Source organism: Akebia trifoliata, chromosome 4 (assembly GCF_017979445.1).
Source record: "Akebia trifoliata isolate Shusen 1 chromosome 4, ASM1797944v1, whole genome shotgun sequence".
NCBI classification, from domain to species: Eukaryota; Viridiplantae; Streptophyta; class Magnoliopsida; order Ranunculales; family Lardizabalaceae; genus Akebia; species Akebia trifoliata.
Window position 1 is genome coordinate 6972151 of NC_141378.1, and position 144179 is coordinate 7116329.

Genomic DNA, 144179 nt, shown 5'->3' on the forward strand with positions numbered 1-144179 from the left:
TTACATAAGGATCATAATATATTTTAGAAAAAGACATAATCCAATAAAGTAAGTTATGTTATAGATATTGTGGGAAATATCATTATCTAATATAAAAATAATAATTAATAATTAAATATCATTCAAATCAATAATTGTCACTAATCACAGTTCATAAAAATAAAATAAAATAAGAGTAATGTTGGGGTGACATTGGGATTTACTGCGATTCTCACATTTTGATGATGAGGTGTACACATGACTATAGATGCCTTTTTACTCGTATCTCAAGGAAATAAATCTATGATTATCACATTAAATAATAATAATAATAAATTGTTCGTGTAGATCATTGATTGCTATGCATGTGAGTGATCAACTTTTACTTAAAGTATCAGCATCACTTCTAAGCAGAGTTTAACAAAAAGAAGTTCAAAATAAAGTAAGGTTGTAGTGCTGTTGTATATAATTTATTCATATTGTGGATAAAATCATTTAAACTAATAGTAACTTCGATTGTCCCACTTTATCATTGGAATCACCAATTATTTCATGGTGAATAGTCCTTTCACTCATTATGTCTATAATTGTGTAAGGGGGGTCTTAGCATGTAAGCGTAGGCATCCTTATTGGTCGCACGTGAGCATACACGTTGTAGACACCCCACTTTGTTTGGATCGAGCTAGAGAACTCTAAAAAAAAGATTTGACTCTAAGTATCTTTTCATGGACTCAAAAACCCAATAAAAAGAGGTTAAAGGTCACATTGGCCTTTCAAAGTGGCTCAATTTAACCTTGTCCATGGGTCCATGGGTTACCCAAGGACAGTGCCATTTTTGCCTAATCCACGGAGAAGCTCACCTCACGTACCATCATGCAAAATTATGCCTTATCCTTAACTCACCCAAGGATAAGTTTGTATCTCCTTTGTCTCAGAGCAAGTAGTATGGTTATTTTCTATGATTAAGAAGGAAGAAAGTAATTGTTCAATGTGAGGTGATTTTTCATTTTTTAAGTTCATAATAAGTTATTTAGTGAACATTTAACTTTCAATGTTTTTATTTTCTTTTATAGCTTACTTGCATTGCATGTAGTGTAAACACTCTAATGACTAACAAGAAAGAGAGTAATCCCTATGTGAGGTGACCTTCCCCTTTCTAAGTCTATAATAAGTTTCTTACAGAACACTTGCATACATACACTTTTGCACACACCACGATATTTTTGTTCTAAAAATATGAAGAGTCAAATGAGGCAAATTTTCATAGATTTGCAACTCAAAACATACAAAAAGCAGTCCTTAAGGACACATTCTAAATACCTTTGCACCTACTCACATTCTTTTTATCTCATGCATTCATTCATCTCTTGTATTTTAAGTCAAAATCCTTTAAAAACAACAGTTTTATTCTTTATTTTTTGTCAGTATTTAGTAACCATCAACTTGATGAGTGAGATGAGGTGCGTAACACTTTCCTTGTCTCACAACCGTATCATCTACAAATTATAACTCACTACTAATTTTAGCAAAATACATGTCCGTTTTTATACTTTTCTCGTATATTTATGTATGAAACGAGTATATTCACACAATACTGATCCAAATAAATAGAAAAAATATTCATAAATCCTTAATTTTTTTTTTTAAATATTCATTTAGACATATGAATTTTGAATGAGGTGGAGGATTTACAATTTTCCGCATTTGATATGACGCTAAGGGTTCCTTCTCATTATTAATAGTGGTTTCTTTCCAAAATTTGCAAATCTAGGAATTAATAGATTTTTGAAATATTAAATATCATTTTCTATAAAGTTTCTCAATTATTAGTTAATTTGAAATATCATTATTAGATGATGACTCTATAATTTTTGTAGTAATAGTAGTATGACCATTTATTTCATGAAGAATCTCATATAGGAGAGACGACTCATAAAAAAAAAACATGACTAAAATTTTATAAACTATACTTTTTTCAGCATTTCAAATGAATATATATTGGGTTAGGATTGAAGAACTAATTTTGACTTTTAGGATCTTTTTTTTTTTTTTTTTGACTAATAGTAGCCTACATCCCCGCACTCAAATAATGAAAACTTTATACTCTTGCCATCGAACATTAATTATCGGGCCTATGAGTCTGGAACCCGTCATAACAAATAAAAATAAAAACTAAGAGAAATTTTTTGTATGTGCCAATTAGCTTAATTGGTAAAGTCTTTGGGTGATGATATATACCAGAGACTTGTGATCAAATCCTACCATGACTGAGCTACTAAACTCATTGAAAACAATCCAAGATTTAATAGCACAACATTGCAATCATCATTTAAGCCAAAGATCCATTTTTGTCCCCTTTATGTTATTCAATTTTGTTGAGAAGAATAATGGGTGATGATTTCAAGACGAATCCCTTGAACTTTCAAAAAGTTGTGAATTCGATTATACTATTTGATATTATAGTCTTGATTTTCTTATCTAATTAATTTTTCAATTGATGCCTTACAAGTTTTGAATTGGCTTAGTGCCTTAATTTTGTTTCAAAGTAAATACACTTAATGATTAATAAAATTGAGAAAATATACTTTCCTTTAGTTCATGATAATTTTAAACAACTCAAATATATCAAAATGAATTAACACAATACATTTCAGGCTGGCTTATACTTAGCCCGCCCAATATTGGTTATGTCCGAACCAAATCTAATGGGCCTGGTCCGAATTTGATTGATGTTTCGATATTATAAAAAATCAAGTTCATGCATCTTTTGAATTAATTTGGAACCATTGCATATCGTTTTTGGTTAAAATAGATTCCAATATCAAATCTAATTGGAAAAAAATAATTAATGATGAACTTTTTTATTTATAATATAATATGATTAGTATATCTTTTATTAGAAAATCATACATCCCTATAAATAAAATGTACTGGTGGGCCTGGGCGTTGTTAGACCCTATCAGAATTTAACAGGTTAAAATTTTTAGAACCCAACCCAAAGCTTTGTGGGCTATGGATTTTTGGATGCGACTATGACATGTGTACTCATCGGCTTCCCACTTATGTTTCCTTCAAATTTCATCGATGTTGAATCTTGGGGAAATTAATATATAAAAAAAAAACTTAAATTAAATATTATTTTTAATAAAAGATACAAAATTTTTCAAAATTACAAAAACAAACCAGGAGTGGCTATTGAAAAGCCAAATTTTGGCAAAACTTGAAAAACATACTCTTGAATGGTAGGTTTTTCAAGTTAGCATAAAAAAACCTACTTTTCAAGTGTAGGTTTTTCAAAAAATTGACTCGGACAAGATTTAAAACCATGACTTGGTCTCTTTCACTGACGAGTCAAGACGTCAAAACGAGTTTTAAAATCATGGTCTTGAGTCTTATTTATTTTATTTTGATATTGCGGGATCCTCACCCTTCAATTGGGACTAATCCCACAGTCACATGCACCACCTCCTTGAAAGTCCTAAAACTCATTTTGATGTCTCGACTCGTTTGTGAATGAGACTAAGTCATGGTTTTAAATTTGGTCCGATTCAATTTTTTGAAAAACTTGAAGAACCTACTCTTGAATGGTAGGATTTTGAAAAACCAACACTTGAATGGTAGGTTTTTCATGCTAACTTGAAAAACCTACCATTCAAGAGTAGGTTTTCCAAATTTTGCCAAAAAAAAAAAAGCTCTTAAATAGGGTTTGTTTTTGTCATTTAGAAAAAATAGTATCTTTCATTAAAAATAGTATTTAATTTAGTTTATTTATTTATTTTTTTTTTTAAATTTCCCCTTGAATCTTTCAGTGAAATTGGGACAAAGGATATTCAGAAATGCACTACTGCCATATCTTAAAATTTTATTTATCAAAACTTTTGAGTCATGGTGGATTTGAGTTCAAGCCCAAACATATATAATTTAAATAAAAGTTGGGCTGAACAAAAAGCCAATCCGAAGTTGGAAAAGACTAATCGAAGTCTGACCAAGACAAGTTGGGCCCATCAGAGTAGGGTCCACACACGACTTAGAAAGTGCTGTCCAACCTGAAAAATACAAACCATCGCAATCTGCAGCAAAAACTACCATAAAAGGGAAGTGTGAAGATCTCATAAGTCTATCTTACCTAATAAGCTTTTTGGGCCAGGTCCAGAGAGACCAATGGACTAGAATTGGACTTAATATTAAGGTATGCTAAATCAATATCTATGCTTGGGCCCAAGTCAGCTGGCCCACCTTCTCAAAACCTATTATATATACTTACAAATGGGTTCGCTTTGGTCCAAAAATGTTTGAGCAAAAAATAGGCTAATTTAGCCCTAACCGTATTCGACCCATTGTTAACCCAACACGTAAGATTGGGCTAGGTCAGGCAATTGTCGTCGTCATCGTCATCGTCCTCCCAATCGATTTGTTATTCAAAAAATTCTTTGAAATTTGGGTCTGATATTCACGAACTGAATGTAATGTGTGATCAAAATTCATATTTTGACATAACGTAGTTTTAGAAAGATTAGAAAAGTTTGCAAAGCTAGGGGTGTCAATGGTCGGGCCGATAATTTTTAATAAATACTGGCCGGCCCACCCAAAAAAGCAACACTATCAAACAGGGCCCTAATCAAGACAAGTTGCCTCTCTGACTGATTGATACATGAACTTTTATTTCCAGATGACTGGTTGGCAATTAGCTTTTGTTTTTAGTGATCCAAAGTCTATAATTAGGAAAAAGTTAAGATTCTTTTGTCGGTTTTGATATGGGAGCTGCCTCAGTACTACATCAGTCCATCATAAAAAGTGGTGGCCCATCACCTCGGATTTGATAGACGACTCACGTACACTTTCTGTGGTCCATCAACAAGTGGGGTGGGACCTACCAAGTCCTTCATATACTCGCAAGTATGTTTAACGTAGAACAGTGGGTCCCATGGCATTCTAGTCCGGAATCCGAATCATCATGCCCTGAGTCAGTACTCAGTAAAAGACAAAAGCGAGACTGTAACCCTGTTTGACTCGGTCGAGATGAATGTTGGTATCAGTCCAAGCTGAACTTGGTTTCCCACATAAAATCCAACCAAACTTTATTAAGGTTGACCTAAAGTTTAAGTTAGTCAAAAACAAAGTCAATCCAAGTCCAGGTGAAGTGAAGCACACTTTATATTTTGAATGGCATTCCTAATTTACAAAACTACCCTTGCACGTCTGAAGTGGCACGCATTGAGAAGTCTAAGCAAAAAGAGTCGTGATAATCTGACTCCCCAAGGCCAAAAATCTATGATTCTAGCGTATGCCCCCATCAAGAGAGTATTTTGAGTATGCCATGTGAGGGAGTCAGAAAATCATTATTCAAGTAAAAAAAAACATTCTTATAAGAGTGCTCTTATTTGAATTTGATTAATATATAGTCAAACTTGTAATGATTATAAATCAAATTTATAAGAAAACTTTCATCTAATTAAGTACTTGTATTACTTCTCTTCGATGGTTCTGAGTAATTTTTGTTATCTTCCAACTTTGTGCTTGGTAATTGAGAATGTGACATTATTTCTCAGAAAATAATTCAATGGAAGTTTCACGTGTCTTGTATTCATTTTTGGAGGACTTGTATTCGTTGTTTTGCATTAGAGTCTTTAGTGCTTTGCCCTTATTGATTGAGAATGAAACTACACTTAGGAAGAAGTTATAAAGTTGATTTTATTTGGAGATTTGGAGTGGATTACATCATTACTTCTAAAGAATAATTTCATCTTCAATAGAGGTATGGGTACAAGATTTTCTTTCAAGGTTTGGAGTGGATTACTCAATACTCTTGAGTATGAAACCCATGATATACTATCTTGTTCTTCGATTGTCCTGTCCTTAATGGGTTATAGTTCAACTTATCATATTGGATATGTATGCCCAATGTCTAATCTTGATTATTTGAAAATGTTCAAAACATTGATTTTCTTGCTAAAATCACATTAGGACCGTCTAATGTCCACACCTAATCATTAAATCAAATTTGGATGTAACGAGACTGAGTTGTAAAGTGTTTTTCTTTATTTTCTTCTTTTTAAAAATTAAAATTAATTAAATTTTGGGCAACATCCACACCAATATCTCACTAGCCATCACAACCATTTTATAATTCGTAAGTTTTTCAGACACCCCCTTCTAACATATGCCTATGATGTGGTATGAATTAGATTCATAAAATATTTTTCTCGGGATACACAATTCTACATATTTATAAGAATATTGAATCGTGTATTTAAAGGAGAAAAAAAATCTATGATTTTAACTCATTCCATGTTGACGGGCATAAGAAAATCACAATTTTTTTTTTCTATTAAAAAGAAAAGAAAAAATTGGCAAACCTACGAAACAAATTAACACGAATCATTTTATAATTTGGGACATAATTGTATGAGGAAGACAATTCATTTGGCCAAAGCCCAAAACTTCGCAATAAAGCTTTAATGATGACGTTGGAAATTAGAATCGAAGTCAGAATACTCATCATTTATTGTGTGCGTAGTAGGCCTATTAAATAGGTGGGTCAAACATCCATTTTATAAGTGGGGCTCGAATGAATTTCCACAATATTGTTGTTGACGTCTCCATCAAAACTTTTTATAGGGGCATCCATGTTATAATGTTTATCGCGTATTTGATTAGGACTGCTGGGCATTTATTATTTTGGACCCACTAAAAACTCATGAAAGTTCAGTCCACAATTTCATTAATGAATTCTTGCCATTGCCATTAGATTCGTGCATTTTTCAGCACGAACATCAAATCCATCCATGGACCTATGATGAAAATGCCCTAATCAAACACATACAAAATCACTTATTAGATCGAGTTTTTTGGAATATAACTCCAACAACATGTACCACATGAACCCTATTGATCAAATCATATATGCAATTCTTCCCCATTTGATAAATTATCTTAGGGTTTGGATAAGGTATTTGGATTATTGTAAAACTCTATACTCCTAAGGATTAGATCTAATAAGATATTGGGTTGGTTTTGAATTGGTCATGTTGGGAGTGGATGGACCATGTCCAAATAATATGTTTGGAAGTATAAAAAGTATTCTATTATATGTAAGTGTTGAATATAATCCCACATCAGATACTTATTGTTTTGTTTCTTTCATTATAAGTTCCTGGGCCTCTCTACTTGTTCAAATTGATTTTGAGTTAGAACTCCAAATTTATCATGGTATCATAACAAGAATTTCTTTCCTCTACGTCATTCAGTTCATTTCAAAACTTAACTTGGATAATTATATGTTAGAGGTTAAACTAGATACCAATTCAAGATTTCTTTGAATAATCTTGAAACATAAAAAAAAAAAGTTACTTTCAAGTTATTTTTAGTTAAAATATTAGATTTATTTATTTGATCCAAACTCAAACTCGATACGGAACTCATCAAAGTCGACTAAAGACTGAGTCAACTTCAAAATAGGAAATGTAGGTTGGTCTAAGGTATTAAGACTGCCACGTCAAGCCTAAAAAGAGTAGTTTTGTAAATTAGTATGTCATTCAATACATAAGGGCTCATGTGTGATTGGTGGATCCCTTATTTTGTGAGCGCTATGAATAAATAACTTTTGACTTATGATCCAATATGTCATGTTCTTATTTTATATGAACATCTATGTGACACACGTTAGTTGGTATTTAAAAGACCCCAGGCTCGTAACCAAGCCGTTCACGCAACCCAATCTCATTTTTCAACAATTCAAATGTGCCACGTAAACAACATTTCTATGTATAAGAACGGGATACGGAAATGGGATAGCGACCCAAACTCGATTATTGCCAAATAAGGGAAAATGATGGTAAAGAATCCTTCAGAGTCATTCTCCTAAAACTTGAAAAAATGACAGCAAAGATTTGTTTTTTTGAAAATATGTTCCAAAAAGTTCTTTATAAAAAAAACGCTCTTTAATACCTAATTTATCAAATATTAGTCTAATTTTATTTTTTTGAAACAAAAATACCATAACTACTCTTTCAATAATTTTTGAAGTTTAAAGAAACATATTTATTTGAGAATATTTGAGCTACTCCTATGTTTTATGATAAATGACATGCACCTCAATTATAACCATCTCTTATATATCAATTAAAAAAGAACTTGTTTCTCTTATCAATTGCGTAGATGATGATGATTACATCAATGATGATGAAGATGGAGATGAGTATGATCATCATCAAATTGATTTGATTTATGTATATTAGCAAGTCGATACAAATGAACCAAATAAAATTACAGTGAACTTAATCTTTAATAAATAAAATTTTTATTTTTTATTTTTTACGTAAATATTAATAACTAAAAAAATTGATCAAATTTTTTATTTGACTCTTTATATTTTTACATCAAGCATTTTGTAAAGTTGTTAAAAAAATATTTTAGATATTTTTCTTAAAAAAATCTTCAAAAGATTCTTAATAGTCTAATATTTTATTGAGATTTAAATATTTTATATTTTTTAGTAGGGGACTATTTGGTACATATTCTCTGTAAAATATCTTTCAGAGTCATTCCCCCAAAACTCAACCAAATCTGAATCGAATCCACGCATTGTCATTCCAAGTATAATAGATTTTGTAAAAGAGTGCTTATTTACTAACTCAACCTCTGACAGAATAATTTAAAAGTTTACACTGATGTGGCATGTGCAAGAACCATTATTTTTTCCCTCGGGATACACATCTTCACATGTTTTCTAAGGATGTGCATGTATCCCGATGAAAAAATCAACGATTCTTCCACATGCCACGTCATTAAATTTTGAGTTAGTCCGTAAGAGTTGAGTTGGAAAATCCAAAACCAAGTTTTAGATGGCCCAATACAAATGCCAAGTGGCATCTTTTGGTATAAGAAGATTTGATGCGATGGATTGATTCAAAGTTTTATCACCTCGATACGACAATTGGGCCGATGTACGAAAAAAACAGACTTCCCTAAGTGGAAAATGAAAGATGGGGGGGCCAATTGAGTTTGACTGCTACACCACAAGAAAACAGAGACACGTGACAACGTGTAAATGGCAGGTGCAAGCGTACAGTATACCAGACATCAGCCACGTGGGGGAGCATGTTTGGTGGGCCCACTGTCAAGTCAAAGTCCCATTAGATTTTCAGCGAAAATTGCGGGATTTTTGTACGACTACTCGAGTATTCACTGTGTACGTGTGTGGTAGAGAGAATCGGCAATTATTGATGATTTAAACAGGAATCCGCCTTCCTACCCACACATTCAACGCCACGTGGCTAATTGTTTTGGGTCTCCATGTAGTCCCTCCTTACCAATGTTTCCAGGTTCGGGTAAGACAAACTTGCTTATATCATATGTTGAAAAATCTATTGCATCACCGATTAAAATTATATGAGTCGTGCTTAGGCACGTGTCATATCAAATCGACCCCTTGACGTGACATACTCGAAAATCGTAGATATGCTCTCCTCGAGATACAACCTTGCACTTTTATAAAGAATCTTAATTTTGTATCTTTGAAAAAAAGTAAATCTACGATTTCATGTCCAAGTGTTGATTGAGTATGCCACGTGGGTAAGTTGATGATCACGACTCAAATTTATAGACATTCTTAGAATGAATTTTAAATATAATGATTTTTTTTTTTTTTTAGGAAAAATTATTTAAAGGATTTAAACATAGGGGTTTCTTTTTAAATAATCCCTACGTTTTGGGTGGTTTCTTACTAGTTCATTTAGTAAAATTTCCTTAACAGTCCCTGAACCTCATCTCACAATTATAATGTATTTGAAATACCAAAACTACCCTTTTTTACTTAGTTAGGATTTTTAATAATGATTGCTTTCAATTCTAATAATCTTTTGACTATGAATGACGAATGGATTTTCTTTATTTTGATGTTCCATTAAAAAAATGAATAACGAAGTTGATATTCTAATTTTTTTTATGTTTACATCGTAACTTTTGATTTATAACTACGATATATGCATTTTGGATATTTCGAGGAAATTTATCAAGTATCGAAGTACAAAAATTTAAAACAAAAAAACAAAAAAAATCTAGTTTATATTATAATGTCGACTTCACCAATTTTCATTGTCTAGTTCAACATTTAACTATTTAGTGTCAAGTTCACTATTTTTTTATTATCTAATTCAATATTTAATTACTTAATGCCGAGTTCACTATTTTTTTATTGTTTAATTCAACATTTAATTATTGTCGAGTTCCACAATATTTTCATATAAAAAAAATCGGTTGAACTCAACAGTAATTAAATGTTGAACTAGGCAATAAAAAAGTTGTGAATTTGACAATGTAAGTGATCGAGAAGTTTCAATTTTTTGAGTTCGATACTGGATAAATCTCCTCAAAATACCTAAAATGTATAAATCATAATTGCACATAAAAAATTACAACATAATCATAAAAAATAAAAAATAAATAGAATCCTAACTTCATTCTTCATATTTTTTTATTATAAATTATTGAAAAAAAAAAAAAGTCAAAATGTTCAAAATTAAAAGAATATCATTCTTCATTTTTCATTTATGATCAAAGATCGTCGGAAATGATCATAATCGCCATTGAAAACCTTAATTAAGTGAAACAGATGAGAAAAGGAAAATTTGGATATTTCAACTATATTATCAATGTGAGATGAGGTGCATGGACGATTAAGAAAAGAAAATTTTACTAAATGAACTATTAAGAGAATGTCTCAAACTTAGGGACTACTTAGAAAGAACCCCCCGCCAGGTCCTTTTTAAGTAGTTTTTTCCTTTTCTTTAATTTCAATAATATTGTTTTTAATGAGATCTGTTAAAATCTGTTACATACATGACACATCCTTGAGATACATGTTTTAACATGAATGAGTATGATAAATGCTTCTTGCAAAAGCAAAAAATATACAAACTGCCAACAAAAAAGGACACATATCGCATAAGTACTCTCTAAAGATTTGATAGATATGTATGTATATGGGATAATGCAGAAGTAACATTAAAATATACATCTGTTATACGTTCCGATGTGATGGTGCATACATAACCATAGATACTTTTCATCGATACGAGAGAAGAGTATCTATGGTTCTATACACACCAATGCCTCCAAACGGTGACAATTTAAATGTTACTCCAGAATGACTCATTTGTATATTATGGGTAGGCTGGAGTTCAACCCACAGCTCAAAGTTGCTCTGCAATGTGTCATATCATCTAAGGTACATTTAATGGAAAATTCATTCAGGCAAAAGAAAATTTGTTATAAACAAATTTTTTTAATTTGATTAATTATATAAATGCTACAAAATAATAACTAAAAGCAATAGCTACGAATCAACTATAGAAAATGATCATCAAAACTAATAACTTTATATTATCAAAAAGGTGTATGTTTGTGTATATATAGAGAGAGGGCAGATTGAATGCCCCCACGAGGCATCTCCAAATTGAAGGTCATTGAGGTGTTTGCATAGAAATAATAACAAATTCAAACCTCGGATGGCATGTTGGTCTTAGTGAATTTCACATAATTTTAGTACAAGTCAACTCAAAATTAAATCAAATCAAGTTTATAAAATTTAAAATATATGTAGTTATACTTGATCCTTCACGAAGTCACCCTGTCATTGACAGGCATCGAAATCAAAAGATATCACATGGTCAATACGTGGGTCGGTGAAAAGATTGAAATAACCTCAAATTTCATAATGACAAGACCCCCCTCCACCTATCACCCATAAATTGCTCCACTTTCTTTTTATTTTTATTTTTTATGGTAACCCAGAGAGTATCCCCCACATGGGTGAGACTAAGTCTCCCGGGGCCTCATGAGAGCCCACAAATCCCATTAAATAAGTTTTTTAGACGCTGCACTCAGTTTCGAACTCACAACCAAGAGGAGCAAACTCTTGTTGCCATGTCTTACCACCAAGTCACACCCCATATGGGCATCTCCGCTTTCTTCTTCATTTAAGAGAATGTCTCAAATGACCATTTCAACATGTGATATAATAAAAATTTATCAATCTAATCTAATATAGAATTGCATGATCTTAATCTTTTACGAAGCTTATCTTCTTTATAAATACTAGGGCTGCAACCTACGGGTCTTAGGACCCAAGCTCAATTCAAGTGGCATAGCTCTCAACCCAAGCATTGAGTCTGAGCTCCTTGAACAAAGCTCAGTAAGAGCTTGAGCTTTTAAATTAGGGTTCGGATTATTAAGAATTACATAGTTTTTGGCAATTGGGCTTGTTGAACAAAAAATCTTTACATACATAAATATAGCAATAGACACAACTAAAAATAAAAGTAAAAAAAGAAATCTTTACTAAAAATATATGATTAGTTTAAAAATATTTATAAATTATTATATAAACTCAAGTTCAGGTTGAGTTGATTGGGTTGCTTGAGCCCTCAATCCGAATTAAGGTCAGGTTTAGTTATTCTAACCTGGGCCCTTCTCATATTCTACACACCTCAATCCAGGCTGGTCCATCAATCGGGTTGAGCCTTGCTGCCTTAGTCAATATATATGTTATGACTTTTTTATTTGCACCCACTATTTATACTTAGTGTGCCCACTCACCTTTATGGACTCCACCCAAAAATGTGTTTAAGTAGGTGCAATAAATACAAATGATGGGTGTAAATATGATGTAGAAGAAGTAGTAGAAGATTTTCAAGGAGCGTTTGGATTGCCAAATGTCCAAGCAACAGAACGCCTTAAAAAAACACTAGTAGAAATCATAGACCCTGGAGTTGGAATCATGCAATGAAACTCATTCTTTAATGAAATCGTCGAGATCTTCAAGGTCCATGTTTTACCATGTACTTTTCCAATTTTAGGATTGATTCTTGCGTTTACCCCCTTTTAAGCAATTTCGCTATGTTAGGTAAGTTTTGTTTGTTAATAAGTTTAGTTATAGAAGTCATAATCATGCACCTTTGATTCTACCTTACTTTAACGAGCTTAGTATTATTCATTTTCGTTATTGGATTGAGTTTTGATTCTAGTTCTTTTCATTGGATATTGACGTTGATCATATCCTTTCTTTGGTTCACGCTACATCAAAATAGCCTAGCCCTAGACCGTATTACACTGTAACATATCTTATAAAGTGAATTAGCTACTGATATTGAATCCAAAGAAGGTACAAATTGTCGAAAGCATAATACATAATAAGAAGGTTTATGGCGGTAGCTTTTGTTTTGATTTATTACTTTTGTAGAAGTATCTTTCTAATCTTTTTGTCTTTTTTTCATTGTTTTTATTATGAGATTATTTGAACCATAGGCCCGACTAGCAAGGGCGAAGCAATTGGCTTCTTAGAGCATCATATCCCGCTCAAATCCCCCGAATACATACAATACCCCACAAAACCAAGCATACCAAGTAAGTCGGGATTAATCTATCAGGGTGGCTAATGAGGGCGGCTTGAATTCAAGATCTCTCCCTTTTTGGAGAGTGGCCCTGACCACTATACTCCACACTTGTTAGTTCTCATTTCCTTTTATTTATTATCTACATTCCACATCCAATTGAAATATGAACTAAATCATTACCATAATTATTATCATCTAAGTTAAATTATAAATATGGTGAATTACCATTTCGTGAATTGAATTAATTTGAAGAATTTAAGATTCTGGCTCACCGTTCATATTAATTATCAAAACATGAATTGTTATAAATTTAGAGGTTTTAAAGTAATTATTTCGCAAGTTTAAAGTGACTAATTGGAAAAGTCACTTTAATTGCAAATTCGTTACTATTCACATTTTGGCAATTAAAATGAATTGTGAGCCAGAATCGTAAATTTGTCAAAAGTTTCATTTTTTCATAAATATTCCTTATAAAAAAAAAACAATGGACAATTAATAAATCATGATTATAAAAATTGTCCCAAACTAAGATAACTTACCAAAGATTGTCTTGGTATTTTTAGTAAAATAAGACAAGATGGCATAAACGAGATGTCCTTCTTCTTTCCCCTTGTCTTTCTTTATGGTTTCTAGATTGGAAAAAACTTCAAAATCATTCAGATTAGCAAGTTGACTTGTCAGAGTCATTTCAACATCATTTGTGACGCAAAATTGAGATCTAAAACCATCTCAATGAATAGTCATTTAATAAATTTCAAACAACACAGACCAATAAGCTAATATGATAATAAATACCCAAAAGAAAAGGAGCACAATGTATCTTTTGCATCTACGAAAACAAAAGGTACCCAAAAAATTCAATGAATCCGTAGAAGAAAAATGAACCAAAAACTAAATCTTAAAGGAACTAAAGCAAGATTGAAAATCAAGTAATGAGAAAATACGAAATTCATCTTGAATTAATAACTACCACATCCACAAAACACCTTAAAGAGCACCCACACGTAAAGAGTGAGGGGAGGAAAGGGAGGGAAGACCACAATTCAAACCCTAAAAGAGAGTTCCCAAGTGAAGAAATGTGGAGAAGGGGAGAAATTCAGAGAGAAAGAGAGATGTTTGTAGGAGTATTCTTGACTTCTTGTAGCCGGTAACAACGTGAAAAATGTAATGGAAACGCTAGCATCAAAAGATGTTTGAGGCTAAGCAAACAGTTGAAACGGAAGATCAGTCCGAAAAAATCCAATTTTTAACTAATCTCTAAAAATATTGTACTGATCGCTAGAAAATTTGTGTTTTTTCTCTTATCTCAACCGTCTATTCTTCTCCTGAGAAACCCCGTTTGAGATCAGAAAGTCCAAATGGAAATCACAATGATTATTTACTAAGAAACTAGTCAAACGCCATATTTTATAACACTATTAGTTGACTTGAAACTTGGCTAAGTCAACCGGCTTGACTGAAAAGAGTTAATTTGGCTCTATAACTCTTTTGAACTTTGAACCCACTCATAGCTTTACTTGAAAATTCGACTAAGTCAACTCGGAATATCCTATATGAGGTTGACTGAGTTATGCTTTTACCTTTCATATTTTTTGAAGAAAAAATATAACTCAAAATTTCAAAATATCTTAATTAATTTTTTAAGGATTTTTAAATATAAAAAATAATGATAGAATTTTAACTGAGGAGCATACTGATGAGAAGAGATTTTTGCTCGTGCCAAGCTACCTGCACCCACCATTTTGACCCCATTACAAATAGAATGACCCTTCTTATTTACAAGAAAATCAATCCTAGATTTCACAGTCTTTGGATGAGCAATAATTTAATTAAGCCTAACAAGGATAGTTTTATAAATTTAAAATATCATCAGTACACGTGTTGACTCTTTTGCAACCAAAATTTTATTCGTTATATGGGACACTCTTCTTAATTTCGAAGGGAAATTCATGTACATTTGAAAAAGAAATACAGGTATTTGGTGTTGAGGTAAATTTTACTAAAGAATCTATAATCATATTGACTTTGACTTCTCTAAAATATGATTGCTTTCATAAATTGCAAGAGACAATTTGACCTTAATCTCCTTCACAATATAATATAATGGAGACCATTCTCCTTGGGATACAAAGTGCGTTAGTGATTAGATGGTGTTGGACTTCCTTTATCACTCCAAAAGAACCCTACATTATGCCATGTGGTTCTTATCGACTCAAAAAAAATTAGCATGAGACAAAGATAGCAATCAGATTGCTTCCATATATACTTCTAGAAAGATCCTTTTACTTCTTCCATAAAGAGTTTAATATGAGAGAGAGTCCTACATTAGGGTTAGTGAGAGAAGGGTAAGGCTTTCTACCTCTCCCTCTCCCTCTCCCTTTTATATATATGGGTAGCGTTCAATGGCAAACTTTTTGGCAAAACATTTTTTCATCTCTACGGTGAGGAGATCATCCTCACCAAAAATCAGGCCATTCCAAAACTTCTAACCCATGTTTACAAGCTGAAAAATCGTGGACCGTCCATTTTTTGTAAATCATTTTTGATGGGGTTAGAAGTTTTGGAATGGGCTGATTTTTGGTGATGATGATCTCCTCACCGTAGAGATCATCCTCACCAAAAATCAGCCCATTCCAAAACCTCTAACTCATGTTTTGAAAAATGTTTTGCCAAAAAGTTGGCCATTGAACACTCCTATATATATATATATATATATATATATAAAGAAAAAGGTGTTATGGGCCAATTTGTAATTAAGAAGTTGAACTAATATGGATTAAGATAAACAATGCCCATTGTCTCTCATTTTAATATTAGAGATGAGTTAGCAGCCTCAAATATACTTCTATTCTTTACCCCTATTTGTGTAGTGTCGCTGGCTTGTAGAAAGTAAGATCCACATAAATATCATATTTGAGGATCTAACCGTACAAAAACTTCCATGAGGGTATAGGAATGTTATAGGCTATAGCTTTCTTATTAAAAGGTAGTTTGCGATAGCTAACTTTCTTGTTAGATCTCCATCCTCAAAATAATAATAATAATAATAATAATAACTTCTGATTTGGACCACTTGCCATATGGTGCTTTATCATACATTTCGATTATATTCTCATCATGTATATGGTACTATTGAATGGTACACATGGATACGTTTAAGGAAGTCACATTTGTGATAATGTGATATGTACTTTATTGGAAAAAAATATCCAAGGAGCATATATGAAAGTGATATTTTATACCAAAAACTAATAAATAAATAAATAAGATAAGATAACATAAACCGATTTGCTTGATCAATGATGCATTTCTTTCCCAAATCAAAATTAATGATAACAACAAGCTGATTATAATAAGAAAAGAATATAACTTTTCGATATCTTTATAATATGAGTGTTGATAATATGACTCCCCCACATGGCATACTCAATCGATTCTCCTGACGTGGAATTTGTCAAAATCATAGACTTTATGCCTCGGGATATACAATTGCACATTCTAAAAAATATGTGCAATTGTGTATCTTGATGAAAGGAAATCCATGGTTCAGCACATCCCACGTTAGGGGAGTCGATTGACTATGCCACATAGGGAAGTCAGATTATCATGACTCTTATATTATACAACACACTTTGTATGTGCTGTTCTAAAGGTAAAATTTGCCCTTTAATTGGGTTGCAATATGAAACAAAAAGGGGTAAATGAACAGAAGAAAGGGTAAATTACACTTTGAATCCATATAGTTTTGCTTAATTCTATTTTGACCTTCTAATGTTTTTATAATTGCACTTACGTCCCTTTTCATTGACGGGTAAAATTCAAATGTTATTTTACTATTTTATATTATTTTTATTCAAAAATTAAATTTTAAAATAATAACTAAAATGCCTCCATCTAAGTATTCATTAAACCCATTTTTTACAAGCATATTTTTGTTTATACAAAATAATAATATTTTTAAAAGAGAAAAATGATTTTTATAAAAGGAATTTAACTGTTAGGTTGACGACAATTTGATGAAAGGGAGTAAGTGAACTCGGTAGACAACTATAAGAGAAGTAAGTGCAATTAACAAAACATAAGGGTCAAAAATGGAATTATGACAACTATAAGTGGTCAAATTGTAATTTACCCTAAAGAAATTGTGAAACATTGAATTACCCAGGGGCACGTTCATTATTATGATGTCTTATAAACAATAGGTACCCTCATTTTATTAGGAAAAATGAAATTGCTATTCTAATGAATTTGCTTTTAGGATACAATTAAATTCAATTTAACTCACATTAAATGTTCTCTTGAAGTTTGCATTAAGTATAAAGAGAAGAATTGTTCTAAATTGATTTCCTTCCACAGTGTACTCAACACTATGCTGATGTGGCAGTGTGCCTCAATCATAGATTGTTTCCTCGAGATACAAATTAACAAATTTATGATTCTCTTTACACTGCCATGTCAGCACCGTGTTAAGCACAGTGTCAAAGGAAGTCAGTTCGGCATTTTCCTAAAGAGAAACTATCACACAAGTTCTCTAACGCAAGATGCCTCTTAAACTCAAGAGTACGATGGCTCTTTTTTGTTCAGTTGTAGTTCTCAAACAGGGATCTTGTTCCTCTTACAGAGATACAATTACCTCAAAAGTGACATTCAATGCTTTATTGTATTTATAACAATTGTTTCGAGATAGTTGTATAACTATTTCAAAAGAGGTGTGCTTGTCCGCACACACATGCACTCAAAGGGGTTCCACTAATTTGTGTTGTTTATACAAAAGGGTTATCGTTGATTCTTCATCAAGAGTTCTTTTATTTTATGGTGGTACCATTAATGTAAAGAAATCCATCTAAGAACAATATGAAAAATAGACAAAGATTCAAGCACACAAAGATTTACATGGTTCCCTCAAGATTGAGGCACATCTGATCCACAAATCTATACCCTCAAGATTGAGGCACATCTAATCTACAAATCCATACTAGTCGATTCCACTATGAAGAAAAAACACTCTCTCTCTCTCTTTCTCTCTATATTATATATATAGAGAGAAAGAGAGAGAGAGAGAGAGAGAGTTTTTTCTTCATAGTGGAATCGACTAGTATGGATTTGTGGATCAGATGTGCCTCAATCTTGAGGGAACTATGTAAATATATATATATATATATATATGGGGACAGTTCAGCAGCCCTAAAGTTTGCCAAGTTTGGTGCCAAACATTTTTCAAAATATGGGTTAGAAGTTTTGGAATTAGCTGATTTTTTGTGAGGATGATCTCTATGATGAGGAGATCATCCTCACCAAAAATCAACATATTCCAAAACTTATAACCCCATCAAAAGTGATTTACAAAAATTGGACGGTCCACGATTTTTCAACTTGTAAACTAGGGTTAGAAGTTTCAAAATGAGCTGATTTTTTTGTGAGGATGATCTCTTCACTGTAGAGATCATCCTCACAAAAAATCAGCCTATTCCTAAACTTCTAACCTCATCAAAAGTGATTTACAAAAAATGTTTGGCACCAAACTTGGCAAACTTTAGGGCTGCCGAACCCCTCCCTATATATATATATATATATATATATATATATATATATATATATATAGATTACTCTTTCATTGAATAAAAAGAAATATATACTCCATAAGAAACATAATTACACTTTTATCACCAGTGAAGATTATATCCACAAAAATGTGTTACCTTCTTGGCCAAATATTCCCCTAACAAGAACTAGCATCCCTTGAAGGTTGTGAAGATATGGTGGTACTACTAGTTCTCTTTTAGAATGCCAAACCTAATGTGTTTTCTACATTAATAATGAAATTTAACACTTTCAATTAGGTTAAGTATATCTTTGTGAATCTTTGACAATCTCAATTCTAGCCATTGAGCTAGTAAAGTATTCTTGAGTGAGTTCTATCATCATGCATACCATTAATTGAAAGAGTCCATTTATAAGAATTATGGTTCGAATAATTTTCTTTTTAGATAACATAACTTGAGTAATAATCTTATTGATCAAAACATGGTATTGTACTGTTATGAGTCAAAACAGATATGAGCTTAACTTTTCGCATCACTAACACCTAGGTATTTTTTATGTATTGGTTTGATTCATGTTAGATACAAACAAGGGAATGAGAATCCTAGAGACCAGAGCCTAGAATGACTTTGGGCATGACATATATACTCAGTGTGTCTTACCATAAGATAAGAAATGCAAGTTCACAAATCAATTAGGGATGGAACTGGCAGGAAGGGGATGGTTAGTAAGACCTTAACGTTTCAGCAACCGGTTCATGCATGGTATAAAAGTACGGATTATTCGCAAATTAGATGCTTTGTGTGCTATAGTTCCATGGCAAATATTTGAATGTGAGGTCTGTTGCTTTCAGTATATGATGAAGAATAGTGTAATCTCTTGGTTAAGAGAGATTTGGCCCATTGATACAACCAATGAAGAGAATGAAGAGATTGAAGATGAAAGGGTTGTTTGTGTGTTTAAGGTACATGGTTTCCAATCCAATTATTGTTTGATGATGAGACCAACCAAGTTGCTCGATGGGTAATCCTGGATTAAGTGGTGGAGCAGGAATATAATATATAGGGATGATGAAGGTAGAATGGTGACAATTATGGTTCGATGAGAACAACCAAGCTGCGGCTAATTGTAATGTCATTGAAAGGGATTCTCAATTACTGAAAATATTGGAATTAAAAGGGGGAAATTATCCATGATTTAAGTCATCATTCAATGTGTTAAGAAATCTCTTGGAGATATATAAGGCATGTATTTAGGGAGGTATTGGAGTATAGCTGATGTGTTGCCAAGAGAGTACACAGAGAGAAAATCTGATAAAACAAAATTCACAAAACCCAAACACTCTTTTCACATCATTTAATATAATGCTTGCCTGCAGAGCTTAAAAAAAAAAAAAAAAATGTTTTGTCATTCATACACTTTTCATAAGCCATCTGACCCAACTACAATATAAGAGAGTTGCTATTGCCACACCAACTTTTACTGACACCACACCATAATGTGTTTCCAGCAATTGAATTTTCTGTTTCTTGTCTTTTTTTTTTTCTGGGTATTTGAAAGATTTCAGGTGATTTCTATTATTTCCATAGATTTAACTTTTTCCACTTTTATACCCATTTAGTCTCATAGTTGTAAGAATTAGTCACCAATATTTAGTTGCAATCATTTTCATCTGAACATTTAAGAGTCAAATTTTTTTGGCCATTGTAGTTTAAAAAAAAGGGATGGAGCGAGATTCTTCGTTGTTGGAGCAAGATTTGGAGAACAATTAGGATTTAGGAGCAATAGAGGTGCCCTAACAAAGGTTCCAGTTACTAACAACCACTAATCCTCTTGTTAATGCTTCATTGAGTTGACCCCCTAAAAAATATTATATCCAAGATTCTCGATGATTCTCTGTGAAAGAAACAACGAGATAAAGAGAAAGATTTTGTCTGGATGTTTAATATTCAGCAAACAAGGGATTCGACTGCTAAGTGTTCAACAAATTAAGATAAAATATTCAAACCCAATATGATGCTTAGGTGCAATTACCCCAATTAGGAATTAATAATAATTTCATGACATCGATCATAAATATAGTACTTTGTTCAATTATTATTTGTTGTTTATGGGGCCCTTCATTGGAATTATATCATTTTGAAGTAATCTTTCTATAAACCTACATGATTAGTGGTGGGAATTGATCCTTTAATTTGCATAGTGGCATTTCAATACCCACCACTTGGAACACCTAAAGGTAAAAAGCTTCCCAGCATCTATACCATATATCTTTTGTTCCCTTCTAGACCACAAACACCCAATAAAGAAAGAGGGAGCTTCTCTACACAACAATGAAGAAGAATGAGAAAAATACAGTCTTCAAGGAAAAATAAATGAATAATCAGTATTCCAAAAAAGGAAATACAACGTAAGCCAATTATAGGAGACTACTGTTGATATTGTTACATGGGATGTCGGCCAAATTGAATAGAAAATTGTTTCTTAAAATCCCAACACACCAATCCTACCTTATCAATATTTAATTACATATTAACATATATTTATTCATAGCTAGCATCTACAATTAGAAAAATAGATTTTGGTTTCGTCTTTTTTCTCTAATTGTGGACCTACTTAGATTGTCTTTAATTAAAAGTTAAGAACCTTATTAGTTTACCCTTTCTTTAAATGGTGTTAGTTTAGCTTCACCCCTTCAATGCTTTGGAACATCTGGCCAGTACTAATCTATGACAGAATAGAGTAGAAAGCTATGAGATTGCAATGATAAATGAGGTTAGAGAGCATAATTAAGCCACAACCCCACTTTGTAATTTTAGAGAAATATGGAGTAATTAAAGAGATAACATTGTCTGCCATTAATTTGTAAATCCTTCTTCAAATGAAATGACAACACTACTTAACATCTTGATAAGTTAAACTTCAATGGATAACAGACCAAATAGGCATTGATAAGATGGAGTTATTAGTTACAAAAGACCACATCATCTGTAACAATTACTCTTTTAAAGGGATTCAAATTTAGTTCTCCACATAACAAGCTAAGTTATAGTTTCTAAATCAACTTCAGCTGAAGAAAATCAGTTGACAGGGGGAAACAAAAGAAAGAAAGAAGATGAGTCAAAGAGATGGTAAAGAGAATTTAATAGACAGATATACTACTCTTCATCATCTAATGCTGAATTGCTAGCTTTTCCCATTATAAAACATAAGAAATGAAACACAAAAGAGGTATAAAAAACATGATCTGCAAATGATCTATTACTTGCCATGCATGAGTTTTCAAGTACATATATCCAAGAGCAATTAGATGCTCTTTTCCAAACAGACCCACAACTACTACACAAGTACACTACTCACTGGTTACTACTACTGTTACTACAACAAATAGAGCTACTGCTGTTGCTCCTGCCACTAGTACCACTGCTACTACTATTTGCCTTAAAAGAGGGAAAATATATAAACCCTACCCACAAATACAGACACAGATACAGTTGAAACTAAAACATAACACAATTAATAGCTATTGAAAGAGAACAAAATAGAGAAAATACCCATTTATAGATAAAGAAAAAAAAAAAAAAAAAGACTTCTACTTCACTGATTCTCCTCTTATTGTTGATAATTTGGGGAGGTTACTAAGTTGCACCGGTAGGCGGCAAAGCGGTTGGAGTCGGCGGCTGCGGTGGGCGCTTTCGCTTCTTCTTCTCATAGCTAATTCCTCTTGCTTTGGCCTGCAATTCACGAACTTCGCGCAAATAAAGCCTTACGGCTCGAGCACCAAATGGGTTTGCTTCAGGTTTCCCACCATGTTCTTCGAAAGCGGCTCGAAGACGGCCGATGAGAGCGTCGAGACTTCCCCAAGCTTGACGAAGAGGGCACGGGCACGGTGCAGGTGGGTTAGGAAGACCGAAGAAAGGGCAGATTTGGGTGTGGACTTTGGTTTTGCCGAATTGGTCGAGGTAACGGAGGAATTCGAGGACATGCGCACTGCTGCAGCGGGATAGTGAGAGTGGGGGACGGTGGTTTTTTAGGTATTGGCCGAAGGTGTTCCAGTCCCGGCGCTTTTGGTTTTCGTAGCGGCTTGGGGTGGTGGGATTAGATGATGACGATGAGGTTGTAATGAAGGAGGAAGTATTGGTGGTGTTGTTGGCGATGATGATGGTGTTTTCTGAATTAGAACTATTGTCTGTTGCTACAATTGCTTCCATGGAAATGATGATCGGCTTGTTCGTGTTTTTCTTTTATTTTGGATTTTTTGTTTTTTGTTGGATTTTGCAGCTGTAGTATGCGTTGGTGGTGGTGATGATGATGATGGTGACGTTCTATCTGCCCTCTTCAGGCTGCTTCTTCTGCTGCTTGTATGTTTTTTTTTTTCCTTTAGAGGCTGAAAGTGTGTGACAAAGACCAGAGATAGAGAGAGATCAGAAAAACTAAAAAGAACAAAAATCTAAGCAGAGTGGAAGATTGTAGAGAGAGAGAGAGAGTAAAAAGAATCAAAATCTAACCAGAGTGGAAGATTGTAGAGAGAGAAGAAACAAGAAAGATTGTAGAATAAAAATCTACGAAGAGGGAAAGATTGTAGGGAGGAGAAAGACCAGAGAAAGAGAGAGGGATCAGAAGACCAACAAGAACAATAATCTAACCAGAGTGGAAGACTGTTAGAGAGAGAAGAAACTAGAAATATTGGTGGAACAAAAATCTAAGCAGAGGGATAGACTGTAGGGGAAGAGAGAGAGAGAGAGAGTACAAACCAGAGACAGATGCACTTCAATTCACATGAAGAGATCAGGCATCTCTTTTTCTTCTGCTATTCCTTGCAGCTGTGTTTGGATCTATTTTCAGATGTTTCTGCTGATGAACACTGTTAACTCTCAAAATACTTAGGTGGTTCTTCAGACGATGCTTTCCATCCTTTCTTTTTGAGGGGACTTCTTTGTTTGAGCAATACTAGAAAACTTGAAAGTCTTTGATGTTGGTAGGCTTTCTCTTTTTATAGAACCAGTGATGTTGGAGGACAAACTACTTTGTTTTCCGAAATTGTTTTAGAGAGAAGTAGACTTTTTTTCTGAAAATAAGGGGTGCAACTGAAATCCTACTTCTTGATGAAAGTAGTAGTGTCAGAGAGAGAGAGAGAGAGAGAGAGATGAGAGCTTAGTTAGGGCTATATCTTGAATTGGGAAGAGGTTGAAAGTTGGCTCAGATGATAGGGACATCAAGGAGAAAGGTATGGGGGTAAAAATATGAGGGAATAACATGATTTTGTTTCTTCATCCTTTTGTAATGAATGACAATGCCTTTTCTTAATTACCAAAATACCACTAATTTTTGTTTCCTCTCTATGATGTCCAAATTAGGTCCCATCCCACCTATAAAATTATGAGAAAATCTCCTATGTAATTCTTACACTAACAAAATATTTGTATACACCACAGGAGTGTATATTTTTTTATCCAACTCTTCAATATTGAATGATCCCAACCGTCCAATCAATTGTTTGCTACCTTGATAATCAAAAAAATTATATATCAAAAGTGGTCCAATCAGGAATCATGTGATATGGGCTCACTGATGATCAAAGAGTTGATGCATCAGTTGGTATGTAGAAATCAGAAGCAATTTACACTCATTGGTAATGCTTGTAGAAAGATTTTATCCCTAAAATTATTGGAGCTAATAATTGATTATATGAGTGTTAGAATCCTCCCTTAGTACATACTCTAGCAAATTTTGCATCGAGATCTAGATCACCCGATGATCCTTGGCACTCAAAACACACTAATCTCGAGGATCATTCAAGCGTTCCCAAGTCCCTTGGATGACAATGCTAAAATACTCTCCATGGGAGGATACCATCATTTTCTAATTGATTACTCCCATGGTTTTATTCATTACTAGGGTAGGACTCGTCAGCAATGATAGTGATTTGCTTGGGCGCGTTGAAACAAACTCATCCAACAGTGTTGAGGTTTCTTTCTCATTAGTTGATTTGATTCAATCCTATGTATAGTAGAGATGATTCCTTGCATGTAAACCACTTATGTGTATTGAGGGTTTGTTTCAAACATACCTAAGAGAGATCCTATTGCGTTGGTAGCCATCCACAAGTTTCTCAGGTGGGAGACTGTCGAACCTTGCTGGAGTTATATAGGTTGAACAGTTTATGGGATTGACTAGTCTCCGTATGTCAAGTTTCTTGGTGCTTGAGGTGTGATGGCACTTTCTAATTAGCTGATGATAGAAAATATATTAAATTTATAATACAAGAACCCTAATGGAATTTCTGTAGACGGTAGAAAATTGGTACGATTAATAATCCAAAATGCAAATCAAAATAAAGAGTACTCAACACAAAATTTACATTGGTCGGCAATATTACCTATGTCCATGGATGATAAAGAGATCCTTTCTCTAAGAAATTTGACCTTAATTTAACAATGGATTGATCGTCATAAAAACTTGATGTAGATTGCAGAAATATAGATTAAAGATATAGACTTTGGGTAAGTCAGATTCATTCCACAAGGACAATAAAGATTCAAATATTCATTCGAATTGAGAACTAAAACAGGATTGAAAGCAGATTGATTTAAAAACAAAATAGATTTGTTGAACAAATAAGATGAAAATCAACTTGTAATTGGAATTAAAACAGAAAATAGAGATTGACAATATAAGAAATGGGGCTTAGAGAAGTCAATTCAGCCTTTGCAAACCATCCGTAATACAGATTAATTCTAAGAATAACTCAATTCATGTAACAAATCATTGCTTATAGATCGGAAGGTAAAGCAGTTTAATCATCAAAGGTAAACAAAGGTTATTCATGAAAATCCTGATTTAATTGAGATTGTCTAACTTATATTTAGATTCTTCACAGAGCATAACCGTTTTTGAACTTATGTAAGCAATGGCTATCAAAGTTTGAATCAGAAATGTAAGTTAGACTATTTAATCATAGAAGACTTTTCAGAATAATTAACTTGTAAAACAAGAATATAAAATTAAAACTACATTAGAGGGATGAACTTGCTCCAGTATCCTTGATATCTCTAAGGAGGATCTAGCCACTCATTGTAAGGTTCATAATTGCAGCAATAACAAAAGGAAGAAAATGATGTAAGATGAAGCTGCACTTTTGATTCCTTCTTTAAATGGTTCTTTAAAGAATTGCAAAAAGTACTAAAGAATGAAATTACTCTTGATGTTCTCACTACAATCAAGAGTTTTCTCAAAGAACAAAGAAAACTACAAAAAATTATAGAGAATTATAATAAGAGAAATAGAGATGATCCTCAAGAGGGACCCCTTCTTCTAGGGACAATCTCTCAATTTATAACATTCGTGATTGGGTTGTCGGGTCGGATTTTTACTTGATTTGATTCGAAAGAACCATTCAATTATAACGGTCAAACCATCTAGAAACTTCAGTACAAATCTTGAGGCAAGATTCCTCGAGGTCACCGCGAAGCACTAGGGTGCCACCACAGAGTGGTGACGTGGCGATGAATTTTTTTGAGATTTTGTTGGATGCTTTCTTTTTGCTTGCACATTGTAATAACATTCATTATATGATTTGTTGGTTTCCAAATGCACCTTATTTACCTGTAATTAGTAAAAAATTCTCATTAACTTCATTAATTTAGAAATTTCATATATTTTGCTATTATTTATAAGAACTAACATTTATACTTTGATAATATTTGTGGAATTACGGTCCCAAAATAAACTTATTGAGACCTTATCATGGATCAATCTTAAAATTGTAGATAAAAGCCCTTAATAATGACGAAAATAAAATCCGTTGTTAAAAACTAACAAATTTGAGAATGAATAGCAATGAACTTAGTTTTCCATAGCTAAAAGTTACTTAATTGCGATGGTTTATTTATATACCACAAAAAAAAATACTAGAAACAAACATAACATCGAGAATTAGAAAAATCCAAATGAAGAAGAAAGCTATAATTAATTGATTTAAACATTTTCTAAATGGTTGAGATCCATACACTCATGAAAAGAAATGATAGAGGCACAAAATAATGATATTTATCTTCTATTTATGATGTATATGCAATATTAATTTGGTTAGTGGGGTAAATTGATTGAATTTTTATTTTTATATGTGTGAAGAGTTAAAGTGGAAAGAAAAAAGTTAGAGATGAATTTTTAGTGAAGAAAACATGTCAAAAGGGTGGATGATTAATTATTGAAAAAATTAAGGGAGTATTAAAGAAGAAAAAAAAATTTTAAAAGTGAAAATCTTTACATATATTCTTACGTACTACACAAAAGCCTCTCTCATTATATTTTGTCTTATTCTAAAAGATTTTATATATCTCTATCACATCTTTTTTATTTCTATTTCTCTTTCTTTCACATGTTAATTTTTCTCACATAATATTTCTTATTTGGGTGGTGATAATATGACTCTCCCTCGTGGCATACTCAATCGACTCTCTGGCGTGGGTGTGCTAGAGCCACATACTTTATGCCTCGAGATACACAATCGCACATCCCCATAAATTTGTACAATTGTGTATATGGGGATGTACAATTGTGTATTCCGAGGCATAAAGTATATGGTTCTGGCACACCCCACTACAAGGAGTCGATTGAGTATGCCATGTGAGGATAGTCATATTATTACGACTCTTTTTATTTTTTTCTATTTTTCTCTTTCTCTCAATTTTTATTTATTCTCTAGATTTTTCTATGGAGATTATTGGTTAAAATCTTAGATAGAGTAAGGGTGAATGTTGAATATCAACAATTTTATTTTATTTAGTAATGATTTATAATTTTTATATTTTTAGAATGATTTAAAGGTAAGTTAATTATTTTTGTTAAATTTTATATTTATAATTTTTTTAGTTTTTATTTATGATTATCACATTGAATGCTTGAAAATTTTCTTTGATTCATTATAGATGAATGTTACACTAATTGCTTGGAGAATCTTTATGATGTGTGAATGTGTTACATGTGTCACTTTAAAATTTTCTAAATACTTCAACAAATAAATCCCTTCGTTTAATTAAATATATTTTTCGATAAGATAGAATTATGTTTCAAATCTAACTGAGATAATATTGAACGAAATAAAATTGTGGATATTTTAGTGAACCCCCAATGCCTTAATGCCTTTTAATTTCTATTTTAAAATCCTTTTATTACGCATAATACGAAAGTGTGGGAAAATTATTCGTTTTCATAATTTAGTTTTATCTTCTTTCATCTCACACATGTTTTCTATTCACTTTTTGCACAATGAGTCAACCTTGAACTTTCGAGATTTTATTACTTCGCTATATAATGTACTTACAAATAAACACATTATCTTAATAGTTAAAATGTGAAATTTAACATGTTGGATTTTTCTTAGGGATATAGTGGTGTATCCTTAAGATATGGATCTTATCCTAATCCTTAGATTTCATGTGTTAATGATAGGGATTGCATGTTTTTTTGAATGAATTTATCTTTCACTAGTCTATTGATCCCAACAATGCCCTGATTAGAAGAGAGAAATTTATTTTAATGTACCTAGAAAATACTAATCATAATATCCACAACCATGCCAATGGTAACAAAATACATCATTTATATTTTGATGCATCTTGTATTTGAGATTACATGTCTTTATACTTTGGCACTCTCCCAAACTCATGCGGATCAATATTCTCTGAGTAATGGGTAGGGGACCTCCTAAATTTGTTTTGTTCATGAAATTTTTTTCAAAGATGATATGCCTGAAGAGATGAAGGATGAGCAAATCGACTCATAAACGATCAAGCAGGGATGTCGTCAAACAAGTCGTGTATATGAACTTTATTGGGCCTTAAAATATTGGGTTCAATAAGCTCACAGTGGACTTAATCATTGTCCAATGTCCATGACCTCTTTAATGCCTTACATTTATTCAATGTAGGTTCCGTCAAGTAAGGATCATGTTTTATTAAAATTTTCATGATAGTTTACATACATTCAAAGGATTATCCTAACTGCCAACTTTTTGAAAACGAAAGAATTCGGGAGACCCGTGACATTACCGACATAACCCTCCCTCCTCAAAAAAAATATTTAAAATACTTTTTCCTTCACTACGAATGTGTGGAGATTCAAGAGTTTTCAATCATTGCATCCATATTGATAAATGTTTCTTTCTTTCTTTTTCTAAGCTTTTGATTGACCTCATTTTGGGCTTTTCATTAGTTCACATTTTTTTATTTTTTTTATTTGAAAAATGGGTTCAACCATCCAAACCCTAACTAAATGGGTAATTGTCTTCGACCACACGTAAATCGAGATTTGTTACTTCTTACTAACCCTAACCTTGAAAATCAAACACCCCAAGAACACGACAAATAATAGAGACGATGGAATTGACTAATTGGATAATTATTGAATTTTTAACTATTGTATCGAGAATAAGTAGAATATGATCAAATTAATATTTAGAAAATTGATTCAGAGATACATGCACACACACAAAAATGCATGAATGATTACTTTTATGACACCCATGTTTGAAAAAAATACATTTTCAATAGAATCAGTGCAACCAATTAAGCATACAACTATTCCCAAAAAAACAAAAACAAAAAAAGCTACCAAATCATTTACAGAATAAATTGAAGGAACAAAGAAAAATAAAATTCAGGGCTTAGTACTTTAAACATGTGAAACTCATCCGAATGAAAATTGAAAAATTATATCAAACTGAATCATATAAAGAAGGAGCTCGAATCAATAATTTCTCAAAAAAGTATGTACTATTCGCCCATTCGATTGCACTTTAGAATCAACTTTTGTGTAGATTGGCCTATTGGAGGAATCATAGCGCTAAACATATAATTTGAAAATATCTATCAATGGTTGATAAGTGCATAAAATGATTACAATTCCCTCAAATTTTTACTTGCTAATTGATATTAATATGATTAATTAGACTTAAGAGATTTTATTTTTATTTTGTTGGTGTTAAAAATTCAAAGTTTGATAAAAAATACTAGAAATAAACTTTTAATGAAAAAAAAACTTGCAAGAGAATGGAGGAATAATTATAAGACAAATGCAAATGAAGGATAGAAGAATAATTTTTCAAAAATAGAAAGAAAAGCTCTCTCTCCTACATAAACCGTAAAAGTAATCTCCCTCTCTTTCTTTTCTGGCTTTCCCCAAGGTTTCCCTTCATCTCTCTCATAGTTTTTTTTTTTCTATTTCCTCCATATTTCTCCCTCTCTCTCCTCCTCTCATATCACTCTCTGTCTATTTCTATTTCTTTCTTTTTTATCTTGCCTCTTAATTTATTTTTCTCTAGAGTTCTCTTCTTTTATTTTTTTTCCTTCCTTTTTAATTCTTCTTTTTTATTTTTATTCAACAATTTTGATGGATTTATTTATGAATATGGTTAGCTAAATTTTTAATTAAGGATAAGGAGGAAACTAGACTATATCTTATATAACTTTTTATCATCAATTGGATTTTAATGCATCCCTAGTGGTATGATAATTTCAAGTTATACAAATCTAAAATACTATCTTTTTGAAAAATTTATTTGATTGTTAACTATTAAATCTTTCGATAAGAACAAGTCTTCACTTTAATCTTATTCAGATGAGATGCTCACAAGAGAGAAGTAACGAATAAGTGCTCTTTGGATAACTGATACCTTAGTGATTTTAATTTCTTTTTCAAATCTATTCGTTTTTTGCTTCAAACGAAAGTGTGAAAATATCAAAAGCATAAGGATTGTTTCCAGCCATGAGTTCTCATATGACAAGCACTTTTGGGTGGGGTAGGCCATCATTTGCCAAGTCTTTGAGTGCCCGTCGTACCACGTGGTTGGTGCACTAGGTTGATTGAGACTCGACTTTTCGGATCTGGCACCTGCACCTGTCTTGGTCTACTAGTTTTGAGTGGTTCTACGTCCGGTCGTGCGTGTCCTCTCTAACTCTGTTATGAATGCCTTTGAATCCGTGATTCGATAGTCCCATTTTCCGCTGATGCAGGCCGATTGGCAGTAAAACCGCTGTGTTCGTTCCTCACCCTCCTTCCAATCAAATCTATTCGTCGGTGTCCGGAAACAGGAGGTCAATCAAAGAAAGCACTCCTCCCCAAAGCGCCTAGGGCTTCCCACACCCCTAGCCCCCGTCTCACTGCTGAGACAAGGCCTCCCCTTTCCGCGGTGGAATTTATTCGACCGACGAAAAAGGATCAGAACATAACCACTAGCTTTAATGAGCTTACTTGCCAGCTCTCTGTATTTATAATACTGAATACTAATTAAGAACTCTATAGCTTCTATACAGGATGGTTAGCCTTGCCTGCTTGCTCCCGTGCTTTCAGTGCATGCTTCCGTGCTAGCCTGACTGACTTGACTACTCTCATGACAGAGCTTTCAGTGCTTGGCTTGCTTAAGCACTTCAAGCTAGTTTTGATTCTCCTTTATTCAAGCCAGCAGCAAGGAAGGCAGACAAGGAAAGCAAAAAATCATTTTTTTCATAGTTTAAGTTAAATTTCTTTCACCCCACATGTTTTTTGTTCACTTTTAATACAATCTCTATGGATCGACCTCAAACTCACAAATATTTTATTACTTTACTACACACCCTACACTTGAAATTTTGAATCTACACTATTTTAGTTGTATTAAATTTTTGTTACATGATTAAAAAGCAATGCTGCAGTAATTGTAATTGTTATATGGTTCATTATCACCACTTTTCAATGATAGATGTTAGATGTCCCTATTTGTTGTTGTATTCAAGAAAAAAAGACAATGACAAAATTGTTAATAGTAGGAGGACAAATTATTGTCCTTAATTAATGAACAACGATTGGATTGCTGTAGGATAATGATCGCTGAGGTGAAAATGACAGATGACCATAAGACAACCGAAGAAGTAATGAATGTTACTGAACCATAGGATTAAGTTTTGTGACTCCTTCACCATATAAATTATTTATTATAGGTTTATGGGTTTTTATAATTTGTTGGATTGAAGGTTTTCCTTTTTATTCATTCAGAACATGAATCGACATCTTACATTGTATTATAATACTTCTTTATTCCCTCAACTATTCTTGGCTCAATATATGCTTTGCGCCTATTTTGAATGGTTTTCATTTGCCCATCTCTTCAAATTTTCCCAGAAGAGGGATTTTAGGGTTAATGGGTTTGTAAGAAAAATTAATGGTAAGTGATAAATGCAATCAACCGTACATTTAATTACAGCTTTTCGTGGGAGAACTCCTAAGACCACGATTTTCTTGTCAAGACTCAAGATCAGAAAATATTTGTCAAGCCTATCCCCATCAAATGATCATCTTGATAGGGTGGGAGAATTATACTCCTTTTTTTTTTTTAATACTAAAAATGAACTCTTCGTCTTCATTACATTTTATTTTTTTTGGACACCAAGCCCATTGTATCTAATCAATGGCCCCACATATCTCTAATCCCTGAATCAATCCAATTGGATGATCTTAACCTTGCAAATGAAATCCATTACCTAGTTCCTTTAAAAAATAAAAAATAAAAAGAAGGAGATAATAGGATTTGTCTCATCTATAGTATTGAAACACTAGCAAGAAATAAGTGAAGAAACTTACATATTACCATGATTGCTGTAATCTAAAGGGCTTAAGTCTTTGTACATTAATGAAAGAGATTTAAAGGAAGTACCATCAATCAACAATATGAAATACCACATCATCACTATGATTAATATAAGTCCATCATATTATGATTGAAATCTATTATGGATTTTTGACCACATTCTTCATAAAATCTTCTTATATATATCTTCCTTTTAATTAAGAACTCGGATTAGGAATGAAGGAACCGTCGTGAAGCAAAATCTCAATCCTTTCTTGTGCTTCATCTCTATGTTGTTGAAGAGCTTGAATCTTTTGCGATTAAAGATATCAAAGAAAATATTATAAAATCATAAATAATTAGGTCCCAAAATTTTTCCAGATCTTTAAAAAAGAAGACTTTGTAAATTTAATTAAAAACTATGATCAGTCTGAATGAATCAAATGGGAATTCCTACTCATGACTTTGCGATATTGTTATATGTCAAGTCAACCAAATTTTGTAAGAAATTATTTAAAAGAAAAAAAAAAAAAAGAACATATAACAGTCAAAAACTTGAAAAAAAATGAAAAAAAAAAAAAAGCAATTGTGATATTGACACTACAAACGAGCGCAAATGTTCACACAAAAATCATGACCCCAAAGTGAAAGCGCGTGTGGGCAATAATTTAAAGAAGAGCTCTCAATGCTAAAGCAATTAAGAGTAGAGAATTTCTTCCCAGTATTCTTGAACACACCATCAAAGACATCAATCATGTGTTGACTCAAATACACTGATTTAGGCCAAGTGAAAATCACCACTGTTGACAGAAACAATATGAAGCTTCCTCACAAGTAAGCTCGTCAGGCTGTTGACACAAACAATTTGCTATGAAGATGTCTATAAATAGAGGAGATGGAAAAGAAGATATGGGATTTGGATCTCTATCTCTCTTCTAGAATTACTTGAGTTATTTCTTCAAAATTGATTGAATTCTAAAAGAATATTTCCTATAATCTTTATGTATTGTATGAACATCTCCGTTATGAAGACCATCAAAAGGAAAAGATCTATAAAGTTAAAGTCTCTATGACATTTTTATCTATCTTTTTGTTGATCTAATTTGTTCTCATATTTCTAAATCTATGAACAAGGAGTCCATTGGAGTCATGGAAATTGAGATCTTTATCAATCAAGAAAAACAAAAAAGGGAAAACGAGATCCTAGAAGTGAAAAATCTAGAAAGAAAAAAGTTGTAAGTGTTAAAGTAGATATTGACCAACATGCGATCATAATAATCGTCATCATCAAATCCTTAACCTAGAGATTTGTGCCAATTGAACGAATCATGCTCCACCATTCACTTTTATCCCCATTCTCAAATCAACATTGCAAATCATCTAAATGGATAATTGATAAAACCAAATAACTTACTTAACACTAAACTAATTATCCTGTTGATTACTAATTTGGGATATTGTGCACATCAACATGTACTTCAAGATTCATTATGTCGGAAACTATATGATCATCTAAGATAGTAATTTGGCTTCTTCGCAAATTTGAATTTTCTTTTTCTTTGATAAAGGATCAATGATTACACAAGATGTTAATAATTCAAATCCTCCAATTAAGTTTAGGAGCATAAATAGAACATACTTTTAAGAGAAGGTGTTGTATTCAATTTTAACAAAAATGTAGGGACTTCTTAGTATTTTCCAAATCAAAGTCCGGGCAACGGGCACTATAGGGGCAAATTTTGTCTGCCCGAATTTTGTTGTTTCTCTTTCTTTAGAAAAAGTGAGCATAGTACAGATATCTTGTCTCCCCATCTTTTAAACTGTGGGATATTACATTTATAAAGTCTCATTATTGATGGGAATTTAAAAATAGAAATAAAAATAAAAAGTGGCAAATTTCATATATTGATATTTTTTGGCTAAATTTGGTAGAATTTTTCTAGTTTTTTCTATAAGAAAAAACAGGTACCTTAGAAGAACCTGTGTACCTAAAATGTACCCTAATTGTAACATTTTTTTTACTTTGTTTGGTAGAAAAAATAAAACTGGTAAAAGAGAGTACCAAAGAGACAAGTCTCCTTTATAATTTGGCAGGTTATAATGATCCCAGTTGAAGAAATAGTCTCTTTTAGAAGACACGTGGTCCCTTGAATATTTGATGAATATTTAAGATACCCAATGTTTTAAAAGTGATGACATGTCGTTTGACTTTAGTATTTTCTTATAGATTAAAGAAAATTATCAAAAAATACCCTTGATTGTTTTTCTTTCAAAATTGATGAATATAATGATATGAGGGTATTAAGGTCATTTTTCATTAATTTAGAGGATTAACGTTAAGGGGCTTGTCATCTTTTCAAAAACATAAGGAGTACATCAAAAGATTAACCAAAAAAGAAGACAGGCAGGTCTTTGCAAACATAAGAGACACGTGTCAATTTTGAAGTGGGGCAGACACTACAAAGTTTTTTGGGTGGACTCAACTTGACCTTGGATTGGACTTGGACTGATATTTGTGGGGCTTGGTTGGCCCAAAGACGACACATATCTTTTCTTTTTTACGACGAATACGACACATATCTTCGTACACCAAACAACACAAAACCAATATAAGAGAAATTATATTGCCACACCAAATTTTACTTAAAAGACACTAATCCTTTTAAAAAGTTGGTGTGCTAATAATAGCAGCTCTCCAGGAAAATCCTGGTGTTAATGGACTGGGCCGAAAAGCACTGGGCTTTAGTAAGGAAATGAATCCAAAATGTTTTCAGGTCAAAATGTTGCAGTCTAGACTGATGGCTCGACCGGACCCATTTATATTGATCAAAGTTGGCATCTTGCAATATGCATGCACACACACATATATATATATATAGGCATACATCCAATGATAAAAAATTTCTTTTTCGAGGCGACATCACTATTGTAGCTGTAATCTTTTGAAATCGAAAGGATTCAATCTTGTACATACGTGAGGAAGGCAAGGCAATCGAAAAGAAAGTTCTTTATCATGTAGGAGCCAAGCCGTGTGAGATGGAAGTCACACACATGGTTGCAATCGAAAAGAAAGTTCTTTATCATGTAGGAGCCGTGAGATGAAAGTCACACACGGTTTTAAACGAGAGAAAGAAGTGAGGAAACCCTCTTTTCAACTCTTGACCCTCTCATCTCGTCGTTGCTTTTCTTTCTAGTAGTTGCTTCAACTTCAATCACTCGTATTTTCAATATTCCTTAACAATCATGAAACATGTGCTTGCGTATTTGACCCTAGGATCAAACACATACATCCAGTAATGATGGAAAATGCAGAATGGACCCTGGACCCAGAGTCAACCCATTTTAATGCAGACTTGCATAATTGAATTTACATGTTTATCTAACTCTAGACACCCTATTAGTGATTGGATCTGGTTCTATCTCACCCAACCCGACCCGGACCCAAACCATTTACAATATCTCATTGTTTTGCACAAGGCGCCCAGTAAGTCCTCTTTTTCCTACCTTGGCAGAATTCAACAAGATAGTGGAGTTAATAGATACTTTCACAATGTGACCCACACCCTTACAATAATGAAGGTTGACTTAGGTTACTAACCCTATTAATCACTTCTAGTTCTTCATAATGTAAAGATGCTTTGTTAGGTGTTCTACTTTAATCCATTTTGGATTTTCTTATATCGGGCGATGGTGACCGTAAGCCAAGCCAGATGAATCAATCAATGTTTTAAACCTAATCAAGTGTCTTCACCAAGACCGGCCTTAAACAAAGTTTCACAAAAACATTATCGTCTTAAATGTATGTACACACAAAAAAATAGCAATCGAAATTATGAAATTTTAAGAGTTTTATGCAGTTTTGAGTCTGAATTCTTATAGCACTAACGTTATTAGGTAAGTTACATTGCTTATGTAACTGAAACTCTTCTTTCCGGTTCTTCCGAGTGAAGGGAACCATCTTCCATCCAAAATGCCAAACAAACACTTCTCATTTTCCAGCATTTTCGTCTTGAAGTTGAAGAACAGCTTGCTGCAATATTCACATAAAAAATCAGTTTATGTATAGAAAGGACATTAAGGAAGATGGAGCTACTAAAATTATCGATCACCTGAATGCATGACAATACATATTGAACATCACTTTCTGAGATTTGGTGATGGACGACGATCCTGATGCTGAAACAATAAAACCAACCTTAGCTTTATGAAATTCACCTATATTTAACCAACAATTGTATATAGCAAGTTCATAGAGTTCTTTCAGCAACAAAGCTTTATCTCAAAGGGTCGGCTAAACGAATCTTGTTCCTCCATTACACTCCTCAAGAACCAAGTCTTCGGCTATTGAAAGTGGTTCGAATCCATGTTCTTTTGGGATTTCCTTTTTTTCTTTTAGGACCTTCGATTTGAATAGTTCTTCTAACTAAGTATGTGATCAACCTTCGTTGAACATGCCCAAACCATCTTAATCAACTTTCTCTTAATTTATTACCCTATTGGAGCTACTCCAACATTTTCCCAAATGCTTTTGTTTCTAATTTAGCTCTCCTAGTCTTTCCACTCATCCATCTCAACATCCTCTTATCTGCTAACATCAATTCATTAACATGATGCTTCTTAACTGGCCAACATTCAGCTCCATAAAGCATAGCAGATCTTACTATTGTCTCTTTAAAATTTTCTTAATTTGCTTAGTGTACATAGAGTTCTTAGAGCTCCCTAAATGCTGGTGAATCCTGGGTCTGCATCATTTTCTTTGCTGAGAAAGCATATATCTAAGTCTGACTTGACTTATGTGTGTTTACCTTCAGTGCAAAAACTCATTCTTCAACCCAATGCATGGCTGTGCACAATTACACAAGCAAATTTAACCCAGACTGCCTAGGTTTGAGAAATCAATGCATTTTTAATAAGCGGAACTACCTTGAAAACAGGGATACCATTTTCCAAGGCCTACTAGGAATTTTCGAGGATTACTTCACTGAAACAGGAAAAATAAATATAAAAAATTCCATTTCATTTATTTCAGCTGATAAATTACTGCTTAAACAAGTGTCGTGTGGTGGATAAGGCTTGGATATGCATGCAGAAATGGTTGTCCATACTTGTGAAAGACGTAGTAGTGAGATGACTCTGCCTCCTTTGCAAAATTGGCCATTTAGGGGTTGTTGCACTAGCCGGAAGGGAGACACAATGAAAGTGATGGAAGGAGAACCCCAAGGAAGAAAGGGTGAGAGAGGGAGAAAACAGGGGTTTCCCCCAGGAAAGAAGAATGAATCCTTTGACGACTTAAGATAAATAACACCTTTTAGATGGAAAGCATATAAAACATTACCACACAAATCATGATCATCCATTTGCCTACAATCTTAACCACCCCCCCCCCCCCCCCCCCCCCAAAAAAAAAAAAAAAAAAAAAAAACAAAAAATCCTCACACTGACTATGCTTCACTACCGCACTCATGGTGAGTCCGCAGATATGACTTGTGAACCACCTACACCAAGAACTATTATATGCTACATTTAAAGGTTCAACTCCCAATCCTGTAACAGGGATGCATGATCAATGAAGCACAACATGAACTTTATAAGTTAAGATGAATCCCATATGAATGGAAGCACGAGTAAAATTTTCATTGTGTGTTACACCCCACATAACAAGAACAGGATCTTCTGAAATATGCACGTTTCAGACCTATTGAGCCTGCTGTACTATGAAATAGGTCAATTTCTCTCCACCATGTTTGGATTGACAGGAGAGAACTTAGGACAACTTTGGAATTTTAAAATATCTTAAAAGAGATCTAGGGGTAGAGTTGGAATTATAAAATATTTTAAAAGGGTTTCTCTCCTCTTCTTTCCACTTTTGGAGAAAGAAAACTCACATTTTTTTTCTCTCCTCTTCTCTCCCCACTTAACAATCCAAACAAAAGAAATGGAGAGAAACTCATTTATTTTCTCTTCTCTTCTCTCCATTTCTCTCAATCCAAACACAGCATAAAAGTTTGCTTTTTTCAATAAATTAAAAGCAACAGTTATATCGAAATCATATAGCAAGAAAACTAACAAATACACTTACAACTTAGTTTCCAATCCATTTCAAATTAAGATATATGCTACAGTCACATTCCAATAAACTACATGATGCAAAGGTTTAGGCACATATTAACAATTGTATATATTATGTGGGTAATAGAAAGCAGCGTTTGAACGCTCATTTGAGGTTTACTCCCCAAGGCTCAACTCAGGTTGAAGATTCATAAAAATACCTTGAGCACCTTATAAGAAAAGCATAAAGGCTCATGTGGCCAATGGCTCATCCACTATAGGCTTTGAAAAGGTAGATCTTCATCCCTTATACGCTATTTTAAGCTTCATCTCATAGGGATGTGATATATGTACATATGCCAGTGGTGGAATGTTGTAGCTATTTTAGATTAAACAACACCAACAAAAATTACCTCTTTCCCTCATATTAAGTGGATCAATGTTTTTTTAAATCTCTATAAAAATGTCTCTTATTTGCTAAGCTTATCTTATTATTATTCATTTTAATTTTAGTCTTCATTAAGGAGTGCTCATGTCCCATCAGTTATTACTAATAATAGAAAATAAAAGCTGTGCCCTGGAGGCTTATGCCCCATGCCTTGAGACTTAAGCTTATTGAAATGCTCCGTTCCTTCAAATTTAAAAAGATCGATAAAAGTATGTTTTCATATTTAACTTAACCATCAACAGTTTAATTAATATAGCAGTTATATTTTTCTTTATAAGAAGTCTTATTGAGTACTTACAGTAGTACTGGACTCAGTGAGTCAAAATAATATTTTGATAATAATAACAGTAACTCCTCACCAATAATAATAACAATAAGAATAAGTAGATATTTCTCCGAAACAGTTAACTATAGGGAATGAAACGTATTAGTCACAAAGTCGTCATGTACCCTCCACCCTGTGTGATCGTAATATAAAAGTTGAGCTACAATTTCTTCAGCAACAAGTTCTAAACTTCTACTTATATTAAAACAATAAAAATAAAAATAAAGAACAAGAAAAAAAGAGTAACATTAAGATAAAATAGCTTGCACTCAAACACTGAAGCATACCTGGATGAGCTTATTGGCAACATGAGTATACCATGTTCTTCCAAAACCTTGCAAAGCTTGTCTACCATGATGTTCGCACTCTCTAATATATCAAAAAATATCTGGACATACAAAAAGGGAGTTAATTTGTTACTTTCTATTAATACTGCAACTAGGTTAAGAACTTGATTAGAGCATGGGCTAAATAGCTCGAAATATTTTTTTTAAACACAACCGACTATATAGAAAAATGTTAAGTTGACTCAAAACTAGAGAGAGACCATATCAAATTACAGATACTATACAACTAAGACAACCGAGATCACCCAGACTTGCTTATGTAGCAGCTCATAGCAGTAATCCTCGAAAATGAGACTAGTTAATATTTTAAACTTTTGGAAATAGTGATACTAACAATATTGGTCTCCACTGAATCCACATCCACTCTAAGTCCTTTGATTTGATTCAGTCCATCTGAAAAATATCACAATTGTTTGATTCAATCCATCCACATAAAATCAAAATTGATACATTTATCAAACCAGCACCTACTATTAGATAATAAATAAAATTTGCATATGAATCGCATAACATGCAGTTCACGCCCATATGAGACCAATCCAATAAATTGGTGGTACTAATCAAGGACGACGATTAGTTGCAATTAAAATTAGAGGATCGGAAATGCAGAACCACAAAATTGGAACTAAGGAGATGAGCAGGGAATGAATGATCCTCATTAGCAATGATACATACAAATAGAACTACGGATCTGAGCTAACATCAAGCAACTTGAAGGAAATATATATATGACCTGCTAAAATCTTGGCTTTTTTGTGGTCTCCCACAAGCTTAGTAACATTCTCTTGCAAAGCAACAAAGGCCGCAGCACATAGGATACCAACCTGTCTCATCCCACCACCTAAAGTTTTCCTGAGCCTTTTAGCCTAAAAACAGAAGCAAATGAATTAGTACCAACTCTCTGCAGAGGAAAAGACACTTGTTACCCAAAAACATTATATCAGTACCTTGGCAATAAAGCTCTTTGATCCTACAATGACAGATCCAACTGGAGCACCCAGACCTTTTGAAAGACACACCTGACTCACACATTGGACAAAGAAATAAGCATGCAGAAAATCAAGCCACATTGTAATAACGTGAAATAACAGAAAGAAACATATTTGAATGGTATAAATTTTGAATGAATTAGCAGAACAGAGTTGTATATCATGCAAGCAAATCAGGCCAAAGTAAATGAGATGAAGGCCCTGCTTGGTACACTACAAATCATTTGCAATGCAAATTTACTATTGCTTGGTAGCCATCAGAAAATCTCTTGTGAAACCATTTTTGCTTTTGGTTGATGTTTGCAATGCAAAAAAAATTGCAGTAATTTCTTGTTTAAAGAAAATGTGGAAACAATTTTTTTAATTCACTCGACCTCATCAAGGAATTTATTCAAATTACAAAAATACCCTCAATACTTGTTGCAGTAACATACACATGAATTTTATTTTTATTTTTTAAATTATCCTCTTATCAAAGGTATGGTAACCTACATATTAAATTACAAAAAAATATCCATCATCAAAGAAACTATTCAAATTACAAAAATACCTTCAGTGCTTGTTAAAATAACATGCATATGAATTTATAAAAATACCCTCATGATGAAGGATATTTTGTAATAACAAATCAAATAAGGGTTATTTTTGCAATTTTCATATGCAAGTATATGTATCTTTGATAAGATGTATTTTTGTGAATTCATATTATAGCAAACACAGGAGGGATACTTTCGTAATTTAAAATTTTTCTTTGATCATGAGGGTTATTTTGTAATTTCAAGATCCAATTTAATGTATCTTTGATCAAGGGTATTTTCATAAATTTGAGTGCACGATACTGTAAACTAGTATTGAGGCTATGTTTGTAATTTCATTAATTTCTTTGAAAAGGGTATTTTAGTAATTTTGAGCTGCATAGGTTGGAGTTGAATCATTTGTTCAAATTTCGTATGAATTTCGGCAACCTATGCAATTTTTTCGCACCACAAATATTTTGCAGCTTGTAACCAAGAACCCATAAAATTGATTTCAGAAAATTATTTGCATTCTGCAAATGATTTGATCATACCAAGCAAGGCCTAAAAGAAAAATTGGAAGGAAAAGTGACCACGGAACTTGCAAAAGCAAAGAGCATTGAAAAGGCAACCACGGGGAAAAATCATACCGAAACTGAGTCAGCAGCTTGTACAAGCCTATGAACAGGAACTCCAAGTGTCTGGCAAACCAAAATACTTGAAGTTAGAAGCTCAAACAGTTATCTACGTATATTAACAATAGAACAAATAGTAGTTCATGCAACTGCAAAACAGAATTATGTGGCTTTCTTCCAATTTATGTGAAGCCAATTTTTTTCTCCTTTGAAAGCCTCAAAACTAGCAATTAATATAGACATCATCACATGTGTGCATCGTGAAATAAATAAAAATTCTCCTTTATGCCCCCAGTATCTATTGTCACATTGAATAGGAAAGCATCAAGCTCATAATCTAATTACAAGTATAATGACAATATAATCATTTTCAAGTTGTTATGTAATATAGTCAGATTCAAGAAGAGATTCCTGTGGTGAATTTGATTTTGTTAATTTGGATTTATGTTAAAAATAGGGTTTGGATGAAGAAGAAAAGAGAAAAGGGGGTTTGGCCTCATCAAATTCCTCCCCCTTCTCTAACTCATATTTATATAAAGGAAAAAATTATAATGGTGCACCTTTCAAGTATATAATACCAAAAAAACTAATCTACCCTTAATAAATATAATGACTGAACTCATAAAAAAAGATGTAAAGCTCATACTATCAACAAATTTGCAAATGAAGCCATATAGATTGATGAAAACAGGGAAGGAGTAAATTCAAATCTAAAATTCTGGAGGGATACCTTAAAAAAACTATGGGTTTTAAAACAAGTAGGACAAAAACAAAATGTATGCAGTGCAACTTTAGTAAATAGAATCATAGGATTTATGATGCCAACCCCAATGCTTTTTCATAAGACAGATTATGATCGAGACAATGGTGAAAGAAGAAGTATTTGAAAGATAATAACCATATTGATTATAATATTCACACAAAAAATGTGCAAAAATAAAAATAAAGCAGAAATAGAAAATCCTTGGGTGGGAACTTCATTATGTTAAAGATTATCATTTGGAGGACATCAAATTGAAACTTACAGTTGAAGCATTAAAAATGCGTGCTCCGTCAATATGGAGCTTTATCCCATGTCTTTTAGCTAACTCTCCCACTCGGTCTGTATATTCAACAGAAATACATCTACCACCACAACTGCATTAATAACCATGGTAAGGATCAATAGTAAGCAAAGAAAATAATAGGCTGGCAGTTGAAAAACATACTAGTGGAAAAATGTATTATACCTTTTATTATTCTCAATTTGAAAATCAAACATCCATTTCTTGAGTAACCATACATAAGAAAGCCAAATCAAATGGCTACAAAAAATCAGTAAAAGGGTGTAACAGAGGCAATTCCTGATTATTAAACCTTTATAAACCATGTGTACTTAAATATGGGGAAGTTCCTCTTGATCTAAAGCTCTAACTGAAGCCTCCTCTCATAGAAAAGTTACAGATACAAATGTTTTTTGAGGCTACAAGCGTATATGACCCACCTACCCTCCTACCCCTACAATAACTACAGACGCCTCACGTACCAGTCCAAATCAATGAAGTGGTGGTGGCTTACAAATCATTAACCACTATATATGCAGGTGAATATTATATACTTTATCTAAATACATAGTTATGCCCATAGTTACTAGGTTCATAGGTGTGCTTTGCATGGGAATGGGTTCGTGGTTACTAGTTCGCTACTCATGAACCCTAGCACATTAAGGGTGGGCCTAGTTGATTCTTTTTTTGATAATTTTGCTTACTGATCTGGCTCACTGAGTAATGGACACATGAAGAATGATTTACACAATGTTTTATCTGTTTTATGCTTAAGATGTGATCAAGGACAAAACGGGAGCATTTAAGTTATTAAACCTCCAAAATAGAAAGAGGTACAAGAATCAGGGTGTCAAGAGTAACTTGGTAAAAGAAGTTGATTTGATGGGTATAGCTAAATTTTCTTTCAAAGCCAAACTGTGTGCTTTGGTTGAGGTACAACTAATCGGTGAGCCTGAAAGACGTAGGGTTCCATTGAGGATGATGGACCTGACATATAATATACAATCCTTTTAAGATCTTAATTTTAGTCAAACAACCCTAATACACTGCCTTGATATAAGGTGCACCAGTACAAGTGTCTGGGTCAATGTTAAATAGATGGATATTTAAAAGAGGGATCCGATATCTATTTTTGCATGACCTATGGTTAATTCAAAGAAAACTAAGCAATAAAATGAGAGAATAAAGTCCAGAAAATAAGATAAGAAATCAATAAAAGCGCAACTATATACTTTATTGGTGCGGTAGAGATTGATCAAGTTTGCAGCTTAGTTGCATTTTGTGGGGTCACAACTTGGAGATTGCATATTTAATCCATACAAAACAGACTACAGAGAAGCAAACAAAGCACCCACCAAAAACACTAAGATAATTCCTAAATGACATCATTGTTAAACAAAGGTTGGGTGTTATCTGATAAAGCAAATAGAGATGCATTATTAAATGTTTCCACCATAAGCTTTCAGTCTTATAATATTCCCTCATTAGAACATTGGGACTGATGCATTTTTTGTGTGCAATGAGACAAAGGATTAACATTTCTTATTTTGAACTCTGTGGACACCATACATTGGAATCCAGACCAGCAATTCACAAAATATGCAAAAAATTATATAAAATTATGTTGGAAGATATCCACTAAAAGAATGTAGGAAAAAAAATGAAAGAAAATGGTCCCAACAGAACTTTGGAAAATAAATTAAGCAATCCTACACACAACAGAAAGTTGGAATCTACCAAACAAAAGAATAACAAAGTGGGTATGATCTAATTACCACTACAACCTATGATGATGTTATCAAAGTGATAAGGGCCTTACTTTGCGTGCGTGTTCTCCAAACAGATAAGCCTAGTAGTCGGGTAGTAAAGCTCCCCTTCAGGATGTCTAATGGCGGCTTCAATAAGAGCAATATCCATTGTTCCATCCATATTATTCTTAATGGTCCTTGGATGTACATTTCCAATTGTCGAAATGCCTCCATTCTCGTAAACATGGATATGGGAATTGTCACCAAGAATAACTTCACTTCCCCTTACTTCACAATGAACAAGCACACTAATGAGGTTACCCATAGTGCCCGAAGGAACAAAAAGTGCCGCTTCCTTCCCCATGATCCTAGCCATCTCCGCTTCAAAGCGGTAGGCAGTAGGATCCGAACCCAAGACATCATCATCGACGTCAGCGTTCGCCATTGCAGTTCGCATTGCTTCAGTTGGTTTGGTGACTGTGTCGGATCGGAGGTCCACAGTTTTGGTTACCATTTTAGCTGAAAATTCAGAAAAAAATCACTTAGCATTTACCTCCATAAATAGAAAACGAAGAATAATAGAGAAAAATCAAGATTTTTTTGGATTCAAAGGGTCTGGACCATAGTTTAACAGTTTCTTAATCTTATCAAACACTAGCATATATTTAATGTAAGCTATACTTTGGAACCAATTTGAGTCGATTCAACCCACTTTAAATGATAATGTTAACCTTCCACTCTATCCATGAAAGACTCTCTTCAATTGGCATGTAGAGAGGAATTTTGTTCGGTTGTGAGGTGGTTTTGGTCACAAAGCAAAAATATCTGTGTGAGTTCTTTAACTCGGGAGAGAGAGAGAGAGAACTATCTATTCTTCTTCAAATCTGATAAAGATTGGATTTTTTTACCTTCTCTAAGAAAATCTGATATTCGTCCTCTGAATCCGAAAGAAATATAAGAACCACAGAAATTAAATTAAGCTGTGTTCCTCATTTGTAGTAGAAATGCAGAAATCATGAAAAACCCTCAACAGAAACGCTTCGAACCCACGAAAGCTTCAACAGAACTGCGTAATCTGCTCCTTTAAAATAGACCAAAAGAACCCAAGAATAAACTATGTATCACAACTTCAAAACCCTAACTTTTTTCAGAGAATTGGAGCTGCTTTACAAATATCACCGAGTTGGACTCTTTTATAACACAAAATACACATACGGGAAGAGAATCTTCAGAAAAAAGCGTCACCCTTTGTTTAAATGATTTATTTTATTAAAAAGAAATCATCAAATCGCGCCAATTCTAACTAAATATTGTACACTAAAAAGACAAAAAATCAAAATTCTAAAAGAAAAAAAAAATTCCATCAACAAATAACGAAACAAAATCCCATGATTCATGAACCTAAACCTAACCACCCGTATTTTACTTTTCTATTTTTAAATTGTCTGGACTTAAAACAAATGGGAACAAAAAGATAACGACGAAGGGTCTTTATTAGAAACGATCGATAACTATACTCTCTTTTTTACTTTTCTTTTTTTGAAGATTTAACTTAACGAGCAAACTTTATGCAATTTTATTGGAGAGGGATTTTTTTATTTTTTTATTTTTTTTCAAAAGATTTGAAATTGGTGAAAGAAGAGAAGTTCGTTTCGGCTTCCGCTAGCTTGGGAAGTCCCTCTCGGACTCAGTTACGTCTTTGAACTTTGGAGGCTATTTAATAAGAAGCCAACGGTTACTATCACAGCTTCGTCACCCTGTCCAGATTCCAGAATCTTTCATGGCCCCACTAGATTTATTCCGGGTCGAAACTGGGTAGGGCCCCAACTCGATCTATTAAACTCCTGTAGGCAGCGTTCGATTAACTGGGGCGATTCTATTTGTACTCACTGCACCCACTTACATCATATTTTTTGGGTGGACGATGTGAGTGGGTACAAATAGAACGGCCCTTAATCAAAACATACTTAAATGTGCAAATAAGATCTTTAAAAAAAATTGTGGGGAACAATAACAATGGATGTTATTTTCAACCACGGTTACGTCGCAATGGCATATAATAAATCTTTATATAGTGGGTAAAATGCCCTCATTTTATATCTATCCCTAAATGAGATCCAATCAGAATGCACCACCATGGCTCCTCTGTAGGCAACATGTGCGAGCACTTAAAGATGCAATATTCACAATTACAAAAAGTTCATTGGTTATTCAAGAACATGAATGTCACAAATTAGATGCTAGATTGCTAATGCATGTCTTTTATTTCAACAACTTTTTAATATTGATCATCACTTTAAATAAGTTCAACTACTAAAAAAATCAAATACCATAATCTCAGAGGAGATTACAAGAAATTCTCCTTTACAAAAAATAATTATATAATTCACACAATAAGGTTCAACTGATTAAATTGGTGTATTGACAAATTAATCGTCAATTTATCTATTAATCATCTAATGGAGCAAAACCCTTCAAACTCAAAATATATATATCTTCTACCTTAAAATCTAAGAACATGATAGGATTTTTTGGGAGATCGAAATTGATGATTTTTAGGAAGAAATCTAAAATCAGCACTTCCCAAAAAGATATTGAATTTTTATAAATAAATAATAATAAAATTTTGAAATTATTTAAATTAAATATAAGAAATCGGTCTCAAATTTTGATTTCGATTTTAAGGCAAAAATGATAATAATAATAATAATAATCCCTGATTAAATCAACTTGACAAAGAGGCTCGTAAACACTTCTTAAAGAAAGTCAGAACCTACCACTTTGTAAAAGAGAACACAACAGTAAAGAGAAAATTGAGAAATGTGTGAGATGTCAAAATCATAGGGATTAGGAGATATATTTGGGACAATAAATCATCATTTATTAATACATCTCCCACAAATTCTTCCAATTTAAGTGTATTGTACATATATTTGTTAAATATATGTTCTAAAATATCTTTCAACCTAAAATTCATCTCATCTAACCAAATTCATTTATCTAGAATTTATGCATGAACATCACTCCATGTATAAATCTTAAACTGCACTTATGTGTACTCTAAATTCAGTCAAGAACAATAAACATCTTTGGTTAATTGTCTCAAACCATACATCCCCTTTAAAAATTCATTTAAAACTTCAAAAAAAAAAAAAAAATCTGTTAATTTATTTATTTAAATCATAAGCCAACATTAACCTACTGTATAAAATGAACTTTCAAGTGGTTCTTTAGGGAATCCCTAGGATTTAGAAGTATTTCAGCCCCATTTTCCTTGATATTTCTCCAAGATTTCCTGTACTATGTGATTAATTATTTTTGTATTTTGATGAAGATTCATATCCTTCTTTCTTGATTTGTCTCGTGATATTTCCCAAGCTTTAGAAAGCAGTGACCTTTTACATGTTCTCGATTTTTTTTTCTTTTTTTTTAACATGGTATCCCCTTTGGTAGCGGGCGGGGCCCCAGTTCATCATACAGCCTGTAGGACAGGCCTGACCCAGTTTTCCTCAGTCATACCCGACAGGACCAAATCTATGGCCGCATGGACTGAACCACACACCACATGCAGCAGTCAATGGGGACCTTCTCGATGGTCCACATGTGCGTAGTTGCCAAATTAAACATGGTCTACGTGAAGTATCCTCCAAGTCTAGGGCAACCAATGGGTTGATATGACCCAAAGTCAGATCCAGTCGGATAACTTCGGATCTCGATCAAGAATTTGGGATCCAATCTGATTTCTTATTGGATCAATAGTGGATCCTATTGAATCCGGTTCAACACATCTTTGATTTCAAACTGTTAGTTGTTCAAATCAGTTTCAACGTAAACATTTCCACCACCCATGATATTGCCCTTAAGACATGACCAAGAATATTGCATCATTAGCCATTCAATATATCACCAATCAAGCAATCAAACAGTGAGTAATGTAAGGCCCAACCATAAATCATCACTCAATCAAGAACTCGCTAACAATTTCCAAAAATTCCCAAAACTACAAGATTAGCTTAATTCATTCTTCAGTTCTTCAAAATCAAGAAGTTACAAACAAAAGTTATAAGAGGGGGGAATAAGAAAAGTGAGAAGAGACCAAAAAATGAATAGAGACACATAACACACCAGCATGTAAAGTAGCCTATTCACTTAGTAGTTCAACAAGCTCGCCTTTCTTCAGCTTCGAGTACCCTTTCATGCCTCGAGACTTTGCAAGTACCCTCAATTCCAATAGCTTTAGAGAACTTAAGTCAATGGATTTGCTTGACGACGGTGTTTCCACAACCTCATCATTATAATCTTCCTCCGTATCAGAGGACTCCAACTCCAGTATCTCATCAAAAACTTCGTCATGCACATCTGACAATGCAAGCTCGGCCACAGCCTCGGGTTCGGGCTCAGGCTCAGGCTCAAGTTCAGGTTCAGATTCAGTCTTGAGCTCAGCCACAATCTTCTTTTTTCTACCCCTCCACGTCAAAGGTGACGCTGAGCTGATACTATCTTCAGTACAATAGACAGGCTGATACTTCACCCTTGGAACTGGAGACTTACGCCGAAAGTTCGATACTGGTCTCCTAAAAGGATTGGTATTGGGTTCTTGGTGTTCTTCCTTAACAATAGTATTCGAACCAAAGAAACTTGTGTTTTGTTCTTCGTTGAAAGGGCTGTTTTGTTCCGACTGCTCCAAAACAAAGTCTCCACCAGCATTATTTCTTCTCTTCCCTTGATCAACCGAGTGTTTTCGTAACAGTTTAAGAAGGGAATCAACTGTTTCGCTTTCCCTGCCGTGTCCTTGTGAGACTTCTGTTTTCTTTTCTTCCTTTACTGCTGCTCGTTCACGAAGCTGGGCTTGGACTTTTCTGAATAGTTCGACAATCTCTTTTTCTCTTAGTCCAGGTGTTGAGGTGGTTTGAAACCTTGGGCTAGACGGAAGAGATAGTAATGGTCCATTTTTAGAGGATAACAACTCAGATTCTTCATGGTTGTCATTCTCCAAGTTTTGTCTCTTCTTACTTCTGGAGAACCCGTGGTTTTGTTTGTTTTGCCTGGAAAAGTCTGGGTTTCTTCTATGACCGCCGGAGCTCGCCAAACAAACGATAGATGTCTTCTTTGAGGCAAAAACTAGGCTTTTCATCAATGTGATCTTGACTTGTGGAGAGGGTTTGAACTCACCATGACACGTGTAGGATGATACAGGAGCTGATCCTCCTGAAATCCCCAAGCAGAGGAAACATCTCCCCTTGGATGGACTATAACCTACATGAAATCCAACATTCATGATGCATGGTCAAATATCTCATTGCGACCCTTGGAAGCAAGTAGTAGCTTGCCCAAAAATCAAAATGAAACTTTCCAGCTTCTACATGGAGCTTTTGTCACAACTAACTTATTACAGATATTTTCCATGCTGTACAACATCCATTATTAATCGTTCAAAATTTAGTAATAATGCCTAAAAGGAATGAAGGTAGAAAAGTTTTGGTCAAGAGAATCGTCAAACTATTAGAAGCCATAAACTAGGCTGATTTTGGTGTGTAAGTTTGGGTGCTCTAAAAGTTCATGAAGTCAATGGTATGGCTGTCAATGGATTGGATCAGATTTCGGGTCTGGATCGAGGATTTGGATTCCGATATGGATCCGATCCGCAAGGTTCTGATCCGATATCTTATTGGATTGGTTTTGGATCAACCATGGCCCGATCTGATAAAATGTGATAAGTATCTAAATTACATTCTATGTTTTGTTTAAATATATCAAGTTTATATAGATTTTGTATATCAAATCGGATTTGACCCGATCCAATTGTTATTGGATTGGATTTGAACCCGATCTGATAAGAGTCCGATCCGAACTCAATCCATAGATAGCCCTAGTCAGTTGGCTCAAGAGACGTGCCAATGTAAAAATTTTGGACATGGGTTATTGAATATTCAACAACCCTGAGGTCGTAACAGCATCGTTAATATTTTGATGTCATTTTCCTTCCTTGGGTTCACTTCCACATTTCTCCCGCTTTTTTACGCTACTTTTCGAAAAGGAATACCTATATCACCACTGTTATACCATATGTATAATCAACCTATTGATGCAATCAAGGTGGGATCAACCCACTCCATCGGACACAGAGAATTCTATACGAGGAACAATTTAATAGAAGGCCTACATATAGGTGCTTAGGCTATTTAGTAGACTTTGGCATGAAGATCTCTTAGGCAGCATCCCAAACCTTGTATGTGTGTCATGTGTCGTATGGAGTTAGTACACCTAGTGAGACACCTTAACAATCGCTCATGAGGTGGACAAGGTGGGCAGAGACAAAAAAGGGAAGGTAGAGAGGAAGTATTTTGTAAATTTAATTATTGTGGTTTTCCTAAATCATCTTGTAACTTGAAAAATAATTTTGGAAGAAGAGAAGCATTTTCCAAGTATTTATAAACCACAAAAAAAACAAAAATGCGAAATACACCAAAAACCTATCGCCTAATTCCTTTTCCTGAAATTTCATTAAATTAGAGGTTTTTTTGTTAGTGTTTTCCCTTGATTATAGTTAGCAAATAAACTGAAATGAATTTTCTTCAGTATGTCAGATCCATGACTTCATGTCTTGTGAGAAACGTGAAATTGCAAGCAAACATAACCAACTCTACAGGTGGGGGGCAGGAATGCAATAATACAGTTGTCACCTTAATCAATTAGACAGAAATATTAGTTATGTCTATTTCTACAAAAAGGTATTGAAACACATTGAAGCTCATCCCTCAATGGGAAGTGATACAATTCACCTAAAGGAAGAACAAATGGAAAGATTGAGGCAAGATAAACAAGAAATAGGACAAAAGGGTTTTCCTAAGAGTTTTGCGGGGATAAATGATCTAGAAGCTCTAAACAGGGGAATTAGTTCCCATCTTAGGTTTTTTTTTTTCCAATCCAATGTTTTCAGATGTCGAGGCATGAAGTAAGGCACTTAGCTGACCAGCTCCTTGAGACGTAAGCCTCACACGCATGAATTTTTAAAATAAATAATTTTAACATATGTAGATAATTATTAAGAGTTATAAGAGTAACCATCACATATTTCCAAATCTCAAGTTTCAAATCCACATAATCAAATTCCAAGTTAGAATCCTTAACCAAATAATAATATAAAATATTACTATTTTATATTCCAACAAGAAAGAAACGATTTATATTTGAATAAGTAACTGCTTTGCAGAATGATTTGATATTTATTGCAAAAATTAACTAAATACCATTTCTCAATAACTTTCTCTACATAATGCTAGATACTCCAAATCAACAACTTTTGCATACATGACCGTTTTATCTTCAAGTTTGTTCCTAAATGTTCCAATTATGTTGCATACCAACAAAAAAAAATAGATAGAAAGAGATAGACAGAGAGATGATGATGATAAGAAGAAAATGCAATTAATATAGTTTTTTTTTTTTTTAAATACTGTTTGAAGCATGCGCCTTGGTTAATAGGAGTACGCCTCAATCATGCCTAACACTGAGTACTTCTAAGCTATTTTCAAGTTTCCTCCTTGTGCCTCGATGCACATTTAGTGAGCTTTGCCCTAAGGCACACCTTGAGGGTATGCCTCACATGTCTTTAAAGACAATGATCCAACCAATCACAAAGACTCCGTACCAAGATATTCATGAAGCCCATCTAATATGGCCTATAATTAAAAGGTTCATTGTATAGATTCTCATAAAAGTTCACCACTGCCTCACTAATTTCAATCGCATTTTCCAATAAATAACTCTTATTCTCAATATAGAAATCCTCTTACATGTACTTATAACATTAGTAGTCATCTGATAAAAATATTGTGTTGTTGTGCCCCTCCTTCGACCATCTCACTCCTGACTTCTATTTCGAATAATTTCTTCCAAATTTGTTAGCTTCAAATACTCCTACAATCTCTTCCTTAACTTCTCTCTTCCAAAGAATAACCCACTCCACTCTTATCCACCTTCCTACCAATTAGACTTATATCCTCCAAAATTGTATTAAGCTTTAAGTCCACCTCCTAATTACAGGCCTTAATATTCTCCTTGAGAATTAAAAGCTTCAAGCGGAACACTAACCCACCAAGGAGAAGGCCAGAAACATCATTAATTCCTTCCAAATTTGAAGGCAATGCCCACTATTAATAGGCCATAAACAGAAGTGACAACCGATGCCTGTCAGGATGTCACAACTTACAAAATTATACATGGAAACCTAGAACACGCCAAAAGCTCCCCCCTTCACCTCAATAACTGTCCCAGAGGACCACAACTCCTGCGATGTCCAATGAACACAAACCACACCAACCTATATCTCTATTACTACTCCAAATTGCCACCACAATAGAAATGTCCATATTTTCTAGGTTCATTTCTTCAAAAATAACAATGGAAGCACCCCACCCTTTTATCTAGCTCTTTCATAACCCCCCTATATCTATTACCAAAGCCCCATACGTTCCAAAAATATATCTTCACTATCATTTAATTCCTCCATTGTTTCCGCTTAAATGCACTAGATGCTCCCCAAAGTGTAACTTTCTAACTTGACCCTTAACCTCCCACGTAAGCTTACGGGCTGACAAACCTCTTACCCTTCTAGATTTCCTAAGGGGTGGCGTTGTCCTCCATCTCCAAGACTCGCCTCTTCTACACCTGCCCCTTAAAGACTCCAAATTATGTTGAACCCTTTGAGTACCCTTCTATCATGCAGAAAAGCCCATACACCAACCTTCCCACAATGAAAAAATCTTCATGAATCATTTGAAATCTCACAACATAAAACCAAAGAAACCCAATAAACTTCACAAACCCGTACAAACATCTTCCATTAAATGTAGAAAATGTTATGAAAAACAATCATCAAGTCAAAATCCCCAGGAAATCTTCTGAAATTCACAAACACATACAACAATCTTCTCTCAATGAAAAACCAATCAAAATCTTCATGACTCATTTGAAATTTCACAACAGAAAACCAATAGAAAGTTAATAAATTTCACAATATCCCTATATTCTATAAAATGCAAGAAATTTAATAAATATCCATGAAAAAAAAAATCAAAACTTTTCAGTACCCATTCCAGGTAATAGAAGAAAAAAAAACGCAATTTTGCAAATTCAGAGCATTCAGTTATCTACATTAGAACCCACAAAATAAACCCAACTAAGATTTGGATAGAAAGAACAATAAGAACCCATACCAGGGATGCTATTAGAAATGAGATGGATTCCTTGAGACATCTCTTGAAACAGCGAAGTGAGTTGTAATGGCGGATCTCCATGTTTTGATATTTTTGCTAAGGGAGTGCACGCCCGATGCACGTGCTGTTCAAGTAAGAGTAAGACTGTAAGAGTGTTACTTCATTTATTTAGAGAACTTCTATTGGCACCCCAATTAAATTTAAAAATAAACAATTAATAATAATTGACTGTATCGATATTTTTCTTCTATTGGATAGAAAGAAAAGCACAAGATCAACATCAAGAAGTCCGAGCTCATGATCCTCCTTGATGTCAACTTGTTCTTTTTTATGGGTTATTGTCGATTGTGACAATTAGTGGCTTTTTTCTTCTTATGTAAACATTATGAAAAGAGTTTTGGTATGGAATTGAAAATGTTAAATCCTATTTTAAAAGTTTTGTGTGGATTTTTAGTTGGAAAGTGATAAATAATTTAAGTAATTGGAGTGTGTAGACACCTCATTTTTGCATCCGCCTGATTAATCAACTCGTCAACCCAATCGTAATGATTCTCAATGATAGATGTGTATTCTATTGCTTTATTTTGTTACCAGATGTGTTTCAGAAATCCGGATGAGGTATCTCGAACTGACAAAACCTTCGAAACCACGCTACGCTAGGAAAATACGACTCCAGAAACATATAAATCATCATCTTGTAGACCAAAAAGAAGTTTCACGATAAAAATCACTAAAAATGACAAAATTATCAAAATACCCCTAACATCAAAACAACCCTAGAGCCTACGTTACGCTTAGGAAAACTCTCTCAAACACATAAAACAACAAATCGAAACCAAATAAATCATTTCACAAATTTTAACAGAATTCGACAAAATTACGAAAATACCCCTCATAAAGTTCATGACCATTTCACATAAAAAATTTCATAAATGACACAAAATCAATATTTCCATTGAATTCCTTACGAAAAATCGATTCTAAAACATCCTGGAACATAAAAAATCGACTTAAAACGTGAAAAGTCCTCTCAGGGGGCAAATCGGTAATTTCACAATTTTCATAATTAAAAATTTCGAAATTAATAAATAAAACATTAAATAATTAAAATAAAATATTAATGAAATTAATTTAAAAAATTTGAATTAAAAAAATCGATCAATCGGGATCTCATGAAAAATTATTGAGGGTTCGTGACATATTTCTTTAAAGACCCTCCATTTGGGGGTCCAATGAATTAAAGATATTTTAGAGGGGGGTTCTCCAAAAATTAAAGTCAATCAAGTAAGACTGAAGTCAAAATTAAAGTCAATTAAGCAAGACTAAAGTCAAGATACTAAAAGTCAATCAATTAAGACTAAAGTCAAAACATTAAAAGTCAATCAAATAAGACCAAAAGTCATAATAGAATTCTAATTAAATAATAACTCTATCTAATAGAGTTCTAACTAAAAAACAACTCTACCTAAAACAATTATAATTAAAACACAATTCTACCTAAAACAATTATAATTAAAACACAATTCTAATTAAAACAATTTTAACTAAAACATAACTCTAATTAAAAGAACTCTAATTAAATACTAACTCTATCCAAATTAACCCTTAAAAAATTCTATAAATAGAGGTGCTCACACCCTATTTTCGTATCAAATCATAAATCCTAAGAGAAATAGGTCTAGAAGCCCCCATAGCCTCCCATAAACCCTAGTTTTGGAGCTCCAACTCCTTACCTAACATCCCTCCTTCAATTTTAGCCTAGAAAACACCTAAAAGCCCTCCAAAAACACCTTCAAATCCGCAACAAATTTGAAGAGTTTAGATCCAAAAACAAATAGATACCTTGATCTCGGAGATCCAAAATCAAATCCGGAGACAGAACGAAACAAGGGAGTACGGTACAAGGAGTTATTTTTGTCAGATCTGAGGGAATAAAGCTTGCTATATGAAAGGTATAAAAAAAAATTTATTTTTATTTTTATATAGGTTTTTAGCAATGTGATTTATTTGGGAAGTTAGTAAAAACCGGCTTTGGCCGGAAGGGGTTGGTGCCTAACACCTTCCAATCCCATAACATGATCCCCGGACTCTTTTTCTCTTTCGTAGATTAGTTTGTTTTTTTTTTTTTTAAGAGTCAGTTTGGTTCCTAGACCTTAACAACTAGGTGGCGACTCCCAAACCTCAAGAGTCAAAAGCGGATCCACGCACCCCGCGAATCGAGGGCGCTTTCAGAGTGTAATAAGTAAAACTAAAGCGCTAATGAAATTTCTCTTTCATAATATACGTCTTTCAAAACTATATTAAGAACTTATTTAGAAAAAAAGATAAATAAAAATTATATTTTAACAAGAACTATATTTCCTTAATAAAATCTAAGATAAAGAAGTCAATCTAAATTTACCCCTAAGTTTTTGACAATACCTTAACAATAACGATGAACTCAAATTGTCAAGATTGATGATTTGAATGATTAATCTTGAGATTCATGTTCAAATGTCAAGATTGACGATCATAAAAGATCAATCTCAACAATTTGAATCGTTGATATCAATGACTCGTCAAATATTGAGATCGAAAAGTTACATTCGTTGATCACAACAGTTGTGAACAATCGATCTCAACAATTGGATGAGAGGTATATCTTAATGATTAGAAGTGTCGATCTAGACAATTTAAATCATTGATCTCATCCCTTGTTAGCAATGCGAAGTACGGTAAAAATTCGATTCATGCAAAATTCAAGTTCTATTTGATTTTAGATTGCAAAAATCCAGTCTAAACTTTGGCCAAAAATTCAATAAATGGAAAATATGCAACATATGCTTCATACATGTATTATCCATTTCATTTCAAAATTTCGAAAATAAAAAATCCAGTCATATGATAGTGATATTAATAGTGATGGTGAAGGTGATTGGTAATAATGATGGTGTGATAATGAGGACATTGAGGTTATTGCTCTATTGATTTTTAAAAGAATACAAAAGTCAAGGGGCAAATCATCAATTTGGAATATTGAGGTATAATCTCAAATAAATATAGAGGGTCAAGTCATTATTTTTTTCAGATAAAAGGGACATTTGTAATGTAAATGCGGATTCCTTCTAAATTTGAAGTAGGCCGCTTTAATGTCGACTTATTTTACATGTCATAACTTACAAGTTTATACTTCGCAACATACAACAAGTTATAGTTGCATTTAAAAAAAAAAAATTCACTGAGATTCATAAAAATTCGTAAAAGGTATAAAAATCGTAAAAATCATGTCTTATTCTTGTCAAATTTAAAATACGTGAATTATTCAAAATAGTTCAATAATTCAGAGAACAATACTTTAATTGAAAAAAAGAAAAATTCATGAATTTTTCAAAAATTAAACGGGAGATTACTAACGAGAATCTCATCTATTGAAAAGGGGTGAGGGTAGATTAAGAAAGAAAAAAAGTTTACTTTATGGACTATCGAATTAGAGTTGAAAAATTAGGGGTATTTTAGAAACAAATCCCTCTATTAAGTAATTTTCCCTTCCTCTTGGAAGTTTGGGGCCAAATATGGTTCTAAAAACAGCTTTTAGGATTCATTTATTCACATAGAAGACCAATTTGATTTAAATGATCTAATCCTACCTGAATATCAACTAAAAAAGTTAGTATGAATATAAAACATAAATCATTATTTTCATAATACGAAATAAGAGATGCTAATCTAAAAGTTTCAATTTATATTAAACACAAACATTTAAAATCTTAAGACATCAAAATTGACTAAAGGCAATGGCAAAATTTCAGTAAAAATAAAAAGGAAATTACTTAAAAGACCCAAACGGAGGGATTTCGTTCTAATTAATCGCTAAGCTTTAGGACTTCTCTTTATAATCCATTTAGTAAAACTTTCTTTTCTGATCAGTGCCTGAACACATTCACCAAATTTCTCACAATTGAGTGCTCTTACCATTCGATCTCATCGTTTTAGTACAAAAAAAAATTAAATTTTCAACATCTCAATCATGTTTTAAGGACTCCTTTCCATTGGAAAAGATTTAAGAAGGAAGAATAAGTTATTTTTAAGGATTTTTTCAAAAAAAAAATTATTCATTTTTGGATGAAAATCAATCTAGGATGGTTCTATAAGTTTGAAATCATCTAAATAAGCCATTATCTCAAGCTCTCGGTAGATTTTCCATGTATTTTAATTGAAAAAACTCAGAAAACGAAGATGAGTCGGTTTTACCAGTTCACTACTTTTTTATTGTTGAGTTAAAACATTTTTTTAAATTTGTAAAATTCAATAATAAAAAGTGGTGAACTTGACAATAAATAAAACTGGAGAGCTCAATAATAAATAAAAAGTGGAAAGTTCGACAATACATATGTTGAACTCAAAATAAATAAATAATAAATAATTAAATAAGTGGCGAGCTCACCGATAATGGCATTTTTTTTTAGACAAAGCTTTAGAATGTTCTATACCAAATATAGCATTTTTCACTCAAGTGTTTCAACATACGAGGTTAAGAAGATTCTTAGCGGATTGGAACTCAAAAACACTGAGAAAAAAGATGGTAGAGTTTACATTACTCTCATTAAAGCTATTTAATTACGCTTATTTATCAGGTCTTCTTTTGGATCAGACCCAGAGCCAATGCCCCCAAACACACAAAAACAAACAAAAGAAGAAAGACAGAACTAAGCTAAGCTTCTTTGCTTGTTCATCCTAACTACAGAATTTCTCTCTAATTAAAAAAGTTGAAACCTGAAATCCAAGATAAGGGCAACTCGCATTCTTTCATCAGTTACAAAAAAGCAAAGAGAGAAGGAGAAACCCAATTCCCCAATCCTCATATCCGGTCAATGAAAATGACAAATACTTGATCCTCCCTCGAAGAAATGTACTCCATCTCTTTTATTCTTCACAGGATGCCGAAACAAGAAACGGGTCTTTGATAACGAAATCAGCTAGAGATAAATAAAGACCAAGACACAGAGCTCCATTTTACGGGGTTTTGGGAGGTGGTTTTTTTTTTCTTCCAATTTGCGCAAAGCCTATGCTTTGTGATTCTTTGCCATCTCATCAACATCCAATTCAACTGCAATAACTGGAGAATCCTTTCGCATACTGAAATGACTGGCACATGCCAAGGAATGGGAGCAAATGTAGTTTTAACATCAAGAGATTTATTTTGAAATAAATATTAAAAAGGGATTGAATTGGATCGAGTTTTTTATTAAATTTGTGTAGCTCACCTGTTCTGCACGGGACCATGGTCCACGGCTGTTCGCAAGCAATATATGACTCTACCAACAATGTCTGTCATGGGAACAGGGCCAAACATCCGACTGTCCTTGGCTTCCTGCCATAAATAAAAAAGTTCAGTTGAAAAATCAATCAGAAACTTTCCCATATTCAAAAAACTACAACAGATCCCGAGCGTTTGGTCTGGTCTGTATAGTTTAGTAAGGAACCTAAGGATGCCGAGATGGCATCAATAATAAGTTTACCTTTTCTTTTTATCCGTACAGGGTTCAAGCTGAAAATGAATCGGTTCTGAATATTTACGTGCCCCCTGCATTTTCAAACTGATGGCATAATAACACCCCCTTAACCACGGTCTTCTGTGAGAGTAACAAAAGATTACCAAAAAAGCCCTTGTCTCAACCTCATGCCAAAAACCCTGGATATTTCCCCAAAAACCAACCATCACCTTCAACATCTAGGGTAAAAATCGTGTCCCTCATCTTCAACCTCAAGATTTTATATCCGTCAACCTTAAAACCTCAAGAATATGATAGGGTTTCTGAGGAGGTTGAAGATGATGGGTCTTTGGGAAGAAAAATCAAAAGTTTTGGACAAAAGGTTGAATATGTTTTGAAATGAAAAATCATCCTAGAGGTTTCAGACAACAGGTCTTGAGGAAGAAACAAGGATTTTTTACAAGGGGTTCAAGAGGAGGGCATTTCGGCCATTTTTGTTGGTATGTAATCATTTTGAAAATGCTGGGGGGAATCTCAAATATTTACCAAAGCACAGGGGTATATCTAAACTACCCCATCCACAATTAACAGTGTGAGTTAAACCATAACTCACACAACTCTGTCAATAACGATTGAAGTCACCAATGATCATATAAGAGAGATGGCATCTCATAAATTTCAGACGAGTTGCTCCAAAAATAAAATTCCTTGAAAGATTAAAAAACTGATTTTTATTAATAAAATAATAGGCCAGCAACTGAAAATCACAAGCAGCCCTTCCACTGTTTTCTGTGTTTAATACTTCATTGTAAAATTAAAGGCTCATTATATGCTCAACCAACCCTTGAAATCGATCTTTTAAAAACAAAATTATAATATGAAAATGAAATATACCTTTGGCTTCAAAGATTCATTGTCAGATAGCACCCAGCACTGATCCTTCTCAAGAACGAAAGGCTCGTCTTTCTCATCAGTAGACACCATTTCATACCCTTCAATGGCAGCCAATCTTCTAACCAAATAGTTATCTTGGTTCTCTGGGTCCTTCACGACCACCACATCTCCAATAAAAACACGCCTGTAATATAAACAAATGTCCAGTAAGAAAACATCCAAAACTGTTTGACAAGCAGAAGAGACAAACATAAAAGAGAATTGAAGAGTTCCGAAAGATTGATGAAGAATTCAAACTAAAGATATATGATATGTAACAGTCCTAAATTAGTGAAAAGACAACATATACAACTCAGAAAATTACATAAGATTTGAAGAAAATGGATGCTGAGATTTTAAAAAAACATGGAAATTCGTAAACAAGGTTCCACAAACATGTCTTTTGTTTTGATTATATAAACCAAACACTCTAAATAGACTTGCCACTAGAGATTAATAATTTAGTAAAGCAGTAGTACTTTGCCTGCTAGAATAGTTTTCCATAATGTAAAGCTCAATTACGAGGTCACTTGAAGATTCCACTGAGGATTTTGCTACATTAGAGGTGTGTATGGATCAATTTCTACCCAAAAAATATCACTAATTGAAGTAATTCACATTTTAAAGCAATATAAAAAAATCTAGGAAGTTATGTGAGATATTCTAATGCAAGCAATGGGAGAAAATTTGAGCCAAAAACCTAGTTCTTCATTTTTTATCAGTTAAAAATTTCTCCTTGAATCAAAGCTCCTCAGGCTTAACCCAAGAACTTAGAACTAAAAAGAAGGAAAAATAAGCCATACATGTCTTTTAGTCAAGTGATGTATTTGTTTAACGAAAACGTATTTAAAAAAATCATTTAAAAAAAAACATTAATTATCAGAAGAAATGCATTTAAAAAAAAAAGGCAATGCTTTTAAATGCTGAGTGAGGCTAGTCATTTCACAAGCCAAATCTTTCGTGAGAAAGGGTTTTTTAAATAAATATATACATGTCTTTGTCTCAATCTTTATACCCCTATAAAGAATGTACCTTGAGGACAACTTTATTGCCTTTTCTTTTCTTCCCTTTTCCAAGAATACCCCAATTTTATGACTTTTCCTCTTCTTCCCTTTTCCAATAATAATACCCCTCCAAATTTATTGTCTTTCCTCTTTTGCAGCCCCCCCCAAAACCCCAACCCCAACCCCAAGGAAGATGCATGTGCCTACTCTAGACTATATATGGTAAAAAAAAAATCCAATCAAAGATAAATCTAGTGAAAATATCAAAAATAAATTCATAAGAAATCTCAATCTCACATTCCAAAGTTTAACATCCAAATAACAAACTCATCAAAATAAATTCAAGCTGAACCCTGCCTACAATGGTATTGCAGGGGGGATCATTTTCATGTGGGACAAGATCTTTGTGGAAAATGAACTTGTTGGGGCATTTTCAGAGTCTATTTTGTGCAGATGTGTAGGGGAAGGAAGACTATGGCCTATCTATGGATTGTGAGCAGGATCAGTTTTTGGGTGGAGCTGATAATGTGTATTGGGTTGCCCTAGGTGTTTATGAGGGGAATTCAATGTCGTGTGGTTCTCTTTTGAGAGAAAGGGTTGTTTCAGTTGAACAAGTGTAAGTTTGGGGAGTTTGTGGATCAGAATTGTTTGGTGAATAATCCTCTCTGTGGTAAAATTTCAGTTGGTCAAGTAATCAAGAGCATCATGTTCTTAACAGACTTAGATTCTTTGTATCCTACGGGTGGGAAGACCATTTAAGCTCAATTCCTCAACAGCAAGTTCCTAATCCGAGTAATGATCATCATCCATTTCGCTGGAACTTTGAATGGTGAGTAGGTCGATCCTGTTTTGCTTTGAGAACATGTGACTTCCGCCAAAAAATTAAATGAGATGATTCAGGAGTGGCGGAATGGCCTTTCATTTAGTGGTGGACTTTGTGTAGTCTTAAGGTGCAAGCTCAAAGCCATAAAAGAAAAGCTTAAGGTTTGGAATACAGAAGTTTTTGGTAGGGTTGAGGTCATGAAGGAGGTCTTGTAAGATCGATAGTGAGAAAGCTTATGATCACATCATAAGACTGACTTGCTACAGCACTACCTTTATAGAGTTTAAAATGAAGTGACTAACCCGGATGATTTTGATCATCGATGAGATTCTATTAAATAGAGAAAGGCAACGCAATAGTTACATAACCGCACACAACTACTCTATCTACATATTCTAATTCTACTTCATATAAAATATGATTATGTGCATCATAATACACCTTAATACGATCATAAACTAATACTCTAACAGATTGTACATGAACAAGATAATGAAATTCAATCACTTAAACCTAGAGATCCTGTAGTCTTATTTGTATATACAAATAAACAAAAACACACCAACGCAACACATACACAATGACACATACGGACATACTGCCATTTTTTGTTCGCCTCACAGATGCTTTAATCTAATATAAGTCACGACAGCTCTTACTAGAAGCTAAAGATTCGGGAAACAATTTTATGATGGAAAATGTAAGAAAAATGTCATTGAAACAGGATATTTTGCTTGATGACAATTTATAAAGCATCTGAATTTGGGTTCCAACATAATGTACTAGTACAATGGAAGAAGCATGGATATCACTTTGTGTACCACGTTAAAAGTCAAAACCAAATAATTTTGCATCGAGTCAAAACCATAACTACAACAACATGTCTGTGACAAGGTGTTGACATAACAACACCTTTGAGAAGCCCTAAATGTTGATACGTGCGGAGTCTAATAAAAAATAATATTCAAGGATACTAATCTTGGAGATTTGTTAAAAATAAAGATAACAAGAAAAATCTATAAAAAAGCAAACAAAAAAAAAAGTATATTTTCATATCAAACCATGTTTGTGGTCAACAACTTAATAAATTAGTGTATGAAGGACGGATTTCACAAAAAAGTTGTTTTTTTATTGAAAATCAATAGAATCTTAACAATTAATAATTTCCCTGCTCATAGAAATATCATCCTCTATATCTACAAAGCAAGTTGAGAATAAATGGATCATCTTCTTATTCATTATCATCTCACTTGTTCGATGTAGACCCATTTTTACCCTATCTAATAATTATTTTTGGCATATGATATTATTAAGAAAGAAAGAAGGACAAGGAAAATACGAAGTACTTAAGAGAATACTGCAAACTAACCTAAAACCAAACAAATGAGGTCCCATTTGAATATAAATCCTCAAAGAACACCCCTTTGAACTCCTCCAAAAGCTTACACCAATAAAATAAAAGGCCTAATAAACTAATAGTTACTTCTTGAAGAGATAGATTCTTCTATTCATCTCCTTCCAAATGCCACAGCAGACTGATACAGCAAAAGGTGTTTGAGCCCACAAACTATATCTCTATGTGAAAAGGTCTTGTTAGACACTTCCTTCAAATGTGGCTAGCTTTTCTCCAAGTGGGAGTGTCGTGCATTCAATGCTAGATGGATCATTTGAAGCAAGCTTCCTTTTGCAAATGTTGGAGTATTTGGACGGAACAGAAACATAATAGCTTTTGAGGGTTCTCAGGGAGCCTTTAATAATTTATATATGGGCGGTGAAAGCAAACCTCTTCATTAGAGCAAGTTGCACAACGAATTTAAATGAGTCTTTTCAAGGAGTTCTTTTAAGTGGAAATATCTAACATTCAGGAGATGTAACATGTGTTTCAAGTCCTAAGTTCTAGGGGATGGGTTGTAAATGTAAGCTAATGTCATTTTTGTTGCCTACTCTCGATATCTCTTCCTTGGTTTGGTCCCCTCGACCACTAAGGAGTTAGTGTCGTTGTAATCTTTGCTTATTAATATATTAACTGAATCCTTTTAACTACTTAAGAAATAACTTATGTGTTAGATGTGTGTTGGGGTGTACTTGTGTGTTGACGTGTCTGATATGGCAAAAATCCTTAAGGTGGTGTGTTCTAGTTACATAGTAACTTGTGATTCATAAATGTATAACATGACAAATAGAATATAACCCTAAAGAAGGAGCACAAACCAAACAAATAAAAATTGGAAAAATAACAAATTTCCTCAAGAATTATTGTTGAGCACCAAATTAAGCACCAAACAAAAAGAACAATTTCCTCGAGACTCATTGTTGTGAAATAAACCATTAATTAAGCAACCACGTTGTCTTTTATCTAATCAGCAGCCATAAATTAAGAATGTATCCAAACAAGAAGAGATGGATGAACTGTTTAAAATGAGTAAACCAAAATCATCAAGCCCGGCAACTGAAATTACGTTGGATCCACAACCGGTAGTTTCCGAACCAGAAGAGTTCCACCCTGTCCTGCTATTGTAGGGGCCATCTCTTCTCCTTTGTTCCAATGCAAGTATGTCAACTTTCCCTGAAATACATTTTTCCAAACGGTGTCATCGAATTCTCTTTTAGAGATTTTACCTATTGAATAGTTCTGCATCACAAAAAAAAAAAAAATTACAGTTACTCAGGACACTCTCTTAAAGGAATAATTATACGCACTCCACTCTTAACTATAATAAGGAAGAATTCAAAAACAAATAATTAGATACATGAAAAGAGACAATGATAACCCTTCAAATAAGCCATTTTGTGAAGGACTCGCTCTACAAATAAAGGGTTCCCTAGTGCTTATGTTGTAAAGGATTCTTATTTCGTTAGAATATCATTTCGTGGAATAAGCCTTATTTAAGCAAATTAGTAATACGAGTTCAATCTACAAGTTACAACAGATAACAATAATTTAAGGGTACAAGATATCTGCATTCTCATGATACTTTATGTGATTTGATATTTAAAAATCAAAATACTCCATTAAGTTTTTTATTCATAATAAAAAATTCCCAACATAATTTAGTGACCAACATTTGTAGTAAAAGAATTCATTTACAAGGACAACATCGATCATACAAACAGCGGACAGAAGTCTCTTCTATCTTCATCGATGCCCATACCAAATATTGGAGTCCGCAACATGAATATGGCTTTACCATTCAACTATATCTTGAGCCATATGCTCAACTAACACATGAGTCTTCCTATCTTTTCTTATTACATCCATGCAAGTCATTTTCAGCCTTCCTCTCACCCTTTTAAGGCCAAAATTTACTTGACGGTTTTATATAAATTTATAGAAGTATTTTGGATGGTGGTCCCCCTGGCTGGCACTACTCTGAAGTAACCCTTAATGCCTAGGTATCATAAGGCAGTCCTTGTCGATAAGTTCAGCTACTAATGCAAATGTTACAAATTGTTGAGAAAATATACAATTCAGGACCCTACAAAGATATAGAAAAGTCCGTGTATAATGCATGCACACATGTTCTCTCTCCCTAAAGGCCTACTTACAAGGCAAAACTACGGTAACATCAAAAAGAAATAGAGCACATTACTCTCTAATACTACCAAATCTTTTATTTTGAATATATAGAGAGAAAATCGTACTAAGTATGACTAGAAACAACCAAGAAGATTAGACAGTCACACTTTGGCAAGAAGATTCAATCATCCTAGTCTACCGTCTCATTTCATTATATCTCAATAATTCAGTCAATCAAAAAAACAAAATGAAAGAGAAATTTGCTTTACTTTTTAGATAAAATGCCATATAGTTGATCATTTGTACCGGTTTCAAACTATGATGATTACTCAACAAATCTTGTCGTTAACGGTTTCTATTACTTATGTGTACTTCCGCTTAACTCTTGTAAATATGGAATTTGACCTAATCTTTTAACTCGCAATTTATAAGCTGTTTTTGCTTGACTCACAGGAATTTGCTTCAGTTCGATACTCCGAATGATGAATAAAAAATAAAAAAATATATATTAAATATCTTTCTTAAAAAGAATGGAAATAAGTAAAAGTTGCTCGTGTAAAACTAATACAACAGACTTATTCCAAATAGTTTGAGTTGGCAAAACAAATCATGTTCCTCCACTGCACTTTGTCCAGAGTCAAGTTTTCTATTATTGAGAATGAGTTTATATCTGCTTTCACCATCTCCGTCCCATTCTTTTGGGTCCTCTTCTCGCACTTTTAGAATTCACTTGAACATATATCCTCACTTTGGATCTAATCGGTGTTTGTTGAACATGACCAATTGTACAAAACATCTCAGCTAACTTTCTCTTAGTCTATCTCCTATTGGAACTAATACTACATTTTCCCCAATTCGTTCCATTCTAATTTATCTTTCCTAAACTTGCTATTGGAAAACCAATGCAGACCCAATTTATAAATCACCAAAGATGACTAGAACCAACAACAATACACACATACATTGAAGAAATGTACAAGTCCTTCAAACTATCCACAGTTAGGGGGGGGGGGGGGGGGGGGGAACAAGCATCCATCACAGAAATCAACGGAAACCCGTTTAAAATCAACAAAATAGACGTGAATTAACAAACCCAGATAGGGAAAACAACAACAACAACAACGAAAAAAATTTAACTCGTCAAGATAGACATAAATCAACAAAACCCATATGCTAAAATCAACTGTGCTGTCAAAATATATACATACATACATATATATACAATAAATTTTGAAAAAAGGGTTTAAAGGACTGACCTTCCAGCTGAGAGTGACAGAGTACTCAAGCTTGTGTCCTATGTATCGAACCCACGTCGACAGAGAAACCATTGCAATCGCGTTTAGTCGAAATACTGAAGCATCCCTAAGTTCCGAATCAAGGTTTTGAAGAAGTCCGAGTCGACTCTGATGACTCGGTATGTGTTTGAAGTTCACGAACGAGTTTTCCAATGTGAATCGTCCCTCTCATTTTAGTCGTCCTAAAGAGCGTATCGAGTCGTCCAATTTTTTATAAGGAAAATGTTAGAATGACCCAAACGAAGACGCAAAGGTGAAAAAAAATGATGTGGTGGCGCGCACATAATTATAGATACTTTTTACTCATATCTTGCGAAAAAGCATCTATGGTTATGTATTCGCCACCACAGACATTTTGTCACTCGTGTGTCTCCCTTTGTGTCACCCCAGCATGACTCTTTTTATAAACTCGGATTAGTTATTTGAGTAATTTTGACATAAATCATGAATAGTGATGTCATCTTGGTGAGTTGCGAGATGAGGAACTTCAAATTGCCTAGTTGAAAATATCTTATGATGAGCACCTCCAAAATGTTATGTATTGAATTATATATAATATATTCAAGTATCAATTTTATTATTGTAAACTTTATTTTCTTTAAGTAATCCATCACTACATATTTTCTCTTATAAAATACACGTCTTTTATAATAAAATAAACAAAATTTTCTAATAGATTCTTTACATGACTCCACCATGATCAATATTGGTTATATTTTCACTCATCCAGCATTCGTTGCTTGTTTGTATTTTATTTTATTTTTGTATTATTTATATAGTTTGATCATATTACCGTTGTTACTATACTTCTCACCACCACCAATTAGTTATGACAAAAAAATATATCAATATAATTATTATCAGTGAAATAACCAATATATGTTTTAATACTTGAAGCTCCTTCTGTTTTAGAGGATTCAAACTAATTCTATAATTACAATAATATTTTAATTTTGTAGTAATTACAATATTGTTATTTCTAATTGTAATGCTCAATAATAATTCTTTATGGTATTTATTTTTTAGGATATATATGACTAATGGTCCTTTAAAAAATAAACAAAATACTTAATACGATAAATGAAATGAGATTCTTTATATGAGCAGATTTCAATGTTTTAAGAACAGGTTCTCATGTTTTGAGAGCATAAATTAGAGATGGATTCACTCCAAAGAGTGAGGTTTTAGAGCATAAGTGACACTCCTAACAAAATGATTGGGTCACTAAGGATGTCATACCCCTTAGCCTCATTCAAACTTGTGTTACCCAATTCATGGGTTCGCTCAGTTCAAATTTGGATTCACAGTTCACCACCCGAGAATCAACTCAATTTGTAGGGTAAAAAAGAGTTGGAATGGAAAATTCTGAGGAGAAAAAACAAAGATTTTTACATTTACAGGTTTCAGATGAGAGTGTTTGGTCATTTTTCATTGATTTATTCAAAAAGATCAATGTCAATGGGGCTTACCATCAATTTTGATATTTATAAGAATATCTCAATTTTATCAAGTTGTGGAGGGGTGCAAAACAATTGAAGTAAAATAGTGCATACAGTATGGTTGGTTGCACTTGATGAACCCAAGTGAACTGTACTATGAATTGATTTGGTTCGAGGTTCGGCATCTCGTTAACTAATTAGGTACCTGAGGTTCTAACTAATGTTAAATGGTCTAAATACCCTGAGTTATATATATATAGGGTCCCGTTCAGCAACAAACATTTTGACAAACATTTTGGCAAAACATTTTTCAAAACATGAGTTAGATGTTTTGGAATGGGTTGATTTTTTGTGAGGATGATCTCTACGGTGGGGAGATCATCCTCACCCAAAATCAGTCCATTCCAAAACTTCTAATCCCAATTTACCAGTTGAAAAATCATGGACCGTCCATTTTTTGTAAACCATTTTTGATGGGGTTAGAAGTTTTGGAATGAGCTGATTTTTGGCGATGATGAACTCCTCACCGTAGAGATCATCCTCACCAAAAATCAGCCAATTCCAAAACCTCTAACCCATGTTTTGAAAAATGTTTTGCCAAAATGTTTGTTGCTGAACATTTCCCATATATATATATATATATGATTATTTTTTTTTCCCTTTAACGTCATTAATAATTTTATTTTAATATGTTCAACCCCATCTTCAAAGTTGAATCCATGTGTTTTCAACCTTGCAAACATATTGATTCCCAAGTATCCTCGATTGCCTTGAGTTTTAATGGGTGAAGACAATTGGTTTAACAGAAAAAAAAAAACCCAAGTAGAGTGAAGGGTTTTGGCTATGGGTTGAAGATGAGGCTATCCATGTCATTTTTACTAGTCTACAACGAGACTGATTTTAAAGGAGGTGTTAATGTGGTTTGTGGAGGTTGATAGTACTGATCAATAAGGAGGTACTGTTAATCGAGTCACGTGTCCCGTTGATCGAGGTATATGTGCACAATGAAGAGCTTGGACTATATTGGTTTCGTGAATTTGGGGGTCTTTGAATGGTGCTCTGTTAGGAAAGTGACTTTGGAAGTTTGGTGTGGATCGTGAATGCTCGTGGTATAAGATGATTGCGACGAAATTTGGTGAGGACCCTTTTGGATGGGAGAGTGACAAGCAAAAAACCACTATGGGTGTGGAGCTTGGAAAGAAATCCAAGGATTCTACTCCAATTTTTAAAAAAGGGTTATCTTTGATATGGGGAGGGGGGAGAAAATTAGGTTTTTGGAGGATACATAGTGCAAAGTTGGCCATTTGAATGATAGATTCCCTCATTTATTCGAAATCTCAAAAAAGAGGAATCATCCCGTAGCTAGTGTTTTGGGTGTTGGGTCAAGGAGGTTGTAGTTGGGACTTGGGGTTCGGAAGATCATTGAATGATTGGGAAATGCCAAAGATTATGGAGATGATAGAGCTACTTCATATTGGGAGTTGGGACGAGAGGATTAACCAGAGAAGATTTGAGAGTATAGGATCCTGATAGCAATAGTTTGTTATTGGCTATAGAGAGTTTTATAATGATCTAAATAGGAATGATGATCCATGTTTCCCTCATGTTATGGTATTGATTGCAAGAGTGCCGCCCAAATGGCATTTTTATGAACAACGATTAAGGGACCGGTCAAAACCACGGATTAATTGAGAAAGAAAATGAGCTTTTGTGTTCCAAATGCTTGTATCTTATGCTTATATGATGATGAATTGTCTAATCGTTTGTTATTGCATTGTGTAGTAGCAAAAGGGGTTTGGGGTCATTTTTCGTCGTTGTTTGGAGTGCATTATTGTATTCCGGGTAAAGTAAGAGAGATCTTTAGGGGCATGGCTTAACTTGGGGTTGTGGTTCCGTATTTCTAAGAGGTTGATTTGGAGTTTAATTATATTTGTGATTACTTGTGACATTTGGAAAAAAAATAATAATAATAAAAATAAAAATAGGATCTTCAAAGGGAATGTTCAATTCTCTCAAGACATCATACTTTTCATTATTGGGATTGTTATTTTTCTAGTGTAAGATTGTTACAAAATTCAAAGGAGTGTTCTTCAAGGATTTTCATGTACAATGAGATTGCATTTATAATTTAGAGTAGTAGCTTTTGATTTTTCTTTTCTCTTTTCCTTTTTCTAGGGTTGGTCATCTCAACCTTTCCACGCTATTAACTTCCACATAACTCCTAAACTTAAAATTGGAATTCAATATTGAAAAATAACTTTTTTATTTTTTGAATTTTGTATTTTTCCCAAGTTCATTGAATTTTATCCTCTACAACCTTAAAGCATCAAATCATATTTTTGGATGCCACAAGGTGAGCCCAAGGACTTTTAGCGAGGGTGAAATGCTTACTAGTTAAGGTAAGTCGGGCTCTTGTATAAATGTTCAAGTTGTACAGGTAAGTTGTGCAAAATCAAATCCTAATTATACATGCACATTTTGGACAAGAGAATTATGAATGCAAGGTTTTCTATGTGAGTTGATGGCCCAATTCCCTACCAAATATAGGGTCATCGACGATTTGAGTCAGAACGAATAAGTATTACCAAATTGATACTTTTTTTGTTTATTGTTAATCAAGTGTTCTTGTATACAATAGACTGGACCTGTATTTGGGTTTTGCCCATTCCGTAGGCATGGTCTTGTCCAAGGACTAGTCTCAGAGCTCATTATCACGGGTGGACTCATGACCTACGGACCTTAACTGCTTATTCCAACCTAAATTGCCATTGAGCCAACCTCATCGGGTTTATTACAAAATCGATACTAATCCAATAAACTGGATTTGTCATTTTAAGTATGTGTCCAAAAAAATATGGATCCACCCCACCCAAAATTATTTTTTGGAATTTACACTAATCCTAACCGGTTCAATTTAGAAATATATGTGTATATACCACTACACTCATCAAATAAAATATAATATACATCATCTATATATTCCCAATACATCATCCGGGTCCCTGCTGGCCCTGAAAATGATCGATCACAACCAATCCAATAAATTGACAAATTGGATACTTATCGGATCTATTCCCTATCGAAATCCAAATCCTTGTTCCGGGTACGTAGTTTTTTTTTATTGAAAATATACGAATTTTGAGTCTGATCTGATCCATTTATACCCATATCCGAAAAGATGGAGTGGGTCGGATTAGCTGGTTTGGCCGCCCGATTGATAGCCCTATTCACAGAAGTATCCACGCCACACTACCTACGTCGAATTGTCTCGTAGCGCCAAGCGGGAAGAAAAAGCGTGTTCCGTACGCATCGGGCGTATTTTAGACAACGAAGATCTACACCATCGCAAGCACAAAATTCCACCCATTTCTTCCTGTAAATTTCCCGCCACTTTTCCTGTTATTACCGCATCGATTCCACCCTCTTTGGTCCGTCTGAAAACCCTAACCATGAGAACTTCACAAAACCTCAGTTTTCCATCTCATTGAAACCCTCGTTACGCAAAACTTTACTTCCCAGAAGCTGCTTCAGATCTCTAGCTAGGGTTTCATAGTGATGCCTTCGCTAATTTCTCCTGGAAAAATTCTCCGTCTGGAGCTCGAGAACTTCAAATCCTACAAAGGATTACAGGTTATCGGTCCTTTCTACGATTTCACTGCAATTATAGGTCCTAATGGCGCGGGAAAATCAAATCTAATGGACGCTATAAGCTTTGTTCTTGGTGTTCGATCGGTTCAATTGCGAGGTGCGCAGTTGAAGGATCTGATTTATGCGTTTGATGACAGAGAGAAGGAGCAGAAAGGAAGAAGGGCGTTTGTTCGACTTGTTTATCAAATGGGGAACGGATCAGAGCTTCAGTTTACTCGAACTATCACGAGTTCCGGAGGAAGTGAGTATAGGCTTGATGGGAAGGTTGTGACATGGGATGAATATAACAGTAAATTAAAATCGCTTGGGATTCTCGTCAAGGCTCGAAATTTCCTTGTTTTTCAGGTAATTTAAAAATGTTTGTCTGCAAATTTGATTTTTAAGTTTTTGTTGGCATACTGGGTTATACACATGTTTTTTGTTTTTTTGAATTTGAAAGAAAAAAGAAAGGAAAAAGAAAAAAAGAGGGAAATTTAGTTCAGGATCAAGAAAGTTTGTTACGAATCCAAATATATATTTTTTAAAGTAAAAAAATGATGTAGAATTTCTGGAATGTTACAGTAATTATTGCAATGATATAAATATTTTTGATCAGTACAGTTTTTTATTAGAAAGAAATCCAATTATCCAAATGACTTGATAACAGAAAGTGAGTGAATGAGAGATTCATTCATGGAGACCATCAAAAGAAGATTAAAACTTTCTATGCTTCCCATGCAATATGACAACCTGCAGCCAGTATATTGGATTGGGTTGCTTTCAAAAGATGGAGCCTTATACTTGATTATCTTTGTACTACAGGGTGATGTGGAGTCGATTGCCTCAAAGAACCCTAAGGAACTTACTGGGCTTCTTGAGCAGATCTCTGGGTCTGATGACCTTAGGAGAGACTACGAGGATCTTGAAGAACAAAAGGCCAGAGCTGAAGAAAAATCGGCACTTGTTTATCAGAAGAAGAGAACGATAGTCTTGGAGAGAAAACAGAAAAAAGAGCAGAAAGAAGAGGCTGAAAAACATCTTCGATTGCAAGATCAATTGGTATCTATCTTTAGTTTTTACTACAAGCTTAGTTTATTATTATTTATTTATAAGATTTCAGCAAAAAAGAAAGAAAACAGTACAGAGGTTGAGGAGACTGTTCTAGAAAGACCGAAAATCCCTTAACAGGCTGGCAAAAGCAACACCCAATATGAGCAAATCCACGTACCCATGCTACATTTTGTCTTCAGTCACGGGCTCCCAACTAAAAATGAAGTTTTCAAAGAGAAACCTCTTAAATTTTGATACATATTGCACCAATAAAATGAGGGTCTAGGGTACACGTTAAGGTGCATTAAATACACCTTGAAAATAAACATTGAGGGTAGTTTGGCAATAAAAATATTTTTGAGGGCATTTTTGGTAGGAAAACCAATTCCCAATGCGTATTTAATGCACCTTAACGTGTGCCATTAGGGCACACGTTAACAAGACCCATAAAACAATATCCCCCTAAATACTTATGATATGCTTCCTTTATGCACGCTCTTTGCCATCGAACACCCTCCTATTCCTCTCCTTAATAATTCCCCAATAGATCGGAAATGGAATAATGCCCCACAAAATCTTCTTTTGGATCTGAACCGGATTGGAGTTCATCATTAAAGAAGAAGTTTGAGCGATTTAGGGATTGTTCACTTAATGCCCATAAGATGGAAGAAGTTGGACCAAAGGGATGTTTTTTTTTTTGACCAAATGAATGTTGAAAGTCTGCAATGAATAAGATTATGATCCACAAACTTGCCACTTGCTTTGAATACTTGTTTGTTTAGACCATAAGCTTGTCTGTTTTGCATGTAATACAATAAACTGTTGGCGTATTCGTTCATCATAAGCGCAGTTTATACCATGATATAAATGCTCTTTTCACACCACGGCAACTATTTGTATTTCCATTCTTGCTGTTTACTTGGGTTCCTAAGAAATGGTCTTATGTTGAGGTACAATTGTATCTTTCAAGAGTAAATTGGACTATTTAGGATGGCTCCTCATATTTGTAACGCCAAGCCACCAATCAAATCCAATGGTTTTGTTAAATATACTTCACATTTAATATGCTTCCAGTAACACGTTGTTGCTACTCTTCTGCTTTCAAGTTGCCATGCAATATTTTTTTATTGATGATATATTTCAGAAGCTATAGTATTAATTATTAAATGACTGTCACATTTCTATATATAGTGCTTGCTCTGTTATCATGAATAAGTTCTCCCCCAGAACTTTTCTTGTTGAACCGCTTAAAAGTTTCTATCTTCATAATTATTGGGCATTGCTGATCCTATTTTTTCTGCAGAAATCTTTAAAGAAAGAACACTTTATGTGGAACCTATTAAATGTTGAAAAGGATATGGGTAAGGTGAATAAGGACCTTGAAGCTGAAATGAGGAGTCGTGATGAAGGTTTGAAGGAGCAAGAGAAGTATGAAATTGAAGAAAGCTCTAAAAAAAAAGAACAAGCTGGATACTTCAAAGAGATTACATTATGTGAAAAGAAGATAGCAGATAAAAAAACTAAACTTGATAAGAAGGTGAGTTTCCTTGTGACACATTATACTCTTCACTGCTTTATTTATTTTTTGCTGGCATGGTGATCTTCTTAATATTCTACTGGCACTTGATAGTTCCTTGTCGCATTAAATGTTGTATAAAAAGGGTATGTACAAAATAGCTAGGTGTGCCTATATATATTTATAGTTGTACATACATCACGAGGATTGTCATTGAGATGATAACAAATGCTTTGAATGTTGGATAACTTGGGATTTTCATGATGCTCAAGTTTTTTATGGTGTTTTTGAAGTTATATTGATTTCGTGCTTCGTTTTATATCCTACTAATTTTCATTTTTAAGGATTTTGTGCTTTTTCTTTTATATATTTTTTTTGCTGGTCTCGACCTCCCTTTTGATAAAATTATATACTTATCAGAAAAAAAACAGCTGTTGAAAGCAGATATGAAGACACTTTATTAGTGGAAAACATTACTTTTGATATTTTGAATAGAGGAACATGATTTATTCAGTCCACCGTTAAGGGTTGGGATAAGGCTTTGGCGATGATGTTGAAAATCGACCATCATAAGATACACAATCTCAAAATTTTTTTTGTTGAAGGCTCAATTTTGCTTAGTGCTAATGTAGTGCTTTTTTTCTCCTATCTTGTTTTCTGCATTTCAGTTATTATTGCCACACAGTTTTCATTAAATCCACTCGAAGCATAATCAGAATAGATGAAAACATTTTTCTATCCTTCCCAAGTTTTTGTTGTTTGGTGGCGTGTAATTCTGGCTTTCTGGAGGAAAGCACCTTTTTTCCATGTTTCTCATTCTCTGCATTTCAGCGATTATTGAGAGGCCATTTTCCACAAAATGCAAGTGAAGCATAACCAGAATATATGAGAACATTCTGTCTATCCTTCCATTTTTGTTTGTTTGTTTCATGAAATGTATCAATTGTGGCTATCTGGAATCATTTGTCCAAACTTTTGTAGCAAATTGCAGTTACATTCTACTACCTATTGGTAAACTCTTCTAGATTCTTCATTGTGACTTATTCTTGTTCCCAGCAACCTGAGCTTCTGAAAGTAAAGGAGGAAGTGTCTCGCATCAATTCGAAAATCAAAAGTAAAAGGAAAGAGCTAGATAAAAAAAGAGAAGAGCGGAGGAAGCACGGGGAAGAAATAAAAAAGCTAGAGAATGACTTCCGTGATGTGACAGAAAAATTAAACGATCTACATGAAAAAGGCAAAGATGGTGGTGGAAAACTTCAACTAGCTGACAGTCAACTCGAGGAATATCACAGGATGTAAGTGTATACTTAGCTTTTATGTCAGAGCATAAGAATTGCTAATTTGTTCGAAGTCTGTTTCTTATTTACATTGCTGGTTATTCAAATGATCAAATATCATCTTCTGAATATATTATATGTTTTTGGTTGGAGTTTCATAATTAATTGTTGCTCAAATGCAAGCATTTTCTCAAGATTGGGATAATTCATTTTTTTTCCAATGGAAAAAATACTTAATAACAAATCCTAATTCTTAGAAGTTGGGCTCTTGGACTAGTACTTCAGGTTTTCTCTGTGTCTACAAGGACTTCCTAACTTGCGGCATATTTTATCATCTGCCCGAACCAATGGAATGCTGAACCAAAAAATGCATGCTCTAGAGAGGGACCTCATATTACCTTTGATGTTCTGAATATTAACTAACATTAAAATAATGCTTTGTTCTCTTGGACCTCATTTTACCAAATTTTCAAAATTCAATTGCTAGGATACCCTCTCCCTCTGTAGCTTAATATTTTTGCTTTTATAAATCTTTTATAAAAAATGGTGATATTATTCCATTAGATTTTGCTTAACTAAATCAGCCAAGGATTCATTCTTCCAAGGAATGAGAAAACAGTGTTTAAGCAGGTAAAATCTCACTACGGACTAAGAAAAATACGATAAAGTATGAGATTCCCATCAAATTTTGAGGAAGCTGTGGAGTGATTAGCTTCCTCTACGTGGATGAACACTAAGAAGTTCTTGTCTTCTAAATTTGGCATGATGGATCTGATTGAAGCTCTTGTTATCCCGGGAAACGAGATTGCAAGGCAAAATGACCTCATTCAAGCCAAATACATGAAGATATTCTCTGAAGAGTCAATCAGTTTGCGAGCAAGGCAGCACCCACTCCCTGGTGGTAAAGTTACTCCTGCAAATCAAAGAGTTCTAACATTTTACATAAATACTGAAGGATCATTAATGAAAGTTCTGGACAAGAATATCTAGTGGATGATAACCCCATTTACCATTGTTGTCACGTTTCTAAAGCCCATAGTATATTTACATAGGGGTTCCATATAGTGTAGTTTGTTTCTTTGTTAATGTAATTTTCGTGCTCATAAAATGATTTGGAACTAATCATTGCCATTTTAATTTTGAAGTAAGGAGGATGCTGGGATGAAAACTGCAAAGCTGAGAGATGAGAAAGAGGTTCAGGATCGACAACAACATGCTGATATTGAAGCTCAAAATAATTTGGAAGAAAATCTTCAACAATTGAGAAATCGTGAGCAAGAGCTGGAGTCACAGGAGGAACAAATTCAAATAAGACTGAAAAAGATTGTCGATGCATTAGGGAAACATGGCGAAGAGCTTGAACGAGTTAAGGACGAACTGACTGGGATAAGAGATAAACTTCGGGAATCTAAGTTAGTTGATTCGTTTTATGAATATTCATTACTTTTTTGTTTGTATGTTTATGTAGTACTTGTTTAAGCATCCTACCTAATGTTACCCGTGTATGGCATGATACATCATGTACACAAAAGTGTTCGGGTAACATAATCTTCCTATTCTAACACTGAAACACACTACTCTTATGCTTAGTGTTTCATTTGCCTGGATGGTGATTTATCTGAAGATCCTTTCCACTCACTAATGGAAGGCACATTTTCTCTTCCACAGGAGTAAATATGAATCTTTGAGAGTAAAGATTGGTGAATTGGAAAACCAGCTTCGTGAACTAAAGGCTGATAGGCATGAAAATGAGCGTGATGCTAGGTTGTCTCAGGCGGTAGAAACTCTCAAGCGCCTGTTTCCTGGGGTGCATGGTCGTATAACTGAACTTTGTAGGCCAACACAAAAGAAGTATAACCTTGCTGTCACTGTTGCCATGGGAAGATTTATGGATGCAGTTGTAGTTGAGGATGAGTATACAGGAAAAGAATGCATTAAGGTATGTGTTACATGCTTTGTCAACCAATGGTCTCAAACCTCCTTTTAAAAGTGTTGAAGTACTTATACACGAATTATTCACCAAAGAGGAAAAAACTCACACAATTGGCATTGATACTTGCCTACTATAGGCTATGGTTAACTCTACCAGTTACTAACTACACACCACATCCAAACTCTCTCTCTCTCTCTCTCACACACACACACACACGAAATTCAGTAGAATTCAGGAACTGTGATTGTGTATACTGAGTTGATAGTGAACCAGGTAAAAATCAGCTGAAGCTAGATAGTTAAATAATTACACAAAAATTACTATTCTAAGTTAATCTATTTTAACATTATGGTGTCAGAGTCATCTTGTACTACTTCAGTTGTTTCCTGCTAGTGTATGGTCTGGGAAGTTGTGTTTGCTATGCGTTGAAAAGTTTTATTATGCTTGATATATGATTGTTTGCCAAACTGTGCTTAGTTAGGTGCTTTTCTTTGTTGTAAGTCTAACCTAACGTAACTCTTCTTTCACAACTTGAGGAAATCAATTAACACTCTCTAATAGGAATTTTAAAATTTTTTTTTTAATTCATGTATTGTGAAACAATTTAAGGCTGTCATACTCTTAGGACTGCCAGCCATTGGACTTTCCATCAGTCTCTCTAGACCTAGCCAAAATCTTTATGTGGTTGTAGTTTCAAAATTTCATTTTGTGGATAGTCCATATCACCTTTTGTCATCTTTGTACTGTCTGATTCGAGTTTCACATGACTCGAATAATATAGAAAAGAGAGACCAGAAAAGACACAGTTGTATTGGTCTCAGTATTTTGTAGAGACCTAGCCGGGATCCTTATGTCATTCGAGTTTTGCATTAACACGCCTGCCTTGTGAATTTATCTTCTGACAATCTTCTGACCTAGGTGTCACCTCTCTCTCAAACTATACGGCAGTACTTCCATTTCCAAAAGGGTTGGTCCAGAATTTAACTGGCAATTTCATTCTGCATATATTTCTGTGGAAATCACTATTTATTTCGTTAAATGTTTCAGTTTATAGTAAATCTTGACTGAAATAACTAAATACTTATGTATAAAAATGCAAGATATCGGCAGAAATATGTCAATAAACAAGAATTTTTTTCTAAATCTTGAATTTTTATATCTAAAAAAAAAAAATCACACATAAGGGAACTTAGTGGTGGAATGCTGATGTCCAAGACATCACTAGATGAACGCCCTTTTCAAGTTGAAAAAAAAAACCCTTGATTTGAAGACAATATTAAAAATAGAAAAAATGCAAAAAAGAACCAACAAAGAGAGTGATAGGTGGAGCTAAACATAGGGCGTGGTTTACCAAAGAAATCTTAGACTTATTCAAATATTTTGTTTTCAGATGTTATTCTTATTTTTTCAAATAAATTTAATGCATCTCAACTTATCTAGACGCAAAATTTTCTGCTTTGTGCACAAACATAAAAATAAAGTAGTAAAAGGAAGTGTCTGTCAACACATGGAATAAACTTTAGAGACATGTCAGCATATTGGGTTTGTGGGTGTCAGACACCAACACACATGTCCATGTCTTTGTTACATGGGTTATCTCATATTTTTTTTTAAAATGTTTTTTCTGGCTTTACTATTGTCCAATTTTTAACTTTTTTCAAATTGTTCCTGTGAATTTTAAGATCTAAAATTGTAAGCTTAATATTTACCGATGCATCTTTTTTAATCCCTTGTGCTTTTCTTCAGTATTTGAAAGAACAACGGCTTCCTCCTCAGACTTTTATACCTCTACAGTCAGTCCGGGTCAAGCCAATAATTGAGAGGTTGCGCACATTAGGTGGAAGTGCAAAGCTGGTCTTTGATGTCATCCAATATCCTTTTTAATAGCTTGTTTTTTTGATAATGATGGAACAGTTCACATGTGTAGGCCTGTACACACGCAATTCCAAATGTATAGTGCATTTTATGTAAATTTTATTTGGATGATAGAATGTTCCCTACTAATCATCTGAAAATAATGAACGAGTCAGGATTTTATCAGACCTATTGCCAAATCATGGCCAATTTGAGGGTAAGAGCCTTGCTTACTTACCCTCCCTCCCTCTCTTGTATCTTTATATACTTCTTGGGTGTGACCTTTTCAATAAATATTTACTTATAAAAGGACTTAATGTTGCTTCAGTTTGTATCCTTCATGCTGCTTGTGATCATGCAATATATCATGTTGTAAACTTAACAGTTATACATTTGATCCAGCCTTGGAGAAGGCTATTCTTTATTCTGTTGGAAATACCCTAGTTTGTGACAAACTTGAAGAAGCTAAGGTTCTTAGCTGGAGCGGGGAGAGGTACAAAGGTAAATGCTTGTAAATTTGCATCAAGGTTTTATGTTTACATCTTTTATTTTTTTTCAATTTTATGATTTTTGATCATTCTTATTTTTTGTAGTGGTTACTGTTGATGGGATTCTTCTCACTAAGTCCGGCACAATGACCGGGGGGATCAGTGGTGGAATGGAGGCGAGGTCCAAACAGTGGGATGATAAGAAAATTGAAGGTTTATGTGATATCAGTCTGTTGGTCTTTATTCTTCTATTTTTTCCCAGAGGAGGGGGAATGTCACGTTTCTTTTGGCCTTTATAAGACTATACAAGTGCTTACTTTCTTTTATTACACAGGACTTAAACGAAGTAAAGAAAGGTATGAAGCAGAAATGGATGAACTTGGATCAATTAGAGAGATGCAGATGAAAGAATCTGAAGCATCTGGAAAAATTTCCGGACTGGAAAAGAAGATCCAATATTCAAAGATTGAGAAGGTAACTTAAATAGGCATTCGTTATTTTTTTTTTCCAACTTCTGTGGTTCTTAAGAAACAAAAAACGGACCATGAGATAGATTTAGATTAGCTGACGTTTTTGCGTAGTAAGCATTTAGTACTGCAACTTATATCTGAACTTGTGGAGCATTTAGTAATGCAAATAATTTGTATAAACAATCTGTTAAAGAGCACATGCCATGGTGCATGACCAGGCATAAGTCATACGCATATGCAATATGCACATATAATATAATGGCATAATAGAAATTTTTTTAATTAAAAAATAATGAAAAATATGCAAATATTACAACAATCATAGAAAAATATTCTAATTAACTTTTATTCCCAATGTGATTGTAATTACATTTGCATGTGTAACAAGTTTGCAAGAAGGTAGGAATACATGAACTCACGCAATTGAAAACAAAAATGAAATCTTTATTAATTATAAAAAACTAACAAAGTTACAATATGGTCAATAGGGTCTTAATGTATTATCAATTAAGCTTTTCTTGAGACCAATCAAGGGTTTCAAGAACCTGTTTTTATCCCATAAGATTCTATTGGCTTTTGTGAACGGTTTCAATATGGCCAATCGAGTATGTGAAATGCAAAGTTTTGCAATAGGGATAAAATATAAGCATTTCAAACAAATTCACCATTCATACTTCCAACAAAAGGAATATAATTAGCTTCAGATGAAGGGTTTATGGGATTTAGGTTAGGTTTATATGGAGCTGCAATTTGGGTAGCAAGGTTTTGGGGCAAGAAAATAGGTATGGTAGGGCTGGGTGTGGGGGCTTAAAAGATGTTTCTAAGGATTGGAATTGGGCCAACGGGGTTTTAGGGTTACTGGTAGGATCAGCTGGGTTGTTATAGAGGTTGGAGGGGTTTGGCTGCAATGGATGTAACATAACTGAATTTTCTGCAGCATTAACGATTTGGTTTGGGGAGCAGCAACAGTAAATGTTTGCCGTTTTGGTTCAACTGAGTTGGGTTTGGTGGGGGCAGCAAGTGTGAGATGCTGTAGAGTTTTAGAAAGTTTGAGCAGGCTTTATGAAGCTTAGAATAGATTTGTTCAAAGGTTCTAGCAGGTATTTGGTGAATAAAACAGAAAAAAATAAGTGAAAAGGACGAAGAAAAGAAGAGTAGATGATCAAGAAGAAATAACTACCACAACCAAATCAGTTTCTCAAGAGGAATATGTGGATTTTTCATTCGTTCTCTATTAAAAAAAATTACATAAGAGTGAGTTTATATAAAGAATTCCAAAACCCCATATAATCCCAATCATTGGTGAAATCAAAAGCGAAGATTAAAACATAACATTAACCTAAAACTCTACTTCGTTGAACTCCCACTAAAAGTAGAATTAATCTTAACCACTAAGTATACCTACGGTTAAAATTAAAACAGAAAATTCTGGCAATTAAATAAAATACCTAAACTACCCATAAAAATACACCTAAACTACCCAAAATACCCCCTAAATAACAAAATAAATCCTAACTATCACGCCGGCTGTCCAACCCCTTATTGGGCTAAATATATGTAATAAAAATGGCCCAAATGACTCTAATGGTGTCTTCATCAGAACTTGTTACCCAGGGAAGTTTTGCTTTATTAATTGAGAATTGTTCCAAAGAATGCTCTTTTGAAGATGCAAAATGGGGCAAAGAAGTATAGATCTTGACCTTGATGCTCATTGTTTGATATTCTCTGAAATATGTTAACTACTCCTTTTGAGTTAGCTGGAGGACACTCTGTGTTTGAGGATCATTTACTCACACAGACATTATCTCATTTTTAATTGATAATTTGTTTCTTGCAATGGTTTTTTTTCTGTCGTAGACTCTACTGCTAACCATTGCAGTTTGTGATCTGGTTGTTTACTTAGAACAGTTATCTTGCAGAAAAATTTTCAAGACAAGCTTTCAAAATTGAAGCAGGAAAAGCTGAGCATAAAAAAGGAGATTAGTACTATTGAGCCTGAACTCCAAAAGGTGGTTTAATGATGCTTGCTTTTGTTGACATTGTATAGTAAGCGTTGTTATTAGTTTATGCACAGCTAGTAGACTTACTTGGTTTGCTATTCTACTGGCAGTTAAAAGGCCAGACTGCTAAAAGAACGACAGTACTCTCGAAGCTTGAGAAAAGGATAAATGAGATTGTGGATCGCATCTACAAGGACTTTAGCGAGTCTGTTGGAGTGAGTAACATACGTGAGTATGAAGAAAGCCAGCTGAAGGGTGCACAACAGATGGCTGAACGAAGGATTGGCTTGAGTAATCAGATGTCAAAATTGAAGTACCAGTATGTATTTTTTAGCTCAACTATCCATTCTACTTTGTTTGTAACTAATGCTAGCATGCTCCATCCACGCCCCATCCCCCCCCCTCCCTCCCTCCCTCCCTTCTCCTCCTCCTCTTCTTAGTGTAAGCCTTATCCCAGATCTTTGGGATAAGGCTTTGATGATGATGATATTCTTATCTTCTAGTAGTCCTACATTTTGAGATTGACCTGGTACAATTAGCATCGAGAAAACAGAGATATGAAATTGCCATTAGAAGTGTACGGAATATCTTTGCCAGGAGCTATTTGGGAACTCATATTCTGCTTAAACTAGCTCTTTGGGAACTGTATCTGTTGTAAGTTGTCATAATGCAGTCCTTGGTAAGCATGCTATATTAACAAAACCGGAAGAAACTTGGAACTCTCATAACCTCTTGTTGCAAATTATGTTTCTTACACCCAAGGGGATCATTACGACAACGACCATTACCATGACTTTTGCAACCACAGACACTTACAATAGCTTTTTTGATCGATTTCTCTGCTCTAGTGAAAGGTGTAGACGTTCGTCTTTATCCCTATTTTAAAGAGAGTTCATTACAAGGTAAATGTTTGATATATCAGAATGAACATGATATATGATAATGAATGTTCTTGAATTCTTGATTTGGGTCTTGAATTTATAAACGACCTGCTATCTTTCTCACTCCTCTGCTTTCTTCACACACACTGAGTGAATGTCCTGAATAACTTGAGTCTTCTTTTGTACCCCTAAGAGCACCATAATACTTGGGGATTTCTCCTCTTGTTGGACTTGGTCTGTATCTTGATACAAGATTGATGTGAGATGTAGTTTTACATTATCTTTCATTTTTGGTGGAAGTCAGGATAGTATTTAATGTGTACCAGTTACAAAGTAGCACCTAGTCTGTTTTCTGAGGGACTTGGATTCCTGATGTTTCATAATGAGAAACCACTTTTTTTTTTTTTTTCAGGTTGGAGTATGAAAAAAAGCGAGACATGGACTCACCAATCACAAACCTGGAATCTTATCTCAATTCTTTAGACAAAGATTTGAAACAGGCGCAGAAGAGAGACACTGACACCAAATTAGTAACGGAGAAAGCTACAAATGAAATAGATCAACTGAATGAAGAAGTTCATGGTATACTTACAACTCATGCCTTTTGTTTTGATTTTTTCAAAAACTGAAATGGAACCGAAGCTTTCAGAACATTCCGAAACATTCACTTTATCATTAAAGTTAGAATAAAAAAATCACCTTTTTTAACATCAAAACATTCCAAAACAAACATTGGTCCCTCATAACATTGCATTTGATGCATATATAATGTTATAATTTTTTTTATTCACTTATTAAAAAAAGTTTTTTTTTTTTTAAAATTTGATTAAATGATTCTTAGAAGTTTAGAATTTGTTTTTAATGGTTAAAGTCCTAAAACATAGTCACGAAGTCGGAGTATGGGTTTAAATGGCAAGGGAAAACTTCGGAAAAAAAAGGGAAAAATGAGAAAGAAATAAGAAAAATGTTTAAACGTAAAAGATAAAAAAATATATTAAAACATATGAAAAACAAAGTGTGCATATATTATATGTTAAGACATTTATTCTAAGTCTAATATATTTTTGGGTAAAAAAACATGCTATTGAATCTGTGAATGATGGCATGTTGTCACACAATTATACATGTTATGATGCTAAAAAAGTTTAATCATCAACACATCTTTTGTGCAAAATAACAAACTGTTGAAAGAATAAAAAAAATCATAACATCAAATGCCATATTAAACTACATATATGAATCACTAAATTGTATAGTATGTATCAAATCCCACATTAAGCAACATTCACGAACTGATTCAGAAGCAACCATACGGTCACAAAGATTAACCACAAGCCCACAACAAATGTTTTCTTTTCTTTTTGAAAAATTGAGAGAAAATGTGTTTACAACATAAAAAAAATTGATATTTTGTTTCAAAAAATACAATTTTTTCTTTTTTGTTCAAAAATGTTTTTTTTAATAGGTAGAGGTACAAAATGCATTTTAAATGAGACTTTATTTGGAAAAAAACCCGCAGTTTTTTGTGATTATGCTCTAGAAACATTGCATTTGGTATGTTTTGGGAAGCATTCAAATTTCGATAAAGATATTTTCTCTTATGTTCTGATATGTTTGGGCCAAAACATACCGGTGCCAATGAAAAAGATTTCATGTTTTCTAAAAAGTTCTATGATTTGGCATCTCTCTCTCTCTCTCTCACACACACACACACACACACACACACACACACACACACACACAACAAAGTATACACATGTTCAAAAACTTCATTTCTGCAGCCACTGTGGGTTCTTCATGCGCATAAATTTTTTGTCATCCCTTTATAGCATTTATTCTACAATTTTTCCTGATGATTTGAGTATTTGTAACAAATTTGGCCATATGCTTTTTCCCACTCCCTTAAGAGTGGAAGTCAAAGTCAGATGAGTGCGAAAAGGCCATCCAGGAACTGAAGAAGCGGAGAAGTGGCACTACAACAAGCATAGGAAAACTGAATCGCCAAATAAATTTGAAGGTAAGATGTCAAGGAGTTGAAGGTTTTTCTTCTATTGTTGACAGAGATGGTATTTGTGTTTTCAAAATGTGTTTTCGTCAACCAACTTATCAGAAATTGTGGACAGAAAAGATGTAGTTCATATTTTTTTTGACAAGTATAATTTCATTAAAAAGGAGCTTGAGCAAAGTATAATAGTTCATTAATTGTCAAAAAAAAAAAAAATAATTGTCATGTCTAAAACTTTTGGTTGTTACAGGAGACACAGTTGGAACAACTGCAATCAAGAAAGCAAGAAATATTGGAGAAGTGTGAATTGGACCAGATAATACTTCCTACTATTACTGACCCTATGGAATCTGGATCGTCTACACCTGCACCAGTTTTTGATTATAGCGAGCTAAGCAGATCACTTCTGCAGGAAATGAGACCATCTGAGCGGGAGAAGCTTGAGGCAGAATTCAAACAAAAAATGGATACCTTGATCTCAGAAATTGAAAGGACAGCTCCCAATTTAAAGGCTCTTGACCAATATGAGGCTCTGCAAGAGAAGGAAAGAGTGGTGACTGAAGAGTTTGAGGCAGTCAGGAAAGAAGAAAAAGAGATAACCGACAAGTACAACTCAGTCAAGCAAAGGAGGTAATACTTCTATCTGATGCAATATAAGTCCTTTATTGGTTTTCTTAGTTCTTACTATATGTCTGATACTGTTGCGAAGTGTCAGACAACCCTGACCTCCAGAAACCGAATATGCTAACGTGCCTGTACAGTTGATTCCATAACTTGAGAGGTAATATGTAGTTCATGTTAACTATACACAGTGCATAAAGAATATATTAGTTAATCTCATCACAATCACTGCCTTTTCTCAAATTTTGGAGTCAGCAACATGAATCATTATTATATGGCGAGGATTGTCTGAGACATTGTTCTGACCCAATATGCTAACATGTCCGTGCGGTTAATTCCATAACTTGAGAGATAATGTGTAGTTCACGTTAACTATACTGTGCATAAATAATATATTTAGTTAATCTCTTCACAATCACTTCCTTTCCCAAATTTTGGAGTCAGCAACATGAATCATTCTAGGGTTAGGATTGTTTGAGACATTGTTCTGACACATGCTTGTTAGGGGAGTATTTTTCAATGATTTTGTGGGAAGCGAAAGTGCGTTTGTAATATTACCTCTCCTGAGTGTGATGTGTTGTACCTATATCCATGTTGTATGGTTCATCTCGAATGATGATTGCCCATTTTTTCTTTTAGTATCTTACTTTTACCGATAAAAAAAGAGAATCTCCAGTTTCAAACTTTCTTACACTTGTCAGCTTAGGTGGCGGTTCCAAATGGGTCAACATGTTTGGCCTTCCTTCATCTTCTCCCCATGTGGCTAGTTTCATTTTAGTATCCATCTGCAACATGGCATAGTGAAGCATGTTTCTCTCATGTGGGAAAGGAGCATGCTTCTATTTTTTTTATTTTTATTTTGGTATGAAAAAGTGAAAGAAGCCTGCCTCTTTTGAAACATTCGTAGTCCTATCAGGTGCAAACTTTGCATATTGAGTGGTGGTGAGGGAGATTGAGGTTAATGGGTTCGACACTTTGTTCATACACACAAACATGTTCATACACAAACGCACGCATGCACACACATGCATATATGTGTGTGTTTGCGTGCATGGTCAATGGCATGGATACACCAACTTATCGGGTTTGTTAGGGTTAACCCATTTGACAATTCGCCTGTACCTTTTCCTAGCACGTAGTTGGTATCCTTAGGTTACATAATGATCAACAGCCATAAAATATGATCAAGAGTCTATTTTGTTTGATGCAGGTACGAATTGTTCATGGAAGCTTTCAACCATATCTCCAGTAACATTGACAAGATTTATAAGCAACTTACGAAGAGCAACACACATCCGCTGGGTGGGACGGCATATTTAAACCTTGAAAATGAGGATGATCCATTCTTACATGGCATCAAGTACACCGCAATGCCCCCAACGAAGCGCTTCCGTGACATGGAACAACTATCTGGTGGAGAGAAGACTGTTGCAGCACTTGCCTTGTTATTCTCCATCCACAGGTATGTGTGAAGGAAAATACTATACCCTGTTACTCCTTTTATGTAAAATAACAGTGGATTTATTTTATTGGACATAATGATAGTGTTACACATCTAGGGAACGTAATAATGTCATTAAGTACATACGACTTCTTTTTTAAATGAGAGAACTATGAAGTTCTACATTAACACATTATTATATTATATTTTTAAATAATTCTTAATCTATATAATAAAACATAATGGTGGATCCCACTCCCTTTATGCCCCCCCCCCCCCCCCCCCCCCCCGCCATATTTTTTTTTTACATAAAGAGGGGTTGGGATTTAAACTTGCTAAACTACTTTATTGTCTTTTCTCTAGTATTACTTTCTGAGAAAACTCTTTCAACTTTATTGCTTTTCTTCTTCTACCCCTCCAATTTTATTGTCTTTCCTCTGCTATGCCCTTTCCAATGATATCACTCCAAATTTATTACCTTTCCTCTCCCACCCCCTTAACCCCTAAAGAGGATGCTAGTACCTGTAGGAACGGGCAAACTCTGGGAAATTACTAATATGACCAGGTAATTCGTATGTGCTTGTTTTTATAAAGGCACTTATATGCTTAGAATACATCAAAATAAGATAGCACAAATCAAAGTTCATTTCTACTATTGAATGAATTTTTTGTGTCTACAAGAAATTTATAATTTTTAAATTTTATAAATTTGACCAATAATTGAAGTGCTAACTTAGCTAAGTAAGTTGGTAAGACGCGTGTAGTGTTATTTCTACATCCCCCCCCCCTCCCCCGAACTCAACTTCACTTGCTAATCACTAACACTATACCTATCAAAACAAAGACCAATAATTAAAGACTATTTTGTTTTAGAAAACAGAACAAGTTGGTCAAAATTCACTGTCCATCAAAATATTTCATGAAATTGATGGTGATTTCTACAAAAAATGAAAATAACAGTTGACTAGCTCTCTATTTGGACATTAATTTAGCTGAGTAGCTCCCGTCCTTCAAAAACTCTTCAGTAAGCCCTAAAATGGATTGATGAAAACAATGAGCACAATATTGTACTTGTGCTAACCCTTTATGCCCACTGTTTCAGTTTCAGGCCTTCTCCATTTTTTATTTTGGATGAAGTCGATGCAGCATTAGATAATTTGAATGTTGCCAAGGTTGCTGGGTTCATTAGGTCAAAATCATGCGAAGGTGCCAGAGGAAATCAAGACTCTGAGGGAGGGAGCGGTTTCCAGAGTATCGTTATATCACTGAAGGATAGCTTTTACGATAAGGCTGAAGCGTTGGTTGGAGTTTACAGGGACTCCGAAAGAAGGTGAACCCTTATAAGGGCTTCAATTTTCGATCCCATTTCCATAGTTCATTATGCAATCCCATCTCCTCTATTTTAACACAAGTAATTGTTGCCCTAATAGTTATATTCTGCATGTATTCCTTGCAGCTGCTCGAGAACACTTACATTTGATCTGACTAAATACCGGGAGTCATGAGCATGACGTGACACTTGGGTCGTGGGTAAAAATAAATTAGATCTATTGCTTGCATCATCCGCAAATAACTGCTTACTGTAAATATGATTCCTAGAATTGAATTAGTTTGTGCATTCTCAGTTGATTAATGAACTGTAACTGTTCCTTGAAACATTAGTAAATTGAACTGCAGTCTTGACATGTATACTTTGAAAAGTGGATTCCAAATTTTAATTTTTTCTTTGTTCCTAGCATGTTAAGCCTATTTTATGAAAAATTACTTGGGTTGGTGAAAAGTGGGTTTGAACCCAAAGCATGCGGTATCAAAACTGAAATAATAGGGAACTGATATTGACACCCACTTTTAAGGTTCAATGATGTGGATTTTTTTTTTTTTTAAAAAATTTTAATCATGATCCACTTTATTCTCTGGCTTCCACTAAAAATCGAAGGGAGAACTTCAAAAAGCAATTCATGTTCCCAAATTAATAAACGGACAAGAGAAAAAAAAAAAAAAAAAACATTTTGAGTGGGAGTAGTATTCCATATCTTTTACATACACATTTTTCAAGGAAAATAATCATTTACAAATCATTGGAAAGTTATTTCTTATTCCCCTCTTTCAATAGCACAACACGTCTCTTTTATACAAATAAAATATGTACAGCATAATTACAATTTGTTCTACTAAAGAAACGGGTCGTATAGAATACATAATTCTGAGTTTGCCGAGAAAACTTCATAGCTGTCAATCATCGCACGAGAGCGGAAAACCTTCTCTGTTCTCTTGACCTCAACAAACATCTAACCTAATATTTTGCAGGGTTTTCAAATTCCAAGAGGTATGTGCAGGTCGGTTTGTCTTTTGTTTTTTCTATCAATTTGTGATTTGGAAGGATGCAAAAGGACAAAGAGTTTGGTGTACAAATTTTATTTTTTTGGTTGACAACACTGTCACTACCCTTATTCACGGGACAAGCATGTGACACGTGATAGTTTTAATGAGAGGTATTTATGTGCTACACCCTAATAACTTCCTGTTCGTGTATTAGTGTTTATATCGCCACACCAATAATACACCAAATAATGAAATTAAAAATTACTTGGAGTTAAGAGTAACCATTCTAAATTTAAATGATCAAACCCCTTTGTCCTTTGTCCTTCGTGATTTCTTCTTATTCTCTGTAGTTCTTTACTTTGAACATTTTGCTTGAGTGAAGCACTTTTTTGAGTTTTACTGCAATTGGTTACGAGAATACCAAAATCATCAAGAAAAGAATCAGATTTGGTAATTGTTTGATTGACACAACATACTATGTTTCTTCTTTTCGTTTATTTCTTATACTTAAAAGAATCCTTCTTTTGTGGGAAAAACTTTGAAGTGGGTCACACACACTTGAATGAATTGAAGAAACCATCTCCTTTACATGATAAGTGGCCCCTCCTGTTTTCAAGCTGATGACATGCCCTTTCACATTTTTGTGACTAATGAAAATAATTCAATGTTTTCAAACTGATCACGAGATGTCCCCATGGACCTTGTTTCCCTTCTTAAAAAAATAAAAGATGACCTCAATGCCCCAATTTTTGGTTTCTATCATAAAAAAATCCTTGATTTTTCTTAGTCATCTTCAAACACTTCCACTTCTACGGTAAATTCCTTTTAATCTATCCAACTCATTTTCAATCTCACCTTCATTACTTATAGAAAACTTCTGATTTTTCTATTCAAAATACCAGCATGTTTTTTTTGTTTCTTTAAAAATCCAATCATATTCTTGAGCTTTAAAGGTTGACCAAGATAGAATTTAAGGTTAAAGAGGATGATTGAACATTTTATGAAGGTTGAAATAAGATGAAATATTCGAGTTGAAGAGTGGAGTAAAATATTTTACCCAAGATGTTAAAGATAATTGATTTTGAGTTATTTATTCATTTTATTACAAATTGAAGATGAGGGCACATAGATCAGTTTTTATTTGTCTCTTAGAGAAGATTGAGGTTAAGAGGAGTATTGTCATCATTATGAAAATACAAGAGTAATTCAAATATTCACGAAAATGTGGAAGGCTGTGTATAAATTCAAAAATAATAAAAGCCACTTGATTAAAGGAGTGACTTTAAATTAAATAAAAGCATCTATGTTTCCCATACACTTTCACGTCAAGAAGTGCACTATGAGGTTCCAACCTAAGGTGACTTCAGCATTATTCTAATTAAAATTCTAAAAAAAATTACTTCTAAGGACTCTCTTTCGTGTTGGAGTGACCTCAAAATTGTACTTCATATCACACTTTCCTGATGTCGAATGTTTTTTTTCTTGTATATCGATGAAAAGCCTATGCAGTTCCTAGTTCCTACACACTTAAAAGTGTGAAATGAAGTACAATCTTGAGGTCTTTAAAAAATCAGCTTATAAACTTCTGGTGTTGCAATAGAACCTCTCTATTTGAAGACCAGAGTTACAAAGTCCAAAATACCCTATGAGTCCTTGGAGAGGGTACTTTTGTCAATTGAAATCCCCCAATTCAAAACAACCATGTTCAAATTCAACAATTGAAGTCATTCCACATAAAGAAATGGGTATTTTTGTCCAATTAATTAGAAAACGATTGTTTCGAGAAATGGCACCTGACCAGTGGCAGTGGCCCCTCATTTAAACCCATCCTCAAATCTGAGATTTCTGAGATCAGAGATAAATAAAGACTTCTAAGCTTTGTTGGATGTGAGAGAACTAAGATGATGGGGGGAACCAATCTACCGAGTCGACTCGTTTTTCTCTTTTTTCTTCTTTGGTTTGCAGAAGTAGCACCTTCAACATCAACAATGGGTGGGACTGGAAGAGAGATATGAGACGTCCTGGGTTTCTCTACACAAGAAGCAGAGGCAGGTGCACACCTCAGTAAGATTCCCTACTTAACCTTCTCTCTATACTTAGCTTTTCATCTACAAATTTCCTCCAAAAATGAAAAATAAATGAAAATCAAGTGTTGGGTAGTTCAAAATATCTCCATTGTCGTCGAATGGGAGGATTTTGAGTTGACTCATATTGGAATTTTTTTTTTTTTTGGGTGTGTGTGTGGTAAACTGAGTCAAGTACCCAACTGACTTTTTTTGAATTTGTTTGACTGAGTCATTGATTCGGCTGAGTTAGACTAGTGGTTTCTATCAAATCTTCAATGAACCCTAACACCAGAACTGTGGGACTTTCTAAATCATAGATAGATCTGGACCATTCAATTAATGGGGTTACTTGATGGAGACAGGACCAAAACTGAGATTTGAGCTTGAGGAATTTTATTATGTAACCAAGACTCATCATCCTCAGTTGACCTTACCTACCACTGTGATTTGCAAGCTACCTATCAACTCTTCAATCTTGATCACTCATTATTTATAATTTATGAGAAATAGTAAGAAAATCAGACCAATCAGCAAACTTTTTTTAGGGTTGAAAAGTTGGACGGAAATTGTTCAATCATGAGCATTGATTGGTTAATAATCTATGGGCCAGGATTTGGGATAATGGGTCATCCCTCAATACCACCTTTTGTGCACCATTTAAAAAAAAAAATGTTTGGGAATTAAAAGAAAAAATGTTTATTTATTTATTTATTAATTTGACACAAATATGATAGACAATAAATGTTGACTGGCATTACAAATCGGAATCGTGGATATAAAAAAAATGGTTCTTGGCATTCTCCCTTGACCTCGGCCTTCTCTAATAGACTCATGAAAAGTGACCTAAATACCCATCGTCTTCAACCTTTAGCCAAAATCCCATGATTTTTCTTTCCAAAGCTAGTCATCTTCAACCTTTTGGGTAAAATTTATATCTTGATTTTATCTACTTTAGGCCTCAATAACAATATAAGATTTCTAGAGAACTAGAAGATGATAGAATTTTGGATTTAAAAATTGAGGATTCTTGGTTGGGGGTGCTTAAGGTGAGGTTGAAAATGATGGTTTGAATAGATTAAAAATAATTTACCATAAAAATTGAAGATGAGCCCATTTTGGTCATTTTTCATTTAGGCATAGAAAAGGACACAAGTCTAGGGGCATGCCTGAAAAATATTCTCAAATATTGACATCTAATCATCCCACAAACATATGGTATCTCAAATATGAGAGATGTTTTGTTCACATAAAAGTAAATCCATAATTTCATAGTCTTAATACACGAGGGTTCATGTGATTGGTTGATCCAGGATCCTGTAAAATATATTCTGGATGTAAAATTTTTTTTTCCACAAATATTCACCAAATGTGGAGGGGGAGTATCAAAATTATCCAATTTCTTTCAGAAGTAACCATACATGTTGCAAGCAACAATAATGCCACTGTGAGACAGTTTAGTCTCCCTTTAATTTAAACCTCGTTCCGATTTGCCTCCCTACACAGGTTTTGGAGCAGCCGAAGAGAAGCATGGCCAAGGATGGTCCCCCAATTATCCTCAGTGGAGAAGGTGTTTGGTTCAAGAGCATTGGAGCGATACCAGATCGAGTTGACGCTGTTAGAAGCGACGGAGAGGAATGATGACAATAACGCCTTCTCTAGCTTGTTAAAGCAATCTTGTGCAGCATTGCTAAACTCATATGCTAGAAAGGAGTTCCCTTACTCAGCATGGGAAGTCAAGACTCTCCTAATTCAAGCACTTGTGTCTGAGAAAGCTGCAGCACTTCAAGCTAAGCAATTCTCCCTTGCAAATGAGGCATGTACTTAATTAGCTGTATAAGTTCAAGTAGTGTGATTTAGACTTTTATTTTGTCTGTCTCCTCCTTAGGATGATGGGATGTTAGCCCTGTATTTTGGTTGCATTGATGGGCCATATGTATGACAATTTTAAATACTTCGATAAAATTAGAAACAAACGAATTTGGGAAAATGTGGAGTAACTCCAATGAGGGGTTGAGAACGCAACCTGGGATCAATGAATGGTTTATAGATGGTTTGTGCATGCTCAAAGAACTTCAGTTACAACTCCAATTAAAAGAACTATTTAAGATGTCTTTGTATTCTTGTTTGTGTTTGGGTTTCAAGAGGCAAAATCAAAGAGGACCCAATCCAATTCAAACCCAATCAATTCACCATCCAAAAACATCTCACACAAGGTTCGACATGAAAGACCTTGGTGATCATCACTACTTGTTAAGAAAACCAGAGACAATGAAGAATGAGAAGAAAAATAAGATGCAATTACACATAGCAAAACACAGATTTTACATGGTTCCTTCAAGAATGAGATACGTCCACAGATCACACCGATTCCGCTATGAACAGAAAACTTGCAATTATGTATTACACCCTTTCACTGAAAAAGAGAAATATATACGGAAAACATAACATAACCAACAATGTGATTGATGTCTTGACCAACAAGGTTTGACTAATAGTCCTCAATATTGACATGTTATCGATTATAACGACTTTCTCTCTACATACGACTCTGATCTACGAATTGTTATTTGTGTTGAATTTGTATCTAGATAAATTATTCAATATGGCCACCTGATGTCATCGTCTCTAATGCTGTCAATGGGTCAGGTTTTGAACCAACCTGTTGTGGATTGGGTTTGGGTTGTGTGACTAGGCTTGTTAGTAGTTGTGCCGTCCGGGATCCGGATTTGGTGTTTTAGTTCTATCAGGTGATCTGTCCTAGTTTCATAACTTTATAATATATTATTTTGTTTATAATAATACCACTCGCACAAGAGAACCTAAAAAAAATATGGAAAAGAGAATAGAAGGAAAGGAAATATATCCTGTTAATGGACCAGGCCACGTTGGTTCATAGGTAAATTTTTATTTGGTAAGGCCTGGCACAGGCCAGACCAGTATATGGGCTGCATTTGGACTAGAGTTTTGACGGGGGCCCATTGACAACCTTAATTGTCTCTCTTAATATGTGGGCTCCATCACAAATATACCTTTCTTGATCCCTTCATGAGAATTCGGAACCCTAGTCATGCTGGGTACTTGAAAATGACCATTTTAGATCTTTTATTCAGGTCTAATTTTGGTTACAAAAGCAAATTACAGTATATACCCCTTCTAGCTTTTTTGTGGGTGGGACCGCATATAGTGTATTAGCTTAAGTTTTAGGCAAACTTTGGACTCTTCATTCCAAGTTGGAAAGGCAGTTCCCTTGCCGCCCATACGCTCCCAAATCCTATATAAGGAGAAAAGGACAAGAAAAAAAATAAGACGCCACTTTCACATACCATTTAAGATACCTTGCAACCCAAGGTAAGACCCATAGCACTTGTTTGCTTTTAATCAACAGATACTTTTTTTTGTTTTTTTTGGTGAAAAATGGTCAAGATATTGATTTTCTCAGTTTTTATAAAAAAAAAAAAAAATTATAGATTACATTGTCGTAATTATTCTCTAAAACTTTCATATTAAAGTTTTCTAGAATTATATTGGAATATATAAAACTATTAAAGCAAATTAAAAGGCTCCACTTATGACTTATCTATGTTAAAAACTCTCTCCATCCTTGGTGATCTTGAAGTTCTTTCTTGTCATTTTCTCCCAAAAAAGAGTTAAAATAAATTGTTATGATGTTAATTATCAAATTATGATAATCAACAAGCATTAGCTGCACTGGCCAATGCATCCCTCCAAAAAGGGGGAAGTCTTAAGTTTAAATCCCCTTACTGATATTTGGGACTATTGCATGTACCAGGGGGACTTGGGACAAGATATAGTACTTAAGAGACCAGTTGCATTGACTAGTTGGGTCTACGGTTCCAGAATCCCCGTTATCAATTTTTATTTTTATTTTTATCAAGTTATAACAATATTTTTATTTTTCGAATTATTGTGTTAGATAGGTGATTTGATTAATATACTATCCTAAGTTGATTTTCCCTAGAAAATGATTAAGCTACATCATGGCAACCAACTATATATATATATACATACACACTTGTAAAAAGGTAACTTTTGGGTAAAATTTTATCCAACTTTCAATTTTGTAAGTTGATTTTGTAAACCACTAATTTCAGTAGATACCAACTTTCGTAATTGGTATAGTTTGCAAGTAGTAATACCACAAATTTGTGATCGAAGCGCTCAACCTTCACTTTTATACCTTTCAAAGAAAAAAAAATACATTTCAAACTCTATTATTGATATCTATTATCACAACCTATAAACAAAAGAGTAAACCGAGACCCAACACCCCTCCTGTGTTTATCAACTTATTTGACTTTGGTCTATCAAGAATAAAACCCCCAACAAGTGTTAAAAGATTCTTGAACTCTTCAGCTCGAAAAGATTAGGTTTCCCTATTCTCAGGTACAATAATTCAAATCGATGCAACAAAAATAGGCCCCATAAGCATACTTTAACCTCTCTTTTGGGAGCTTATGCTTATTGGGTCGGTGTTTGTTGGGTCAATATCTTATGACATATATAAAAATAATAATTATTTTTTGATGAGCAAGGGAGTTTGTGATTAATAATTAATAGGTGAATGTGGTCTTTTAACCTAGGTCATGCTTGGTATCAACACTCTCGTATACAAATTAATATAGACTTTAACTAATTTAGTAACTCAACATCTCGTATACAAATTAATATAATTATTTTATTTATTTATCTAAAAATATTATAGTTATTTTACCTATTTATTTAAATTTTTATTAATATTTTATTACTTTTATGATTTATCTCATGAATTTTTTATATTATTTAAAAAAAAAAAAAATTATTGGCCTTACAAAAGTAAGTAATAATACCGTTACTTAAAGAGGACATGGATTGCGTATGCGCTCCAGCTCCTGCCGTGCGCAGATGGTAGGGAAAAAGGTTTGATTAAGAAAGCACCCGATGTTAGTTAAAACTACATTTTTGCCACTTGAAAATTTAATCTCTTTTTAATTGGACCTTAGGTGCATGTCTAAGTTGTTAATGACAAATCCTAATTTTTTAACGGACCATAGTCCACATAAATTACCAATTCAATGATACCAATACTTAAATCATCAGAATGAATGAGCTATCGTCAACCATTGGCTTGAAACCTTCATCCAATGGTTAGGATTGTTTAATTTAATTTGAATATTATCCGTTGATCGAGTATGTCTGCATTCAATGATGTTAACTATCGAACCATGGTTATAAAATTTGACTAATCATGAAGAAAATTGGTCAGTTGTAGGAATGTTGACCAAATATTGGAGAGGTCCCCTTGAGTATTATCTTTGGGATAAGGGAACATGGTTCAAAATATTGGAAGATATCGGCCGGACCGGGCCTGGCCCAATAAGAAATATTGACCTTGAAACATTGCATGTTTCAGAAATATATTACATTATTTCCTTGACCCAAAAATTCTCAGTGGGACATTTTAAAAAGTTGGAATATGACCATTGATGAAAATATGATGATCAATCAATTGTTTAAAAGAAAAAGTAATGAATGGCATTGCTGTAAATTAGTGAAAAAGTTGGATCATTTTGCACCACCAAAATAAATAATGGAAAAACTTCATCAACTAGACCAATAAGAACGCCAACACCACCATGTTCTACACAACACCTTTGCCTCTTTCTTTCTTTCTTTCTTTGTTTCTCAATCTGTTTCATTGCTTGCTCTCATGTCTAATTTCAATCTTGGGAAGAAGCTTCAACCAGCTAAAAAGGCTTGGAATTGCTTCAAATCCAAACTTGAGAAAAAATTCCATAAACTCAAGAGATCCAAACCAATCAAGAAAACCACCCATCGTTTCAACACCACTATTTCTTCTGTTATTTGCCACTCCAAAGCTATTAGAGGACGTAAGAGACCACGACCTCCTTCTATTCGTCTTCATCATCACCACAATCCACAAAGCTTTGCACCTGTTTACATTGATGAGCTCTTTGTGGATCCTTTAATGGTGAAAGAAAACCAATATTTGGTGACAAACAAAAAAGTGGGTGAGAAAGCAATACCAAGTAGTACACCCATTGTTGATGCTTCAAGAACAACAGTGGAGATGAAAAATCTCAATGGATTTCCCCGGAAAGAAACAAGCAAGGAGGGTGATAAGAAGGGAAGGTTGAAGTTTAAGAAGAATAGTATGTTGGGGGTAACATTGATGCGTGGAGTTGATGAGAGAGCAGAGGAATTCATAGCTAAGTTCAAGGAAGATATGAGGCTTCAGAGGGAGAGATCCCTTGAAGAATACCAAGAGATGCTGGCAAGAGGAGTTTAGTATTTCTTTTTCTGTTATTTTTCATTTTTTTAAATATTGATATTCATTTTATTCATGCACCACATTAATTTACAAGATTTGTTGTTGGTTTGATAATTTATAGAAGAAGTTTGGGTTAGGGTTGTTTGGTGTGGTAATTATTTAGGATGCATTTTCTTTTTTCCATTTCTTTACTTTATGTAATTTGGTGTTGCTCTTGTATTTGATTTGTACTAAATAATTGAGTGGGTCTGATGTGGTTCTTATTAGGTTGCTTAGAAAGAAGAATGTGTTTAGAATTCAAGTAATCCAAAATCTTAGCTATGGAAAGGACATTGGCATAAAAGAAATCAAACAAGGAAAATGGCAAAGATCAACATATCAGACCATCTAGGGATATTGACACCTTTGCAATAATGGAAGATATGGCTAATTAGGAATATGAACACATTTCGAATAACAGAAGACTTGACGTAAGATATAAGCACACTTGCAATATTACAAGATATATGAATTTTGATAGAATTGAATGGTGGAACATGAATCATGAGTTAAACCCTAGATTTTTGAAATAAGGCTTGACGATATATGATGATGTGATCTACTAGTGCGTTCAACATGGTTCATTGATATAGGGTCAGTCAATTTGTTATCGGATGGCTTGGTTTCCTAATTAGGTTCATTGGTATATTATAATATGATTATCATCCCAATAATTTGAGGTTGGTTTAATAAATCTTGTGCGTCTATATAATTTTTTGCCTAAAACCGTGTTCAAATGCAATAGAATTCATATTCAATTTTACTATCTCAATCACCATCATCTTTTTTTTTTTCCCCACTTTTTTTTGTTCTTTCTTTTTAATCTTTCTTACTATACAGGATGGCTGTAATCAAGTTTCCTCCCTTGATTTGCACAATATATGTAATCCGTTCAAAATCCGTAAAATATTATGCTACCATATATGGTATTACATTACATTAAGGTTTTAATAGAGAGATGGTGAGTACATTAATAGCTAAATAGTTGGTGCAGAAAAATGAGAGTTGGGGGAAGTGGTAAACCTTAAAAATCAGGATTTGTCAATAGTGTCTCTTGAAAGAATTTAATGAGTAGGAAATTTTTAGCTGTAAGTCTAATGGGCTGGGCACTTAGGTACTAACCCGGTCTGGAATTTGTGTCGGATATTTTTTAGTCCAACCTTACCTTTGTGGGCTCAAGATTAAGTTGCTAAACCTCGTTCTTTCAGCCAGGCCAAGACAGGTTAACGGGCCCAATTGACATTTCTTACGCTTTAGACGTTACAACTAAGAACATCAAGAAAACAATAGTTAAATATTTTTATTTTTCTGGATAATTAAAAAAAAAAATTAGATAGAAGCAATAAAATTTACTTTTAAATAGGTGGAAAGACAAGCATATTACCTGTCAATTTTAAACTTTTAGACATCAAGGATTTTATATTTCATATGCACACTCGTCTCACATTCCCTACTCTAAAGTCTAAATGATCATTATATCAAACAAAGAAGAGAAAAAAATTGGTAAGACTCAAAAGTAAGGCGGACGTGGACTAAGAATGTTGGAATTTCATTTATTGTTCTTGATTATGGAGGAGTACCTGCATAGAAGAAGCGTGGTACAATACTAGTGCCGGACATCCTTCATTGGATCGTCGTGATGGATCTTCTTCATCTATATATGCCTCCATATCCTCGGCAGTGACCTTATATACTCCGAAAGTGGCCCTAGAAACAATTCAATACTTGCATCTCATTTAGGTGCTGTTTGTTAAATTGAAAAAAATAAGTGCTGAATAGTATTAAGCGTTGAAACTTATAAGCGCTGAATTTAAGTATTGAAAAAGTTGTTTGTTTAGATGCTAAATCATGTTTGTTACACATTAGTGAAGCTGGTAAATTGTCTTTGTTACCCTTACAATCATATTATACATTGTTTACATATTTCAAATGTTTATTTCTTATCAAACACAATAAAATATTTTATTTATTATAAAATTAAAATACAATTCATTTTAAATAATAAATAATACTCAAATATTCAATTTATAAATAATAATTTTTATTTATAAAAGCCCACAAATTTCAAATTAAAAATAATAATGTCGTACAAGTCACCAAAATTTGAAATCAACATTAAAAGAACTTAATTTTGGATGAATAATTTTCGATGGAAATGAAGGATGTGTAATTATAAAAGCACCCTATGAATTAATAAGGGTAACTCATACCATAACCAACTTTTTTTTTGTTTCATATGGGTTAAAATTTTTGGAATGAGCAAATTTTTAGTGAGGATGGTTTATATGATCTAGAGATCATCCTCACTAAAAATCAATCCATTTTGAAACTTCTAACTCGTCAAAAATAAATTTAAAAAAAAACAAGGACGATTCACGATTCTTGATCTTGTTTTGATAAGGTTAGAAGTTTCAGGATGTACTGATTATTGGTAAGGATGATCTCCTCATTATAGAGATCATTCTCATCAAAAATCAACTTATTCCAAAACTTTTAACTCATATAAGACAAAATAATTTAGCCATGGTATGGGTTTATTAATTTGTGGGGTGCTTATATATTAATGAGGAGATCATCCTCACCAAAAATCAACTCATTCCAAAACTTTAAACCCATATAAGACAAAATAATTTAGTCATGGTGTGGGTTTATTAATTTGTTGGGTGCTTATATACTTATCCATGGGATATAAGTGGTAATATCCATTTAAGAATAAAGGCATACTTGTCCATACTCAAAAAAACGAAGGGCATACTTGTCCGTGTCGAAAAAAAACGAAGCGCTTACCGCTTCAACACTTTTTTTTAGCATCAAAATAGTGCTGAATTTTTTTCACTTATTTTCAACAATAAACGCTGAAAAATAGTACAAACAAAAACTGCCTTAGTTTGGCTTTCTTAAGCAATAAAGAATGAAGAACATACCTCATCATTCCTTCACACATTGTGTCTCCGCTACTTTTCATAACTCTCTTATTTGTTTCTTTCATCCTCCTGTACATATGAAAGTTTTCAGTCTAAGCTGTTAAAGGCTTAAGCAATAATAAAAACAATACTAAAAGAAACAGGCACATGTCCCATGCATGTTCACCTGTTTAAGTGCTTCAGCAAGTTTTATCTGATTAAGAATCAATTCCTAAAGCATATCACTTCCCCATGTATCAACATTTTTCTCCTCCATTGACGAAGGCTTCTCTGTATGATAAAGTACACAGCAATACGATTATCAGGGCTGACTCAAGATGGCATAAATGCATTTAGAAATTAAGAATTACACTTCACATGAAAAATCTAGCAAATCATATTTGAGAAACCAAATTTTTTATATCATTCAAAAGTTCTCTAAAGTAGGGGTGCAACTTGGTCCAGTTCAAATCAAGAACCGAACTGATGGCTTTGGGTTGGTTTGGTCCGGGTTAAGAAATGGAAAACCAATCAATTCGGGTTGTTTCTCGATTCAAAGCGTGTATAGAACCGAACTGAGAATAATTCGGCAAGGGGAATTTCGAAAAAATAGGACAAAATTTGGAAAGTCCAAGAAAAAAATAGAGAAAATGAGAAATAATATTAAAAACTAAAAAAGTACAAATATATATTGTACTTTTAGGCAATTTTTTGCAATTTTCAATAATACCTTTAGAGCAATACAACTCTACTAAATATTTACACATGAATATGATAACATGTTTCAACACAATAATATTGTGCATACTAAAAAGTGTCTAGCCGTTGACATTAGGGGTGGATTTAGAGTGAGGGCACTTGCCCCACAAGAATTTTCAAAGTCTATGGATTAGTGAGCTATTACAACAGATCTTATCGGTGTATAAATAAATTTGCCATTATTGCCCCCACAATTTTTTTTCCACTCTTTGTTGCCCTCACAATTTTTTTTTTCACTCTTAATTGTCCCCACCTTTTTTTTCCCTCACACGGACAAAGTCCTGGCTTTGCTCCTGATTGACATCATGACATCGATAAAAGTTAACCACCGTAATATCAAGGCATATTAAAGCATCAAATCTCATGTAAAACTACAATAATAAATCATCAAATCTCATACTCATACCATTCATACACGATTCATCAACACACGATACAATGGATTTAGCCATTTAGGGTTTAGATTGTTCAATTATATATATATATAATATATATATATATATATATATTATATATATATATATATATATATATATATATAGGGTAGCGTTCAAGGGCAAACTTTTTAGCAAACTTTTTGGCAAAACATTTTTCAAAACATAGGTTAGAGGTTTTGGAATGGGCTGATTTTTGGTGAGGATGATCTCTACGGTGAGTAGATCATCCTCACCAAAAATCAGCCCATTCCAAAACTTCTAACCCATGTTTACCAGTTGAAAAATCGTGGACCGTCCATTTTTGTAAACTGTTTTTGATGGGGTTAGAAGTTTTGGAATGGGCTGATTTTTGGTGATGATGATCTCCTCACCGTAGAGATCATCCTCACCAAAAATCAGCCCATTCCAAAACCTCTAACTCATGTTTTGAAAAATGTTTTGGCAAAAAGTTTGCTAAAAAGTTGGCCATTGAACGCCCCCCATATATATATATGGGAAATGTTCAGCACCCTAAGTTTTACCACACACTTTAACAAACGTTTTTTGTCCTATGGGAAATGTTCAGCACCCTAAGTTTTACCACACACTTTAACAAACGTTTTTTGTCCTACATGGGTTAGAAGTTTTGGAATGAGCTGATTTTTGGTGAGGATGATCTCTATGATTAGAAGATCATCCTCCCCAAAAATCAGCCCATTCCGAAATGTTTAGCCCCATGTTTACACGTTGAAAAATCGTGGACCGTCCATTTTTGTAAATCAATTTTGATGGGGTTAGAAGTTTTGGAATGAGCTGATTTTTGGTGAGGATGATCTCCTCACCATAGAGATCATCCTCACCAAAAATCAGCTCATTCCGAAACTTCTAACCCATGTAAGACAAAACGCGTTTGTTAAAGTATGTGGTAAAACTAAGGGTGGCGAACGGGACCCATATATATATATATATATATATATATATATGGGTCCCGTTCGCCACCCTTAGTTTTACCACATACTTTAACAAACGCGTTTTGTCTTACATGGGTTAGAAGTTTCGGAATGAGCTGATTTTTGGTGAGGATGATCTCTATGGTGAGGAGATCATCCTCACCAAAAATCAGCTCATTCCAAAACTTCTAACCCCATCAAAATTGATTTACAAAAAATGGACGGTCCACGATTTTTCAACGTGTAAACATGGGGCTAAACATTTCGGAATGGGCTGATTTTTGGGGAGGATGATCTTCTAATCATAGAGATCATCCTCACCAAAAATCAGCTCATTCCAAAACTTCTAACCCATGTAGGACAAAAAACGTTTGTTAAAGTGTGTGGTAAAACTTAGGGTGCTGAACATTTCCCTATATATATATATATATTTAAATAACTTAAGTAGTGACTATCGTGCACTTTACAAATTCAAAAAATGTGCAACTTAATTAAAAGTCACGATTTAATCGTGATTTTATCCAGCAAAGGAAAATGCCGCCTATTTAATCATGACTTTCTCAATAAGTCAACGAATTTGGCGACCATGGTTACTACATTAGCAGATACACAAATAAAAATGTGAAAAAAAAAAAAAACCTTACTTTTTCGCATGAACCATTCCTATATTTATCAGCCTGGAAAGTTTTAGAACCTCTGCTGTACTAAGCTTTTGTGGAATTTCGATCAGACTTCCGTTTCCTTTGATGTTTTTAACTCTATTTAACAAAATAAACATCTAATTAACATGAAGTATATTTGCAATAAAAAATAAAAAATAAAAGATTCTTACAGGTTTCTCTGGATTGAGATACCAAGGTGCTGATGACATATATTGAGGAATGTGAGGTTTGATTTCGTTTCCATCTTCATCAATCTCGGCTGGTTCAAGACCAGCTTTAGGTGCTTCTTCTAATTCTTTTTGTTTTTGACGATCCTTTCTAGACTTAAACGACCCTGTAAAATCCAAAATATGTTTTAAGATACTTATAGAAGGAGATAAAAAAACATAAACCCTAATCTTTGATTCTTCAGATTGAAACCCTCAATAAAAAGCCCTAATTGTGGATCAAATTCATGATCTTATTAATGGAAAAAAAAAAAGACAAGAAAATTTTACTCAGTAAAATCCATCTATGTATAAGATACTCGAGGAAAAAAAAAAACATAAACGCTAATATTTGATTCTTTAGATTTATACCCTCAATAATAAAGAAAATTTTAACTGGAGCAGTCACCATATTCGGATTTGCGATTGTATCGGTTGAGAATTTTTTAATTTTTAACTTTTAAGGAAAGATGTATAAATCTTTCCGAGACGAGGACCTGAGGTGGGATTATAATTGGGGACGTACACCAAATAGGCTTTCCGCGCCCACTGGTTTAAAACAAAATATAGAAAAATAAAAAATAAAATTACATTTTTACTCTTTTTCATACACCCCCTATCCCTTCTCTCTTTCTTCTCCATCATTTATCTCTCTCTCCTTTAATTTTTTATTCTTCTTCTTCAAATTCAACAAGAAGAAGAAGAAATAGGATGAGAAGGAGGAGAAATGGATTTTTTTTTTTTTTGATGGGCTGTGGAGAAGATGGTGGGTGTGGAAAGTAATTTGACGAGGGTATTAATGAAAAGTAGGCGGACCTCAGGCTAGCCTTACTAAGTTACAAGCATTTTACCCTTACTAAGGGTCCTTGGGCCCACTTTGTGGCATCCAAAACCATGATCTGATATTTCACGGCTGCAGAGGCAATTGCACTCTTACCATGATCCTTGGGCTATCAATGAGTCAGTCTATAAATGGTCTGGTACTAAATGGGCTTCAAAATCCGAATTAAAGCCTGATGAATCTAAGAGCCGAGCCAGGCCGGACCAAATAAGAACATGTATCCAAGCCCAGTCCACAAAACCCACAATTTTTCCCATAATGTAATATCACAAGAATATATTATAAATAAATTCTATTGTAAACGGGCCTTTAAAACACTATAACAACCCCGTCCACAATTGTTCAGGTTAATCCAGGAGAAAGAGAAGCTTAAGGCGGTGTTTGTTTGCACTATTTTTCAGTGCTTATTGTTAAAAATAAGGGAAAAAAATTCAGCACTTTTTTAATGCTGAAAAAAAGTGCTGAAGCGGTAAGCACTTCACTTTTTTCAACACAGACAAGTATGCCCTTTATTTTTTTGAGCATGGACAAGTATGCCCTTATTCTTAAAAGGATATTACCTCTTATATATCCCATGGATAAGTATATAAACACCCCACAAATTAATAAACCCACACCATAGCTAAATTATTTTGTCTTATATCGGTTAAAAGTTTTGGAATGAGTTGATTTTTGGTGAGGATGATCTCTACAGTGAGGAGATCATACTCACAAAAAATCAGCACACCTTGAAACTTCTATCCTGTCAAAACAAGTTCAAGAACCGTAAATTGTCCATTTTTTTTTTTTTGAAAATTATTTTTGACGAGTTTGAAATTTCAAAATAGACTGATTTTTTGTGAGGATGATCTCTAGACCATATAGACCATCCTCACTAAAAATTTGCTCATTTCAAAAACTTTAACCCATATAAAACAAAACAAAAAATGGCTATAGTGTGGGTTGCCCTTATTAATTCATAGGGTGTTTTTATAATTACACATCCTTCATTTCCATCGAAAATTATTCATCCAAAATTAAGTTATTTTAAAGTTGATTTCAAATTTTGATGACTTGTATGACATTATTATTTTTAATTTGAAATTTGTGGGCTTTTATAAATAGAAATTATTATTTATAAATTGAAGATTTGAGTATTATTTATTATTAAAAAATAAATTGTATTTTAATTTTGTAAGAAATAATATATTTTATTGTGTTTGATAATAAATAAGCATTTGAAACATGCAAACAATGTATAATATGATTGTAAGGGTAACAAAGACAATTTACTAGTTTCAGCAATGTGTAACAAACATGATTCAACATCTAAACAAATAACTTTTTCAGCACTTAAATTCAGCGCTTAATGCTATTCAACACTTATTTTTTTCAATTTAACAAACATCACCTAACTATGATTAAAATAACCAAATTAGTTAACCACGCCCAGCCTAATATGGTTTGATAAATAAACGAGCGTATATAGTACCACTATACACAAACCCAGTCCACAATGGTTCAGGCAATCCAAGCGAAGCCTAACTATGACTAAAATAACCAAATTAGTGCGGTTTAGCATTTTGCAAAATCATCAAATAGAGTGATTTATACTTTATAGTAGTAGACTTAATCGAGGGTCAGACCCATGGTGTTACAAATTTTAGGTTTTCAAGTCAATATAAAAAATGAAAAATGTTCAACTCAATTTAGACTGGTTTTTTTAGGGGAAATTTTCAAAAGGGTAGAGAAAAATTTCCAAAACAGTAGACTATTCATTTTAATTCCAAAAATGGGAAATTACCATTTTTCGAATTTAAAAATTATGGTTAAAGTGGATTTTTTTCTTCTATTTTATAGTTTTTTCCATTTTTAATTTTGTGTAAAATAGAGCAGTAATTTTGTCTCACTTTAACCAAATGTTTTAATACCGAAAATAATAATACTAAAGTAAAATATTCAAAAACACTCAACTGACATGGAGGAATATAAGGTTATCTGCACATTCCACGTCAGTTGAGTTTATTTGAATATCTTTTATCGAATCGGCTTAACACAACTCTTTCAAAAAAGATAATTTACGGTTTTGGTAATTAAAATTAATAATCTATTATTTTGAAAATTATTTAATTTTCAGTGCATCTTTGAGGAAAAAATAGTCCATCATCAGTGGTGGTAGGCTAAAACTTTTAAGGGATAAGTGGGCCCAAAAGTGTGTGCCGACCGGGCATTTTCAACCTTGGGTTTCACAATTGGTTTCTCGGATCTAGATGGTACCAATTGAGTTTTGTTTGACCATAATGATCTGATTTGACCCGATTCATGGATCGAAGGAGTCAAGGAGTACTTATATGAACCATATCTCCATGTGGACACCCAATTTAAAACGTGATAAGGTGCTATGGGGATGTAAAACACAAAATTTTAAGAATTTTAAAAATGGAAAATGCTGAAACGACAAAAAGCATTTATTGCAATTCTCACAAGTCTAACGTAGGATGTGCACATAATCATAGATGTGTTTCCTTGTGATACGAGTAAAAACCATTTACAGTTATGTATGCATGTCCACGTCAAAATTGTGAGAATCACAGTAACTACTGTGTCACCCTATATATATAGTTTTATAGAACTTCTATTTCCCCCACATGCTTCCAACATGCTTTTCGTTTGGAATAAAATGACAAAAAAAGAAGTCGTGCTGTAGTGACCTCAAGATTGGACATCATATAGTACATCCAAACTTGAAAATGTATGGGAATCAACATTATTCAAAAAAGAAAGGTTCATCGACATCACATGTGGTGTGGTGCATTTATGCACTCATCCACAAAGCATGAATTTTCACCCACGTGAGTACATTATTGTCTCTCAAGTCATAGAACTAATAGTTTATGATCAGAAGAAGGTGGTGTGACCAATGATATTCAACTATTTTTTTCCCTAAAAGTCGAACCAAAAAGGTCTAAACCTCAACCCTATAGTTACCCCACTAGCTATCCTTTGGCATAATAGAATGAATTTTAATTTACACAGGAAATCATGTTTATCTTGAAGAACAAGTGGTGGAATTTGACTAAGATATTTTAATTAGGAGGACACTTAAAAGACTAAATGTATCTTAGTGCTTTCTTTGCTCACCATAAACGTTTGATTCACTATTTTACGAGAAATTGATTTATTAGAAAAATGTCATTTATTGACTATAAAGTAAACTCATTTTCTTATTCTACAAGGAAAATAATTTTCTTGTGGGATGAGAATATTTAAGTCAAATCGTTCACATTGACCATATATAGTTGGATTTTAAACCAATTTTTCATCGACATCCATTTTTCACGTGTAATATGATGATTTGACATTGATTTTCCTACACCAATCGAATGCATTGGGTCCTCCTTTTAAAAAGGCCTAGACAATGCTAAATCAATTTTGAAGGAAAATTCACTTGATGATAATCCTGCTATTTAAATAAATTTTGAATTTGATTAAGGGTGGTTGTGTAAAGAAACAAATGAATTAAAGTCTTAAATTATTTAAATTTACAAAAAAAAAATTGATCTGGTAAATTAAAAAATACCCAACTTTTGAATGGGTCATGATAAATTCCTAAGGCGTTTCGTTAAGAAGAAACAAGGTCGAAACAACAAGTATTAATCCATTCGCACACCTTAGATTCAACCAATGTAGTTTTTGCGAGGAATTATCATAATGATTATTATAATATTAATTTGAAAAGTTAACAATGAGACTAGAGATGATTCAATTAATGGGAATCTCTATTTGCCAATTGAGATATCATTTTGAGAGTTCCAAATTTACAATTTAGTAATTTTTAGATATTGGCAGTTTTCAAGTTTTGTTTTTCTTTGCTTTGCAAAAAATGACTTGTGATTTTTGACTTCTTGAGAGGGGAAATGTTTAGCACCCAACCATTTGCCCAATGTTTTGTCCTACATGGGTTAGAAGTTTTGGAATGAACTGATTTTTGGTGAGGATGATCTCCTCACCTCACCAGAAATCAGTCTATTCCAAAACTTCTAACCCCATCACAGATGATTTACAAAAAATGGACAGTTCACGAGTTTTCAACTTGTAAACATGGGGTTAGAAGTTTTGAAATGGGCTGATTTTTGGTGAGGATGATCTCCTCACCTCACCAGAAATCAGTCTATTCCAAAACTTCTAACCCCATCACAGATGATTTACAAAAAATGGACGGTTCACGAGTTTTCAACTTGTAAACATGGGGTTAGAAGTTTTGAAATGGGCTGATTTTTGGTGAGGATGATCTTTTAATCGTAGAGATCATCCTCACCAAAAATCAGTCCATTCCAAAAATTCTAACCCATGTAGGACAAAACATGTTGGGCAAATGGTTGGGTGCTGAACATTTCCCCTCTCAGTTGGGTGCCGAACGAGACCCTCTTGAGAGATACTGATGCCTTTTTCCTTGTTAAAAAACTGCTGAATCTAAGAGACTCTCTACATGATAAATCTAATCAAAGACTAGGGATCATTTAGGTACTCCCCTTAGTGGACCTACAAATGACAAATAAGCTTCATTTGTGAATTCTAGCCATTGGATTAGAGCAATTCCCACTCTGGGCTTATAGTCCATCTACACTACATGAAAAAATGGGTAGATTCGACGTAACTCTTTTCTACATTACGTCGAATTTAGCCCTATTTCACGTTAATGGTAAGACATGCTCGTAGGGCCTATTAAAAAAAAAAATTACTCAAATATAATGGTTATTAAAGTCGGGCCATTGAGGGTTGTTATCGTTTGTGGAGCTTAAAATACTGATTTGCAAGGAGTATTGTTAATCATTCTACAATTTAAAACCCTAATTACATTTCTTGGGGTATTATATTTCTTTATTTGAGAATGGGTGAAACTGTTCGGATCCATGGACATACCTCAATCTCGATGAAATCAAGTAAATCTCTATGTTTTCTTTGTATGATTTGCATCTCTATTTTTCTTAATGTTGGTAGATCGATTTCTTTACTAGAGTGAGTGTGCAAAGGAGAGGTGAAGATTGTCAGCCTCAACTCCTTTGAATTTGTGTTTGGAAACTTCACAAAATCTTAGGTCTTTCAGAATGATTTACCGAGTTTGAAACTGATGGATTTTTAATCAATAAGAAAAATTGATGGATTTTTAGGAAGTAACGTAAAGAAAAAATTGCCTAATTCCTTAATTATTATTATTATTTTTTTGGATTTTTGTGTGACTTGATCTTAGTGTTCAATGGGACCCACTCATCAAGTTGAATCAGCAAGTCATCAAGTCAACGAATCAATTTAGTTAAGTCAGCTCGAAAATTCACCAAGTTGGATTATAAACTCTACTGAATTACACAGTTACATTTAACATTTTCCTACATAACAAAAAAATATTCTTACTATTATAAAATGCTAAAACCTTGTTTTGTTAAATATTTATAAATTTATTTAATTTTATTTGACTCATCTGAGTCAACAGATGAATCATGAACTTGACTAAGCTCGATTCGAGTCGAGTTTACTTATACTTTGGTACCATAAAAAATAAGTCGGTCTCATCATCATCATCATGGGTAAGTTGAAATTTAAAGGTGCAATGAGTAAAATTGACCTTGAATTCAATAATGATAATAATAATCTTACCTTAATTCCAAGAATTGAGAATGTGGCAAAATACCCACCATTTTCTTTTCTTTTTCTATATTTTGGATAGGCAACGACCCGAGTAATTCGCCGCCTATAGCCACTAGAGAAGAACATCAACTCAGTGGGACTTCTACTACATGGAGAGAGGAAAGGTACAAAACCACCGTCCAGTCAAGTGAACGTGCTTGGCCAAATACACAAATCACTTAATTTAAGAGAACTTTTATTGACACTCCAACTTTTACTTATTACACCTCAACTAAATATAAAAGTCAAGAGAGTCGTGCTCGAATGACCTCAAGATTGTACCTCATATTGTACATCTTGATGTGAAAGTGAATACGAATCATGGATGCTTTTTTACTCATATCTCGATGAAAAGCATCTATGATTCAACATTATTCAAGTCAAAAAGTAATAGGACGGAGAGATATCGAAGGAGTAGGAAGAGCACGAGATCAACATCAAGAGGTCAAAGTAGAGGATTTGTCTTTGATTTCAACTTGTTTTTTTCGGAGGGTTATTGTCGTGGCAATTTGTAACTCATTTTAATCTTGTGCAAGTACCATGAGGAAAATTTTGATGTGGAAATGTCAATTCCTATTTTAAATTGCGTGTGTTAATTTTTAGTTGGGATGTGATAAATAATTTAAGTAATTGGGGTGTAATAAGAAAAAGTTAGGGTGCCAATATAATTTCTCTATTTTAAAATCCTTTTTTTTATTTTTATGTTTATTTTGAATATGAAAAGATACCCTTATACCTTCTTGAATGAGACTGAACCCTTGGAACATTTCAAGCACATGAACCAATCTCTTTTGACTAATTTTTTTTATATATTTTATCATCAGATAAATCTATTTTTAATGAGATCAATAACTTGGATGATGGTATCATCCAGAGACTTTATCAACTAAGCTTAATTGGTATCAGCTTAAAAAAAAATTTCTTGCTCTTTGATGGTGAAATTTATATCTTTTTTTTTTCTTTCTTTTCCTTCCTCATTTTTAATACTTCAATAGAAGAAAAATACTAACCTCAAATAATATTTATGGCTTTCCTTCAAACTAGTGGCTTAGATGGAAGTATATTTCATAGGGATTCCCAAAGGATGATCCCTAAAAAACATGTATTGATTTCAAGGAATCTGTGTTTTTCTTCCCATCCAACAGCATAGTTTAAGGATAGTATTTGATGACCGTCAAGTTGGCATTTGATGAATAGTGCTCACCAGGAATTTATTTTAAGACATCTAACCAAACATTTACAATGGTTAAAATAAATAAATATTGTTCATTTAGGAAATTTTTGAAATAATTATTTTAATATTACAAGGATTATTTGTCTAACAATTAGCTATTTAATCATACCAAATCACAAAAGGAAATATCATATAAGTTCAATTTAAAATTGACATTAAAATCCTAATAAAATTACAGAAGAGCTTAATCTAATGTAAATGATAATTAGTTCATTGGAGATTTGAAGGGTTGAGATTACAGATTATTAACATGCCAACTTCATGTTGTCTTACTTTTTTTCTTTTCTTCTTCTGTTGTTAGTATTTTTGAATCTGTGTCAATGTCATCTCCCTACTTTCCATGCAAGGTTGCAAACCCTCTCTATACAAAAAATTTAAAAAGAAAACAAAAAAATCTCCCCTTCACCACCTCCAAATACTACTTTTGTTTCTTCTTTTCTTTTCTAAAGGTTGAAAACTAAATTTCTAAAAAACCAACTCAAAATTCCATCAAATTTTTGGTAATTCCCCTGCCTCTACCAAGAGATTGTACCAAAAATCCAAGCCATCGCCGACGTTCGAAGAACTATATGTCATACAAACCGGAGATAAAGGACTTTGAAGTTGTGGGTCAGTCGGAAAATACCCTGATGTGTCAATATCCGTCCAGAAAGTTTCATCGATTTCGAAGAAATTCTCCGATGAGACCGTGTAGTCTTCCTTGGTGCCCATGTCATGGCTTTGGCCCGTTACGATTGAGGAGGATGAGTCGGTGCCAGACGAGACGTTACTTGAACTTTCTTGTGGGGATGATTGTTGAACATAGCCCGGATTGTCAATTCTTGATTGGGTTGGGAAATTTATAGGTTCTGTTTCTCTTATAGTGTTGGCTTCACATTTTGATAATTCCACGTTTTTCTTCTCTTTGGTGGCTTGATATTGTTTGAGTCTCTTCTTCAAGTGGGTATGCCAAACATTCTTAATCTCATTGTCGGTTCGACCAGGTAATCTTGCTGCTATGGCAGACCATCTGGAAAATTAGAACAAAGATTTGTAAGAAATTTGAAATACTTCAAGTATTAATCTTGTTGTTTAACAGTATTGTAGTAGCTAGTGGTCGGTTTTGTGGCAAAACTTCAAAAAATAATCAATGAAACAGTGTTTTTTGGCTCTAGAATAGCCAATTTTATACTGAACAAAGCTTCAAAGTGATTAGTACATCATCGAAATTTTAGGATTAATGTTCATAGATTCTAAAATCTTGGATTCTACAAAGTGGGTATCGATCAAAACACACCTATTGCCAAGCATTTCATGTAATTGGATGATAGTTTCCTCTTCTTCTCGGCTAAAGTTCCCTCTCTTAATATCTGGTCTTAAGTAGTTCGTCCACCGGAGTCTGCAACTCTTCCCACACCTCAATAAACCTGAATAGGAAACAAAATGGATTATTAATTATACAAATTAAATGTATAATCTCTTTCTTTTGATCTCATGTAAACGAGTTTTAAAACCTATCAAAATAATGTGATGATATCCATCAAAAAGATTAAAAAAGAAATTAATGGTAAAAGGTCGAAATTGAATATAAAGATTCTTTAATCCATATAGCTCTATTGGTGGGTTTTTTTTTTTCTTTTCAAAATTGAATCTAACCAAAAACTAATCCATATCGCCGAGTCCTTTAGATGTTCATGCAAATACCCAATTGAGATGTTGTAATTACCAGCTTGTTTAGGGAGAGCGCGCCAATTTCCATGGCCGTAAAGCCGAATATAATTGATCAAAATGCGATCTTCTTCGGGAGTCCATGGTCCTTTCTTTAATCCCATCTTCTCACAACAAGGAGCTCTCACCATTTTTAATCTCAATTGAAAGTTGGAATAAAGTTCTCACTCTTTCAAATGAGATACTAAAACTCAAGATCTTTTTAAAGACAATCAATGTCTATTTATACAAGAGACTCCAGATCAAAACGTGTGTGTTCCCTACAAAGTCCAAAAGCTGAATAAGTTTTCAAAATAAGGCAGCAATTTCTCAGAAAGTGGGTCCTCTCTCTCTCTCTATTTCTCGGAAAGTGGGTCCCCTCTCTCTCTCCCGCTCACACTCTTAAGATTTGTTTTATACTAATTAAGCATGGGTTATTAACACGCTTTTAAATCTCGTCCAAGACCGAGATAACTCGCCTGAGTCATCTTGGTATCGTCCATGAACAACATGGATAGACAAGGCGTCTCAAGTGTGTGGAATCTTATGAGATAAACGAGATGAATTGGCCGAGTTAACTGGGATTTTATATATTTTAATTAAAATAATTATTTTTTATAATTTAAATCTAAATTATCTAAATAAAATATGGTTTTATGTTTAAACAACTTCTAAATAACCTTATATTATAATATAAAAAATTATAATTATTTTCATATAAATATACATAAGTAAATAATTATAAATTGAGTTAAAAGATTTATATCATTTGAAACGAGTTGACTCATCCAAGACAACTTGATCTCATCCATGGAAGAGACGAGATGTCAAATCTAAAATTGAAACCATGTTTACTAAAGATTTCTTTAGAAGTCATTTAGTATCTTAATTAAAATAACCATAGGCTTATGCATGACTAAACCTAATAAAGAAATATTAGCAAATATAAGTAGAATAATGATTTTCTTACCCCCTCCCTCCCTCTCTCCCTCACATACACCCCCATCATAGAGTCGTAAATCATTTGCCTTGAGATATATAGAATCATAAATCTTTTCTTGTGTTTCCCCGAGACAAATGATTTACGATTCTCTGATGAGGTATCAGATTATTATGACTCATAAATGGGCTTAGCTTTTTTTTTTTTTTCCCTTCCCCATCATGACTCATATGTGTGTTAGGGTCTTTTGAGTTGCTTAATTGGGTCTAATTATGTAAATTAAAAAAGAAAAAAAAGAAAATAGAATACATGGTTTTTCTGTTTTTAAGGTGGTGGTGGGAAATCGTAGGAAGGAAAGAGGAAGTTGGGTACAAAGGTACAAAAGGGGTTCACACCTTCTGACTTTGTCTTTATTACGGGAATTAGCTTTTAGGGATGTATATGAACTGGAGGGGTCAAATAAAGAGGCTTGTGCCCTTCTGCCTGTATTTTAAGAAATGATTATTAGGCCATGCACCTCATGTATTTCTTTGATCAATACATTTGAAAATTCAATTGAGGATAACCTCAGCATTACTAGTCAAACCCCAGCTGACTTTTCTTGATTTATTTTCTTTTATTTAAAGTGGTAGTTTTTGTAGATGTTGATGTGGATGTGACATGGCACATTGAGATTTTACATGGAGCATTGGCATTAGTTAAGGTGGCACCTTATGTATCAGTTTTAACAAAGGTTGTCGATTGATATGGCCAGACTTAAAGGCGATTACTTAGTGTTGAATCCTTAATCACGATTAATGAAACTAGGATGTATAGTTTCCTCAGATGTGTTTTCCTTGGGTTATTACCAATGCTTTGGGATGTGCATTAGAACCATAATCTACCCTTGTTATATACAATCATACACACACACACACACAAAATAAAATTACGAGAGAGATTTACAAGGTTCATTACTCCATTTTGGAGCTATATATTATTCTATAAAAGTATTGATTTCCTTTTCAAAAATATTTTTATTTAAATCATAGATACAAGATTAATGCACATGTTTTATTTTTGAACGATGAATAAATCGACTTAAAAAAAATCACTTGAATTTCACTTGTTGACCTAGCATATGCACATAATCATAGACATTTTTTTTCGGGATACATAAGAAAAAAGATCTATGGTTCTGTACACAAATATATGTCAATGAGTAAATTACGAGTAGCTTTTTTCAAGTCAATTTTTCATTAGTCTTTAGTTTTTTTAGATCGTTAAGTCTATTTTGTTATTTTTAATGAAATGATCACTAACTCGGTGTTGGTGAGAATTGATAGGTCTATGGTATCTCACCCTTAAACTTAATTAACTAATCTAGTTGGCACTTGAAATTTAACGCAAATTCTTGTACTTATATTTACAACCAAATCAAAATAAATAAAAATGGAATAAACCCCAAAGTGATTTTGTTATAAAATCACACCACAAATAAATAGGATTTCATGACTACAGCATTCATTCACTTATGAGGCGACTTAATAACATTATGAGTCATGATGGAGTGACCTCAAGATTGTACCTCTTATCGCACTTTCCAGACGAGGAAGTGTGTAGAAGTGATAGATGTTTTTTTTATGGTTCCTATGCACTTTCACACCAAGAAATTGCAATATGAGGTACAATTTTGAGGTCACTTCAACATTATTCATCTTTTTATGGTGTGGTAATATCACAACCCTAAAAATAATGGATCGAACGTCTCAAACATAACATTGAAGTTGCTACAAAGTAAAAGAAAAACATTTAAAGGTGGGCTCTGAACAAATCGATGAACAAATCAAACGAAAATTAAAAGATATTTCTAGATGAATATCACTTTCTTAAACAGTATATACTATTTATTCCAATTGATGTAGTTAAAATTATGTTAAATAAGTTTAATTTCAACATTCTCAGCTGCTTCTAGGCTTATGTAGGGAAAGGGATCATTAAATGTAGTTCGAATATCTTTCAACCAACTAATCTTTATTAATTAGAATTGCAAATAAGCTAATGGTCTTCACTTTGACTATTTGGGTTTTTCTTAGATTGGTTAATATAAGGAAAATCTCAACCTTGAAAGTTGAACAAAATTGATCTAACCCAGTTTGTGTGGGACCAAGTCTTTGTGTTCATATAGTGGTTGTAACTGAAATGATGTAATGTTGATGTCACTTGTAGGTAAAAATAAAATAGAAGAAGTCAAGATTTAACAAAATTTATTTTTGGGTTGACCTGCGACAATGGAAAGAAAATTCACCACATCAAATGGGGTGGAACCTTATTAGTTCAATCACTTGTAACTAATCCTCTTGAATTTCACTCATCTCCAACCAATTGTATTTAATTCTATTATTTACTTCCGTAATGGTACAATTTTGATAATTTATTAATGCGATAATAGAACTAAGTATGATGCAATTGCTTAGAAATTTTCTCTCAAAAAATGATTCTTTGATACAATGTTCTAGATAAAATAGATTTCTAAGGAGAGAATTGGTTACGGATGGGAAAATGTCAAGATATGATTCAATTTTGGTGAAAGGAAATTTTCTCTCATAAATTGATTCTTTGATACAATGTTCAAGATAAAATAGATTTCCAAGGAGAGTATTGGTTACGAATAGGAAAATGTCAAAATAAGATTCAATTTCGGTGATTGGGTAAAGCTTACAACGAAAGAAATAGTTAGAATTTTTCATCCAACAGAAAAATCATTTGCTTAAGGGCTCATTTTCCAAGTGGCACTTTCTCCATCAAGTAACTGCACTACATGGAACTTCAGGAGAAAAAAACTATAGAGAATTCGCTCTGCACCTTATAACATTGTTGGTTTTATATTTTTATGAGTGTTTTATGATAATAACCAAGTATTTTTCAAAAAATTACTTAATTAATCAAATTTTAATATTTACTAAAAAATTCCTTATATCCAATTTAGTAATTTCTTTTACCATATATATTAATCCATTATATTTGCTATTTACTTATTTACCCTTCCTAACAACCTATACTCAAATCAAAAGGCATGGTGGTAGATTCATCAAATTGTTTCAATATGATCATAATTGATTTTATAAAAAGAATAATTACAAAATCAGACATATGATCATTTTTCATAAACATTAAAAACAAGGATACCATTGTTTTAGTAATTTGAACAAAATATATAACTATTTTTTTATTTTTTTATTACCTAGTGATAGTGTGCTGGTTTAAAGTAATGTAATCCACAACTTAATAATATATATATATATATATAGATGGGAGTGTGTCATGTAGACCTCACCCGACCTATATTCTTAGTGTGAGATGTTCTCTACCTAATGGATAATGACATACGGTTTTATTTTATTTTTCTTCCACTTGTCTCTTTATAATAGTTAGTTAAACTTTATACCCAAAAACTTATTGTGACTAACTGAGTTCAAGACATTATAGCCCAACATCATGACTTGCGTTGCCCAATTCTTTCGATTCTACATAAATATATGTATAAAATAACTTTTTTCACACACAGCTACCTTACAATTTTTCAACTGTAGTGAAATATCTTTAAGGGACACATATACATGCCAAATGTACCTTTCTCTGACCTTACCGACATTAGATTTGGATTTGATCCTTAAAATATATACAGCTTACGCATGCATGATTGTCACTTTAAAATACTTTGACCGACCACACACACACACATAGTGTGCAAAAGTCCATTTCAAAATTTTTTTTTTTTTTTTGAAATTAAATTTAATCAATATATTCATAATTCTTTTTCTTCTATACTTTTGGGCGGTTGTAAGGTCGGCCCGTCATCCTTGACGGGCTGACATGAATGTCTATGAAAGTTGGGTATGAGTCTAAATATTGAAAAACAAATAGATAAAAGATAATTAATAAGTAGGTGAAGACGAATTTAAACCTAGGTTATGATGTCAACCTTTTCAAATTTTAACCAACTTAGCAAGTTGGCTCCTTCCCAAGTAATGAAAATGTTATCAAGGAATTTTTGGATAAAGACATATCCTCAAGACTAAGGAAAGATTCAAATATCAGATATTTGGATTGCTTTCTAATCTTATGAAACTAGACCACCATTTACGACGCACACCTTATGTTTCCAAACTTGATTTTGATAGGTTTTTTTGAATGTGTGATTCGTTGTTTAAAGTCATGCTTATTCAATAATTAAATTAGTCTAGAGTCTCAATTATAAACTCTGTATGTATATACTTAATCAGAGAGTACTCTTTATCATCTATAAAACATAGCGGATTAAATACATTAGGGCAAAACTTCCAACACTATTTTCTCATCATGGTTTGCTAATGTGAGAACCTTCTCATTGCCCTATAATGTCTACATAATAAAGGTTTTTGTTATATGATCTCAAAGAAACAACTTGTGCTTGATTTGAAGCATTTATCATCACTAATTTGTTAAGAGATGTCGTCAGGCAAAAAAATGGTTAGGACATATGACGCAAGGAGTCGCCATCTGTCGTAGTTCTTCTCCTCAAAACTTGAAGGCTATTTTTCACAATTTTATAAAATTAAATTAAGAACTGTGATAAATCCACGTGGCAAATTATACGCGGCCTATATACGGTTAACGTGGTAAAGGTACAGAATCATAGATCTTTTTCTTCGAGATACTAAAGGAAAAGATTTGCGGTTCTGTTCTCTTAGCACGTACAGCCGTACGTTTCGTCGTCCAGTTAGGCTTAAATTAAATTTATATTGCAGAAAAAACAAAATAATGATCCAAACTGTCATTTTAGAAAAAGTCAACAGTCTCATTTTGTCCACGTTTGTTATATGCGCACATGGCACTGAATTATTTATACATTTTCAACAAATTCAGATGTACTATTTGAGCGACTTTTTTGACTTTAAAAATTAAAATAGCAACTTGCACTGGAGTTGGAAATAAAACAAAAAGTACAGTCACTAAGACTGTCGATGGATCTGGTCTGGATTGGATGGGTCAATCTGGGTCCGATCCAACAAGGATCAGATTCGATTGGTTTGATTGGTCGGATAAAAATTGACAATTAACCTTTCTCAAGATCGAACTGGATTCAGATCAAATCCGATTTATTATACTAAGATAGATATCTTTATATATTTTAAATAAAACATATACTATAATTTACATAAATTTTTACCATAAGATTTATTAAGAGGCCAATGATTTTCAATTTTCCATACGTATAGACCCAGCCCACCTAGTAATTTGCTAAACACTCATGGATCATCATCGTCATCTTCATGAAAAACTTATCTCAAGGATTTCAAATCAAATATATGAATTTTATTCCTCCATGTCACTATGTTCAAATACTCATTTTATGACTCAAAGTAAGGATCTTAAAAAAAAAATATAACGTCATGTGATACGCAAAGTGGACCACTGGTTGGGTTGCAACCCAACGACTAGGTTGGTACCACGTGATACTCTTTCGAGTCGGTTGACTGAGTCATTTCTATAACTATAACCGGAATTATAGTCTTTGAATGGTGATTTTAGACATTGAATCAGGGCATCTATGCATCAAGGGATCAAAAGGAAAAGGTCTAGAGAAGGATTTCAAACCCATATGATAAAAAATGATGTAATGGGACACCTAGAAATTATCAATAAGGCTGATCTATGAAAAAGCTTACCGATGTATGAGGAAAAGAAATCAGTGGTCGATTAAATTATAAGAATCTGTCTCGTGGCACTCAAGGAAAATGGGTCGATCTATATGACTTAGTCCCAGTGTTGCTTTGTATGGTAAGCCATTTGAAGATACAGAATAAATTAGCACTTTAAGTGGATACAAATCATTCAACCTTATCAACCAAAAAGTGGTCAAAAATAAAAGTCAAGAATCTTTTTGATAAAAAAATTTAAAATGCCAGCAAAGGGAGACTATTGGATAGCGAGTTCATTTTTTTTTTCGTGGTGGTGGGGGAGCTTCATATGTGTTGAATCAATTTCTTAGTCAAATTAAGATATATGGGTTATTGAACGAGTTCTTTTTTTTTCTTTTTTTTGTTGTGGCGGGGGGGTTTTATATGTGTTGAATTAAATTCTTAGTCAGATTAAGATGAATTTTGCATACGTAATATCATAATTATTAATATAAATCTTTTCCACGTAAAAAGGGAATTTTTTATAATAATAAAACCAAAAGTAATGTGGATTATCTAAGAATCGAATTGTTTTATGGTGATATAGCATATCTATCTAATTGTTTGTATTCTATATAGAGGTAGATAGTTAGAACAAAACCCAATCATCATATGCTAATACAACAAACACACACAGATACATACAAATAAATACGTTTTGGTGAATATTAGAGAGATACCCATGTACTTTATGTTGAGAAAAAGAGGAACAATCGAACTAAGAAAAGAAACAAAACAAAACACAAATCACGCACAAAAACATAGAATTTTACGAGGTTCCCTCAAAATTGAAATACGTCTACAGATCACACCGATTCCACTATTAAGAGAAAACTCATATTTAAAAATTACACCCTTTCACAAAATACAAGAAATATAAATACCCCAGAAAACCTAACTAGGATTTTACATAATAATAATGAAATTTCGAAAATACTCATAAAAAAAAGTGAAAATGTGACTTGATTTACAGTACATCCTTATTGACTAGGACTATTAGACTCCACAAATCACAACACTTTGTAACTGATGGCATGCCTATGTTGACCTCAATCTTTTTAATGGATTAACGAAAAGAAAAAGAAAAAGAAAAAAAAAAAACCCTCAAATGCACTCATCTTCAAATCAGTAGTTAAAATTCTATATTTTTAATCTCAATACCACTTCAACATCTTTGATAGAATTTTTAACCCCATCATTAACCTTAAGATTTTATCTATTTTAAGTTTTCAACCATCAAATCTCAAGGCAAGATATGTTATTTGATAAAACATAAAATGATAGAATTTTGGGAAGAAAAATATAAATTTTCTATAAAAGCAAGGTAGAAAGGGTTGAATAGATTGAAATTACCATAAAGATTGAAGGTGATTGGTCTTTAGACGAAGAAAAAAAAAATAGATTTTTAGAAAAGTTGAATCACCCATTCATTTTTTATACTTATGCAAGGTTTACATGATATTATAAATTGTGATTATTATATTGTGCCGTTAATTTAAGTCAAACTTTGAACACAATTATCAATGTTGGAACAGACTCATTTTTCTACACGGATGTTCAACTTAGCGGCGATTCACCATTGAACGATGGACCACCAAACGCAATGCTCCCACGGAAAAACTTTGAAGCAGACAACCTGCTTCAAAATTTTGAAGAAAATCTCTCCCTTAGATTACACGTGGCATTTTTAAGGAAGTGTTTTAAATTTTAAGGGAAATATAAGGGCATGAAATAAATTAAAAACGCCACCTGTCTTATACAAAGAGGGTTCTTTCGATGCTCTCTGTTTACACTCTCAATTTTAGAGCCCACATGAGTATCATGTTTGAAGATTCAACCATACAACAAATCGTCCCTCAGAATTAAAGATGATCATCCTGGTCTCTAAGTTTATGATCATCCATCCATTTGGCCTAATTTTAAAATTAGCTTTGTATTTGTTTTCAATTTAATGTGCAAAGGGACTTCTTACAACTATCTTATAAAGCCCCATAAAAATTTTCCATAAATTTTTATTATGAATTGAGTCGGGATTTTCTATAACAACCCCTTTAGCATACGTTCCTTGACGTGGCATGAGATAGGATCGTAAGATTTTCTTCAGGATACACAACTGCACATCAATATGTGTAGTTGTGTATCCCGAGAAATACATATATGTTTTTAGCACATGCAACATCAAGGAGCGTATGTGAGAGGGGCATCAAAAAATTATTATTCTTATAAATTAGATAATACTAAATTTTCATGAAGTAAAAAGACTATATTACCCATGGTATTTTCATGACCAATAGTTATTCAAGGGCATATTCGAATAAAAATGACCCGTGCATGTTGGTGAGTTCTCTTAGTATATACTTTAAGCTCTTCTTATTTTAAGTAATTAAAAGTTAGGCATAACCCACTTGACTTGCAAGGAATGCATGGTTAGGATTCATTCCATGAAAAGAACATGAAGTTGATTATCATATTATACAGCATTGATATTTATAAGATTAGGTTTCTTAAGGGCTACTCAATTAATACCATTAGGTTATCGGTTTATTCGGAGTATTATAGGATAATTGGTTTGAAATTTTGACCAAGAAAATTAATGCAAGTCTTACAATATTATTTGGCATTCTTGCACCCTCATTCACCTTGACTAAGGCTACATTTCTTTAATCCAATTTGATATTGTTTGATCATCTTTCACTTAAGTAAGCTTGAAATGACTGTTACCTGCTTTGAAGCTTTCTTTCTCCCACTTTGGTTCTTTTTTAATCACAAATGATGAAAGATGACCACTTCTCTTTTGCCTTTTATACTTTTTGTTTGGAAGTTTCAATTCCTTCATCATGGGGTTAAGGAGAAATTAACATTTCAATGGTATGCGATGACCAATCGTTTTCAAATCACACGATCGGTCATCAAAACCGTGTTATCATTTATTAAACTCACTAATAATCTTTAGTCAATGAGTGAAGCCAAGTCTCAAATGCTTCAATTCTAAGGTAAACTATATTTGGGTTACTTTTGAGGTACCTCACTAGGTTTTGGTTGAAATTCGAGATACACGTAAGAAATTTCAAACTGATGACATACCCTCTTGACTTTATTCTTTGGTAAGAGGATAATCAAAATGCCCTCATATTCAATCTCTTGCCAAAAGCCTTTGATTTTTAATTCCCGTCATCTTAATTGAAGAAAGAGTAAAAAAGAAAAGTTAAAACTTGTCTTCAACTCCAAGATTTATGTACTTCTAACTTTCAAAATAGCTGAATTGCAAGCTGTGGTCAAATTACGGTGTCTAATGCAAATGCACTGTGACTATTTCAAATGGAATTAAAATGAGACGCAATCACAGATTTAAGCCTCAAAACCTTCATCAATTTCATTAGTGTTTATGCTTTTAGATTAGACCATGCTTCGTGTGTTAGTAAAACATGGTAAATTTGCAAAGTTTTGCAAAATATAAAATTTTAGACAACAAATTAAGATGAACATAGAATGAATAAATCCAATAATATATATAATGGGGGATCCAACATTTCATGGGGGCCGTCAGCAACCTTCATAATCTTGAAGATTTTAAAAAATATTTATTATTTTAAAAATAAGGATGCATGAATTATTATGCAATGATAGTTTTGTAAATATAAAATATATATATATATATATATATATATAATATATATATATATATTATATATATATATATAATATATAGGGTCAGGTTCAAAGGACAATCATTTCTACACACATATGGACAACGTGTTTTGTCTTATATGGGCAAAAATGTTTGGAATGGACTGATTTTTTGTGAGGATGATCTCTGTGATGAGGGGATCATCCTGGCAAAAAATCATCCCATTCCAAAACTAGTAACCCCATCAAAATTGATTTACAAAAATTGGACGGTCTATAATTTTTCAACAAAAATTGGATGGTCTAGAAGTTTCATAATGAGCTGATTTTTGGCAAGGATGATCTCCTCATCACAGAGATCATCCTCACAAAAAATCAGTCAATTCCAAATATTTTTACCCATATAAGACAAAACATGTTGTCTATATGTGTGTAGAAATGATTGTCCTTTGAACCTGGCCCATATATATATATATATATATATATATAGGGTCACGTTATTACGACCCCCTTTGCGACCCCCTTTGCGACACACCTTTTTGTCTTATAGGGCAAAAATGTTTGGAATGAGCTGATTTTTTGTGAGGATGATCTCTATGGTGAGGGGATCATCCTGGCAAAAAATCATCCCATTCCAAAACTTCTAACCCCATCAAAATTGATTTACAAAAATTGGACGGTCTATAATTTTTCAACAAAAATCGGACGGTCTAGAAGTTTTGGAATGGGCTGATTTTTTGCCAGGATGATCCCCTCACCATAGAGATCATCCTCACAAAAAATCAGCCCATTCCAAACATTTTTGCCCATATAAGACAAAAAGGTGTGTCGCAAAGGGGGTCGCAAAAGGGTCGTAATAACGCAACTCATATATATGTATATATATATTTTTTAAAATTTTACATAAGTACGATTGTATAAAGATCAAAACATCCTTATTTTTTATTTTATTTTTACAGTAGGAAAATAAAATAATAAATAGTTTTGAAGAACATTAAAAAAAATCTAAAATTGAATATCCCATGAAGCCTGTAATGTCAGCATATATATAAATAAATAAATTACTTAATTGGAATATTGGATCCCAATCTAATTGAGTAATAGTGTACCCTTAGAGCATCTAGAATGGACAAGTTAGTGGGCGTGTTAACGTCATAAGCTAAAATTTAACCAATAAATTTACTCCAATGGACAAATTAGTGGATTTGTTAAGGGTGTGAGATGCTAATGTGTGTTAACTATGGGTAGCAGTTTGGCTAGTCACGTCAGTTTGTTAATGTGTTAGTTTTGCAAACAATAGCAAACAATGACAATTTTATTTGTTTAAAAAAATAAAAAATAAAAACCAACAGTTGCAAAAAGGTGGTTAACATGTGTGCACTAGTATGTACATTGGAGTTCTTGGACATGGTAAGGTACTTCACTTGTTAAAAATGGGCTAATGTCTGACAAAAGTGCCTACGTGGCATCTTTAACTTGTGGATTTTAATATCTCTATTGGAGATGCTCTTAGTTATCATATCGAAATGGATCAACTTTCCATTGAAAACCCTTGACAATTTTATAGAGAGCCTATCTACACAAATTTATTTTATTTTTTTATGCTGATTTGCGACCATATCATGTTCACCTCATGCCCACGAAATGCAATATTATTGTTACTTGAGTATCATCTGCATCGCATGTGCCCTTCGGAATTTCAGATTATGCTCATAAAGCTAAGTGGAGTTCCAAATAACATTTTCTTCTAATCATACCTTCAATTTTTCAATTAAATAACATAGAAAACCATCTGAACTCTATAGTACATGCCAAGGGTAAAGTAGTCCTTCAATTTTTAAAGTTCATTTAACAAGTATAAACATTTGTTATTCTCTGTATCTTCGCCATTTGCGTGTGTTTAGGTGCGTGGGAGGAGGGTTTTAATCCTCCACCCTGGGTGCATACTATCGGGACTCCATCAGTATATCGCTCATGAAATGTATCTATAAGCTCTTTAATCTTCTTTCCTCATGTCGCATGTCTTTCATAGTCTTCAGGGGTAGAGAACTTACATTATTTGCTTGAGAATTTTGATATATTTTGAGTTTCCCTATAAATTTTTGAAACTCCTCCTCACTCTATTCAAGTGTTTATTAGAACTTTTTTATTTGATTAATATTCGGAAGTTGCCCCCACGCCCATTGATGACATTCCCCTTGACTTAAGTCTCTTTTCATAGCCCAAGATTTTTCACCTAAAAACCAATCTTTATGTTCTTCAACCTTATCGGGCAACTATACTTTGCCCCCACTACAAGAAAATTGTGGCTTCTCCCCTATCTTCTTGGTCGAAAATCGTCCTCATCCACCTTGATCACCATGAGCAACATTTTCAAAATGCTTGTTAGTAATTCTTGGTACCCGCTAGCAAACAACAACGTAACCAGTCACAGACAAACATCCTGATGTCCATTTGAACACTTGTTCAACCTCATGGACCTGCCGTAGCCAACAACAATCATGGTTATCATTGGATTAAAAAATTTGTCCTTGCAACACCTACATATAAGAATCATGGATGTACACTGAATGAATGGCTCCTCATGAGATCATTATCAAAATGGTTACAATACATTGCCAACAAGCCTAGGTATGTATTGTAATTTTTGTGCCATCAGACACATTGTTGATCGCGCATTCTATGTGGTATTTCTAGGAACACTAGAGTCGCATTGCCATATATGTGTACTTACATATGGAGTGGCTGACATGACTCTCCAAAGGAATGGCATATGTTCTATATTTATCAAATTCATTGAATAATGAGTATGTACTATGAGTAAGGGACTCCAAGATCATGTGACGAGTTAAAATGATGTTTATATGCAACAACCACCATGGATTTATCGTTCTTGCATGACCAAATTCTATGTATGGCTTACACAATCAAGCTCACCCCTTCTCCATTTTGGTTTAAGAATGTTGTTGTAGAGCTGACTCATGGACATTAATTAATCACACAAAGCTGTTCTTCTCAGTTTTTCAACCCAGTTGTTGATTTGCTTCTTAAGGTTGATGATATCATATCAACTTGATTTTTGATTTCTGATTTGGTTTGATTGGTTCTCTCTACCTCGGAGCACTAAAGGCTTTCAATAGATGACACTAACTCCTAGGGATTGGAGCAAACATTCCTCTTTCTTAATACATACATGCTCTTGCATTGTTATTATCTACATAGCCATTCTCAAAATTCCTACCACTTTGTGCCCAAAAGTTATTCATGTTTGATGGATCTCCCTTTTGATGATCCTATAAATATAACTGACAATCCCAACTTCCTCAAAAGTTAATAACATGAAAAAATATCTGTCAACTTTCCATGTGGTAAATACCATAAAAAGTTTTATTGTAGAAGATTAGATTTCCATATCGATTCTTGTTGGTTGAATTACAAGAATCCAATTAGAGGATACACAGAAAACAATAGAACGCACTCTTATAAACTAGCTAATGGAAGATACAATGAATCACCTTACAATGGTCTCTTTTTGAAAGTTTAATGGTCGCCATTTGAATATGATACAATGCATCACATTAGATAATGAGCCTTGCTACAGTGACTCGAAGTAGCACTATATGTGCAGAGAACCATCAATTATCTTCGAATGCACAAGACTTGTATATCGAAAAAGAGTCATGATAAACATACACGCTGATACATACGTGATCTGTACGCGACTGACGTGACAAAGGCATAGAACCATATATTTTTTTTCTTCAGGATACACAATGAAAAAGATCTACGGTTACATGTCAGCCAGGTACATGTCAGTGTGGGGTTTTATCATTAATCCTTAAAAAAGAAAAAAAAGAAAAAAAAGAAAAAAAAGCATCTATGATTTCTACACACTTCGTCCTTGAGTTATACTACTTCAAGTGTTATTTCAAGTCACGTTAACATTTTTCATTAACAATTCACATCATTATGGTGTTTCATATTTAATTAAAATGACTAGATTATCATGTTATCATGGTTTAGAAGCGTATACAGGCCCTCGAGACTAGTCCTCAAGATGATCAATATAAATCTTCCATAACATTGCAGAACATATAAAATTACAAAAGGTTTGGCTCAAATTATTGTCTGAACAGTACGACACTCCTTCAAACAATTTCAGCAATTGTTTATCATTATGATTAGACTCGTATAAAATCTTAAACCCAAAAAATAAAAAAATCTAGCAAAAAAGAACGAGAGCACTTCTATTGGCATGCAAACTTTTACTTATTCTCAATCATTTAACTTTCTTTATTTTTAATTGGGGTGCCAATAATAGTTATCTTAAATAATTTAAATATTTGTTATCTATGTAAAAAAAAATTGTGACTAAAAAACTAATCTACCTTACAATTAAAAATATATATGTACTTATTTAAGTAACTAATTTTTAACCAGCTTAAATGAGTCTTTGGCTCATCTGACCTGGGATAACTCGAACAAGTGAACTCGATATAGACAAGATTGAGACCCTCATTAGCAATCATCTGTTTTATTTGTGAAGATTTATTTTTTTGAATAAAAGTATTATACTTCCGAACACTTGAATCATTTGAAAAATTCGAATATTTTAACAAGAAAACGAACTTTTTAGAAAATAATTTTTTTTATGAATACTGTATATTCAATAAAAAAAGATTACATTAAGTTAAGTTACTTACGAATTTCCTATTTCATCCATCGGTTGGACTTCTCATTCTCTCTATCGTCTCTACTCTCCAACAACCCATTCAGGCAGGTCTCTCTTCTACTCTCTTTTCAACATATTGATGAAAAGAAATTAAAAAATTAGACCTGAAAACAATATGGAAGTAGATCTAAAATCAAATAGATCTTTGCAACTTTGTAGAGAAGTAATACAATTTTTTTAAATTCATTCTCCTTTCATATTTTTCTTTCTCTTAATAATAGGAATATGCACCTCTCTCTCTCTCTCTTTCTCTCTTTCTCTCACGTGCATTCATTCTAACTCAAGGGATGTTAATATATTTTGTTAGATTTTTTTTTGTTTTAGTTAATTATGTCTTGGATTTTTTTCAATGGTTGCTTGAGATCTAAGTTGTAATTTTTTAATTAAGTTGTAATTTTTTTTTATTGTTTAAATCTTTTCAAGAAATTATATGATTAAGAATTTTATTAGAATATTGTAAATCTTTTATTAGATTTTTAGATTGATAATTAAATCATCATAGTAATTTGCTTAATTACCCAAGTGGATGAGGGACTAATTATTTTTTGAACTATAATTTATCATATGTAATATGCATGGCATGCATTCTTGATTCTAGAGTCATAATTGAAAGAGTTGTGATAATTTGATTGTCTCACGTGACAAACTCAATCGGCTGCCTAACATGACAAATTCGGGAATCATAGATCTACGTTCCTCAAGATACATGACTCCCTCGAGATACACTTTTTTTTAAATAGGGAAGTGTAGTAATGTATCCCAAGGAGCGTAGATCTACAATTCCCAAACTTGTCAAGTTAGGGTAGTCGATTGAGTTTGTCACATGGAGTAGTTAGATTATCACGATTCTAATTGAAAATCTCCAAACTCGAAAATCATTGGAGTATGATGATTATATTATTATGCATGTCATATATAATGTATACATACTTCCTTGTTTACTGAATTTTTTTCAACCCCAACGTGAAATAAGAATCGTGATAATCTGCCTATCCCACGTGGCATACTCATTACTCAATCGACTCCTTGACGTGACAAGTTCAAGAGTCGTAGATCTGTACTCCTCGGGATACACAGAGTCGATTGATTGAGTAACGAGTATGCCACGTGAGGTAGTGCGATTATCACGACTCATCGAATAAAACTCATATTTTAATTTTTTTATTATTCCGTATTCCAAATGGCTAAGAAGGGTCGAGACGATCGGGTTCTCGCAAAATCTGATTTTGAAAGATTTTCAGGTCTTCTTCTTCTCTCGGGTTCTTAGGTACCTGGTGTACTCTACTCCCACGCTTTAAAATTCTAACCTCTGAAACTATTTTATTATCTTCGAATCCATTCACAACTTTGAATTTCAGTCACTCCTCCCCCATGACCTGAATTATTTACTAACCCCTCCCTCTATCCTTCCCTCGCATTCAAAATTTTCGATTTTTTCTTTCCCATCCATTCGATCTTTGGTTATTAGTTAGGATGAGAATGAGATCGAAACTCACGAAATTAGGAGTTTTGGGGATTCTTTTTGCGTTATTTCGATCTCAATCTGCTCGAGTTCTTGGGAAATCTCAATCAGAGGCATATGTTACTCTGCTTTACGGAGATGAATTTGTTCTTGGTGTTCGAGTTCTCGGGAAATCGATTCGGGACACTGGATCATCTAAAGACGTGGTTGTTCTTGTCTCTGATGGCGTCTCTGATTACGCTAAGAAGCTCCTTCAGTTATAAATTTAAACGAAAATTTGGGCTATTTTGAGTAAAACATCTGTTTTTCCCCCCCCACAAAATATGTACATTTTGTTGTTTGAAGCAAAAAAAAAAAATGGCGATCTGAACTGGCCCTAAATCTTAATCTGTTAGTTTAATTTGCTGAAAGAAAGTTTTATTGTTGTTGATTGTGTTTAATTCTGCATAATTCGAGTAGGCAGATGGTTGGATTGTGAAGCTTATAAGTTTATTGGCAAACCCTAATCAAGTACGTCCAACAAGGTTTTGGGGAGTCTATACCAAATTAAAAATATTCAACATGGCGAATTATAAGAAAGGTAATTGATTTTGCTTAATTTGATTTACCAAAGATTTGCATTGGTTAATTATACATGCGACATTGTTTTTGGTGAGTTACGTGAATTTGTTTTTCAGCAGTCGTGTATCTTGATGCCAATACTATTGTGGTTAAGAGTATTGAAGATCTCTTTAAATGTGGCAATTTTTGTGCCAAACTTGAAGCATTCTGAGAGGATTAATTCAGGAGTCATGGTAGTGGAACCATCTGAAGAGGTTTTCGAGGATATGATGAGCAATGAACACATTGCAGTCTTACACAGGAGGTTTTGTTTTTGTGCAACTTTTGCTTCTACTAATTGTACTTTTTTATTCATAATCTATGTCATTTTTTGTTTGTTTGTTTATTTGCAAAGATTAGGGTGATGATTTTAGTGGCTAGGTTCCCTCTATTGATAATTATCTTCTTTTCTTTGTGATATAATAGATACTTTTAATTGGGGTAGTTTCCATTGAAAATGTATAACAAGTAGGGAAGCTCAGACTACCCTTATTACCACAAACATATAAGAGAAACACTTTCCTTACTTAGTTTGATTTCAGCTCTTACTAATGATCATTGAGGTCAAATGGATCATCAAATTCGCAATCAAACTCCACAGCCCTCAAAATTTCATGGAAAAACTCAGATCCAAAAAAATATTTTTTTTGGACTTGATCCAAGGTTTTGAAAATAGACGACTACTGAACTCCCAAATTTAAAATAAAAATTCAACGGTGAAGAATAACTTCTTTTTTTCAAAGTTCTTAAAATTTTGTCCTCTACAACCCTGTGACTTGGATACCACAAGGTGAGCTCAATGAGCCTGAGTAAGATTTGAAATCTTACTAAGTTAGTAAGACTAGCCTTACTCAACATCTAAACATGTTGCTAGAAGTGTGAGGTGCCCTCTCACCTTTCTTTGTAATTCTATTTGTTAGTCTTTGTTCCTTGTTCTTCTGTTGATAAATATATTATTGAAAGAAAAAAAAGTAGGTGTCTGGTTCTTGAATGACAACAAAAAATTCAAGAAAATATTCCAAATTACCTATGAATCCTGGGATTCCTAGGAAACTGGACCCAAGTGGAAGATTTATTTAACTATGATACTAGGCTACTCCATCAATTCAACCAAAAAACACATAATACTAAGTAGCTAAAATATTTTATGTTCACTTCGCTGTGATTGGAGGTGGACTTTTTCAATGAGAAACTTGACCAAGGCATCACAGCTGTTTGTGTCCTTATCCCCATTTGTTCTACAGCGTTAAAACAAATTTCTTCTTCACTGCTTTTTTTTTCCGTTTTTTTAATCCCTAATCCTGATGTGCTTTTATGCTAGCAGGAGATCAGGGATTCCTAAATTCATATTTTTCTGGATTTACCAATGCTCATTGTTTTTTAGCCAAACTTACCATCCAATGTGATAAATTCTAAACAAGTGCCTGAAATGGAGCGCCTGTCTACTCTATATAATGCAGATGTTGGTCTCTACATGCTGGCCAATAAGGTGAGTGATACCTTGAGCTTCTAATCAGTGTGGTTTTCTTTTGTGCAATTTTAATGTGCAAGATTTAGGCATTTAAACTATAACTGTTTTTAATGACTACATTTCATGAATTTTTTCTAGACCAACACTTTTCACTTTTATCGCACCTTCATAAATATGAAAGCATTATTGACCATGCCTATTGAAGCTTTGATAACAAAGGCATCACATTCAAATTTGATTGTACAATTTTATTCTATTCTATTTTATTTTATTATTACTATTTTTTTGGGATAGGATTTGAACCTAGGGCTTTGGGAACAACACTCCACACATCTCATCAACTTAGCCAAGTTGGCACTTCTTGATTGTACAATTTTTAATAGAGTCATGATGACCTGACTCAAAAAAAAAAAAAAAAAAAAAACTCAATGCACAGAACCATAGATTTTTTTCCATATGATTCTGTGCACATTACACGTGAGTTGAGTATATTTGAGTATCTTTTTTTTTGAGTCAGTTTATCGTTATTCTTTTTAATACTTAGTTTGACAAGGACTTTCATACTTCTGTTAATCAACCACTTGACTGATTCATACATAAAATTAACTCATTTATGTTGCATTTGCTTTGGTTTAAGCTTTCTGTTGAACCTTACGATCTCCTTTTATTTATTGCTAATGCAGTGGATGGTCGATGATAAAGAACTTTGAGTTATTCACTACACCCTTGGCCCACTCAAACCATGGGATTGGTGAACAGCATGGCTCTTAAAACCTGTTGACATCTGGCAGGTGTTTGATTTGAACTCCATTATTTTTTTGTATGCTGCAGCTTATTTTTGTAAATGCTTATGGGTACACAGGCAGTTTCATGGGGATATTGGTGCGTGCGGTCATGCACGTGTGATGCATGCCACATGCCAGTGCTTGTGCATGTGGTCAAATGCTTATATCGGCACACGAGCAGTTTCATGGGAATGTTGGTGTGTGCGGTCATGCACATGTGAGGCATGCCACATGCCAGTGCTTGTGCATGTGGTCAAATGCTTTTGTGGGGTCATGCACGTGTGAGGCATGCCATATGCCAGTGCTTGTGCATGTGGTCAAATGCTTTTGTGGGAGCACACACAGTTTCATGGGAGTGTTGGTGTGTGCGGTCGTGCACATGTGTGAGGCGTTGCACATGCCAGTTGGGTCTTTGTTGTGGTGGTGGGGGTTTGTGGGTGTGAGCACGTATCAATTCTCATGCTTGTGAAGCATTTGGTTTATTTAACTTTTTGAAGCAGATAGTGGAAGAAGACTGAGACATGTCTGGAGTATATTATTGATTTTCTGTGTTTGCTGGTGCTTCAGAATGGTCGGGAACTACTTGAGGAATCTCTTCCAGGAACAGGAGGGGGCAAAAAACCCTAATGAAGATCTCCTAGTAAAAAAAAAATTTCTCCTTCCTCTATTTTCTCTGCTTTTCTGTTACTATCGATCTTTTATTCAGGTTTGCACTTTCAGGACTGGCTTTTCTCTTAGAATATAAATAAATACTCAAGCATGGATCCAATAACTTCTGTTTTTTTTTTTTTTTTATTGATGCAGATTCAAAAGGAATTCTTTAGTTCATTTTGTAGAAGCTCATTATTTGTTAATGTTAGACAACTCTACAGCAGTTTCAAAGTGGGTGGCAGACTTACTTATGCTGGTGGTGGTGTTTCCTCACCACCTATCATTAATCCCATACAACAGGTCAAGTTACTGTATTTTTATTTGTTTGAGTCACACTAACTGAGCTTTTTTTAACTAATAACCGATTTATTCAAATTCTTCGGAAAATTTGAATCATTGTGTTTACAACATATTCTTCAACAATGATGAATATCAAAAGGGTTGTAGGCCATTAGACTTTCTAGTTGATGGGATCCCGTGGAATACTCTCTTTAGATGTTGATAGTAGATATGGTTTTCTATATAAACATGGATCTTGAAAATTTTGTTCTCTGCCAAGAGTATGGATGCCCTTTTGAAACATGAAACTAGTTAAAGATTTCATAGGAAGCAGTTATTTGTACAACAAATTGCAGTATCTTGTTTTGAAAATTTTGTTGAAGAACTTTTCTCTTTCAGTCTTTGACAAGGGCAATATACAAAAAGAAAATTTGATAGAGTTTCCTATGGACAACGATACAAGTCTTACACATAAAAATGATTCAAAATGTCTCTTGGTATAAATTATATTGGATTATTGACCCTCTTTTCCTCATATGGTTTTTATATGAAACACCGAATGGTCATAATTATGCCTTCTTAGTTGTGTAAAACAAGAAACTTTCGTCATTTCTGTACTATTAAAACTCTTTTTGTGTGTGTGAAATTCAACAGTTCTCTGATGGCACACAATCCAATATACCTGCCTACTTGGGTGGAATTTCTGTTTTGATTTGCTTCATGGCTGCTGTGGTGTCCCTTGCACTCGCAGTTGCAGTTGTTCCTCCCCAAGTGATGCCATGGACGGGTTTACTTCTGACTTATGAATGGTCATTCACAATATTCTTTATGACATTTGGCGTTTATCTTCATTTGATTTATTAATGGGCACACTTCAAATAACTAATCCCAATTTGTGTTTAATACATTCCTTTAGTGGTGGTCTCTCTATGTGTTGCAGGTCATCATCAGCAGTCATGTATTTGTGTTTTTCAACATGGTATTATGGGATAGGGATGGCATTTCTAGCTATTGCGGCCCCTTCATTGCCATGTCTTTTAGGGATCACTGCACTGTTTCTCAGGTAATATGGTATTTTTTTTTCATTTTATTATTTAAAAAAGAAATAGGGAGAAACAAATATAGCATCATCATTGGAAATGCTCTAAGCTGTCTCCTTTGCATTTTTTGTTTCCCTGATTTTTTACTACTGTACATATTTCCCTCCTGTTTTGACTTGGGAATTGAATTTAGTGACTGCTGGAAAGTTGGGCACATTTTTTTCATTAACGTTTCCCAAAAAAATTACTTAAAAAATATTGATAATTGTTTGCAGGTTAGGTTTGATGGTTGTGGGTGGTCTAGTATTAGCATCTGTCATGACATATGCTTCAGAGCACCTTGCTATCACAGCATTCTTGAGAGGCCGTGAAGTTTATCGGGCAAGAGACTGATGTTTCTTATGTTGATTGGTCGATTCAAGTAGATGATGGAAACTATGTGCAGTGCATGAATTGCTCCTAGTCTGTATTTTTGTTTTTGTTTTTGTTTTTCTTTTTTCCTGTTTCGTTTGTACAACATAGCAGCCATTTTTCAACCCCGAGGGGTTGGCTCAATAGCAATTTTGGACCGATAAGCGGTTAATGCCCATAGGTCATGAGTTCAATACCCAATATGAGCAATAATTCCTCAGGGGCCACCCTTGAGGGCGCATTCACTTACCTAGTGTGTGTGATGTGCAGGTGTTGTACGTACCTGGACCTCTCCACTTATTGCCAATTGTTTTTGAGTTGACCCCTAAATTTATTCATTTGGTATCGTAGTGGGCTTTCTCTCCTCCACATCACCAGTTCATATCTCAGCCTAGTCTTGGCCCACACGTGTGGGAGGGGGGGGGGGGGTATTGAGTTTAGTCCCATTGGACACAAATTGCCTGGTCTCTCTTGTTATGAGCTCTGAGCTGTTGGGCCTCTGGGACCCCCAAATTTATTATCAAGAAGCATTTTGCGTTTCACTCAAGTAATTAATTTGACCATAGAATCGTTGGTGATTTGTTCAAATGAATCTTGCGGACACTAATCTCTAGTTGGAGTTTTGTCGAAAAACCTTGACTAGGTACATAAATTTTTCGACTGGTAGTGTTGCAACCTGATGACATGTGACTGATATCTTCTTTGCCTATAGAAATAAAAACCTTGGAAGATATGACTATTAAGAAGAAACAGAACATCTAATGAGTCTTAAGAAACATGACCATGGATAACCCAAGTAACTAATAGGAGCACGGTCTAGAAGTATGTATTAGTGGGAGTGGTACCGACATATCGAGTGTTATTAAAAAAATCTCTGCTACACAAAATCGCCTTACATGAAGTGGCATTTGTATGTCTCAAACACAATAGATTAACACGGAAAAAATAAAAATAAAAATTCTTTTGGACCCATAACATATTCAAGTGTGGTCCATCCCTTACAAAAAAATGATCAAATCAAAAAAAAAAAAAAGAACCTAAGAAAGAATTAAGTAACTTAGAAAATGTGAGGTGTCACAATACTTGCATCACTAGCTTATTTAAACGAATTTAAATATGATTTGAAAAAAACGGATCTTCAACCATTCCTATTGTGAGACTAGGAACATACTACTTTTTTATTTTTTATTTTTCTTTGGAATTTAATGATTGATGATATAAAACCATAATGAAGCTTTCGAATTATTCAGGACCTTAGTTTTATTGTTTTAAAATAATAAACTGTGTAGTTTACTTCTTCCATCTGATACTTCAAGATTATTTTATACAGATTCTTGCAAAAGTTAAAAATTAAAATAAATATAATCATCAATAATACAGAACCGCCCATTGTTTTCAAATTAAATGTGTAACCTCGGACTAGATGAACACCACAAGACAAAATAAATAAATAAATAAAAATAAGTAATCTCATAAGAATTTGGATGACTCACCATGTTAACTACGCATGTGCAGTAGAGCTCCCCCCCATGTATTCTCAATATTTATTTATTTGTATATTTTATTTATCGGGTGTTTGTCATGGTGGTTGTGATAATTGTATGAGCTTGGATTAAACAAAATTAAAATGTCCACTCAGAGCAAATAGGTTGAAATAATTAAATGAGAAATAATTTTTCAATGGTACGTTAAGGCTCACATTCTCCACGATGTTCTTAAGGTGGCCTACACACCTATACAACTCAAAGATTTCGGTTTGTTTAACCTTCATACCTTCACCTCCCAGAATTCAACAATCCACGACCTCAAAGTTGTTTGGCAATGTGTCAAACCAACTGAGCTATGGGTCTAAGTCAAAGAATCTACACCTAAAACAGACACAATTATGCTGACATGCAAAAAAATAAATATAATTGAATTAGTTAGTGATGCATGAAATTAATTGATGCATCGTTGAATCCTAATTGAGACTAAAGTTTTCACTTGAAAACAAGGAATTAGACAATATAGAGATAATAAAAAAAATTCATTTACAGTTATAAGATTTGAATAAATTATTAAACTCGGATCCTCACATTCAACTAGTAAGACTAACAAATATACAAAATACATAAAATTAATCAACCCCCCCTGAAAAATTGAGTGCCAAGGAGACTCAAAAGATCACAAAAACGGTGTGAAAAATTGAACAATCTACTAAAAATGCTTCCACCCTTGTTGCTTGCAGCTTCCATGCTACATTGTTGGATTGGTTTAATTGTTGAAATTAATGGGATGAGGGAAGAGGAAAATCAGACGACGAGGGAATTATGGGAATTTCTCCCAGCACGTGCGTAGTGATTTACACTATCTTATAGGCAGCTAATGGTCCTCCCCATTTGAAAAGATGAAGTTGTTGAATTTGTAACAAATGTGACTCTAGGATATAATAGATTCTAGTTCACCAAATATTCAATGTTCTCTTAAAGTTTCCACTATTTTGTAGATGAATGCATCAAATCAAGTTCTCTCAAAATTAATTTCACAACTGTGTAAAACATGAGAACCAGTCGGTAAACATTCTTAAAATATAAAATTTCAATTCATGTGAAAAAAATAAACAACCCAAAAAAAAAATTATACATTTTTCAGACCACAAATCCATATGAATCAATCAAAAATCATTTTTTCACATTTTTAAATTAATACAACAAATACCAGATATTTTCACAAGGGTTGAGATCCTAGACTCGTGAGGGTAAAAAACATGTATCAATCATCCAAACACAAAAGCTAAATATTGGAAAAGAAATAAAATATCTTGAGAATATGCCCCACATTCCTCGCATAAATAATCAAAATTTTGAATTTTGGATACAAACGATTGGGATTGCTTGTTTGTTTACTGGTTTTTTTTCCATGAATCTAGTGATCAAGCTCTTTACATAGTTTGTCATTATGGTAAATAATAAAATTTAAATGAAATTTAATTATATATACACATGTAAATTTATCTAAGAAGATATATCAATGTTTTTGGTATAAATTTCCTGAATTTTTTTAAATAAAAATAACATATATTTACGATGATCATTGATCGTCCTACAGTACTCTTAGTTTTAAAACCAAGTGGAGGGCATGTGAAACATTGGTCGCACCTTTTGCAAGTACACCACATGGGTGGCTCATTATGAATTGTAAATTGATGGGACAATTTAAAAAATGAAAGCTATTTCATAATTATATGAGCACAGGCCAACTAATCTAACAAAGACAGGGAGGCAAAAAGGCTTACTAAGCCTTAATCACCTTCTACAAATACCTCGAGATTTATAAATAAGTTGATTTGTTTAAAAATCTCAAAATCTTTTTGGAAGATGGATGTAAGGCCTTTTTCCTCATTATCTTAGCAAAGAAAGATTCTCAAAGAATCGTGATAATCTGATTCCCCTCTCTAATATGCACCCCCATCACAAAATTATAGATCATTTGAATTAAGATGCACAAAATGATTTTACATATCCTGAAATAAATGAACTACAATTTTACGATGAGGGCGAATGTCAATGGGAGACGTCAGAAGGTAAGGTTGGCTCATCTATAGGTTCACTAAACATACTTAAAATGGGAGACGCCGGAAAGTCATTATTCTTTCTCATATGAGAACCTACAAATTTATGGAGGTGCATTTGTAACATAATTTTTTGATTTATTCAACCATATTTAGATAATTAGTAAAGTTTGACGGAAATAATAATTTTAGGAATAAAAAGAAAGTATGAATTATAAATATTTGAATAAATTTATAAAAATAAAAAATTATGTGACAAAATTTCGGTGTGCAAGGTAATTTTCCTGAATTACAGGGGTTATTCTGTACAATCGAAAATAAATATTGAAAAGGCCCACCAGAGGCAGATGGAATTGTACAGAGGATGTTATAGCACCATAATAAAACTTCAACTTTTCAATGTTTGATTTTATAAAGCAAAGAAACAGTGGAGACACGTGGATTGCAATTGGACACGTGGAAGTAGAAAGGGACGTTTAACTACATCCGTACGCATTATCTCTTTCGGATTATTCCCTTTTTGTACCTTCCATTGTCCGGAATTCCTCCCCTTTCAAAACATAGCCTAAAACCTAGCAATAATTACAACCCATACCCAGTCAGTGTTTGCTACTTTAAAATAAAATCACATTTTGATTATATAAATAGGGGAGGAGTTCGAATGGCCATCTTAAGGGCTTGAAAGGTTAGGATTAAACTGATTTTTTGTGAAGATAATCTCTACGATGAAAAAAATTATCTTCATCAAAAGTTAATCTAATCTGAAAATTTTAATTTCATCAAAATTATTTTAAAATTATAAATCATCAACTTTTTATCGAAAAGTTGTAAATCATTTATGATAGACTTAAAAGGTTGCAGATTCGACTGATATCTTATGAGGATTTAGAGATCATCCTCACAAAAAATCAGCTTAATCCAACACTTTTAAAATATATATATTTCGTACGACTTAAAAAAATATATTTATTTTTTATATCAAATTCCTTTTATATTCCAAAGACATTTCTCCATCTCTTGACCTTCTCTCTAAACCCTAATCCTCGGCCTCTTTCTCTAGTTATTCATCTTTTCTCATAAGTCCAAATTCTAATCCTCTCAATAATTGTAAAATCAACCATCTTCATCTTTATTTTCCAAGCAGTTATCCATTCCTAACCTCCCTTACACCAATCAAAGCCATAAAATCCTACAAACGTCATTTCATTATGTTACTTTCTATAATTGTTGCCTCTACTCTAATTCAATCAAGGAAAAGACTTTCACCTCAAAATACCGTACCAACCATATTGAATTTGATAAAATGACCTCTCAATTTCTCTCTCATTTTAAGATTTCAAAATAATTCAAAATTTTTCAACCTCAATATTTCTTTTTATACCTTACTTACATATTAAAGGATCTATACCCCACCTTTCGATGAGGATTTAGTGTTTTTTGGTGCTCTGAGACATGTTTGTGTTGAAGAAATATGTACAATGTAATAGAACGATGTATTTATCAGGTAATAAATTTCATCTTATAATTGTTTTGCATTCAACCCCTAATTTACTCTACATGAATTCTTTATATGAGGAAATCTTCAACCCCACTTAGGTACACGGTTCATAACATAGTGGTTTATGTGGTACTTAGGAGTTTGATGGGTAAATTGGAATCTCGATTGGTCTATGCTAGGACATTTCTTACCCCTAATTTTGATAAGACTTGATGTAGCATAAAGCGCTTAATAGCGAGACTACGCAAAATCCTGCCATCCTATCCCCACCCTAGGTACAATAATGAAACCTTTAGCGCTTAAACTCCTATTTGGGGGTCTACTTTCTAGTATTCTAAATAGAAATCATTCTTTTTCTAGTAATTGGTGGCATCTGTCAAACCTATGTTACAAATATTAGGATTTATGAATGATTTAAATTTTTTATATTTATTTAAAAAAAAATTAATGTTATATTCAATTTTATTATTTAATATATTATAAAGATTTTTTTGTAATTTAAAACATTAACTAGTTTATTTTGTAGATAATATATAAAAATTATATTTCTCTAATATTGAAAAGCAAAAAAAAATATAAGTAACCTGGTTATAGAGGTCATGGGATTATGGGATCGTAATTATATTAATTTTGATATAAATAAGGTTAAATGTAAAAGTAGTGGCATTTTTTGGAAACACGTGATAAATTAATGGAAAATGATTAAAACACCCTCATCTAGGACATCTTGCCAAAACAAAAACAAAATAATATAAATTTTTAAGTAAAATTTGTTTAAATAAAAATCAAGGATACTTGATGATGAGGGTATTTTGATCATTTTCCATTAGTATATGATACAAGTCCCTAGTCATAAGTGAGAGATGCATTAATATGCCTAATCATATAAAAATTGGCCTGTAAGTATCACTTTCTTAATGATATTAAAGCCTCCTCATCCTCCTATTGATAGCATATTGCTTTTAGCTTGGAAGCATTATTTTAATTAATTACCACTTGATTTATGAAATGATGAGACACCACTTTTTCTCACTTTCCTATCTATACTTAATTCTAAATGACTAATCCATTAGATTGGTGGAAATTTCTGTTTACTTCACCTTTTTATCGTGGTCCAATGATTTTAAAACAGAATTTGGGATTTAATCGGAATCCATAGATCGATTTAACGAGTTAAATCTTTTTAAAACCATTCACATTGATTCAATATTATTAGCGATTACATATTTATAGTTTCATGTTTTCAAAGAGAATTTCTATTGACATATTAATTGTTTTACTTACAACACTCTAATTCTTTTCCAAATGCTCACTTTAAAGAAAATGATTGAATTCTATTTTTCTTCTCTTTTAAAATTTCTCTTCAAAGAGAGAAATTGATGAAATTTGTTAGAATTTAATTCGTGATAAATCTTTGAAATCTAGGAAAAAAGGGAAAGAGATCAAACCCCCTTTTTATACCTAGTGCAATGAAATTATTCCTAAGAGATTGGAAAGCAAAAGGAATCTTATATATATATATATGAAACTCAAACAAAAAAAGATGAACGGTTCATAAATTACTATATATTTCTTTTTGTGAAAATCTGGAATTAAATTTATTTATAGATAATGATTATAGGATCCCAATAAGATTTTATATAGAAAATAATATATCAAATCCTAATTAAAGATAAATTCTATATCTAATAAATCTTAATTGATGATAAATAAAATCAAGATCCTAATCTCCTACTATTATTAGTATCTGATTTGATTATTACAGTACATCATATCTTACTACTCTAACACTTTCTTTTAACAGTACTTAGATTAATTTGTACCTAACTTGATCTACACATAGGATTGTAGTAATGTTTTCTTTTCATGAGTGTTTGATGAAATATATAAATAACAGATCTGATTTTTTAATGTATAATTACGAATTTGTTTTTCATTTTTTTCAAAAGAATGATTCCTTAACAAAGCCCCACAAATCTGTCATGAACCACATGTATGAAATATGGAATATGACTAAGAGGTACAAATGGTTTTCATTCCACCAGCACCGACTACAACACATGAAAGAATAATTAGGTAATTAAGTAGATGTTTGGTTTTGAGTTAAGGCTTTGATATTTAAATGTGATCCATTAAACCAAAAATTTGCATTCAATCATTTTAATTTGAAAAATGAAAAAGAAAAAGAAAAAGTAAAAGCAAATCCATAATATGATATTCGAAATGTTAAACCTTTAATCTTATACTTTTATAAAATGATTTTATTGACATCATTTTAATTTCACCGGTAATGAATTTTTAAATATTTTATATTATAAAATAGTTTTTATGCTTCTCTAATATGATTCTTAAGATTTATTTTATTGAGAATCTACTCAAAATTAATATAATAATTACTAATAAAAATGATAATAGCCAATTAAATATGCAACATCGGATTATTAGTGGTATGGAGCATGGCAGATTGCATGCACTGTGTGTTCTGATGTCAACAATCGAAATAAACTATAAGCCAAAATATAAAATAAAAGAAACAAATTAATTAAAAAATTCTATCATGCATTATTGTCAGCCACGCATGTACACCTAACCACTTACCCTTTGTTTATCAAAGATAAGAAAAAAAAAAACTACGCATGGACGAGGCGTACTACATCATCTTTTAATAATAGAAAAAAATATAATTATTATATAAATAAAATATATATTAATAATATTTTCTTATGATAAATGATTTGACTCAGATGAAATGAGTTTACCCATTGAGTCAATTCAATGTTTTAAAATAATCATTTTATACAAATGTAAATGGTTTGGCCGGGAAGTGGGTCAAAATCCTAGCTTGGTTCGGCCTAGCTTTGGGCTGGGCGGCATGATGACCTAGTTTTGTTTGGTTTGGGATCTGAGAGGTTTGAGCTACCAAAGTTCATATATAACCCATCACTTATAAATAGGATTGGAAGTTTCAATCGGTATTTAGTCTCAAGAACCATATTAACAAAATTCGAAATCTGTAATTGTATTCGAAAGAGTTTAAATAGAAGAAAATCAAGATTACTGATGAACTATCGTTAGCACATCTAAAAGTCCTGGCTTCATCTTTGATTAAGTGATACGATTTGTTGGAGGTTGTTCAGTGCCCCTAAGTTCAGATCCTTTGAATTCACATTTTTTATATTAATTATTAACAATTAATAATATTTCTATACTAATGAGACATTTACCTCTATATATATATTATATATAAAAGAGGTCAGGTTGAACTTAACTTTTGTTCGTATTCTATACTTGTACTCCAAAAAAGTCAAGCCGCGTCGGATTGGGCTGCAGATTCGCGGGCCGAAATGCACCCCTTCTACACTATTATAAGTTGATAAACAATCGGTTGGGTTTTGGTTATGGATCGAGTAATGGTTAATTGACATCTCTCGCAACATCTATAAGTAGAGAGAGACCACATTAACCTGATGAGGGCAAATGTTGATATTTTATATCATAGTTTGGGCTAATATATACACAACACAAATTACGCGAACCAGCTCACACTATTCAACCGTGCTCCCAAAGTATATTCTATTCCAGTCGTGCTAGAGTAACATTGCAATGTACATCGATGCTGACATTTTTTTTGATGTATTTGCACACATAACCATAGATTCTTTTCATCGAGAATCCATGAAAGAAATCTATGATTATATGTGTTTACCACCACATCAGAATGTACAATCGGTGTATATTTTATAGTTACTTCAGCATTATCCTATTAAACACTAGTCACGCTTTAATTAGGTTTCCTTAACAAACACGGAAAAATAATTAAACTGCCCAAACAAGAAAAAAGGGTATTTATGTAATTAAACTAAACGCAAAGCATCTCCTAGACGTAGTATAATAGTTATAGAACCTTCCAGCTGGC

General features: G+C 33.4%; 7 protein-coding genes and 1 pseudogene across 12 annotated transcripts; 3 read left to right on the forward strand and 5 right to left on the reverse strand.

Moving 5' to 3' along the window:
• Positions 1-22146: 22146 nt before the first annotated feature.
• Positions 22147-24125, reverse strand: LOC147403390 (protein LIGHT-DEPENDENT SHORT HYPOCOTYLS 4-like). Its single transcript, XM_086438967.1, has 2 exons — positions 23669-24125; positions 22147-23301 (listed from the first exon to the last, which is right to left on the reverse strand). Exon 2 carries the CDS (start codon positions 23123-23125, stop codon positions 22553-22555), a length of 573 nt encoding a protein of 190 aa, XP_086295093.1. The 5' UTR covers positions 23126-23301; positions 23669-24125; the 3' UTR covers positions 22147-22552.
• A 12154-nt stretch (positions 24126-36279) lies between these two features.
• Positions 36280-46174, reverse strand: LOC147403391 (low-specificity L-threonine aldolase 1-like). Of its 2 annotated transcripts, XM_086438968.1 has the most exons (10): positions 45524-46171; positions 44687-45134; positions 42850-42961; positions 41840-41890; positions 40633-40704; positions 40419-40551; positions 40020-40078; positions 39626-39726; positions 36627-36693; positions 36280-36547 (listed from the first exon to the last, which is right to left on the reverse strand). In XM_086438968.1, exons 2-10 carry the CDS (start codon positions 45127-45129, stop codon positions 36506-36508), a joined length of 1080 nt encoding a protein of 359 aa, XP_086295094.1. In that variant the 5' UTR covers positions 45130-45134; positions 45524-46171; the 3' UTR covers positions 36280-36505. The 2 variants fall into 2 exon arrangements, with proteins under 2 accessions (XP_086295094.1, XP_086295095.1); XM_086438969.1 differs by lacking the exons at positions 36280-36547; positions 36627-36693 and adding an exon at positions 37957-39471 and having other exon boundaries at positions 45524-46174.
• A 2389-nt stretch (positions 46175-48563) lies between these two features.
• On the reverse strand, positions 48564-53955 carry RHON1 (Rho termination factor). 2 transcript variants are annotated; one of them, XM_086438970.1, is made up of 2 exons: positions 53834-53955; positions 48564-49871 (listed from the first exon to the last, which is right to left on the reverse strand). In XM_086438970.1, exons 1-2 carry the CDS (start codon positions 53871-53873, stop codon positions 48757-48759), a joined length of 1155 nt encoding a protein of 384 aa, XP_086295096.1. In that variant the 5' UTR covers positions 53874-53955; the 3' UTR covers positions 48564-48756. The 2 variants fall into 2 exon arrangements, with proteins under 2 accessions (XP_086295096.1, XP_086295097.1); XM_086438971.1 differs by lacking the exon at positions 53834-53955 and adding an exon at positions 53708-53811.
• Positions 53956-58380: 4425 nt separating this feature from the next.
• Positions 58381-67058, reverse strand: LOC147403393 (mitochondrial ATP-independent inner membrane protease subunit 2-like). 2 transcript variants are annotated; one of them, XM_086438974.1, is made up of 5 exons: positions 66838-67058; positions 64524-64630; positions 60199-60382; positions 59077-59183; positions 58381-58957 (listed from the first exon to the last, which is right to left on the reverse strand). In XM_086438974.1, the coding sequence occupies exons 1-5, from the start codon at positions 66907-66909 to the stop codon at positions 58876-58878; spliced, it is 552 nt and encodes a 183-aa protein (XP_086295100.1). In that variant the 5' UTR covers positions 66910-67058; the 3' UTR covers positions 58381-58875. The 2 variants fall into 2 exon arrangements, with proteins under 2 accessions (XP_086295100.1, XP_086295099.1); XM_086438973.1 differs by having other exon boundaries at positions 64524-64696; positions 66838-67055.
• A 4531-nt stretch (positions 67059-71589) lies between these two features.
• On the forward strand, positions 71590-89216 carry TTN8 (Structural maintenance of chromosomes (SMC) family protein). 2 transcript variants are annotated; one of them, XM_086438972.1, is made up of 18 exons: positions 71593-72308; positions 72765-73001; positions 74296-74529; positions 75565-75803; positions 76931-77197; positions 77454-77724; positions 79465-79589; positions 79964-80073; positions 80166-80273; positions 80395-80534; positions 82450-82539; positions 82641-82849; positions 83824-83993; positions 85319-85428; positions 85667-86046; positions 87248-87499; positions 88581-88808; positions 88935-89216. In XM_086438972.1, exons 1-18 carry the CDS (start codon positions 71871-71873, stop codon positions 88981-88983), a joined length of 3657 nt encoding a protein of 1218 aa, XP_086295098.1. In that variant the 5' UTR covers positions 71593-71870; the 3' UTR covers positions 88984-89216. The 2 variants fall into 2 exon arrangements, 1 of the variants encoding a protein (XP_086295098.1); XR_015177479.1 differs by lacking the exons at positions 88581-88808; positions 88935-89216 and adding an exon at positions 86126-86197 and having other exon boundaries at positions 71590-72308; positions 87248-87386.
• A 2415-nt stretch (positions 89217-91631) lies between these two features.
• Positions 91632-93853, forward strand: LOC147403395 (pollen Ole e I family allergen protein). Its single transcript, XM_086438975.1, has 2 exons — positions 91632-91864; positions 93370-93853. Exons 1-2 carry the CDS (start codon positions 91812-91814, stop codon positions 93689-93691), a joined length of 375 nt encoding a protein of 124 aa, XP_086295101.1. The 5' UTR covers positions 91632-91811; the 3' UTR covers positions 93692-93853.
• Positions 93854-111935: 18082 nt separating this feature from the next.
• LOC147403396 (transcription factor MYB30-like) lies at positions 111936-113726 on the reverse strand. Its single transcript, XM_086438977.1, has 3 exons — positions 113535-113726; positions 113106-113235; positions 111936-112838 (listed from the first exon to the last, which is right to left on the reverse strand). Exons 1-3 carry the CDS (start codon positions 113665-113667, stop codon positions 112319-112321), a joined length of 783 nt encoding a protein of 260 aa, XP_086295103.1. The 5' UTR covers positions 113668-113726; the 3' UTR covers positions 111936-112318.
• A 16263-nt stretch (positions 113727-129989) lies between these two features.
• LOC147403397 (inositol phosphorylceramide glucuronosyltransferase 1-like) lies at positions 129990-134696 on the forward strand (annotated as a pseudogene). Its single transcript, XR_015177188.1, has 8 exons — positions 129990-130205; positions 130438-130558; positions 130659-130843; positions 131903-132067; positions 132733-132840; positions 133402-133540; positions 133639-133785; positions 134419-134696. The product of XR_015177188.1 is annotated as an inositol phosphorylceramide glucuronosyltransferase 1-like (transcript).
• Positions 134697-144179: the final 9483 nt, after the last annotated feature.

Bases quoted from the DNA above. Each gene is read 5' to 3' on its own strand.
- LOC147403393 (XM_086438973.1), bottom strand. From the start codon at position 66,909: ATGGTTTCTCTGTCGACGTGGGTTCGATACATAGGACACAAGCTTGAG. The intron at 64,697-66,837 runs GTCAGTCCTTTA...TTTGTGATGCAG, and splicing joins CTGTCACTCTCAGCTGGAAG to AACTATTCAATAGGTAAAAT. The intron at 60,383-64,523 runs GTAATTTCAGTT...TTTATATTACAG, and splicing joins CTACCGGTTGTGGATCCAAC to GCGTGTTTTTATTGGAGATG.
- TTN8 (XM_086438972.1), top strand. From the start codon at position 71,871: ATGCCTTCGCTAATTTCTCCTGGAAAAATTCTCCGTCTGGAGCTCGAG. The intron at 80,074-80,165 runs GTAAATGCTTGT...TATTTTTTGTAG, and splicing joins GAGCGGGGAGAGGTACAAAG to TGGTTACTGTTGATGGGATT. The intron at 86,047-87,247 runs GTAATACTTCTA...TGTTTGATGCAG, and splicing joins AACTCAGTCAAGCAAAGGAG to GTACGAATTGTTCATGGAAG.
- LOC147403390 (XM_086438967.1), bottom strand. From the start codon at position 23,125: ATGGAAGCAATTGTAGCAACAGACAATAGTTCTAATTCAGAAAACACC.
- LOC147403391 (XM_086438968.1), bottom strand. From the start codon at position 45,129: ATGGTAACCAAAACTGTGGACCTCCGATCCGACACAGTCACCAAACCA. The intron at 40,552-40,632 runs GTACTGATATAA...TTCTGTTTTTAG, and splicing joins CAAAGAGCTTTATTGCCAAG to GCTAAAAGGCTCAGGAAAAC. The intron at 40,079-40,418 runs GTCATATATATA...GATATTTTTCAG, and splicing joins AAAAGCCAAGATTTTAGCAG to ATGGACTGAATCAAATCAAA.
- LOC147403395 (XM_086438975.1), top strand. From the start codon at position 91,812: ATGAGACGTCCTGGGTTTCTCTACACAAGAAGCAGAGGCAGGTGCACA. The intron at 91,865-93,369 runs GTAAGATTCCCT...CTCCCTACACAG, and splicing joins AGAGGCAGGTGCACACCTCA to GTTTTGGAGCAGCCGAAGAG.
- LOC147403396 (XM_086438977.1), bottom strand. From the start codon at position 113,667: ATGGTGAGAGCTCCTTGTTGTGAGAAGATGGGATTAAAGAAAGGACCA. The intron at 113,236-113,534 runs GTAATTACAACA...TTTCCTATTCAG, and splicing joins CGCTCTCCCTAAACAAGCTG to GTTTATTGAGGTGTGGGAAG. The intron at 112,839-113,105 runs GTGTGTTTTGAT...CTAATTTTCCAG, and splicing joins CATGAAATGCTTGGCAATAG to ATGGTCTGCCATAGCAGCAA.
- RHON1 (XM_086438970.1), bottom strand. From the start codon at position 53,873: ATGTCTCAAGGAATCCATCTCATTTCTAATAGCATCCCTG. The intron at 49,872-53,833 runs GTATGGGTTCTT...GATTTCATGTAG, and splicing joins CATTTCTAATAGCATCCCTG to GTTATAGTCCATCCAAGGGG.